The sequence below is a fragment of the Setaria viridis genome, chromosome 6 (assembly GCF_005286985.2).
Source record: "Setaria viridis chromosome 6, Setaria_viridis_v4.0, whole genome shotgun sequence".
NCBI classification, from domain to species: Eukaryota; Viridiplantae; Streptophyta; class Magnoliopsida; order Poales; family Poaceae; genus Setaria; species Setaria viridis.
In genome coordinates, this window is record NC_048268.2 from 4,137,125 (window position 1) to 4,243,995 (window position 106,871).

The 106,871-nt window shown below is 47.6% G+C and overlaps 7 protein-coding genes, 2 long non-coding RNA genes and 1 other non-coding gene across 11 annotated transcripts; 6 read left to right on the forward strand and 4 right to left on the reverse strand.

Annotated features, from left to right (window-relative positions):
* The first annotated feature begins 23,484 nt into the window (after nt 1-23,484).
* On the forward strand, nt 23,485-25,773 carry LOC117860543 (uncharacterized). The gene is made up of 3 exons (XR_004641513.2): nt 23,485-23,696; nt 23,782-23,868; nt 25,404-25,773. It is a non-coding gene; the product is annotated as an uncharacterized lncRNA (long non-coding RNA).
* A 1,664-nt stretch (nt 25,774-27,437) lies between these two features.
* On the reverse strand, nt 27,438-31,385 carry LOC117860542 (transmembrane 9 superfamily member 2). Its single transcript, XM_034743856.2, has 8 exons — nt 31,030-31,385; nt 30,789-30,949; nt 30,209-30,249; nt 29,521-30,100; nt 29,298-29,435; nt 29,058-29,214; nt 28,495-28,979; nt 27,438-27,955 (listed from the first exon to the last, which is right to left on the reverse strand). Exons 2-8 carry the CDS (start codon nt 30,935-30,937, stop codon nt 27,736-27,738), a joined length of 1,770 nt encoding a protein of 589 aa, XP_034599747.1. The 5' UTR covers nt 30,938-30,949; nt 31,030-31,385; the 3' UTR covers nt 27,438-27,735.
* A 9,329-nt stretch (nt 31,386-40,714) lies between these two features.
* LOC117859695 (uncharacterized) lies at nt 40,715-43,289 on the forward strand. The gene is made up of 3 exons (XM_034742861.2): nt 40,715-41,491; nt 41,943-42,352; nt 42,598-43,289. Exons 1-3 carry the CDS (start codon nt 41,324-41,326, stop codon nt 43,043-43,045), a joined length of 1,026 nt encoding a protein of 341 aa, XP_034598752.1. The 5' UTR covers nt 40,715-41,323; the 3' UTR covers nt 43,046-43,289.
* Nucleotides 43,290-43,940: 651 nt separating this feature from the next.
* On the forward strand, nt 43,941-46,153 carry LOC117861498 (choline-phosphate cytidylyltransferase 2). The gene is made up of 8 exons (XM_034745065.2): nt 43,941-44,176; nt 44,643-44,756; nt 44,858-44,953; nt 45,022-45,064; nt 45,161-45,316; nt 45,403-45,471; nt 45,556-45,666; nt 45,763-46,153. The coding sequence occupies exons 1-8, from the start codon at nt 43,941-43,943 to the stop codon at nt 45,850-45,852; spliced, it is 915 nt and encodes a 304-aa protein (XP_034600956.1). The 3' UTR covers nt 45,853-46,153.
* Nucleotides 46,154-46,847: 694 nt separating this feature from the next.
* LOC117862242 (secretory carrier-associated membrane protein 6) lies at nt 46,848-49,092 on the reverse strand. The gene is made up of 11 exons (XM_034745778.2): nt 48,793-49,092; nt 48,607-48,669; nt 48,449-48,482; nt 48,258-48,380; nt 48,075-48,137; nt 47,904-47,997; nt 47,761-47,806; nt 47,518-47,585; nt 47,387-47,435; nt 47,193-47,258; nt 46,848-46,880 (listed from the first exon to the last, which is right to left on the reverse strand). The coding sequence occupies exons 1-11, from the start codon at nt 49,024-49,026 to the stop codon at nt 46,848-46,850; spliced, it is 873 nt and encodes a 290-aa protein (XP_034601669.1). The 5' UTR covers nt 49,027-49,092.
* Nucleotides 49,093-49,993: 901 nt separating this feature from the next.
* On the reverse strand, nt 49,994-52,181 carry LOC117862243 (NADH dehydrogenase [ubiquinone] iron-sulfur protein 6, mitochondrial). Its single transcript, XM_034745779.2, has 3 exons — nt 51,978-52,181; nt 50,451-50,535; nt 49,994-50,334 (listed from the first exon to the last, which is right to left on the reverse strand). The coding sequence occupies exons 1-3, from the start codon at nt 52,110-52,112 to the stop codon at nt 50,222-50,224; spliced, it is 333 nt and encodes a 110-aa protein (XP_034601670.1). The 5' UTR covers nt 52,113-52,181; the 3' UTR covers nt 49,994-50,221.
* Nucleotides 52,182-59,262: 7,081 nt separating this feature from the next.
* On the forward strand, nt 59,263-64,956 carry LOC117861075 (uncharacterized). Of its 2 annotated transcripts, none has more exons than XM_034744540.2 (6): nt 59,263-59,590; nt 59,702-60,450; nt 61,231-61,267; nt 62,319-62,555; nt 62,651-62,698; nt 64,229-64,956. In XM_034744540.2, exons 2-6 carry the CDS (start codon nt 60,143-60,145, stop codon nt 64,679-64,681), a joined length of 1,083 nt encoding a protein of 360 aa, XP_034600431.1. In that variant the 5' UTR covers nt 59,263-59,590; nt 59,702-60,142; the 3' UTR covers nt 64,682-64,956. The 2 variants fall into 2 exon arrangements, with proteins under 2 accessions (XP_034600431.1, XP_072150527.1); XM_072294426.1 differs by having other exon boundaries at nt 59,760-60,450.
* Nucleotides 64,957-71,683: 6,727 nt separating this feature from the next.
* Nucleotides 71,684-73,680, forward strand: LOC117861342 (uncharacterized). The gene is made up of 2 exons (XR_004641757.2): nt 71,684-72,879; nt 72,978-73,680. It is a non-coding gene; the product is annotated as an uncharacterized lncRNA (long non-coding RNA).
* Nucleotides 73,681-81,509: 7,829 nt separating this feature from the next.
* On the forward strand, nt 81,510-88,535 carry LOC117860234 (probable mixed-linked glucan synthase 6). The gene is made up of 3 exons (XM_034743493.2): nt 81,510-82,424; nt 84,618-85,362; nt 86,074-88,535. The coding sequence occupies exons 1-3, from the start codon at nt 82,099-82,101 to the stop codon at nt 87,871-87,873; spliced, it is 2,871 nt and encodes a 956-aa protein (XP_034599384.1). The 5' UTR covers nt 81,510-82,098; the 3' UTR covers nt 87,874-88,535.
* Nucleotides 88,536-91,554: 3,019 nt separating this feature from the next.
* LOC117862287 (U6 spliceosomal RNA) lies at nt 91,555-91,657 on the reverse strand. The gene has a single exon (XR_004641942.1). It is a non-coding gene; the product is annotated as a U6 spliceosomal RNA (small nuclear RNA).
* Between the last annotated feature and the right edge of the window lie 15,214 nt (nt 91,658-106,871).

Sequence of the window (106,871 nt, forward strand, 5' to 3'; positions counted from 1 at the left end):
CCATGATACTGGTTGGCTTTGACAGGTGGGCCCACCTGACCATGCCATTCCGCCCAAGGCATGAAGATACGTGGAGCACAAGCTCAGAGGCCGAATAAACGGATTCTGCCCATATATTGCGGGATACTTGTTGTAATCCGACTCAGATTTCTTTCCATGTAACAACCAACTAGAATTAGATCCTACTGATTGTAACCCTAGGTCGTTAGCCTTTATAAGGCAACCAGGGACACTCCTCGAGGACAACGAAAATCATCCCACCTCAACTCAACCCAACGTTAACTCTTCACACCTGCGATCAGCAATATCACCAGAACACAGGACGTATGGTGTTACCATTTGAATTCTTGATCTTGCGATCTCCCCCGCCTACAAAGCTACCACCTGGGTAACCCCCTGGTGAACTACCGATCACTAAATCCGACATATGTGAACAAGCGTGCAACACGCATGCATGCATGCACGCACGAAAATTACTTCTATCCCGAAGGCAATTGGCATGTGAATGGAAAATTAATCTCGCGAGCACTCTCACCACCTCGTCTTGGTAACTGAATATCCACCTGCTGCGCATAAGAATTCAGACCCGAGGGAGTAGATCACTGTACAATAGTAACCGACACTTAGATTACATCAAGGATGTGTTAATTTTTTTATTCGTAATACAAGAAAAGATTTCCTATATATGCATTTTTCTCAAACTTTTACAAATAACTTTGACAATGAAATTTATATCCCGGAGGGTTGTGCTTAACTCTATGACAGCATGACTTGCAATCATTGGAGTCCGATTTGCCAATTATATTAGGCTCGACGCCTTTATCAATGCACACTGTACAATCAGCACACGACAAAAATAACACGTTGCACGTGTCCTAGTCTGTATGCGGTGCCAGCATGCATACTTAGTGACTTTTGATTTTTTTTTTTGCAAGCTATGTTGTGTTACGTTCTACTGTGCTACGAAATGTGGTTTTTGTTGTTTTTCGTCCAATTTCGTTGTTATAGATCTAGAAAGATACATCCATTTAATAGAAAACCAAAATAAATAAGATTTTCTCAAACACCGTTGCAGCGCTTGAAGCTGTTTACGGAAAAAAGATCGGCATAAATCCTTTATGAAAACTACACGCATGAAAAGAGTCGTACGAATCATTAATAATTCATTAATTAAAAGATACAACTAAACACAAGCGTCACATGTGTATCGGATATCCACACTATATTAGACAAAAAAGATGACATGTTGACATCTAAACTACTCTCCATAAGTAATGCACGGCTTCTGCTACGCTGATGGCGACCCAAACCTAACGTAAGGACGCTTAGAAAGAATGGTCATGCACTCGTGCTTGAACACCAGCGGTCGCCAAACCCTAGATCCTAGTTCCGGTCAAGCGGCGCCGCGGCCACAGGGCGTGCACATCGGCGGTTGGACGCATTGGATTCTCGCAACAGGACAATCCCGTCCGTACGCCGCCCCAGGCCGCACAGATAACGAGGGAGAGACTGTGACGGAAAAAATAAAATAAAAAAGTAAAAACCCAAATAATGGAGGCTGGTCCTGACAACCGCTTTCATTTTCTTTACCCAGAGCTTTCGCTTTCCTTGGCGAGATAATATCGCGCGCGCCAGGAGAAACCGCGGGATCGCGTGGGGTTGGCGTTTGCCCGGTTGCTTCTCCCTCGGAAACCGACGGCGACGCATTAATAGCTGTTCCCAGGTCACCACCCTGGCAGGAGGTGTCAGGGCTAACGTGAGCTCCAGGACTCCCATCCCATCCCATCCCCCCTTCTAGTCACACGCATCTTTTTTTTATTTCTTTCCTTTCCTTTTTATATATTGTAATTTCTCTTTTTTCTTGTTCTCATCATTTAAGAGAGATTTGAGCCGACCACATATTCATGATATACGTGTGAAATCGGGTTGACATAAATTTCTTTTGATTGCAAAGGAGACACGAAACTGCTCTAGACAAATATCAGAAGTTTAGTGTTTATTCTAATAAGCCAATCTTTTTCTTGAAATTTAATCATAAATAGTTAAAAATTTAATTTTTTTTATAACGCTGCTGCTACGAGATTCATCATGAAATTATCTTATGGTGCATTTTTCCTATTTAAAATATGTTAATCAAAGTGCCATCTTGCATAGACCGTGTCAATATTTTAAACTTCTTATATTCATGACTAGAATGGAGTGTAATAACACCAACTATGCTTTACTCCCTCTGTTCCAAATTATAAGTTATTTTAATTTTCTTGGAGAGTCGAAGCATCTCAAATTTGACCAAAATTATAGAAAGGATCCCAAAGATTTATAGCACCGAATATATATACTATGAAAATATATTTAATAAAAAAATTAATTGTACTTATTTGGTATCATAAATATTGGTACTTTATTGTATAAATTTGGTCAAACTTGAGATGTGACTTTCCAATAAAGTTGGAATGACTTATAATTTGGAACAGAGGGAGTATTAAGCGATTTACACGTCGAGCGAGTAGGATATAGCTCAAAAACTGGACGTACAATACTCATTTGATGCTTCTACGGTGCGATCTAGATGTTTCGCAAGTTGCATGAGTCAATTTTGCGACGGGATAAAACAATACGATGCCAAAAGTGAAATGTGAACGACATGAGGACAATCTCAAAGGCTTTGCCTTTCCTTGAAAAGATGGGCAAAAAAGAAAACACGGTAGCACGCATTATTGCTCATTCATTCAGATGTGCGTCTTAGTGCTCTGATTGGCGAGGCGTCGCCGTCGGGGGGCAACAAAAAAAAAAATTAAAACCTGGAGCTGCTAGAGCCAACACGCATGGCGCTTTCATTCAGGACCATCAGGAAAATCGAAATGAATGGCAACAAAGCAATCAAGGTGGATGCACTTGTCGATCTGAGATGATGGACAACTGAAACCGACCTGTGTTATTGCTTTTTTTTTTGTCATGTATCCCATCAGGGGAGAGATGCGTGACAATTCCACGTGTCGCTTGCTTCTCCACTTCATATTCCCGTTATCTGAATCGCGATTAAATTCAAGTGAAAAATCCACCATGCAAATACATCTGTCAACCCTACTGGTACTATTTTGCACATGCTCTGTCACAGGTTCTGTCCCTACTATATGTTCAGATAACCTTAAACTCTGGTGATCCTATAGACCATAAAGTTGGCACAGGATATCAGACTGATCGACGAGCACAAGATTTGGGTATTTGGTGGTGGTCATTGGAGTGCCAATGAATGAAATAATAAGATGAGATGAATGGTGCAGGTGGAGGAATTGGTGAGAAGCTCTAGCTGTTGGATTTTCCGTGGTCTATTATTCTCGATATCCTTAACATTTCGGAATAATTATTTTCTAATAAAGTGATGGTATCAAGTATATAGCTCCATTTATATCTTGATACATTGGTAGAAGGATACATTTGTAAAACCAGTCTCTCAGTGAGGCTTTTTTTTTCCTTTCGAAACGAATATCTCGGTAAGGCTTAATGATTTGTGGCTTCTGGATGAGAAGAAATTAAAGCAGACTATATCATGATCTGATCACACATAGTTTGTTGCTTCCACGACGCGCAACCTCCTGAACTGTCTTATAGCTTCTTTGAAATTTCTTAGCCGGAGTGCTGTTTTCTTTAAATCCGTCTTTTCTTAGCCTGTGGAGACTTTCCAGACCCTGAATTAACTAATGTTAACACAACAAGTCATTAACATCACTGTCAGAGTAACATCCACTTCTATGCATGGTTCATGCACCGCGCAGCTAGCCGACGTCCTTTTCCAGCCAGTCTTCTGAAAATACTCCGTGTATGGCTGAAAGGCACTTCTCTTACTTTTGTCTTCAAAAAATATTTTCAGAGTCCAACTCAATTGAAGAACGCCCTGGTAGGCTGGTACAAGTTCCTCTCTCTCGGGCGTCATCTGATGTCGCAGTTTCAATTTGAAACAAATGGCATACGTGTCTGACTATTAGTTTAATTTGTTTTGGCTGACTGGTACGTACAGTCCCATCCATGATTTGTCTCTTGTGACCTTATCATTACTGGTCTAATCCATGCTTCAGTTTTCAAGCCCCACGTAGCGTACGTACATAAGCATGGTGAGGACTACGGACTACACAGCATGATTGTGCGTGATCTCTCTCTTTTTTTTTTTACTTTGATTTTGTTACAGTCTGTTGATTGGTATCAATATTATATTGCTGTGCTTAATCCTTATCTGAGGCAATTCAAACTTTTCTTAGTTTTGGTTAGCAATACCTATAAAATTATTATCTTAAATGAAAAGTTTTTTTATAAAAATTGCTTTCATAATAAATGTAGTAATACCAACCTTGTTTTGTCAACTATAAAAAATTTTGTACATTGATGATCAGTTTTAATAGAAGTTTGATTTGGACAAACCTGGATGGACTTATATTCATGACAAGGGTAACCGAGTGGATGTTGTCATTTTGGAGGAGGGTGAGGCCACCGTGCATTTTAAATTGAACCTTATTTGAAGCTTAGTTTCGAAGAAAGTTAAAACTCCGTATCGATATTCGTTGCTCACCCCTACGAGCGTCTGTCATCCACTGGATTTTAAAGGAGTTTACGATGAGACAATAATCTAAATATGCCATATCATTTTCTCCTTATATTTTTTCACTGGATTTTAAAGGAGTTTTAATGGCATATGGACAAGTTGGTTTCTCCTCAATATTTTTCACATAGAGTTTTTGGAGAAGTTTTTCCCATATGATAAATAAAGATGATTGAACAAGGATTACATGAAGCTTACAAGGAGCTAATTGATCAAGGGAGAGTGTTGTGAAATATTTTAATTAGTGATCAATTAGTATTAGATAATTGTAGAGGACCTTTCACGAAAGAGTGTGAACCTTTCGTGAGGGACCAACCCCTAAGGAACATGATGCCCATGTCCTTTCCCCTTTATAAATATGTAACCAGACCATTCATTCAATAAATGAAGGGAATCATTCTTTCTACTTTGTGATAGGATTTATGTATCTTAAACTTTCTCCACCGTCATGATCCGGCAATGAAAAACTCTGTTCTTTAGTTCGTCCTGCGCCCCAAAAGTCCCAGGACCGGCCCTACATATATGCATATATGTCCTCGCTTTTGATTGAGTCAAATTTTAAACCTTACCTACTGATGTGAGAAAATACTAAGCATGCCACTCTCACACTACACGTACCTACAAATATGCATTGACCGAGTAAACATACATGCCACCATTGCAATACGCTCATGAAGCTACGTTATTAAAAATCAATGGTAAAAGTCAGTACATCGTCTCGTAGACGACCATGCCGATGCCGACACCTAGAAAGCATCCACAGTTTCCTTCTGTAGGAATTTCTGGTTGCCGGGGATGGCTACGACCAGGACGTGTATTTTGGAGCACAAGGCGCCCCTTTTGGAATCACATGCGAGCCTCTGGTCGCTGTCAGGAAAGGACGGCAGCGATTGCGGGAATCCGTGACGGACAGGCCCCGATCGACCCCAGGGCTATTTCCGGGAGAACCAAAAATCGCTCGTTAAAATCCTCCGGTGCGCGACGGCAAACCACACGTCGATTCGCGAAAAGCAATCGGCGAAAGGGAAAGCCAACGGCTCCGGCTCGACGTACAATCTTCAATTGAATTCAACCGCTACCTTATTCCGGCACTTTGTTTGTTTGTTTCCGCTTTATGAGCATGTCAACATCAGTGAATGTCTTTTTGTTTAAAAAAAAATCATCTTTGTGTGTCATTCAGGTTAACTCCATGACAGTTTACGTAAATATATGCTGCAATCCATATATTTTCTCTACCGTAAAATTGTGATGACTCGCAACTTGAGATATTATACGTGGTTATGGAAGTGTTCTCACGAAAAACCATCCATCTTAAATTGGGTGGTTGAGGTTCGCCACATCGTTTGTCGATCACAAGCCTTGCAACGATCTTTGCAAGGTCAAGGTTCGTCTAAATGCGAAAAACTCACCTATCCGATCGATGTCGTGCAATTACCAACATACCCTCCACCTCGCCACCCACATCAGCCTCCGGACCCCATATACATAGTGATAGTGCATATCCGCTTGCGAAATAATTGAGGGGGAAATTCTGAACGAAACTCTTCAATGCCTGCTTTAGGCAAGGGTCGCCATCTGGACATGAAAGGGGGGTAACCGGTGTGGGCAGCATCCCACCGTCCGTCTGTATCCCCTGTCGCAAAATAAGACCTGGCCTTGCACCCCCATAAATGTCAAACAGGGGGGAAAAGATTACTGCATGCATATATGCCCTGTTGGTAGACCTGCACACACCTTTTGGGGGCATATCTGGAGCTAGATCAGCTACACTACGCACACCTGCTGGGAAAAGCAGCGATGGATGGCAAGTATATGGCGTTTTGGGTAATGGGTGCTAGACTAGTAGTGGTGTTTGGTGTTTCTTTATTTCCTAGTGTGCATGACAAAGGATACGTGGTCTAATCCTGTCGGTACTCCTATAAATGTGGCTTCATCTTGAAATAGCCGTCCATAATGTGTATACACGTGCATTTCGCACTCGCCCATTCAAATTTCGGAACCCACTACAGAATTGAATCTTCGTAGTAGTAGCTTAGTAGGTCGGAGCTTCCTAAAAATAGCTAACTTGGCAATTGACATGATTTCTTGGATCAAAAGATGCAGCTTATGTTTCACATGTTCCATGACAACGATTCCTTCCTTCTAAATTGGTTGCAGGAGAACACGCTTATGATATTTTCCATAAACCTAATGTGTTAGATCCTGTTTGTTTGGGATTATAATCCACTCAGATTATATAAGTTGGATTATGGGTCATGGGTACTATGCTAAAATATCACTTGGGGACCACATAAAATCTGAAATAAGCTATCAAGACTAGCTTATTTCAGATTATTTGTTATCCCCTGCTGGTGTCATGATGATCTTTTATCCTTCTACCCTTGGATCATAATTCAGCTTGTATAATTTAGGAGGAGGGAAACAAACAGATCCTCGGTATATATTCTAATTAATTAAAGCTTGCGATGTACGAGTCACATTTCATTAAGCTGTTCACGGCTGCACTGCTAGCTCCACGGTAACAGTCACCAGCAGTAACAGTGGTGAGGTTGAGATTGGGCGCGCTTGTCCCTGTGCTGCGAGTGCGACATCTCCTTCACCTTTTTACTTTGCCGGTACGGCACAGGCTGGTGGGTCAGGGTCATCCCACAGGCTACAGCATCCGTCCGATCCATTTTCCCTCTTTCCTCCCTCTGCACTCTGCAGGTTTGGCAGAGGCGACCACAGTATTGCAGCAGGTTTGGCTGGTACGCACCGTGCACATGTGCGCCTGCCTGTGCCTGGCCTGCATCATGCACCAAAATGTGAAACTACCTTGGCCTCCCTCGGGTACCTGACCCGCAATGCGTTTATGTGTTTCTTTATTGCTTTAGGAGATGTTCTCTAGGCCTTATCTGCAATGGTTTTAGGCAGGAGTACCAATAATGGTTTTGCTATCTTTTGTTTCTAGGTTTAGCTGTTGTGCTACTGCTAGTAGTTGCAGTGGTACAAATGGGAAAGAAAGTGTCCCGTACTCCCTTGAAAGCTTTTTTTTTTAGCAAATAGTCTTAAAAAATTGAACAATATGTCGGTGTTTTATACTTGGCAACCTACCGAGGGGTATCCTGAGATAGTAGATTGGTTGGTGGCGGATTATCGGACTAGAACTTGAAGGTAAAAACGAGGACACAAGACACAGATTTATACAGTTTCGGGCCACCAGAGTAACGTAATACCCTACGTCCTGTTTGGGGTATTGAATATTGCGCCTTGCGCTTGGGTGTTGTTTGGTGTTGAGGATTTGGTCCTCTATTGTGGTTCTATGAGGTCTTGGCCTACTGATCTAGGGACCCCTGCCCTCCTTTATATACTTCAAGGGGTGGGATTACTAGTCGGTTATAAGGTAGGAGTCCTATTAGAATTACAGGGTATGAGTTCTAATAGGATTACAGGAAAATCCTAGTAGAAGTCCACCTTCTTCTTTCCTTGCGGGTACTGGGGATCTATCCCCGACACAATATACTTTTGGCATTACTCTAAATAAACAAATTAAAGACATGTATATTGTACCTTGTAACAAGACATATTCTCTTGTGCTTTAACTAGGGATGTTGGCCAACATGTGGAGTCCGTCCTCGTTATGATTCATGAGTTCATATAGTCTTCTTTAGAAATTTCCATTTTGAAAAACATCCGGCCATTTTAGACAACGAATCTAACCGTGGTAGCTACCGCCAAAAGCTAAAACTGAACTCAAGATAGCTCCTTCTCATACTTTTTCAGGTCTCTTAAAAATATCCGGTGCTCGTTTAAAATATAACGGTAGGTTTGGACGTTTCTCCCAAAAAAATAAATTAAGGACACACTTACTGGCAAGACATATTCGGTAACCATTTAAAAAGATGTTGGAGTCACTTTAATCATGAGTGGATGTATTAGTCATGAAAGTTTCTTCTCCAATATCACTACATATGCATTTTTTTGTGCTTGCATCATGTTGTATGGCACCTAACCATTTTAGACAACCAATCCAACCATGAACCATGCTACCACTAAAGGCAAGAACAAATTCCTCACACATTTCCTTCTCATTCTTTTTTCCTCTGGTACAGCAGGCCAGTGACCTTATCCTTTCCCCTTCACACAGTCCTCTGCCAAGCGATCGAGTGGGTACACTGAAACAGTAGTTGCATTGTTGTTGCATGTTATTTCCCTCTCCTTTTGTTTGATTAGACTAGACCCGTCTGGCCGGTACACTGCCTGCCAACCTTTGCCCACCTTTGTTCCTGCGCATCTGTTGTCCATCTGCCATTGGACCAAATTATACTGCTGGTCTCTGCTTTATATTGTGTCCACAGCCTCACACGCACCATGGTGCTGTAACAACAGTGTACACTGGCACGTTCATGGTAATTTGGTCCATTGGTGGTTATTTTGTCACGATCATGATTTTTTTTAAAAATAGAAGAGTATAGTTTTCTCTAAAGTCAAACTTATGTTCAAAATCCAAAAGTCTCAGATATGATTTAAATCAGAAAAATGTACAACTAGGAAACCACAATGAAATAATAGCTTAACCTATAATGGGTAAGAGTCAAAGCTTCAGAGGGTTTTTTGATTGACGGCAACCTAGTACATGTTTCTCCAAGTGTGCAAATAATTTGCATGGTCCTCAGTTAACAATTTTGTTGAATAGTATATGAGCATTTATATTTTCATTGACCACGTGCTACTTTGTTACTCTATCTATTCCACTTTGTTTGTCCATGACCTCAGAGAAAATGTTTTAATGTTTGTTCGCCGAGGATATCAACAGTGTACTTATCAAAATATTTTCACTCAATATACCCTCAATTAGACATTTAAAGGGGTTGTATTAGATTATTTAATAGAGATATACTGATTTATTGCGCATGATGTGCTATGGACAAGCATTGCAGGGCGGAGGTATCTAATTAAATGTCTACTCCGTTCCCTGAGGGCAGTCCCAATGGGACATTGATGATAGTTTCTATCCCTCTTAATTGTCATGCCAACTAAGCAATTTGCTGATGTGGCAATAGATTTATTATGGAGAGAGAGAGAAACCATTTCTTAGAGAGGAAACCAAGTCCTCACGCGCACCAATAAGCCAAGAAACTAGCGAATCTGCATTGGGGAGACCCAAGTAGTTTCTTCTTACTTATTGCCGGATCCTTTGCGCTTGCACCGCTGCTACCCATCACTCGAGCTCCTTTACATGATGCACAGAGGATCTGATACTAGAAGGGAGAATGATTGGTTGGATTTTTGTTTAGACTCTAGATAAAAAAAGTTGCATTGTGAAGGATGATTTCTTGATACAATATCCTAAACTATGAAAACTAGGTTGGTTTCTCCCATTGGGACTGCCCTGAAGTCCTGAACTCGTGGCTCATGCACGTGAACAAGAACATTAATTAAACACCCATTTACCTTAAATCATGTAGGACCACATGACAGATAACCAACCTTTCATCTAATCATCTTGCAAGGCCGATCCTGCTGGTACCCGTAGCATAACAGTGCATGGTCCCAATCCTACACACACGCACCACTCTCAGTCCCTCACAATAGCAATGTAGCGTAGCACGTAGCAGGGTCCCTTTCACTGTGTTTCTCCCTCTAGGGAGTAGCCGTAGCAGGGGGGGAGAGAGAGAGGGAGAGGGAGAGAGAGAGAGGGGGGTGTGGCGCTGGGTGGGTGGGAGCACGTCAACATCGGAGAAAGCCCCTCCTCACTTGCCTAGACCAGGCTACAGAATCTCTCTGTCCAAATCCAAATGACACCATCTATGCAAAAAAACACAAAGCCCGTGGATTAGTGGAGTAATCACGTCGCCATCAATCCATAAAGAAATGTGGCGATGGATCCATTCATTTCGTTCATCCATCCCAAGTCCCTCCCCACAACCAACCGAGCTCGCCTCGCGTAGTCGCATCCATCTCGCGGCTCATGGCGCCACTCTCTCTCTCTCTCTCTCTCTCTCTTCTATTTATCCTCTCGCGTGAGATCTCGCGCGATTTGCTAACAGTATCGTGGTAAACCGCGGTGATCTCGCGGTTAGTCGACGGGAGCACGGGAGCAGCGTGACGAGACGAGATGAGATGGGGGAGGTGGCTTCACATCAACTCCATAGCTGTCTTGAAATTTCGTTCTCCTGCACGGACAAAGGGCGATAAATTTTACTGTTGGGAATTTGTTGTTTGGTGACAAGGACGGATGGGGTTGGGTGGACCGCATCTCTCTCTCTCTTGGACCTCTTCTCCATCACTCTTCCGGCCTCCCCACCATAACGTGGTTTTTATTTACTTTTCTTTGGAATATTTAAAATTGACTGTTGAAAAGTTTGCGGATTTGACTTTCGGCAAAGGTGAAAATCCACTACGGCCGATTTATGTTTTTTTAATTCCTTGTACGATACGATGCGGTTCTAAGATTTGATGCTGAGTTCACGTTATTGTTGCAATGAAGATAGAGTCATCACACTCGAGCGTCGACTACTCGGTGCTTTTCTTCTGTCTAAAGTTTGGGTGGTTCGCGTATTTGGTTCACCATGTTATGTCATCCATCGTTTTGATGGGAAAAGAGTGAAAAGAGAGAGGCATATTTGTTTATCCATCTATGATGGAGGGAGGAAGAGGAGAAAGGGAACAAGGAACCTGGACCTAATAGCATGGAGTACCATTGCAAGTACATCCTTTGGAACTTGCAGACAGGAGAGTGGCGAAATGCATGATGCAATGAGACGTGTTGAGGCTTTGAGGCAGGGGATCATGGACGATGGCGACCCCCTCCTTATCCTATTCAATCCCAACAGGAACTGATCGAGCTTATCTTAAGAAAACGCACCAGTGCCCCTACTGCATGAATCTTGACACGGTATCTATGATGAGATGGGCAGGTGATGTGACATTGACAGAAGTACCCATACTCCGTTGAGCTGGCGAGCTCTGCTCTTACATGCAAATGGCATGCAAAAAAACGAAGTGTATTTTTTCAACTGGATCAAGAGGCCAAGGCATTTCGTTTCACTTTGTGAGAGGGTTGCTGTCACCTATATTCGTCCTCCCCTGCTCGTTTTTGCATTTCATTTTTTGGTGCCCTGGAGTCACCTTTTACTTCCCTTCTTCCCTTCAAGCTCAAGAATCTTCCCGACGCATGTCCTTTTTCTGGTTGTATTCAAATTGAACCGGTATCTGATCTCATGCCACCATCTCACTCGCAGAGAGAGAGAGAGAGAGAACAGAAAAGATATTCACTTTCCCAAGCCCAGGTAACGTGCCGATAAAAAAAAGAAGAGCCCATGTTACGTGAGCCCATTAGCTCAACCTTTTTTTGAAGCCCATTAGCTCAACCTTACGCATGTCATGTGTGCCGAAATCCTGCGTCCTAACATGGTTTGGAATCCGTTGGCAATCTGAACTTTTCAAGAGGATGCCAAAGGGAAGGGTATGCAAATGCCCTAACATGCTGAAAGGAAAACCACTTTGCGATCTTGCAGGGTGAAGGTTTCTGACAAAGTTCTTGCATGCGCATCAGGAACGACACAAGCTTGGATCATCAGTGCACGCCTAATTTTATCAGAAACTGCCCGTCAGTAGCATGTCAACACATGCCGACATTAGCATCACAAGTTTCCAACAATTTTTCTACAGCATCACTGTGCCCGTGTAGGACTTGGTTGAGTAGTGATGTCGATTAGTTTTCCCTTTCCACTGGAAAGCATCCTGCGTAACCCTGACAACCCAAACAAGCCATAAAGCCATTGATGATACTCGGGTGTTGACTACTCGGTGCTTTTCTTCCGTCTAAAAATTGGGTGGTTCAGGTATTTGGTTCACTATGTTATGCCAACATCTTGATGGGAAAAGAGCAAAAAGAGAGGCATATTTATCCATGTGTGATGGAGGTAGAGGAGAAAGGAACAAGGAACCTAGAACTGATAGCATGGACAGCCTTTGGAACTTGCAGACAGGAGAATGGCAAAAATGCATGATGCAATGCAACGTGTTGAGGCTTTGAGGCAGGAGGATCCATGGACGATGGCGACCCCTCCTGATCTAAAAGATTCAATGGCAACAGAACTGATGAGATGGGCAGACGATGTGACATTGACAGAGGCGCGGCGGCGTCCTCCCGTTGGTGGAAGAAGCCGAAGGCGAGGGGGCCGATGAACCTGCTGGGCGGCCGCCGAGGTGTGCGGCAGAGGAACGCAGCTTCCGAGGACACCAGGCGGTGCCACCGGCGGCAGGTGGCGGCGTAGCGGACGAGGTCAGCAAGGTCGGGGATGCCGGCGAAGATGGCAATGAGCAGATCGTCGGCGAACGGCGTGCCGTCGTCGTCGAATCGGTGCGGCCGCTGTCACGAAGCTGCCTGTATTAGCTATGAAGAGAAGCGCCAAACATTCGCTGGAAGCTGTTACTGCACAATGGAGATCAAGTTGCTACTGAAGATTCAGGAAGAACTGAAAGTTATCCTGAGGAACAGCGGGCTGTCAAGGCCCAGAGAATCCGAAGGCCCAATAAACTTTACTATGGAACATAGCAGCTTAATGTTTAGGCCCAGTAGTCCAGTAGCTGCTAGCTGTTGCAACACGGCTTGTATCATCTTTGTATAGGGTCTTGCTTGTTCAGGGAGAGTTCGATTTGGTTGTAATCGGCGAAGGCGGCGAGCTACGGCTCGAGACGGCAAGCATATGCTCGAGAACTTCGATTACTTCTATTTCCACCGTAATCCAGTTACCAAATACTATATTCATGAGTGTGTTTCTGTGCGGACGCGCAGGAGGGTGGATAGCCAGCCTCCGCCATCGCGCGGGCCCGCCGCGGCGGAGCAAGAGGGCATCTTCCTGTCACTGTAGATGACCTCCTACAGAGCAATCTTAACATCAAGCCATGAACTTTGAACTCAAATCGAAGAACTTTGCACTCGGATCAAAAAAACAGTTGTGAATTGTGCAGTGTGCACAAGAACAGGAGCTGAGTGCATTTTGGTTCGAGGTACGTAGGAGAGGCAAACCTCGGCGGCGGGGCGCTACGGCACTGTACTCAGAAGGGGCAATCCGGATTGTGAATCGCTCGCGGTAGGGGAAACTGAACCCAAAGATCGGGAGAGAAGGCGAGGAATGGGGAAGGGAAACCGCCACCGCTTTGATTTTTTTTTTCTCGTATGCTGCTCGCACGACCGAACCGACACGCAGACGTAACACCCAAAATTTTAGAGAATTCAAATTCATTAAAGTTTGCTCAAATTAGGGTGTCATTTAAATTCTAGAACATTTAATTTCATTTTCTTTAATTTAATTAACTCATCACAGGAATTTATTGTGCATTCATGCTGGTGCATTTATTTTGATTGCTTAAGTTTGAATCAAAAATTTGAATTTCAAATTTAAATTCAATTTCCAAAACCTTTTTCCTTTTTCCCTCTTCTCTTTCTTCTCTTTTTCTCTCCTGGGCCGCATTCCCCTCGCTTCCTCCTTCTTTTTTTTCCTGCGGCCCAGTATCACCCGCTCCACCTTCTCGCGCGGCCCAGCCGCCAGCAGCTCCGCCGGCCCCTCCGCTTTTTTCCCTTGCCGGCCCAGCTCCCTTCACCCCCGCGGCCCGCCGCTCGCCCTTTTCTCCGCGGCCCGCGAACCGCGCGCTGGCCCGTCTACCGCCCGCGGCCACCGACGGGTGGGGCCCACCTGTCATCTCTTTCCTCCGGCCGTATCCGACCGGGACTCCTCCCGCAACCGCCGCGCCGCCAGCTCCGTAACCGCCTCGCCCCCGCTCCGAATCCGTCGGGAGTTTGAACTCAAGGCGCCTCTATCTCCAAGCGCGCCGCCCCTATATAAGTCGCCGCCCCCTTCCCGGCCTCCCACACCTGCGCCCGCAACACCCGAAACCCTAGCGCCCAAGCTCCAGCGCCGCCGTCTCTGCTTCGCCGCCAAGCGCCGCCTCCGGTGAGCCTCGGTCGCCTTGGACTGCTAAAACGGGTTCGCCGCGTCCTCCTCTTTCTTCTGGTGCAACCCCCGCGCCAAACCGAGCCCCGGAGCGCCGTTTCGGCCTACTCCGGCGACCCCGCGCCGCTCGCCGCCGTCCGTCACCGTCTGCCGCCGCCGCCGCGAGGTCATCGTCGACCGTGGCCGTCAGATCTTAATCCGACAGCCGATAGCGAGTCAATCCGACCGCGTAACGGTCAACCGCGCCGCGCCGCGTCTCTTTTGCTCTTAAGCCCCCGCCTTTTCCGCAAATCAACCGCGGTCCAGATCGCCTTGAAAAATATTCACAGATCTGCCCTCGCACTTTTCGGTTTAAACCTTGATCTTTCTGAAAATCAACCCGCCGTCCGTTTTGGAGTTTTTGCGCGTTAAACCTTCGATTTATATGCGTAATTACGTATAAGCCCTCGATTTTCGCGATTTGGCCCTAAAAGTTTTGTTTTTCTCACAGAAAAGCCCCTGGATCTTGTTTTAATCATATCTTTTGCATCTTAACTCCGTTCTTCGCGTTCTTTATATCCACGTGTTCGTTTTAAAGTGTAGATCAACTTTTCAAGCTTGTTTTCTCTGTTTAATTGTGATTGGTGTACTGTTTCTTACTTTTTGCCCATGTTTGCTTGTATGTGCTCGTGTGACGCGTGTAGATGTCCCGCAGTTCGAGGGATTTGAAGACCAAGCCTTCGAGGAGTACGAGCAGCAGGAGCAAGGCCAAGAAGGCAAGTCGTGTCCTTGATCACTACTTTTCGTCCTATACACCTTTACTTTCTCGTACTCAACATTTATGCTATGCACATGTTAAGATTAAATTGATGGGTCCCAATTAAGGTCGCCTAGATTGAATTACCTTTGCCTTGACCAAACCGGGTTACTTTATGTTGGGTAGCTCATGCTTAGTGCTTACTTGGTACATGGTGGTTTAACTAAACACAATGTTTAATCTTGCTTTACTTCTGTTGTACCTTTCATTAATACAAGATCATGTATGATTAATTGGAACATGGAGCGACCACCCAGGAAAACAGTGCTACCACAAGATTAAATGGCTCTGGTCTTGGCTGAATAATTAGAAACTCTAGTCTGGGGTAATCTTACCGAAAGGGCAAGAGGGGAGGCGTTGATGGGATATAGCACTCGCTCTCTTGGGAAGTGGGCTTGGCTAAGACACTATACCCTCTAGGGGACTGCTATGTTCCGCTTCGACCTGAAACCTTAGCGGGTTACCACATTGCTAGCGAATCTTTGTAAAGGCCTCATAGCGTCCCTATGCAATCACACCTCGGAAGTGTGGTATGGTGCCTTGCAAACACCGCATGGTTGGGTCCAAAGTTCTTTTGAACTTTTACGCGACTTGTGGGTAAAGATGTGCCACCTCTGCAGAGTGTAAAACTGATCGATCAGCCGTGCTCACGGTTAAGAGCGGCCTGGACCCTCACATGATAATATTATCGGAAGATGGATTTAAATTGTTGTCATTTCATACATATGTTGTTTACTTTATTTATGATCATGTTTTATTTCGGGTGGTATGAACTTATACTTAGTTAATTGCTAATAAAACTTGACCAACTTAATTAAAAGCGAATGCTAATTATGCCTTGCCATACCTTGATTTTCCTTACACTACACTATTCCCCACAACTTGTTGAGTACCAACCATAAGTGTACCCACCCTTGCAAAACTGCTGTTCAGACCAAGCTAATTTGGAGGAGTATCTGCACGACTTTGAGCAGTTCTAGGCGTACGGTTCTTCAGTCAGCTGCCTGTGGTGTCGTCGTCGTCTTTGGAGTTCCGTTGCGTAATAAATTAGGCTTATGTTTTATTGAGACTTTCGGTCATGTAATAATGTTTAATACTCTCTTTATTCGCTTTAGCACTGTCTTTGTTATCCACTATTGTCGTACATGTGTGTAACTTGATCCTGGCGCACATGTATTTAATGCACTCGATATTGTCCTTAAAATCGGGTGTGACAGCAGATGACGTTCCACTTGGCTGGGTTTTGATTTTCCTTTTTTTGCTGTGTATACAAGTGGCGGACGCAGAAATTTAAAATTAAGTGTACATAAATTTTAGCTAACCGATCAATCATATCATATATTTCTTCTGTTCCAAATTGTAAGTTGTTTTCATATTTTTAGATTCATAAATTTCACTATACACACATAGAAAAAGTTACGAATATAGAACAATCAAAATGATATATAATTTAGGATAGGAAATAAAAGATAAAGGTCTACGAAAACAAAAGGTACATAGCACAATATTTATTCATCATAATAAATTGCCTAATCATAATCGCCTTCAATAATTTCCGCTGCTGCTGCATCTCCCATAAGTCGAGATTTTGTGCTTGCCAATTTTGGTTCCATTCAGCGTCATCATGTGTTTCCAAAGTGAACGGAAGAGAAACTGTTTAGTCTGCTCTTCTTCCTTCCAAATCCTCCGGCGCCGACTGCCACCTTGGCTCGCCGTGATCGTGGCTCCGGTGTCTTCCTTTTCTGTTGCCGCTGCTCAACCAAACAAAGTAGGCAATCATATATTCCTTTACTGTTACAGCTATGTATCTATTCCCTTTGCATTTGCGTTCCATTCGTGGAACCAAACACCACCTAGTTGTCTTTCTTTCCTTGCGACTCTAGAGCACACAGATTTCAAAACAACAAACATTCAATCGGACAGAGCAGGAGGAAGAGATCATCTCAAGAGGAGAAATGAACGGGGAATTTGGGGATTGGCAGGAGGAGACAGACCGACGGGAGATTTTTTTTACTGAGTTTGTTGTCTTAAAAATCTAATATTTTTTCTTATTTTTATTTGTTTATTAATTTCTTCAAAAAGAGATAGCAAAATTGAAAACAATTTATTTTCTCTTTCTAATAGAAAACATTAAGCATGAATATATGTTCAGATTTCAGAAGGCTATAAATATCTTATACATGTATGGTTTCAAACACGCATCAATATGGCTACATAAAACACGCCATAGCAATCAAATAGTTCTTTCCTCCAACCATTATAGCATTAGGCCAACCTTTTCAAGGCTGACTATTGATCCAAGTGTTAGGCACATAGCCATGAAATGATACCTTAGCGAATTAAGCGAAGCAAATAATATTTCAAACAGTTCTCATCTCATTTCGATATTCCACATTTCCATCACAACTTAACTAGATAGTGGAAACTATGATCTAAAACAATTATTGAGCTAAAATTTTAGGATTTCATTAATCAATGTACACAAACAAAAATTGCCTGCCACAATAGTTCAAATATTTGAAAAAACATATTACATCTAATTATCCCACTAAAAATTGCCTTATACTACAATAATAATAGGAAATACGCTGTGCAAAAATTTCAAATCATATAGTGAAACAAATTCACATAGATTGATATTTCACATGCCAATTATGCAACAACTAACGTAAGCTACAAATAGAGGATTAGATACCCACAAACAAGGCATGTGAAATCCTTAATGCTTCAAGAAGTTGTATAGTACATACTATATTAAATGTGCATTTTGACTTGCAGTTTTGTACCTAAAGTCCTCCACTTCTAAATTTAAATTATGTGTCATAACAATGTGTAAGAACTAAGACTATTGATAATCAGTTGTCTCTTAACTATGGTTATACTTCAGAGTTTCATTTTAAAATAAATAATATTTGTGTAGTTATCCACACAAATCATCAAAGTCATCCTGGAAAGAGACCTTCTTGCTAAAACTCAACTAGTATTGAACATGGCACCCACTTGAATAAGTGTTTAACCCGTGCAAGCATTGATCTTGGTTTGCTGCGTGTGATCAACATGATTGTATCAATAAATTAAGTCTGTACTTCTGAATTTTCATTTCTAGAAAACAAATGGTTTTAGCTTTGTACCATTGAACTGTCATACATCACTTTGTTGATTTGTATACAGATTGTCGACCCATACCTTGCATCTTATGGCGCTGAGGATCCCATCGCAGCTATAGTCCAGCTAGCTCAGACAACAATGAGGAGTCTAGTGGGCAAGATTGATCTGAACAAAACTTTGGGCAAAAGAGATGAAATGAACTGTGATATTGTGGTATATTGTTTGATTAATTTTCCATAGCCTAGCATTTTGACAATATTCAAAATATGCTTTGTGGTGCATAAATTCACCTGTGTGGCTGTGTTACCTAATTTCTAGAAAGCCTTTATATATTATAAAAAGGGTAAACAATTTGCAACTTTTGACATAGTAAAACTATCAGGGGCTACTTTATTTATTTCATATGAGCGTTTCATGTTTTCTATTTACATTCTTCAGATGAAACTCCGTGTGTTTGGTTCTGGGGTCGAAGTGGGTTGGGTTGGAGCCGACCCACTTCGACCCATGTTTGGTTGGAAAGGGTGGGGGTTAGGTCCAACCCAGTAGAGGAATATTCCTCCAAGATCCGGGTCGAGATGATCCCTCGAAATCGAGCGGACCATCTCGACCCATTTGCACGGCGTCGGTCTTCGTCCGCGGGCGACGCGCGCCTGGATGCCGCCGCGGCCGCTCGAGCTCCGTGGGAGAGGAGGAGGCACGGTGCTCTGGCCGACGGCGGGGAGGAGGCACGGGCGGGGAGGTGCCGAGGGGAGGGGGCGCGGGCGGGGAGGTGCCGGGGCGGGGAGCTGCCGTGGGGAGGAGCCGGGGTAGGGCTCCAGCCGGCGGCAGGGGGCGCTGGGGGCCGGCCGCGAGGCTCGGGCCGGCGCGGGGCTCCGGCCAGCGGCGGGGGGCACTGGCGGCCGGCCGTGGGGCGCAGGCCGGCGGCGGGGAGAGCAGGGGCCGGCGGCCGGGCAGGAGGAGCGCGCCAGGAGGATGAGCAGGAGCGGACCGTGAGGGAGGGGGAAGAAGATAAGGAAAAAAAGAGAGGCTGACAGGTGAGCCCCGCAGCTGACAGGTGGAGCCCATAACTAACGGTGTTAAAAGGACATCCATCCAACCCTCTCAACCTCTTCAACCAAACAAAAGACTGGGTTGGCTCCAACCCACTCATCCAAACACGGAATGGGTCAGCTCCAACCCATAAAAGTGGGTCGGCTCCAACCCAACCCACGTCATCCCAAAACTAAACACATGCTAAGTTTTCCCACAATTTTATGCAGAAACATCTCAATGAGGCCTCTCCCACATGGGGATTGAAGTGCACTCGGTTTGAGATCAGTAAGGCCCTTCCTCCAGCTTCATTTTTAAGTAGATGCAGGGGATATTCTGTTGCTTGTTGCAATGTCTCGTTCCTTCAAAATATGATGCAGAGGATGTATCTCCACCACATAGTGTTAAGGCTGCTATGGAGAAGATTTGTGCTGCCGAAAGGAGTAAGCAGGCGCATATTCTTGACTCCGAAGGTGACTACTGCATGTATATTTGTAGGCTAATCTAGTTCTGTATTAATAACCGTAGAGAAAAGGATAAGCTGCAGATTTCTTACTTCATTTGTTTCAACTTTATAATTCATATTGAGATTGCACTTCATTGACATTCTCCATTGGTCTGGAGAATATAGCCAGGGGTACATATCAAGCCTTTTTCATTTTATTGTTTTTGTTCTTTGAAAATATGTTAAGCACATGTTATTTTACGGCCATTCTGCTGACTATTTATTTTGGTAATTTTAACCAGGAGAGTATTCCGCTGTAATATCCAAGTCTAAAGCCACAGGAGAAGGAATTCAAATCCTATCTTCAGTAATGCGCTCTCGGAGTACATCAGAGGTATAATTTATCTGACTATCGCCAGTAGCTTGTTTTGAAGTTCCTGTTGCACATTTTGGGCTTAATCTAATGATATGTATCACTTCAGGCTGCTAATCTGATCGTCGCCGAGATGTACCTTAATGCGTTCGCTAAACTTGCCAAGGAGGTAACATTCCTGACTAAGCTATCCCTGTTTATGCCCCGAGTGAAAGTTTTGATGGACTTTATTATTCCTGTTTTACGCATCGTGTGAATGTTTGTAGCTGGATGAACTTTGTTATTCCTGTTTCATGTTGTTGTGAATTTCAAAATGCTGATGGGTGCCTCCAATGCAGAGCACTACACTACTGCTTCCAAGTGATGTGAGCCACCTAGGATGGCTTGTGAGAGAAGCATGGAAGATATTTCAGCGGATTGACACTTAGGTAGTGTTTGGTTTTAGAACCATGTGGGTTGGGTCGGAGCCGACCTACTTTTCTAGATTGGAGCCGTCCCATCTCTTGTTTGATTGGAGGGATGGGTTGGATCCAGTTTTTTGTTTGGTTGAGCTGGTTGAGGGGGTTGGGATGGATGCCTATTTAACACCGTTAGTTGTGGATCCCACCTGTCAGCCGCGGAGCCCACCTATCAGCCTCTCTCTTTTTTCCCCCTCCCTTCCATCTTCTTCCTCCTCTCCTCCCCGCAAGCCAGCCTCCTTCCCCACCGAGCCCCCGCGCCAATGGTCCTCCTCCCCGCCACCGGCGGTCCGCCTCCCTGTGCCGCCTCATCCTTACCCCCGCGCCGACCACCTCATCCCTACCGCCGGAGGTCCTCCTCCCCCACCGAGCTAGCCCGGCCGCGGCGGGGCTCGAGCTCGCCCGGCGCACCTCCCCGTCGACACCAGTGGAGGGCGGCGTCGGGCGGGCGGAGGGCGATGCGAGTGGAGGGCGGCAGCGCCGACGTCGGGCAGGCAGAGGGCGGCGCCGGCATCGGATGGGCGGAGGGCGGTGCCAGTGGAGGGCGGCGGCGGAGGGTGGTGCCGGCATCGGGCGGGTGGAGGGCGGTGGCGGCATCGGGCGGGCAGAGGGCAGCGCCAGTGGAGGGTGGTGGTAGCGTCGGGCGGGCGGGTGGACGCGGGGAGGACGAGTACAAGAAGAAATGAACGCGAACGTCGTTCAAGTTGGTTGGGGTGATTCCTTCTTTTTTAGGGATCGGATGAACCCGGATCTATGATGAATATTCCTCTACTGGGTTCGATCCAACCCCCACCCTCTCCAACCAAACATGGGTCGAAGTGGGTCGGCTCCAACCCAACCCACTTCAACCCTAGAACCAAACACTACCTTAGAGGTCAGGACCCGTGGACACTCAGAGCTCAGCGGCCGTGAAAGACGGTGAGGCAGGCCAGCAAGACTTGCAATAATCTGCCTATTCAGCAATCCCTGGAAAAATTGCTCGAGACTCTGTTTTTTTTTTTGGCCTTTTGGGAGCTTTGGATGGCATACATTGTGGCAGGATTTTGGTAGATGATGACTTGCAGTTACAGACTTACCAGTGACATCATCTTTGGGTTGAATGGGAAGTTGTAAAATGGCTGCAGCACGTTCTTGAATGAAGATGGAAAAGTTTCTTAGATGCACATTTGATAGTGTGCGTACTGCAATGTTTTGCTTAGTTAAGCAAGTCTTTGGTGAAATTGCAGTGTTTTGCTCTAGTTAAGCAGTCTTTGGTGAAATTCAACACTCTGTTGGATCCCTTTGCGCAAGGCCTTACTTTCCCGGAACACACTAGCAACCAGTTGAAATTCTGCAGCGCAGAGGCGCAAGCGTACGACCGACCTTCCAGTCCGCAGAGCTCTTATTTCGTTTGAGCCCTGAAGCCTCTTCGAAACTTTTTTTTCTTCCCCTAAATGAACAGGAGGGCAAGCCCCTACAACCTCTCCGAACCTCTTGATGACCAATCAATGTAAATCTTTGGCCGGTTAACTAGAATGGTTACTATCCTGACGGGCCAGCCTTTGCTTGGATTTTCCGGTTTACCTGGCACAATTTTGACACGCCGCTTGATGCGTCGCGGAGGTGGGGGTACCCGGGGGAGGGGCTGCCCAAGGACCCAGCCCGGAGCGGCGAGGGGCACATCAGATGCGCCGTGTGCCCCTCGAACGAGAAATTAATAGACCTATGCCGCTGGTTGAAACGGCAGTAGCGGCTATCGCCAGCTAAAATGGTGGTTGGCGGATCATACCGCTGTACAGCCTCCTACCGTGGTTTCACCATTTCGTATGGCGGTAGCTGGGCTAACGCCGTTTTAAACGGCGGCAGGTGCCAGGAAGGAGCGCGTCGCGTAGAGAGTCCGTACCATGTCCCATCTGCCAACGCTTGCATATCTTTTGCTTGCGCGCCATGCGCCAGTCATGTCCCATCGGCCGTTGAATCAAAAACCAGCGGAGAGTGAAAGTATAGCGCACAACTAGAGACTTAGAGTTATAGACCATACTGTAGGCTTGCACTAGGCTTGGACCTTAGGACCTACCTGGAGATTTGGAGAATCCATGGTATTGGGAATCGGAAGATAAAACATATGCATCGTACGGAGCTGTTCAACAGTTGCAGCGGTAGCTGTTCAAAGCCTGCCCTTTGCAGGAAGCGATTGCCTGCCGCACGCTACTGCTGTGCGCAGTGGTCAGCCTTAGGGGGTGGCCTGTGGGCTATGGCTCCGCTCCAGACGCTCGTGCGGAGAAGCTTCCGCCACCACGCGCCTGGGGACCCGCGCTTGATGCGTTCGCGCGCCTGGGAGCTACCGCCGCCTCATTTGGCGGAAGCTTCCCCTTCCACCAAATGAGCCGGCGGAGCCGCCTCCCCGCACCCCTAGAATCTGTGTGCGGCTTGCTGGATGGGGCGACGGCAAATGGCGGTAGCTTCCGTCACCGCCGATTGAGATGGCGGTAGCCTGCTACCAAGCGGCGGCATAGGTCTATTTTTACAAATTTTTCATTTGACCATTTATTTCTGCAAAATCGTAAAATAAAAAATATAAAAATAAAAAATCCCCCTCCCTCGTTACCTCGCTCCTTGCTCGCGCTGGATCCCTCTCGTGTCTCCTTGGCTTCTCATTTGAAGAACTTTTGGAGCTGCTGCCAGTATATTGAATTTCCAAGCTGGGGACGACCATCTATCAGAGAGCCTGATAAAACGCCACCAGGTTAAGGGCTAGCTCGGCAGCCCGTTACCCTTTTTCCGCGGAGGAAAGTTTCCACGGGCTAGCTAACCGGTGCCTTTCGAAGCCTGCTGGACGGGGAAGTTCGACCCGTCTGAGCCTATTTTCCCGCGGGAGGCACTCGCCGTCTCCTCGTCCCTCGTCTCGCCCGCTCCGGCAGGCCGCCGCCGCTCCCGGCTCCCGCGCGACCTCCTCCAAGGATCCAGGTTCAGGTGAGCCTCCTCCAGCCCTTCTCCCCATCTCCTCCGAATCGTCCCCTTCCCCTTCTCACTCCCTTCCCCTTTCCTTTATTGCTAGGGTTAGCTCCGGCGTCAGCTCGAGTCCTACGACCGCGGAATTGCTAGATCTGCGGACTCGCCGCTACCTCCTCCGCCTCCGCATCAGGTGCTACTTCCAATTACCGAGCTAGTCTGCCGGTGTTCTGGATCCACTGATACAAGTTGATGAACTCAGCTAGGGGGCAGAGATGCGTTACATTACATTATTGATCATCCGCATCTAGTAATTACTATGGCAGTTATAAAGAAGTACTAGTATAAATCGCTCGTGCAAATTCGGTTTGATTGGACTGAATTAGGGGCCATTTTGTTTTTAGTTTTTTTACCTTGCTAGTACGTCGGTGACTTGCTCGGTTGCTCAGTTCCACTGGTCACCATCACTAGAGAAGTTCAGTTGCTTCAATATGTGTTAGCGATCAATGTGCTGTCCTTACATAACAAGAAATTGTCTTAACATATTTAAATATTAGTTTGTAAGGTCACTAACAGAATCCCTGTTATAACAGATTAGCCAATAAAATAAAACTGCTTCCCAATCTGACTAGTCCTAGTACTTTCTTTCTTAGAGCAACAAGTGATATTACTTTCTAACATCACTGAAAAAATTGATGAGTGTTTTTCTTTTCAAACAAAAAGGTACATGTACATCACCCAAATAGAAGTACTGCATCACTTGGAAGCTAGTATTCTCGAATAAATTGTCTTCGAGCTAAAGTGTAATAAATATGTTCTCATCATGTGGAAATCACAGTGTTTGTCTGGAGTGCTAAAGTGTTTGTCAAGTAGCTATAAGACTTCCACTAGAAACTAGAAATGCACTGAGTTCAACAGGGTAAATTTGTTCTCACCATGTGTAATTGTGATCAGTAGGCTGAGCAAGTTGCCTGAATTTTGGCTAAGCAATTTGACTGTTGATTAGCTTTTCTAGTGGATTGTCGATAATTGTTCCGCAAACAGTATTTTGATCAATCAGGTCCTTTTTTAAAAAAAATAGTTTTTAGTCCTTGGTTTGACCCATTGATCATTGGTTGGTAGACAGGTAGAGCAAGTTAATATTAATTGTATGATAAATGCAATCTGTTACTATCTCAGCATCTGTTAGCATCTCTATAAAAAGATCTGTTAGCTCAAAGAATTATTGGCCATCAGATAAAAATAATATATATCAGTGTTTTGACATATTATTCCGGTGATGATCATTTTTATGTGGTCCTTCTCAATGTGTGCCTTTAGTTGGATGTGGTGTCATCTGCAAGCAACTTTCCAGTAATTTTTGCATTTTCTTCAGTTACAACTATGACAAACTGGCTGGTTAGTGTGCCTAGTATCTGCTATCAAGTTGCTAAGTCAAGGCGATAAGCTTTTCCATTATGACAATTTAAAACCATGAGATCCGGATGAGGGTGGAGTTTGTAATGAACTGTATACTGACTTGATCGATTTTGTGGTACACACACACATAGATAACTTCTAAACATAATCTGGGTCTAAGTTGCAGATGCTTCTTTTATTTGACCTTGTGATTAGGACTAGGACTCTGCAGAGTCTTGAAATCCTGCTTATAAGGTTGCTGCTATTTTATTTTGAATCCAATGTGCACAATAATTGTGCTGTCAAACTAAATTTGTTATACGTGTTCAGCTGCAGAGGTTTGCGGCACCCAGATGAGGCATATGACTGAGAGATGGTTCCTGACAACTGCATCACAGTTTATCTCTTTATTCAAGTAGATTATTTTTAGAAGTAGAAATAGATAGGGATTTGCATTTTCTAGAGATCTAGTTTATCTGCATCAAGGTGTCTATGGCCACGCTACAAGTATCTGAAGTTTGCAGGATAAATGCTTATGTCAGTCTCATGCTCATGATCTGAAGAACTTTTGTGCAGCAACAGAACTGAATGAACTCATGTTACATTTTACTTTTTAATATCTGTGTGGATGAATTGACGGAGAGAACTATTTGCTATGGATTAACTTGACTTGATTAATAATATAACTCCAATTTTGGTACATGTTCGTGTTATCTTTCTCAAATATTTCCTAATTTTGTGGTGCTGATGTAGTTCCTGTCATTAGTTACTGTGCAGTCGTTTTTCCTGATTTCCCCCTCAATTTTTCTGGTTTTTTTTTTCTCGAGTTTTTTCATTTTTTTTGATTATTTTATGGGGTTTTCTGATTTTTTTGAATATTTTCTCCGTTTCCTGGGAGGCTCAGCCCTCCGCTTCCAAATAGTGGCAGGGAATGGTGGGGATCTTCCCTCGGGAAATGAAGTGCCCACTAAAATCCCCCTGGTGGCTTTTTTTCCCGGGGTTTGACTCTCCTTACTGCCAAATTAGCCCGTAGGGGTTGGCCAGCCCGAGCCTCGTGTTTTCCCCAGAGCGGCACCTTCCCACCTCACCACATCGGGCATGGCTCCCCCATCTCACGCGCGACGTTCGTCGTTCTCTCATCGTGAGTGACCGCCGCGCTGCGCCAGTGCTGTTCCGCCTCCCCATCCAAGCACCGCCGTTCTGCCTCACCGTCCAGGTGCTGCCGGTCCTCCCCATCCATCCAGGTGCTACTGCTTTGCCTCCTGATAGGCGACAGGCGCAGCTTGTCCTCCCCACCTTTTGACTGCAACACCACCGCTCCCCTCGGACATCTGGATCTGCAGCAGCACCTCCACCTTGGCCACCTCCTTGGCATCTTCTACCACGGCGCCTTCACATCATCAGCGTCCTCAGTGTCCACTGTTATGTGAGTTTTCCCCCTGTTCATCCTCTCAATCTCGTATTGCATAGGGTTTGTACCTGATGCCCGCGATGTGAGTTCTTGCGCTTTCCCCATCTATGTATAGGCTTTGATTAGAACTCTGTTGTGGTTTATCATCTATATTATTTTCTATTGAGATGTGTGAAATAGAAGTTTAATTGGTCGCAAGTGTTCTTTTACTATAGTGATATTTCTAGTAGTTTAATTGGTTGTGTGACAGATCTTTCAAAGTGTAGTACTCATTCTACTAATTAATAATATTATCTATATACTAGATAATGAACTCTTGGTAGGAGGTATTTAGGCAATTCATGTCAGACAGATATTTATCAAGACAAAAAAATCTAAATGTGAAATATTATCCGTATGCTGGAAGCAATCTGTAATAGCCGCTGTAGACCTAATTTAATTGTAGCCTTTACTTTATTCTTTTTGCAGTAATTCATCAGTTCCATCAGCACAGTAATTGAAAGCAATGTGACTCGAGAATAGTAGATTGATTGATGCAAAGCACCGGGGTTACATATATAGGCTAGGGTCTCTAAGGTTTATAGAAATACTACCAATCAGAAGATCCTAGCCTAATAGGATAACACCTACCTAATCCCTATGGGTGGCGTACGGCAAGGCCTGTGCGGCCAACACCCAAGGCCCATGGGCCGGCCTATACAATCTGTTTAACAGTAATCATCTTGTCCTAAACTCCATATATTTAAAAAGGTAGGGGGTATTGACAACCTGGGTAACCCATCTTTGGTTGCTGAAAGTTTGTTTGATTTCTCACCAATTACTTAGTAGCTTTGAGGGGCAAGCTGCTCTTCCTCAGAGCTTAACATGGAAGGATTTGCTGGGAAAAACTCATCCAGTCCTTCTAAAACGAAATTGCGCACGTCTTTGCATCCAAACACAGGATTCAGGAACAATAGCATGGGGTAACACTGGCTACATAGGATAAGAGTAGATAGATAATACAGACATGTCAATATAGCACGGACTCTGGTATCAGACTATCACTCCTACCTACACTACATCCTCCTTTCATGGAGCTGCAAGATAGAAAGGTCAAAAGAAAGACAGAGGACCAGAGGTTCACACTGGGGACAGGGGCAGAAAATTCAGGCGCAATGCTTCCGGTGACGGTTTTCTCCATTTGGTTCTGAAGCTGCCCCGCAACAGCCACGACAGGCCCTAGCGAATCTAGCCGCAGTCGAGGTTTATGGTTTACTCGCACTTGATGGAGCGGTAGATGTGCCGCACGAAGAAGAGTGATGCGCGGAAACCGACAGTGCCTAGCATGAGGAAGAAGCCGTAGCAGACGCAGGTCATGTAGCCAAAGAAGAAGGATGTCTGCATGAAGCCTGACATGTCGGACCGCGCGTGGTAGTAGTAGATGCAGTAGAAGAAGATGAATATGCCAGTGGAGCCTCCACACAGGACAGACCTGCAGACAAGCACAAGTTTTGTTATCAAAGCGCAAGAGGGAGTATGGCAACATAAACCAGGAAATAAAGGAGCAGAGGTAATATTAACATTCTGAATTTTGCTACAAGCAAGAATTCGATTTTATCTTTTCATAATATTTATTATATGTCCACTTAGTAATTGTCCTATATTTCATCAGACTTCTAGCGCCAATTGTCCAGCCTTCAGTTGATATGAAACAACGAACGATATAGATCAATTCAGAGTTGTTGCTGAAATAACTTCTTAAAGGTGTAGTGCTTTATAAGTTTGTTTATCTGGATACTAAGTGTTTATTAAGCTCACACAAATGCAATTTCTATAGACATCTCTCGCGCAAACTCTGATCTAGCAATCTATTTACTAAAATACTCCTAGTTGCTACAAAGTGCACCTTCCCTATGCTTCTGACTTCCAGTTTTGATAGTTGGCTTGTGCAAACACAATTGAGTAGTAAAACAAATAAGAACAAAAAAGGGGATAAAAGAAATAAGATGAATTAATATTTCAAACACTGACCTCCACCACCACTGGTGATCCTCAACAGCAAGCTGGAAATATGTGAGTGCTACTGTGACAAAGGCTGTGACAATGATGAGGATAATGAACACAATGAAAAGGATGCTGTAGATGGTGTAGATCTTATGCCCCCATATGCTAGCAAATATGTAGTACAGCTCGATGTAAATAGCACTGAAAGGGAGGAACCCTGCCATTGCCATCTGAGGAATGGTGCTTCGGTACCATGGAAGTTGAGGGATTTCCCTTGGGTATTTGGTGGTGCGGCAGGGAGCTTGGAATTCTGTGTTACTATTTTTCCCAGCAATACCACCCAATACAAGGAGTGGAGAGGTCACAAGTGCCCAGATCAGAATAATGACAATGATTGTGCCAAAAGGCAAAGCTGCTGTAGCACTGTACGCTATCGCAACAGTATTTAGGAAGCAGAATGTAAGGAAGAGAGGACCACAGAACAGGCAGCCAGTAAATATCAGATTCCTCACCTGAAATGTTTAGACAGGATGTGTAAACACATAGCAGTAAAATGGGTCAAGAAAAACGTGCATTAAAGCATGACTTACCCAGTTTGTTCCCTCCAGTTGAAGATAGAAGGAAGTGGCTGTGTATCCAGCAATACCAGATGTAAGGGCATATATGACAACAAGGGCAGTGAAAAGAGCTCCCCTGTTGTATGGGTAGAAGACGCCAACAAGTGCAAGTAGGAATATGAAAATCGCACTGTGAAACAAGAATCGTTTATTACTGGTCAGAATCATTTCAAAGTTTGACTCATAACATAATCTAAACTAAAAGGTTCTTACAGGGCAAGAAGCTGAGTTCCAGATCCAATAATTGCTGCAAAAAGGGACTTTTGCTTCGGGAAGCGGAAAACGTCGCCATGTATGTACTTCCATCCACTCTCCTCTTGATCTTCAAGGGACTCATCTTCATGCGAATACCTTTAAAGGAAATCACAAAATTAAAAATGCATCTAGTAACTGCAACCTGGGTGACTAGAATGGAATGCAATAATGAAGGTCTTACTTGATGAAATCATTCTTGAGCACACGCATCAAGATTGTAGCCAGGAAGCCAGTAAGGAGGAGTACCGTAACACATGAGTTAATTATGGAAAACCAATGGATCTCAAGATGTTGTGGCATAGAGGAAGACTTGGAGTACTTTTCCATTCTTTTCTCAAAAGAAATATCTGTCTTTTTCCATGTCACTGAATAAGAGAACTCTATTGGCACTTCCTTGTCCTCTGTGATATCTACAGCCACATTTGGATCAGTTTGGACGTTGATTTCTATGACACGGTTATCGTTGTACATGATGTCAAAGTGGATGTGCTTAAACAGTAGGTATTTTGCATCCCCTTGCTCTCTATCCTTGTCCATTTTACCAAGGAATCCCCATAAAGGCAAATCATCATAGTACATCTGGAAGTAGTAATCCTTGGCAACTGCATCCCGGAGCTTCGCAACTTGCTCCTTTGTCAATGTTTTCTCGCAGAGAATCTTGGAGTTCTTGTCTTCCTTGAAGTTCAACTCATATGGTGCATCAACCAACCGATCACCATTTAGAACCTCTCCCAAAGCTTCCTTTTTGTCCTTTGGATGTTCTATTACAAGTCAGCAGTTAACAAGAAAGAAACAACACGTGGCCAGAATCAATCAAAGGGATTGCTGAAGCAAGCAAGTAAACGCAGAGAACATTGGTAATTGCATACCTGGTGCACAGAAGGGCAGATCATAGTACCGATATGTCTCACTGCAATACACATCATGCAACTCGATCATCATCATGGTCAAACTGGGAACAAAGCGATTTGAACAAGCAGCTAACATACAAAAAGCACATGGTTACTCCCTTGTAGATTCCATTGTTGTGGCAACACTAAAAGTGTGAAATTGCAAAGCTCACGTGGAATTATTGACAATGTAGGGCACATTTCCCTTTGGTTGAGATATCCATACTGCTTATTTCTAGATTGTGCATGTGAAACCACAAATACATTTTGAACCTAGAGCTATCTTCCTATAATTGCAGAACATCGCATTAGCTAATCCATAGCTACTACCTACTATAAGACAGATGAGACACTTACCACTAACGCTTCTAAGTACAGGTTAGCAGAAAAACTACTCTGAGTAACCGTAACTGCCGACAGAAACAACAACATCAAAACTTAGTCTAAATCATTCATCCCTACACATTGTATGCAAAACTGGAAAACATAGCACAACACAAAGCTGATCCAAATATCTATTTTTTTTGACAGGCCACGGACAAATAAAGCTTGCACATACCTTGGATTGTGAAAAGGACCGACTTTGTTCGCGTAGAGTGGGACATGATCCCCCTCCTTGTACTTGTGATCAGAGCCATCAGCTCTGGCTCCCATCGCACAAGACAAAATCAGCACCGCAAGAACAACGCCCGCCCCCGCCCTTGCCATCTCCGCGGGCACCTGTTCAAGAGCACCGACAAAATTCTGAGATATTATCTCCACCGCACCAGGGAACCACCTGCAGCCCCTCAGATCCTTACCAAGATCCACAGCGGGAGCGCGCCCGAACCCCGCGGCGGAGCAGATGGCGCCGTTCCCGTGCCGCCCCGGCGCGGAGGCGGCGGATTTGGGTGGGAGCCCGTCGGCAGGGGCGGGGTTCTTGGGGAGGAAACGGCGGGGATCTGCTGGGGAGGGAAGCTCGTGGAGATTTTGGGGGGAAGAGCCGAAGTGGGGAGGAAATGGATTGAAAAGACAATCTCTTTCGGTCAGGTCAAGCAGCACGGGAGTGAAGAAATCTCCTAGATCTCCTATGCAAGAAGAGGAAGAAGAGTGTAATAAAAAACCCGGACGTGTTTGTCCTTTGACCTTTTTTTTGTCTTGGTTTCAGGAGACTTGCGATTTCTAAATTCCGCGGCTTGATTGCGTTCGGCAGAGCTCGGAATGGAGTTTGCTTGAAGCATGGTTTGTTTGGTTAAAAGAGACATTGTTTACCAATATGATAAAAGAGGTCAGAATATCACCCATCAATTTTGCCCATTCAAGAATTTTTAATTTGCTCTTAGGAGTAAAATACATGTAATTATCTTTATATTTTAATTTGGTCATACTACTCGAAAAAGTGTAAATCATGATCATTAACTGTGTTGATATGGCTATGAGTCCATAATTCTACGTATTTGTATGATGTTCTTTATGTATGATTGATTGTGGCTAAGTCACACGTATGTCTCTTCACTTTCTCTTTTGCATTTACATCTCTCTCTGTTGCACTCTTCCACCTACAATAATCATCTATAGCTCCTTCCATATTCTGAAGAGAGAGCAATCGCTTATCTATGTGCAGAATAAGGAGACGTAAAGCAATTTCACATGATTGTTGAATCATCCATACCTCATCTTCTAGAATACGAATAAATGAGACGCATCTCACCACTGCTTTTTACTGATTGCATCGTTCATGTCAAAAATAAGGTGACGAATCAACCAAGATGTTATTTAATTTCGAACTCCCAAGCACTATACCCTAATTGTCAACTCAACCTTGCTCGTGTCACCACAAAACCTACAGCTCAACCTTGCTCGTGCCAGTGAAGATCATCTTTTCAAGGGTACGAACCTGACTAAATCCTTGCATGCGAGCTTGAGCGTGTTCTCACCCTTTGATCCTCTTGCCGAACATAAATTCCTATTAATCTAGAATTGTTGCCTATTAATCTAGAACTGCAGGTCTAACGTTGTCACCAATTAATATTAGCGGTCTATGAAACATGAGCAATAAAATTAACTTGCCATATAGCTGCCGGCATGCTTAGGATCTTTGGACATGAAACCATTTAATTATACATGTTGGAAAAAGGAAAACACTACGTACATACCACAATTTGACCACATTGAATGAGCAGACATAGCCAAACTTAATCCATACCATCTAAATACGTATAATTAAGGATCTAATGACCGTATTAGTGTAGTCGAGCTAGTTTAATGGCCACAATCTACACTTTCCTGAGTACGATGGCCAAATTGAAATATGAAGACAAGTACAATGATCATTCATGTATATTACTGGACTCTAAAACGGGGGCGGGTTTTAGAGTGTGACTGTTTCTCTCCAAATTTTTTACTCTTCACATAATTCTAAATTTTAGGATTTATGTGAAGAGAGTACAATACAGTACTCCACTCAGTGCGACTATTTTGCTCCAAGTTTTAAAATAAAAGACGTGTATGACTGCTAATATCGTTATCATCTTCAAACCTACATGGATATTCCCTTTCTTACATATAATAAATTGTTTGAGTTGTGCAATTCTTTTGAAAAGTTTCCACAAAATACCAAACATTTGGGTGTCATTTGGATTTTTTTGGGAATTGAGGGAGGGAATGGGATATGATGAGTAGGATATATCTCATCCCATGTTTGGATATGGGTTTGGAAATGGAAAATAGGAGCTCCTTATCCTACCAAATGATTCCCGATGAAAGGGGTGGGTTATGAATTATGATATCCTTACTACATAGTACTACTATCTGTAAACATTACAGCATGGAATATTAGGAAGGAACACAATTGGTGCGTTTTTTAAGAAAAAAGCTTGAGGCCACAACAAGTTTTCCATCTGATCCAAGAAGCGGCAACGGGCATGTGGTAACCTAGAATTGGGTTAGAGTGCTTTGTATATTTATGTTATTGCTGAGTGAGTGAGGCCCTGTTTGGAAGGAAGGGGTTTAGCCCTGGGCTAAAATTTAGCCCCCTCAAATAGAGTGCTAAACTTTAGCACCGTGAGATGTTTGGGTAGGGGACTAAACTTTAGCACTTTGATTGCCAAAAGATTTTTTTTACCCTCATTTATCTCCTCTCCTCTACCCCTCCACAACTCCTTCCTTGTCAACTCCAATCGAGCAAGCACGGCAGTCGTATCCTCCTCTCGTCCCCGGCGTTGGCGGTGGACCAACTCCTCGCGCAGCTCGACCGCCGCACCCAGATCCCATGCCCTCTCCTCCGCCTCCTCCTCCTCCTGCTAGAGCTGTGCATGGAGCGCCGCGGCCGAGGCTCCGCGGGGTCCGCGAGCCACGCCAGCGGATGAGCCGCGGGGTCGACCGGCGCGGAGGGGAGCCCGCGACGCCGACGCGACTGTGCGGAAGGGACGCCGCGGCAGGGGGCTCGCCGGGGCAGAGGCAGCAGCTTAGCAGCGCGCGAGAATGAGGGAAAAACCAAATGGCTATCCCTTTTTGTATTTTTTACATCTTTTGTCGGTGGAGGCAGCGAGTCGTCGTTGGGCGTCTGGGAGGAGGAAGCGGTGGATGCGGCATCGGAAGAGGAGGAGGTCCGATCCAGGCCCTTCCCGCACCGCAGGAAGTACAACTCGCCTCACTAGCAGCAGGCGGCCCCCGCGCATCGGCGATAGCGGCGGCGCCGACAAGCTCAAGGACTTCGAGTCTCAGGTCCGCGCCGTGGCCCGGTTCCGCCACCCCAACATCCTCCGGCTGCGCGGCTTCTACTGGGGCGCCAATGGGTGGAGGCGGCGGAGCTGGCCGGAGTCCCTCACCGTCCCCATCACCTCCTCCTCCTCGGATCCGACGACCGCGGCGGTGGCGGGGCCGACTGGGCTCGGATTCGGCGGCGACGGTGGCGGGGCTTGCGAGGCGAGGCGGAGGCGGCGACGGTGGTGGCGGGGCCGGTCGTGGCGCAGGTGGTTGCGTGGGGGAGCAAGGCGACGAGCACCAGAGGATGCGCCGGGGCAGTGAGGTGCCAGGCGGAGGCGGCGGGGTGCCGTGTGGAGGAGGAGGACGGCGAGATCTGGCGGGGAGGAGTGAGAGGGAGGAGAGAGGGGGGCAAGGGGAGGAATTTTGGACAAGGAGACCACTTTTAGCTCCTTTAGTCTATTTTAGCTACCCCAACTGGCTAAAGGATTAGTGGGGGGCTAAAGTTTAGCACACCAGATTTAGCTGGGTGTTTGGGAAGCTTGGTGACTAAAATGGATTAAAGTGGGGGTGCTAAACTTTAGCACCCCTCTCCCAAACACCCCCTGAGTCAATTTATGTAATATAGAACTCTATGTAACTCAGACGTTATCTCTTCTTCTTAAATGAATCAGCAGTGCTCCTGCTTTATTTGAGAAAAACTATCCGTAGTGTACATTTTTTTTGGAGCATCTAAAGAATATTTTTTTCATAGTCACAAAGCACGACCAACCTTCCGTTGACAATAGAGGAAGATCTCCAACATAAAGAACCTTCTATTTCAACTCCAGTTTATTAATCACAATATCTCCAAATTGTTCTACTTCGTGTGATGCTATTGCATTTCTTATGCTCCCAGGTATTTCAGGTCTTGTGCCACTAAACAAGCTAGAGAGAGAGACCCAGCAAAAAAAACAACAATAGCTGAGATTACATGGAGAAATAATTCTACAGAAGTCTACGATGACAACAAACCTTCTAACGAAAAGGGAACAGAGGAGACCGCGTGATCCCAAATTCCCCAGCTTATAAAAGAGCCAAGCACCGATAGGTCGAGCATGTTTGTTTTCTCATCTTCTGTACGGGCGGCAACGTGCAGAGATCCTAATCGTGCCTGCCTCAACTAGGCTTTTGTTGCTCTTTCTTGCTACCGACACCCTCCTTGCTTACACACCGCGTACGATGTCTACCATATTTTGCTATCTTTGTCATTACATAATAATTATTTTTATAAAGGAAGCTTATTTATTAAACATAAAGTTTTGACCTCTGTCAGCCAATACAAGAGGGGAAAAAGAAAAGAAGCCTAGCAAGCCTGAAGGCTCCTCAACCTATTTTCAATAAGTCATCTATTCTACGAAGATCTCAGACTCAGCATATGACTCAAAACTGCCTACCAATCTACGTTCTATCTACGGAGAAATGGTTTGACGTGATTGCTCATATTCTCTTTACCACGAAATCCCAAAACTTCGCCGTCCTCTACAAAACAAGGTGGTGATGGACGGTGCACCAAAAGTATTTGTATCATACATCGTCGGTATTTAAACCCGGCAATCTACCGATGCGGTGCTCGAGGTAGTATTTTGGTTAGTAGGGCTCGTCGAGATCAAGAACTCAAATATAAACGCACATACATGATTTAGACAGGTTCGAGCCGCTAGATTACATAATACCCAACATCATGTGTGTTGGTTGGATTGAATCGTTTTGGAGGGGTCCCTACCTCGCCTTATATTATCAGGGGTAGGGTTACAGGTCGGTTGGTTACAAGAATACTAGTCGGATACGACTAGAGAAGTTCTACTCTTATTACAACGAGTACTTTCCTAATCATCGACTAGTTCCTGTCTTTTCATGTAGACTACGCCATCCTGCGCCATGGTCTCCATGTTAGATGCGTTTCTGTGTCTAGCCCCATATTTAGGACTGTCCAAACCTTCTAGTGGGCCTATAGATGCATGTACAACAAGCCCCCTAGTACTTTTTAGTCGAATGCAGCAGTTCTGAGTACTCTTGTAGACTTCACCGACTAGTTTTTGTTGCTCTTCAAGTACTTCATCTAGTTGAATCTTCAAAAGGTACCCAAAAACTGTCATACGATTAGAATGTGCTCAAGCCTCATTTAACTCAGTCTCATACCCTCCAATGTTGAATTTTATATGGAAGTGCGATGAAAGTCGCACTCCATATGGAGTAGCCCCCGAGGCTTAGGTTGAATCGAAGAATCAGGCTAAGGGTCAATCTATAATTCGCATCACTTTTCCCTTAAAACTCAAAGAAAAAACTTTTTATCGATGGATACGTGGCACATAGCCCCCGAGCCTTTAGCCGACTAGTTTGGTAGGTACAAGGGTCAACATGACCATCTCTGAAACGAGATCTTATCTCCTCCTGAAATAAAGGTAACTACCAATCAGGTGTCCGAAATTCTGGGGATCCTTTAAATCAAAATCCCCAGTTTTTACCGTTCCACTGTTATAAATAACGGAGGAAGTTATCACTTTTGTTTTACCTTTGCTATTTACCTTTCCAACTTCCACACTTTAGCCCTAGCGCCGCCGCCACTATTCGATCTCCAAACACTAGCGGTTTTTTGTCCTCCCACCAAACAACCCCTGAGTGTATGCGACAGAAGAAGCTCGTGACATTAAGGATGGGTAGGAAAGCTTGTTGTGTCCAAATCAGGCGAAGGCGAGAAGAAGAAAACATCTAACAAGAAGAAAGAGTTGCAGTTGCTGGCGCCCAAGTACGGAAAAACCGATCAGATCACGCCGCCAAATCCAGTTTGTGCCTAGAAGCGGTCAACTCTGAAGGAGGAGGATATCAAGGTGCTTGTAGCCGCCAATTTACTCCAAGATCAGGACTTCATCAACTGGCGATCTGCATATGGCAACGTATGCCCTTTGGAGTCCTATCCCGATGAGATGGTAATTTTTGCCCATTTCATCGAGCGAAGCCTTGCATTGCCCTCTTCAGATTTCTTCCGGGGTTTACTGTATTATTATAAATTGGAGTTGGTGCATCCAAACCCCAATGGGATCCTCCATAGTGAAATCTTCATTCATTTTTGCGAAGCCTTTCTAGGGATCAGACCGCACTTTCAATTATTCCGGAAGTTTTTCCGTGTGAAGCCACAACCCTCAAAAGATCATACTCTCTTAGTTGAAGGCGCCGAGACCCAGATGCAAGAGACAGTGAGCAACTAGTATCTAGATTACGAGTTGATAGACTCCAATACCGGGTGGAAGGAAAAGTGGTGCTACATTAGCAACCATAATTCGAAACTACCCGAACTAACAGGACATCGCCCTCATGGAACAACCACTGGCTTGATGAACCAAAACATGAAGATTGCCTCCAACTATCCAAGCTAATGGGTAGAATAGCGCAGTTGAAACAAGAGGACCTTACTGGAATCGGAGTGGCGTTCAACATTTATGAAGCGACGCATCCAGCCCCTGCAGCAGAGGTGCCACTATGGTTATCAATACAATGGTCTGGACGATCCCTCCAGATTCTCTCCGAAGGGAGATTAGCACTGATAAAGTCATGGCGAGGCTCAAACGTATGTTCAAAATGTGGGGCGAGATCCCCTACTATTGTGCGGGAATTCAATGCCACCAACTCGCCAAAGCCTGTAAGTACCCATGGCCGTAGCCCTCAAGTACTTATTTGAAGTTGTTGGGTTTTCTAACTTGTCTTTCTTTGCAAGAAAATGTTGATTTGTATTTCTCTGCTCCTCCTCTTCCCGGAACCGAAGAATCCTGTGAAGCTGCTCCTCGCGTGTTTACACGGGAAGGCATAATAGGCGATGACCGGGAGGAAGAGGTAGTCGAGTCCTCCAACATCACTAGTTCTGACGCCACAAATGAAGTCAAAGCTCAGCCATCTACTAAGGCTGGGTCTTCCTCCAGTGTAAGGAAACGCTCGACTACTGATGAGCTTGAGGCTGCGATTCCTCCACCACCAAAGAAGAAGCGATCCGTTATTGCGAAACGGATCGTGAATAAGTCTGTACCCACGAAAGATGTGCATACCACGGTAATTACTTGTGAGGGACAATATCCTAAGTATCGTGTACTCCTGGAAGGTGTTTCTAGTATCACCACCGTGTCTACTCAGGATGACACTAGTGGTTTGCAGGTACTCAAAGAGGCGACCGAAGCGGAGAAGGCGGCTGCTGTGGCTGCTCAAAACAAGGGGCCAATTACCGAGGAGCTGATTGAGATTGAGGATGATCCGGAGCCTCAAGATGTAGTTAGGGTGATCCACAGGTGATAAATCTCAATGTCGCAGGGACAACTCAAGCAGCAGAGGCAAAGCTCAAGGCTGACCACGATCCTCTTGTGCAGGCCCCGCTAAAAGCGCCATCTTCATCTGTCAAGCCACTGTGATTCTTTGGCGAACCCACACTAAAGTTGAAGAGATCGTCAAAGTAATCTTTCCTCTCCTTTCGAGTACTTATTGTAACTTTTTGTTGCTAAGGTTTTGTCTTATGCAGGAAATCTTCTCATCTGGACCTTGGAGGACCTGGCTCTAGGCCTATGGCCGATGGCGGTAGCCTCTCAGTTCAGGACGTTGCCCCAGCCCAAGCAAGTCCACAGTCAGAAAATCAACCCACGACGACAAGTAGTGCAGGTGTTGTTTCTTTTGTAGCAGCATTGATGCAGAAAGTAAAATCGTCATTGACTAATGTTTGTGGTGCCAGCCCCCAAGCATCAACTACTCGAGGAGACGGTAGCTGGCGTGGACATAACGGCTACTTCTGCAGCCTCCGCGCAGCAGATTGGGGGTGAACCAACGACTACCTCTAGCACCATGGCTGCAGATGTAACCCCCGAGATAGAGATAGAAGTCGGGACGGCGATAACCCACGGGACCATAGCCGTCAATTCATCTTCTGAACCTGGGACGTCTGCTGGTCTTGCCATGGTTCCTGATGCAAGCGCGGATGCTGATAGTAGCAAAGCTAGCAGGATCATTTTGGAGGACATCCAGTTGATCGATGGTCCTCTGCTAAACCTGGAGATGATAGCCAGTATTATAGAGATGCACCTTCGTCTTGGTAATTATGCAGAGGTGAGTTGAGATTGCCTTGCTCTGCTGTCGCATTATTTGCTAACTTGTACCTGGGTGATGATGAGAGTACTAATTTTTGGGTTCCAGGACCTTATCAATCGCTTCCGTCGCAAGTCAGAGATGCTCGAGGGGTATGGTGATACCGTACTCCGTGCTAATACTCTAGAGAAAGAGCTTGCGAAAGAAAAACTGTATTTCCCGCTTGGTGATGAAGCATGACAGCTCAACGGCGGCCTTCCGGAACCGGATTCAAGATTTGGAGGATGAGAAGGAGTGTCTTGTTGCTCGCAATAAGTCTCTCTATCGCAAAATTGAAGGTAGTCTCTTCTCGTTTGATGATTATTTGTGCCATCGAGTTCGCTCCTGCTTCGAGCGTGACGATTGGCTTGATGATGACTTGTGCCATTGGGTTCGCTAGTGGATTCTTGGCGAGTCTCTACCTGGCGCGCCAACTGTCGGTGTTTAAACCCGACAACCTACCGATGGGGGTGTCCGAGGTAGTGTTTTGGTTAGTAGGACTCGTTGAGATTAGGAACTCGAAGGTAGACGTAAACACATGATTTAGACAGATTTGGACCGCTAGATTGCGTAATACCCTACGTCTTGTGTGTTGGTTGGATTGAATCGATTTGAAGGGGTCCCTGCCTCGCCTTATATTGTCGGGGCAGGGTTTGGTTATAAGAATACTAGTCGGATACGACTAGAGTTCCACTCTTATTACAACGAGTACTTTCCAAATCCTCGACTAGTTCCTATCTTTCCACGTACACTACGCCATCCTGCATCATGGTCTCCATGTCAGATACGTCTCATCCAGCCCATGTTTAGGACTATCCAAACCTTCTAGTAAGCTCATAGATGTATGTACGACACACATACCTCTGATCAACGGGTTAGTAGTATAGATGGGCAATTCCAAATTACGAGTTGACGACTAATGCTAATGACATGATGAATAACATCCCCTTGAAGCAACGGTTGAGCTTCTTTCTATCGCAAAATTTCCATTCAATTGGAGCACACTTCTCCTCTGTAACCATGGAACTGTGAGTTTTTGCAAACCGAAATAATGAATATGTAATTTGGAGTTTTAGTATCACAAGCATTTTATGAACACCGGCTTCGAAAGGATTCTAGACCCGCAACTAGACAAAGAGAGAATGAGCGTTGTTTATTTATGACCATGCTATATGATGAACTACTAATAAACCTTTTCATTTTCACCTTGCTGTGACAAACTTTAGAAGAAAGTATCACCTTGCTTTGGCAAATTTAAGGAAAAAACATAAAGGAAAATTAAAAAGTTACGTACAAGCCTCGCTAGAAGCCTTGCTATTGTAAGGAAACTTTTGTTTTTTGAAAATGGAACATATTCTGAACTCTGTGATCGCACACAGCTAATTGTAAGAGTTGTAAAACCATATATGGAAAATTCTTATCACATTTTGAAAAGGGAATCTATTTGTGGTGAATCATTTCTCACCGGAACTTTTACAAAGACGAGGACGTCGTTGTCTCTGGACAAATAAAAGCATCCAGAAGTCGAGAAGCACGCAAAACAAACCTGGCAGCCAGGTGGATATCGTGGGGCCCACATGTCGGCCCCAGTGGGGCACACCCCGGGATACGTTCCCCGATGGCGCGTAGCTATTTTTGTAAACGGAAGCTGGATTTGGGGCCAATAATAGCGCGTCTCCCCTGTTCCTTCCCCCTGTTGTCTACGTCCCTTCCGCCCGCTACCTTCGCCTCCCAAGATCTCCACCCCGTCCCCTTCCCCCGGCCATCTCCGGCAACCGGATTTCGTCGCCGCCTTGCCTTGACCCCTTCCCGGAACATCCATTCCCCAGTTCTTTACGCCAAGTTGCTGCCTCCGCGGATTGCAGCGTGCCGTGGTCGGTTTCTTGGTTTGATTATTCCCCCCCGGATTGGAGCCGGAGCACGGCGAAAGGTGGCTGGCGTCTTGGTGCGACGCGGCCGCGCTGAGTTGGTTGCCGCCGGCGGTGCTCGTGGAGCGAGGCGGCGGCGGAGGCTTCCTCTGATCCTGCGTGGGGAGTGGTGGGGAAGCGGGGTCAAAGGAGCCAACTTTATTCCCCCAATCGCATTTGGGCGCTTCGTTCGTGACCCCACGCGATTCTTGGGGAGTTTTTGACTGAATTTCTGGTGGGATTGGCGTGAAGGAGGCGGTGGCGCCTGGCGCGGATCCAGAGAGGATTTGATTGCGTCGGGACTCGGGAAGAGGTGGGCGGGTGACTGTTGCTGTTCTTGGCATGAGCGTTGATCTCGCTGGAGATGGGGACGGATTACTACAATGTGCTGAAGGTGAACCGGAACGCGACGGAGGAGGACCTCAAGAAGTCGTACCGCCGGCTGGCCATGAAGTGGCACCCCGACAAGAACCCCGGCGACGCCAAGGAGGAGGCCGAGGCCAAATTCAAGAAGATCTCCGAGGCGTACGAGGTATGGAATCGAACACCGGTTTTACTTTACTTTACACCTGGACGAAATTGCAGCACCCACGTAGCTTCCGATGTTATTGCGATGGGATTGGTAGATGTCGTTGTAGATGACCTTTTTGTTTTGTTTATCCTTGACCTTGTACTTGCTGCAAAGAAAGTGCGCTCTGATAGGAGATTGGGGCATTATGATATTTGTTTTTGCTAGGGAATCGGAAATGTCGCCAGAGATTTGTGTCAGCTGTGTGCATTGTGCGTTGCATCTTGATTGTGCATCTCTGTGGTATGATGAACGATAATGTCTGTGTTCCTGTGTTGAGTTTACATTGTGGGTCGACTATATGCTTGGTCATTTCTGCTCCTTCAGGTGTGACAAAATGAGTTGACAGATAAACCTGTGAAACGAAGCTCTCAGCTTAAGACAGGTTTTCATGTGCAATGTTGACTGCTTTCAGGTTTTGAGTGATCCCCAGAAGAGAGCGATATATGACCAATATGGTGAGGAGGGTCTGAAGGCCTCTGCAGATGGTGGTGGTTCCTCATCCATGAATGGGTCTGCCAACCAACGTTTCAATCCTCGCAACGCTGAAGATGTCTTTGCTGAGTTCTTTGGTAGCAGCAAGCCTTTCGAGAACATGGGGCGAGCAAAGTCAATGAGGTTCCAGACAGAAGGCGCTGGCACCTTCGGTGGGTTTGGTGGGAATGAGAACAAGTTCAGATCACACAAGGATTCAGTCGGAACGAGTTCAAATCAGGCTCGGAAGCCACCGCCTGTGGAAACCAAACTGCCCTGCACACTTGAAGAGCTGTATGCAGGTTCAACGCGCAAGATGAAGATATCCAGGAATGTTGTTAAGCCGAACGGGTAAGCATATTTCTAGTTGGATTCTTGTAGCAGACTGTTTGCAAGCCTATGCAAGATTGCAAGCATGCTATGCTTTCCTATATTTTGGGCTACAATAAAATGTGTTTTGATTTTCAGTTAACCTCATCTCTATATGGGGATTTTAAGAGATCATAAACAACTAAAAATGGGGATTTTAAGAGATCAATGCAATCTGACTTCCTTGTCTCCTAATTTATTTTCCCCTCTTGCTGGCTGTTAAACAGGCAAATAGGGACGGAATCCGAAATTTTGACAATTGATATAAAGCCTGGTTGGAAGAAGGGGACCAAGATCACATTCCCAGACAAGGGCAATGAGCATCCAAACCAGCTCCCTGCTGATCTCGTTTTTGTTATCGACGAGAAGCCCCATGATCTGTACACAAGAGAAGGCAATGACCTCCTAGTCCACCGGAAGATTTCTTTGGTGGATGCATTGGCAGGAACTACAGTCAATCTGAAGACCCTCGATGGGCGTGACCTGGTGATTAAGCTCACAGATGTGGTGACACCTGGGTATGAGCTTGTGATTGCGAAGGAGGGGATGCCTATTGTCAAGGAGAATGGGAGAAGAGGCAACCTTAGGATCAAATTCGATGTCGATTTCCCTAAGAGGTTATCGTCAGAGCAGCGGCACAACATTAGGAAGGTTCTTGGAGGTCAACCTCAGTAGCAGTGAGCACACTCTAAAAAAACATGGATCACCTGTCCCATAGTCCCCCATGCAATGCAGACTAATTCAGATGTTCTTGATCTTTTTCTTCAGTTGGCTTGTATGTTTAGTTCATTTTCCTTTGCGGTTATTTTCTGATCTTCTTCTTTATTGGGAAAATAGAAATATTGAAGACCACATGTGTAATACAAAAGTATTGTGCAGATTCCAATGTTACACTTGTCCAATCGCCTTTTCCTATGAATTCTATTCATTGAAGTAAACAACCTGATATCAGCATTTTGTAACAGTGAAGGTTACAATCAGGGTGTTGTGCGAAAAGATTGAATTCTCTGAAGTTAATCACTTAATATGTAGCCCTGCATTAGTTTGTACATCTGAACACAGACAAATGATTTGCCTTCTGTGCATTGAGGATTCATCATGCAAGAAAAAGGTTCAGGAACATGAAACTTTCCAAAATGTGAGACGCAACAAAATCATAGCATTCCCCTCTTTCCTTTCGCGGGCAAACAATACCTTTCAATGCAACAACACGAGTGGAATGAAATCCCAAATTATCCGAAGAAAATATCCTAGCAAAAAAATTGAAATGCGAAGGTTTTCCAGTTTTTTTTTGTTCATTAGCAATTTTACAAATGAATCGTACCACCCAACATGCGCATTTCTCAGTAGCAGAAAGGGACCTGGCCGTTCCATAAATAGCAACGGCTTCCCTCGAATTGTGGGGCCCACCGCACTCTGCCATCTGAAAACCGTCGCTTTTTTCCGTTCCACCGTGGCAGTCTGCCGGGCGTTATTTTCCCGCGTCCAACGAAACCGCTGCTGCCCTTCTCGTCGCCACGGACCACGGCGGAGTGGATCGCAGCCGTCGGAGCAGGATCGGGCGGTGCCGATGAAGCCGGCGGAGGACGCGGCCGTCAGGGAGAAGGCGGCGGCGGCGCAGACGGAGTGGTACGACCCGATGTCGCCGCCGGCGCCGGCGCCTCAACAGCAGCCGGCGGTGGAGGCTGCGGCGGGGACCTCGCCGTCGGTGAGCTCTGACACGCGGCCTCTCAGGGTGTACGCGGACGGCATCTACGATCTCTTCCACTTCGGCCATGCGCGCGCGCTCGAACAGGCTAAGAAATCGTGAGATCCTCCTCACTTGCCCCAGTAATTTCTGCGTCAACCCGATTGCTTGATTCCTTAAAAAAAACCCCGATTGCTTGGTTCCTTAAAAAAAACTCGATTCCTTGGGGATTATGTTAATTTTCTCTGATTGCATTTTTTAGGGGAATCGATTCCATGAAATGTGGCCTTCTGTTGCTAACAGTTGTGGCCTTTTAGATTAGTTCTTTCTCTTGATCTTATATTGAGGCACTTCTTTCTGAAAGATATTTTCTTTGATTTTACTGATTTAGATGGACACGGAAATTTATGTGCATGTGATCGAATATGATGCCTCACACTGCCATTTTCCTGAAAATGTTGATAGAATGATGTTCTTCCTTTTATGATGAGTAAAAGGATGCATTGCTTCTGAAAAAGACGGTTACAATTCATAATTGTAGTGTCCATTTTATCTTGCATAATTCTCTGATTTTTTTCTCCGCAGATTTCCCAACACCTACTTGCTCGTCGGTTGCTGCAGTGACGAGATCACCCATATGTACAAAGGAAAGACTGTCATGACTGAAGACGAGCGTTATGAATCACTTCGGCATTGCAAGTATGCCTTCACCTCCCCCATTTTCAGGGTCTCATTGGTGCCACTGGCACTCATGAAAATGCCCTATGACTAATTTGTTGCCCGGGTTGAAAAATTGAAAGGTGGGTTGATGAGGTTATACCGGATGCGCCATGGGTTATCAATCAGGAGTTCATTGACAAGCACAACATTGACTATGTTGCACACGACGCACTTCCGTAAGTGTATGCTTTTGTAGTTTGGCCAATTTGCTTGAGGAAAGTAACTAACAATGTGTTTGCTTCAGGTACGCTGACACGAGTGGAACTGCTAATGATGTCTATGAATTTGTTAGGATCACTGAATCTCCCCACCGTTTCTGTCAGATAGTTATGAATAATTCTGATGATCAGATGAGGGAATGCCTGATCTCTGCGTTTGTGCAGGTGAAAGCCATTGGAAAGTTCAAGGAGACGAAGCGCACTGAGGGAATCTCAACATCGGACATCATCATGAGGATCCTAAAGGACTACAACCAGTACATCATGCGGAATCTGACCCGTGGATACAGCCGCAAAGACCTCGGCGTGAGCTATGTCAAGGTGATCTGTTCGTCCATCAAAAGCTGCATCAGAAGACGAGAAAGAAAAAATTACTCAATTTTGCAATTTAATTTTAATATGATCAGGAGAAGCAACTTAGAGTGAACATGGGGATCAGCAAGCTAAGGGAGAAGGTGAAGGAGCATCAAGAGAAGGTGCCCAAGTCGCTTCGCTATTCTTCTGAGACAGATCTTAACATGGTTTACAAAATCCTGATGCCAAATGTGGTACATACGCAGTTTCACAGTGCGGCGAAGATAGCTGGAAGCAACCCCGTGGAGTGGATGGAGAACGCTGACCGTTGGATTGTTGGATTCCTTGAAAAGTTTGAAGAAGGTTGCCACATGATGGTAAGCAAGTCACAAGGAATTTACAATTGATCTCTCAATTCTAGAAGCAATTTGTGATCATGGACTGTATATTATTTAGTTTTGTCAATTGGACAGGAAACTGCGATCAAAGATCGAATTCAGGAGGGGCTGAAGAGGCAAGGCAGGTCGGAGTCGAACCTTTCTGGAGAGGACTCGGACTCATAATGTCCTGTAATATCCAGATAAAACTAGACAGAAGGAGAACTGGAGATCATATTCCTAAAGTAGTATGAGATTGATTAGCATGTTATTGTAGGATATCAGGAATCATGATTTAGTTGTACCAGGAATTATGTACTATTATGAGCAATCATATTTCTGAATGTCATCAATTATTGTTCCTTAATTGAGCATCTGCATCTGGCACCCTCCTAGGTATTATTACCATTTTAGCATTTTCATAGAACTAAAGATGCAGAGAATATGACCCATTTGTTCTGAATATGTTTGTGCCTAGCTATGTGCTACGCCGCCAACTGAATATTGTTCGTGCATTTCTCCCTTTTTTTTTAATTTATCGTCCATTGGGGCACTACGATATATTCATGGGTATTGCCTAATGTGGATATCATACTCTATTTTCGTGGTCATTAGGGTCTAAAACTGGAGCTAGCCACTCTGTATAGATAGGACACAGTAACGTTCATTCATCTGTTTACCTGTTTAAGCACATTACTGAATTTTCAGATAAACATCATTTCATGCATCAGGACATAAGTATCAGTCGAGCAAGTTTTAAGTTAAATGTTCGAAGGATGCATGCTGTGAAGGCTTAAACTTGTTTGCACAGCATATTGAATTAATCACTGAAAGCATAAATACAGATAATTTAGAAATGTTAAGTGGAGCAACACATGCTACCTTGACCATAGCTAACATATGATCATGACATTTCCTCTGTACAACTCTGCACCTGATACTTTTGACGTTTGAGAGACAAAAGAGAAAAGACTAATACAAGACAAAAAAAAATGAGGTAGCCATAAACTATATTAATATTATCTAAAATAGCCTTACAGCAATAATAGACCTAGACACAGAAAGAGCTAGGCAACAGCAAATTCATTATTTTTCCAATCTTGAACTTTCTGTTTTACACCCTGATATTGGTTTCAGAGAAACTGCTTCTGTGGACAAGTTCATCATCTCATTGCAGGTCTTCACCTGTGCCCTCTGAAGTACATGTATACTCTCTGCATAAGGAAAGGATATCAAGAAACCAGTACCACTTTTCTTTTACGTTTAGCGTTCAATTCGTAATGGCACAGCAAAGACTTATCAGATGCAATGGTCGAGTGAGGGATTCATAATTGAAAGAACATCCAGTAATAGAAATTTGTTTGGTCACTACTGGAATGAGGAACAGCAGTTCATTTAAAGTTAAGAATGAAAATCCATGCACATTTGTCAAATCAGGAGTTTATAAACGGTTGGTACTGAGAGGAGTAGCAGACAACAAAACAAGAAAGAGTTTGAAAGGAATGGAGGAAGAAATAGGCAGTAACCTCAAGCACCCAGATGCTTATAAGAGATTCCAAGGTAAAGAATACAAAGCCAATAAAATAAAGTACCTGCAATACTCCAAAAAGGACAGCTATTAGTGCTATTGGAAGGGTTTCACTAGCTTGAAGGATCATGAACAATTTGTAGAGGGAGGTAAAGTTATTTCAAAGAGTAAAATTAATGCAAGGCAACTTACCCCGGTGAACATATCTCCAGCCAAAACTTCGATTGCAACAAGAATGCCCCTGATTTAGGTAAAGAAACTGGAATGAGAATTATTGCAGAAGGAAATTCAAGGCAGAATAGAACTTTACTGATTACACTTACGTAAGAGTTTTCCCCCTAAATATTATTGGAGGAGCAATTGCAGCGATGACACAAAACCCAATATGTATCTGGCAGATATCAAAGCCACTGATGCTTAGTATTCAGAATTCCATGATATAAGATCAGAAGATAAGGAGTGAGAAATCATAAAATACAGATAGAAATTTTGCTGCTCTACAGTTTTCCAAGATTTTCAGATTGAGATTTCTAACACATGAAACAGCATTGCACAAGTAAAATTACCGAGTAGCAGACGAAAAACTGACCAAAGGTTACCACGCTGTCAGTTCTGAACAACAAAAGGCAGAGAAATTACGTTCAAACAATTATCCATAGAACCATGTTTGATAATGACTGAAACTTGGAATTATAGTTCGAAGAGAAACCTCATTGCACGGTACAGAGGCCTGTACCAAAGTATGTATGAAAGAGGACACCCGGATATCGCATAGATTACAGCGAGGAGGAAAATAACAATATCTGCAAAAGAAAATCCATAAGGAAAAAATGTGCATATAGCTTGGGGATTGTGTGGATGACGGTCGAGATATTAGCACCTTCGCTGTGAATTGACTCAGCTAAGACAGCGAAAAAGTTCCAAACGAGACATGCAATCAGCCCTGAAAAAACAACTAATATACATGATGAAACTTATAAAAATTTTGGTTATTTAAGGTGAAAAAATCATCAATTGTAATCTCAAGTAGTAAATGTAGATATATAGATTAAAGGTCAAATACCTAGCCAACTAGCAAATGCCGTATATTGCAGCTTCTGAGCATGGATTGGTATTTCGTTGGCTATATCATGATGTATGATGGGATAGAACTCTGGCCAATTTCTCACTTCCACGGTGACACCCGCTGCACAAACAAATGCATCTTCAGTACTCTGAAAAAATAGAGCATGGTGAATCTTAAAGAAAATCTACCTCTATTCATTGCATCCTCCCTTCGTTTAATATCCTGCAGCAAATCTCATACTTTTGAGAACTTGGTCATTAAATCTAACATAGAGAATGAACTTTATAGAAACTAGAATTACAGATCATTATGGAAGTGATTTGATAGGATCAATAGCCACTCGTACCTGTTCCCGCCGCTTCAAATCCTGCTCCCATGACAACAGCTCTCTCTCCTTGTTCTTTGGATCCTATATGCAACAACATGCCGTAATTTAAGACAAAATGACCATGCAATTCTTACAAGAACACCCAGATTATCGAGAGTGGCATCAACTGTCGGTGCAAGAACAGTGAACAATTCCACAATGCACCTCGAGGGGAATGTCGATCGTGGCACCATGTTTGCCGCTTCCTCCCAGGCCTGCCGGGATCCATGATTTCCTGGACGGTACAGAAGCTGATGTTGTTGCCACTGCTGCATTCTGAAAGACACTGCCAATGATAAGACCGACAGTGCTATGATGCTGAATGAACACACCGCCTAAATACATGATGAGCGTTTGCATGGATGAGATAGAACCCAAGGGAAATACAAGATCTGACATTAGACACTACTAGTAAATTTCAGTGAATCTTGAAACCAGATCAAAATGAGAGATTTTTTGCTAGAAATCAACATTCCCATCCAGGACAAAAGCAAGCCAAATTTTGGCCGAGAAAAAAAAGAACAAATCGAGCATGTAACTCAAGATAATGTTGGTACAAGACCGAGTTAACCTGACATTAGAAAATGATGTTTTTAGAGGAAATGTCTCATCGAGAACAATAAGAATTGGAGCCTAAAGAATATGAATAAACAACAGAAAAGGTTAGCTCAGGAAATACCGCGGTAGGATTGATATTTTCGTCATCGAATGGATTTGTGTTACGAGGCATGGAGAAGAGATCACTTGGCCTGAATAAATCCTTGCCTCTTCTGGGACGACCCGGAATCTGAGCGGCAATTGATTCTCGTGTGGCCAGTGGAAGGAAGTTATTTTCAGTTAATGGCTGTTTTTGCACTTTGGTCCTTGTCAGCGTCCAGTTGTTCCCAATTTACCCCTCGACTGGCAGGCTTTGGCAGGACAGTTTCGGACACTGCCTACCGTCACGTATAGCCAAGAGTCCAGAAACAAAAAAAGGGCTTTGCGATGGAATAATTCTTGTGTTGTAATCCACAATCAACTAGACCTACATGGCTGTATCACCCTACACTCTTATTATTTTTAAGACCTTTTGAAATTTGAAGGCATTGCAAATGGGATATCAGAAAAGCATGACGAACATGGAAGGAAGTAGAAGGCTGAAACATGACAAACCCAGCAGACTACGATATAAACCCCACACGTATTAGAGGTCATTTGTTCATGCAAAAGTTTTTAAAGATCACAGAGAACATTGCGATCGGCTAAGCTGGCTCAGCGAGGAAACTATTTGCGTTTGGATCATAGATCTTCAGGGAAAAAACAGATAAATCTTTGGATCTAAACTGCTCTCTGAATCAATTCCGTGCTTTCCCTATCCAGAACGAGATTTAGATACAACTTTGCATATATTCAATAAATGGCACAGAAGTCATATGTAGAAAATCATTCCACAGTTAACATTGGTTTATTATAAGTCATCCAGGAAAAGGACGACCATCGAAGGTAATATTTTGCCATCAAGCACAGTACAGAGTATACTAGCAGAACATTGCGAAACAAATGTGGATGCAGCAACTCCAAACTTCTGCATTGCAAAATGGAGTATCTTCTCTACTTAGTGATGGTGAACTTGAACGTAACGAAGGCCGCAGTACTTGCACACGTTAGGTGCCTCCAGATCAAGGCAGATATACTCAATTGGGTGGCCAAGGCCCACGCCTTCGGAAGCTGAAACAAAACAACACAGCATGTGTAGGGGTATGTCACTTTTGCATAAAATGGATCATCCAAATGAGAATATGTATTGATGAGTAGATTTTGCATGGTTCAGTTTTGTTGCCTACCCCCTTCACAGACAGCAATGCGACCATCAACCTTGATCGGAGGTACCTCATTGATCAGTTCCATTGGTGACTTCTTGCTCGTGTCCTACAACAAATAAAATGAATGATGGTTGGAAGAAAACTGATTTGTACAGAAAATATCATATGTTCACTTTGTCATGCTCTAACAACGACAAACTAAATGAGGTAGTCAGATGGTAAGACTCTTCTCATGTGTGCGTAAGGTCTACTGGTCTAGGGTTCAAATCCTGGCTTTACTTTCCAATACAAACAAGGATCTTAATGATCAAGCCACCAGATATAGATACAGATCCTGGAAGTAGTTCCAAATTTCAACATAATAGGAACTGCACAATTAATAATTCATTTCCGATAGTCATTAATAACAAGGAAGTTGGTTTTTACTCCACCCTTTTCCCTTTGGGAGTGTTGGTTCTAGATAATGAAAACAATTTCAGAGAAAACACGAGTCGTGAAGATTTTCATCATTTCAGGTATATTCAGCAATTGGGATATGCTTGATGTGAAATCATCATATGACTAAAAGCCATGTTGAGCACCAGCCTGCTCTGGAACAACCACCTTTCTTTCGTAAGTGAAAAAAAAAACGCATTTCATGTTATCAGCAATGGAAACCCATCTCAACACACGAGAACAGAATAACCTACAGGACATGTTAATCCTGTGGCACAAAATTGTGCAATTCAAAAATTCAATAGTGACCTGCCATTTATCAGCTGAAGCAAATCCGCAGCATCCACAAACCCCAAATACATAGTGCATTAAGATGGTAGTTTCCTTATGAGTCAACTAAAGACAGCTAAAATCTAATCCAAGCATAACTTAAGTCTGTAAACCTATATAAAACAAACATTCACTTCAGAAAACAGTTGCTTTTTACAAAAAGGTAGACCCAATACACGTTAAGCTTATAGCTACAGCCAAAAAAACATACGGATTCCATTCCCGGGTCTTTGAAGGTATATAGCTATGTGAAGAACATAATAAACAAGATGTCATGTAGAAGCTCTGTCTACCACAACTACAAGTCACTAACATGATCCTACAGCCATTCACAATGCTACTAGCCTACTAGGGCATCAAAGTATACTTAGAATCTTAGATAGTGTCCAATTGATCGATAATATTAATATGAGATAGATACTATCTCAAAATACAATGACACCTGATAAATCTAAACACAAGGCCTGCAGATCTAGCAAGGAACAGGCAGAAACATCAACATGAAACGTACACTAGAAAGACTGTAACAACTAATCGATGGTTAGAGCTCACTCAGGCTCATCAAAATGTCTCTACAACACAGAGGACGACTTAAACCAAAAAAAATGGCTGAAAAATTAACCAGCCGCAGCTACACACAGAGCCAAACGGCACGCGGAACCTGAAGGAATGATCTTTCCCGCCGAATCGGACAAGAACCGCACAGAAATGATCTGGATTCGCGGGGCCAAGGCGGATCGGAATCTAGAGACTACAGGGCGCAGCGAGGAGGGGGGTATATACCTGCATCCACTTGGCGGTGTGGCTGCCGACGACGGCGGCAGCACCGACGGCCTTCTCGGTGGAGAGGCCCCGCGCGCCGGTGGGGGCTAGGGTCTTGAGGAGCGCCGGGAGCAGCCTCCGCGTCGCCGTCGCCATGGCTGGAGAAGGTTGCGAGACTGGGGAATTCGGGGGAAAAAACGACGAGCAGCCGAGGAGGAGGAGGAGGGGCCTTCTCTTTGGACTTTGCTGGATTAAGCCATCGAAAGAAGCCCGGCCCTTGTTGGCCCAATACCGTAGATACAACTGTAGTGGGCTTCTCGTGCTGGGCTAAACGTTGGAGATGAAAGAAGGTCGGCCTGTAAGAACAGATTTTCCCTCTCAATCAGACAGGGAGCAACAGATTTCTGTGGATTTGTTAAGGATTTTCCATACGGATTCTCTACTTGTACATGTATTTACAAATAGTATCCAACTATGATGCAGTACAGGCGTACGAGTAACTATGTTCCTTTAGCTATAACTATAAAATTTCCCTGTCCAAACATGCCCATTTGCAAATTAAGGGATTCGTTAGATCATTAACAAAATGAAGGCAGAATGACACTGTTTCCCACAAGAAGCTCCCTTCCATCCTTGCTCGGTTGCTCCATTGCCGAGACAACTTTGCAGTTGCAACTAAGCAGCCCACACATACATGAAGCATTCAGCGTTTGCCATGCCCAAGAACTTCAGACCACAGCACTCACAACTTGAACTAGAATATTCTCTCTCTTTCTGCAACTCTCCTGACCGGAAATGAATCGGTTGCCGCGCTGGTCTCGGTCTCCTGCATCGCCGTTCTCGTTGCTGCGACTGCGAGAGCACCACACCAAGGCATCAACTTGAGGAGACCTATTGACCCGACACCCTCCTGCAGCAAAACCCAAACATTTCAATCTCTCGTGATCAGATCACGCCTCGCAGTTTTGTCCGGTCAATTTGGTCCTATTGGACTTGTGCTTGTCCCCTACCGGTGCTCAAAGTTGCTGGTCTCGTCGCGCACGTGCACGCACGTGCGCACAAGTCCACGACAAGTGGACCGGATCTCGACGGGCCCACCTGTCAGCGACTCATCACGCGCAAAAGCGTTTTCTCCGATCACTGACTGATTACTCTAAATCTCCAGGGTAAGTGTAACCGTGTCATTACAATATTAACTGCTATCGGGACTCCGATACCATCATCACGGGGTAATTAACCGTTGGAAGATCACGGTCACTTTGCCCCAGAGGATCCGATGTTGAGTGGCTCAAGGGTTAACGATGCAAGTGCCCAATTTTTTCTTTGGTATTATCATGCATGCACCTAAGCACTTTTTTAAGTGGCCGGCCACATGCTTTGAGGTGGTGTTGGGGGTGCTTGGAATATAATCCCATGTCATGGTTCAGAGCAGGGGATAGGGGTTTTTCTCTATTCAAATCCTATGTCACGTTGGGTGGACGACTGCCTGTACATTGGGGATTAAGGGGGTGTTTGGTTGCACGGACTAAAGCTTAGTCCATGTCACATCGAATGTTTAGATACTAATTAGCCTCCATCTGTGCAATTGATCTTATAATTAGCTCATATTTAATCCTTCTAATTAGTATAGTATTAAACATTCGATGTGATATGTACTAAACTTTAATCCGTGCAACCCTTTTAATATCCTTTTCAAATCTCCAATCCTGGTTGAATCTATCTAGGTCTTGGGGTGCTCAACCTCTGAACTGAGCTGCTCTCAGTGAGGTGAGGTGAGCTGAATTGATGGCATATGGGAGGTGGGGATTGGGATGACAGAAATAGTTTGGCAGTCAGCAGTAGTTGAGCGCACAGACTTGACTGCACTTGTGGATCTTTTGCATCCAATGTAGGAGGGTGCTTCTTTGGGCAGGACAGTCCTGCCAGGACTATGCATGCTGAGGAAATGTTTGTTTCAGTCATAAAATAGATTGCAAGGAAAGCAAGATTGTTTTAGTAATTTGGTAAGAAAAGTATAGAAGGCGTTAAATTTAAAAAGGATTCATTTTTACCTAACCTCATAGAATATGTAATGCTTTCGTTGGGCAGGACAGTCCTGCCAGGACAATTTATCCATTTTCATATCTTGAGGAGTAAATGAATATGTAATGCTTTCGACTGGTGAAAAATATCATGAACAAATGCCCATTTATTTTTCCACCATTGGATGAACTATCACTCTACATATTTTTAAACAAAAAAAAAGGTTGTACTGGGAGAAACCAAAAATGACAAAATTTTCATTAGGGATATTTGTACCAATTTAAATTATTCACAGAGTTTAACGAGCCAAAAATTTCTGTGGTGGATTAAGTCAACAAACCGAATATCTAGTGAAATATGGACTTTTCCCTTGCCATTTGCCATTCTTGAATTGAAGCTATTTACTAGTATGCTGTTTTCCCTTGCTAATTTGACAATTTTATACTCAGATGGGGCTAAGGAATTGACAGACCATTCCTGCGTGTAGCACATATGTCCAATATTCTTGATATAAGCTAGGCCCATAGTCTTTTATCCTGATCCCAAAGTTGAGCATATAAATAGCCACATAGGGACAAGGTGACAAACAAGCGAGCAGCAGAGGGAACGAAAAAGGGCGGCAAAGAAAGCCTTTGTTTTTGGCCTTTGGAGATCCTGAAGAAATGCTTCATGTGTAATGGAGACAAGGCCATAATCTCTGCTAGAATATTTGTCACCTTTCCCTGTGCAAGATTTGGAGTGGTCCTCAGCTGGAAGCTCCCCCATCTCTTCCGTCATCAACCAGAAAAAGGGAGATGAATGCAATACAACACTGTTTTTTTACCATCAGTGAGGAAAGAAATTACAGTTTTACTGAATTTGATACCGTTTTGACTCCCACAATGAAACCTATTTTATGGATGAGTGTTCTAAATTTGTTGTGCTAATAAAAGGACTGTAATTTGGGTGGCACGTGGCAGTGTACAAGTAAAACCGACACATTGAGCTCGCTGTAAAACTGGAAGTGCATGGGGTACAAAAGGTCAAACAGGCCATCCATGTAGCCGATGCGAGCACGAGTACTGTACGCCAAACAAAAGCTGCCACGATATTGTCACCTAAAGCTTTTGGAATCACTCCAACAGTGAAGGGGGAAAAAAAGGTGTAGGATGCAGAGGAGGAGATTGTTCAGGGTGCCAGTTCATCCACGTCATCCATGTGTTTCACTGCCTTCTTTTACAACGGTGAATGTGACGCCATCAAATCGATTTACCCCCGCGTTGACGAGGACCCAACGGACAATACCGTTAAAGTTATCACATCGGCCCATATTTAGAAGGATTAAATATGAGTTAATTATAAAACTAATAGCAGAATCTTTAAGCTAAATTGCGAGAAGAATCTATTAAACCTAATTAATCCATCATCAGCGAATAGTTACGATAGCACCATATTGTCAAATCATGAACTAATTAGGCTTAACAAATTTGTCTCACGATTTAGCGTAGGGGTTGTGCAATTAGTTTTATAATTAGCCTATATTTAATACTTCTAATTAGTGTCCAAATATCCGATATGACAGGGACTAAAGTTTAGCCATACCTCCCAAACATCCTCTTAGCTCAATTCGTGACGCAAGCAATTTGGTAAGCGATAAAGACGAAATGGCGACAACAAGTGATGTGCAAGTGTCTTGATCAAAGACCAATTGACTAGGTATAGTGTTCAAAACTTCACGTCAACGTCAAAGGTAGTAACTTTGGTGATCGTGGGGCCTGTTCGCTTCAGCTTATAAGCCGGCTGAAAAGCTGAAACGGCTGATTTGTTGTGAGAGGAAAACACTGTTTGGTGGCTGATAAGCCGACTGAATAAGCTGAAGCGAACATGCCCGTGAAAGCTACGAAGAGTTAACACAAGTTTAGCAAAGTTTAGCAGTGATCGACACCAGAATATTTTTTCCGTATTTTGCTAAAATGGTTAAGGCATGGCTAAAATCTGAAGTCTAACCAAACGACAGCCAACAATTTGAAGTACAACTAAAATGCGTTTGGTTGGACTTTTGGACGTACTTTTGCTTTTGCCCAAAAGCTGTTTTTTTCTAGTACAAAACTAAAAGCACCTTCCCCTTGCTTTCAAGTACTTTTAGGTAAAAATTACCCACTTTGTCACTGGTTATGAAGTACCTTTTCATTTACTCCCAGGTCTATTTCTCTCCTGCGGAACAATCCGCTCCTCCCCGCACAGGCACCGTTCGCCTCCTCCAGCCGCCCCCGGCGGTCCGCCGCCCCCAGTCGCTGCCCTGCTGCCCCCGGTCGCCGGCCCGCCACCCTCGGACGCCCACCGCCCGCGGCTGGCCACCCGCCGCCAAGCGTGGGCTCCGCTCTGGGCGAGAGCTCCGCCGCCGCCGGCGCGGGCATGGACTCTGCCGTGGGGTGGACTGTGCAGTGGGAGGAAGAAGAAGGGGCGGGACCCGCTCGTCAGTGAGAGAGGGAGAGAGTTGAGTGGGGTGGACTGTGGATGACATGTAGGGTCCATTCGACAGTTTATTCGAAAGCCATGGCTGATCTAACCAAACAGTATTCTGCTTTTCCCACAGCTGCTGTCACAGCTGCTTTTCCATAGCCCACAGCTCACAACAACTTTTTCAAAAACCACGATCCAATCAAACACACCCGTAAACAAACACACCATAATTTGCTGATTTATTGGCCACCTACACGTATTTCCACCTACTCAGCTGCTGTTGCAGGTTGCAGCTTCTTCCTGGACACTGGAGGGCTCTCTCTCTCAGGCCTCCTCCAACGGGCACAGCTCACCTGGCTCGTAAAGTTCCAACTCAGCATTTTGACTATACGTGGAAGGGAGAGAGGAGGAAAAAAGAGAGCAGCTATCTCTTGTTTCCGCGCTCAGCTCGAACGGACTACGAGGTGCTGGCGGCCACTCACGAGTCCTCTCCCCTCTCCGTCTCTCCCTGCGTTTCTCTCGCTTCTTTTTGTTCCTCTTTGCGGAAGATGCCGGCGCCGGCAGCAGAAGTAGCCGGAGGCGAGGAGACGACGGCCCCTACGCACACCGGAGAGACGCGTGGCCGGACGGCATCGCGGCAGCCACCGGCGACCTCAGCGCCGCAGCTCCGGCGCGCGTTTGGCCGCCATAGCAGAGGCCATCCCCACGGCCATGGCGCAGGTCGCCGTGGCCCCCCACGACGGCACGAAGGGCGCGTCGTGCGCGAGCAAAGCGGCACCGGCGAGCTCGAGCGCGGCTCAGTGACGACAAGGCGGCGAGCGGCTCACCCACCACCGGAGGAGAGGGCCTTGTCCTCGTGCCGCCGCAGGAGGAGTGGGCCTCGTGCTCGTGCTGCCGCTGGAGGAGAGGGACGCGCGTCGCCGGAGCTGGAGGGAAAGAGGGTGAGCAAGCAGCGTGCCGACGAGCGACGATGGCTGCCTTGAGTGCCTCCGGCAGATCTCCATTGAAGAGCATGAGCTCGGCTGTGTGCGGCAAGAAAACGAACTAGAGAGAAGAAAGAGTAAAAAATAAAAAACATGGACGAGGCCTGATGAATCCGGACACGAGGACATGGGCCCAACTCCTTTATTTTGTTTTGTAGGAAAGTACAGAGCTTCCAAGTTGATGTGCCCGTGTGCGCTGTTCGGCACAGAATCCACAATTGATAGGGTCACCGCAAACAACTCCCCCGTTGAACTCAAACAGCTCCAGGAGGTACTCCACCTTGGGCTTGTTTAGTTTCCAATTTGAGAGTGGTAAAATTGGTATTTTGCCATAAATGCGCAACTGTAGTATTTCGTTTGTATTTGTAAATTATTGTCCAAATATTAACTAATTAGGCTCGAAAGATTCGTCTCGCAAAGTACAATAAAACTGTGCAATTAGTTTTTGATTTCGTCTACATTTAGTATTCCATGCATGTACCGCAAATTTGATGTGATGGGGAATCTTCTTTTTGCATAATGTCAAAGTTGGGATTTTGAAGGCAACTAAACGTGGCCTGGAGCGAGTACAGAGCCTCCCCACAAAATCTGAGAACACAAGCACGGAGACATCAACAACAAGGACACAAGCATGGACCTAGACTCGTGGAGCAAAGCCAGGAATCCCTCTGCCGAACGTTGAAACAAGGAGATCAAAACCGGGGTTGGAATCATGGAAGGAGGAAAAGGTTTGGCAGGAAGGAGGGGGAAGACCGGAAGAGTTGCCAGCTTGCTGGGTATGGGTTGGAGTGGACAGCCTAAACCCCTACTGGTGTACCCCCTCAAATCCAGCCTACGGAAACTGATGTGACCTTAACCCCTAGTTTAAACAGAGCTCCTTGTCTTTTTGCCAGAAGCAAGTATATAGCCTACGACAGCCTAGCTATTAAATTCTTTTTTTAGAGTAGATGCTATATCAGCACATGCAATTTAGAGTTATGTGGTGGTGATGTCTTTGTCTTGTGGATCAAGGTGGGAGGAGGCGCCAAATTTTTCTTCTTTCACCTTTCTTTTTCATTATGTTTTCGTAAATTGGTTATGCTATATCACATTTCTCACTTGATCCAAAAAATGTCAAGATCTTGGACAACAATATATAGTAAACCGTCGTAATCATGGACTCGTGGTGGTTTCATAAAAAAAGTATGACATGTTTCCACGCAACATGCTATTTTTTTCCACACAATGAATCGTCGTCATCAATCTAACAAACTGTTATGAGAATCGTGAAGAGATCCAACAAAAAGATAATAATCTTTTTCACGTGTATACTATCCATACCGACAAATTCCTCACAAGTGACATGTGTGATTCCGGCAGGACATCATTATAGTTGGCTCACAACCATCAACACGGAGAACACCCCAACACTTTCTAACAAACACGAAAAAAATTTGACACGAGAGTTACCACAACTTCGAAAACAAACTCACACCCGACACGTAAAAATATGACCATAATTACAAGAATCACACCAAATCTCCGAACCAGAATTTGAGCTGGCCCAATCCAATAAACTCATGCTCACCCTGGAAAATGAAAAATCCATGCCGCTCCGCAACAAATATACGCCGAATTACAGCACGAAAAGAATCGTCTGTGTCCAACGTCCTCGCGCAAAGCCGGAGAACACGCCACAACACCCCCAGCAAACCCTCCATCCTCCACGCGGCCTCATCCGGGCCGTCCGATGCGGCGATCAGACGGTCCAGGCTTCCTCGATCGGTGCAGCCGCACGCGGCGCTGTAGCGGCGGCTGAACGCCGTCCGTCCGTGTGCGGGTGCGGCGAGAAATTGCTCGACATCTTTTGCAAAGGCGTGGGGGTGTGGGGGATCCCCTGCACTTTCTGATGCCTGTTCCAGCTTCATCTGCCGCTGCCATCCCTACACGCGCGCGCCCCCCCTGCTGCACGCACGCAGGCACGCTGCACACACACCAGCATCTCTCTCTCCTCTCTCCTCTTCTCGCTCTCGGGCCTGATGAGGAGGGTGTGTGCCAGTGAGTAATAAATGGTGAGCAGCGTGCGTGGCTGAGGCTGCTGAGCGAGCTCTAGCTAGTGCTGTGCAGCCGCTGGCTGTGTACTGTGCTGTGCAGCGGTTTGCTCCTCCGGTCTTCCCCACTGCTTCGCCTTGCTCGTTTTTCACACTGGTAACCGCTGCGCTAAACCCTCCCAAACCCCCCTCGCCTGAATGATTGGAGCTGTGTAAATCGGTTCCTTTGGTGGTTTTCCATCATTATCTCCTTGTTGAAATTTGGCAGGTGTTGGTGATCAATCGCCCGGTGGGGGAGTGACCGGGCTTCTTTGATTTCTGATCAGGCCGGATTTCTTCGTCACGAGGGGGAGGAGGAGGAGGGGGGGGTGCTCCGTTTCTTGCTCCAGTCCGTTGGAGAGATCCAATCAGGATTGAGCCGGCCTTTTTGTGCTTGCTTGCCGAGATATTTTCCCCCACAAAGTTTGTTGCTTGGAACGATTTGAGCCAAGAAAGCGCCGAAAGGCGCCGCAAATCCGTTACCATCCCAGAAAATCCCAAAACACCTCGTCCTATTTGATCGCTGGCGACGCAGCTCGATCCATCCGAGCCGAGGAAGCAGCAGCCGCCGCCGTGAGGAGGGGGGAGGGGGGGAGGAGAAGAGAGAGGAGAGGGCGTCCTCTTCCGAGCAGCCGCATTGCCGCCTGTCGATGAGTGAGCGCTGCCACCGATGCTGTCGGGGTGCTCGGTGTCCAGTCTCGCGGCGCGGTTCGCCTTCTTCCCGCCGGAGCCGGCGACGTACGCCGTCCGGAAGGACGAGGCCACCGGCCGCCTCGTCGCCTCCGGCGTGCCGCGGGACAACGCCCTCGACGTGCTGCTCGTCGACACCAGGAGGGGGAGCAAGGTCGTGGCCTTCTACTTCAGGAACCCCTGCGCACGCCTCACCCTGCTCTACTCGCACGGCAACGCCGCGGACCTCGGCCAGCTCTACGACCTCTTTGTGCAGCTCAAGGTCAATCTCAAGGTCAATCTGATGGGGTTAGTGGTGCATTATGCTTCCCGGCCATCCTTGTGATCTTGCATTTTTTTTCTTATTTGTTCTGTTGCATTTATTCTGCTGTTTCTATCAAAAAATGCTATGCTCCTTGATCTGTTTAGGAAAGTTGCTTTTAAAAGTTAATATTTTTCTTGTTAGGATGCTGTGCCAGATGTGCTTTTCCTTTCTATTTTCTGAATTTTGGGGGGGCTCGACAGGGCTGTTGAAGAAGAAACTCATCTTTAGTGAATATTTTGCGCGAATTACTGATTCTGGCATGCTGCATTGCATAAATCGGTTTCATTTAGCATGTCGAGGGCGGCCGAAGCAGGTAGTTACTGGAGTAGGGGGGATTTGGAATGTAGTTATTCTAGTTTTCCCCTAGGGATTTTCAGTGACCGCAGAACTTTTCATAGTCTCGACTCTTGAGGATGACTTATGTGTTCTTCTTAAATCCTTCTGCCAGTTATTTGTTCCAAACCTGGATTGTGATATCAGTAGAAGATTCAGTTGACATGGCTGCGTATGCGGCACTGTTGTGGATGGCTATCGTGGGAAAAGTTTTAATTCTTAACCTTTTCTGTTGTTGAAAATATCACATTTAAATGTATAGTTGGCCTAAGTTGACTGCCTATTCATTCTTCAACTATAACCGCATCATTTTATCTTTTCCAGAAGATGATTTGATGTTTCCGGTTTCATCACTGTGCTTTTAAGGCAGCTATGAAGTTTCCTGTTTAGAACATGCTGATGTGATGTACTGTGTACTTCTGTATTTGCAGATATGATTACTCTGGCTATGGTGCATCTACTGGAAAGGTAAGAACTTATTTACCAAGTGTAAACTGTGTTAGATTGCACCATCGACATGTTGCTGGTGAGTTAAAGTGGTGGTGAATGGCTGATTGACTGTTTGAAAAACTTCTCTTAATCTCGGTGCCCTTTCCCAACTAACGCAGATAGATAATGGGCCTGTTTGGTCCCCGGCCACGCCACGCCACAGGCTGTGGCAGCTGTGGTGGTGGAAATCGGCACCACAGGCCGTGGCGTGGCGAGCCACGGCCGGGAACCAAGCACGCCCAATTATCTTTTCTGCCTAGGTTTGCAGTTTTGCACTATTCAGTCTCAAGATTCTAACGTGCCATGCTAGATACCTCGAGAAATGTGGTTTGAGTTTCAAATTCCAAGAATGAGTTCATATACTTGCATGTGAAGAGGCTTTGGCCCATGCCTGACTGGTGCATTTCTGGCACAGCATGGCCAATGCTCTTAAAAGGCTGCTCAGAGATAGCAATGATCAGCATATGTTTAGATTTGAGCCCTTTTGTTTTCAGCCATGCATGCCATTTTGAAGGTTCAGACTACAGTTTTAAGAATCGGCTTTTGTGGAACTACATGTATGGGCAGTTTATTCCGTTCAGGTCCACGTGTAGACTTCATGAACTCCAAACTATCCATCTCACTGATGTGGCATGATATGGCGGTTCTGTGTCAATGGGATGTGGACCCAACATGCCAATTCAATGCAAGATTTTTTTTGAGAAAAATGGCATGATACTGTTTATATTTTCTTTATGTTCTTAACTAGTGTTACCCCAACCAGCACTGGATAAGCAAATTGGAGCCATGTTCTTTTGATTTTTATTTTTTAAGACTCCTTGTGCAGTTCCCAACTTACTTGTCTTGAATTTGAAACTCTGTTTTGGGTACTAGATTGGCTGATATATTGCTAAATGCACATTTAAGCGAAGTCAGATGTCAATGTCATTTCATTTTGTATTGCTGTCAGGTTCCTGGTATTTGTACATATCATACGCTAAAGGAATACATTGTTGAGGAATTAATCTTATGTTTGTTATTTATAATGCAGCCGAGTGAAGAAAATACATATGCAGACATCGAAGCAGTTTACCAGTGCTTAGAAACTGAGTATGGAATCAGCCAAGAAGATATTATCCTGTATGGACAATCTGTGGGCAGTGGGCCAACATTACATTTGGCCTCCCATTTGCCTAGATTGCGCGGGGTGGTTCTCCACAGTGCTATACTGTCAGGCCTTCGTGTTGTTTGCCATGTGAACTTTACTTTCTGCTTTGACATTTACAAAGTAAATAACTTGAACTGATTATCTTATCTCAGTCTGCACATCCTATTCCTTTAGGGTTAGCTTTTACTAATGTCTAGTCAAACCTATTTCTGCAGAACATCAAGAAAATAAAAAAGGTCAAATGCCCTGTTCTCGTTATTCATGTAAGTGTTCTCTAATAGGATATCTGGCATTTGTATATTTACTTCATTACTTGCTGTCCGATTAGACAAGTAGTAGTGAATTTGAACTAGCATGCACTGATTTCATATGTGCCATATGTTGGAACATTTTACCACTTCCACATCTTTGCTGATGGCAGTGTGCTGTTGTTGTTCCTTCTACTAATATATGTATTGGAGCAGTAAATCAATTACTGGTAGTAGTATTGAATTGTGTTTTCATGTCATTACTCATTACACGGTAGTTCATCACTGCATCCAAACTTCATACATTAGTGGAAAAACATCTTCCATATATAAATGTCATGCGATTTTATATTTAGGAATGAAAGATGATGAACAATTGAAATGTGTGTAGAAGAAAATCCATTTATTACCTGGATTCTCTTTGATCATATTCTCTTCTTTGAAATCTTGCTACTCCAAGCACTACAGTTCACCATCCTTGTTGCCAATTTTAAGCTTATGAAAAATTTTCTTTAAACCAAAGTTATAGCCAATATCTAGCCCAGCTTTTATTAGAAGCCAAGAAAGTACATAGGTTTAGATGCGGGAAGTAACTTCCGGCCTCTACACTAACCATGGGTATGTACAAGCATAGATTGGAAAGTACATAGGTAGAGCAGAAAACTACAGAACTATGAAGACCAGAAACAAAGTCTTCATTGCCTCAGCTAGCCAGCAGTTATGTCCATTGAATGCGAACCCTTTTATGGGCTGGGATGTCACTAGCAGTTTTGGTTCCCTAGCGTACAAGTTGTGCACATGTGGTATGCTCACTTTATGCCCCCTGTAGGACCTCATTGACTTAATTCAGCCTGGTAACCCAAAGAATAATTGGGCATTGGCAGTCCTGGCCTGGCTGGTTGTTGGCCTTTCACTGTTCATCCTGCCATACTGAACAGCTTATTTTTGTTGTCTTGGCTGAGCCAAACCAAACTTGTAGCCATGTCAAACTAGTAGGCCCAAAAAGGTCAGCACTTTTCTGGCCCAAAATTTGCACAGGCTGAATATACATCTCTAGTTTTTTGTTGCTGCCTGGAAGTGCATACTCTTAGCCAACGATCTTAAAACATGGAAGACAATCAGAGCATCTGAAAGCTACTGGTTTACAAGAGACAGTTTAGTTTCCAGGCTTTAACAATAAAACTATGTCACACCTTATCTGCCATAGTTCATCAGAAATGATCTTATTTACAGTTTTAACATAATTGGCTGGTCTCATCATGAGCTATACAGATCATAGGCATTTCAATTTTGCCTAGAGCCCTAGATCACTTGTACAATCAATGGATATCCATTTTGAGCGATTTGTATAATTTAATTTTGCTAGACCCCATTAGAATAATCATGAAAAAACTGAACCCGTTGCTTGTGTAAGCTGTGACTGAATATACATCTGAATTCATCTATATGTTTGATGAAAATGGTGTACGTTGCACTCATAACTCAGCACCACTGCATTCCAAGTTTTAAGATATTTGTCTAAGTTACACTGGCTGATATTTGCAGGGGACGGATGATGATGTTGTGAACTGGTCACATGGTAAGGAGCTATGGAAACTGGCAAGGGAGCCTTACGACCCACTCTGGATTAAGGGGGGAGGTCACTGCAACCTAGAGCTGTACCCTGACTTCATCCGCCACCTCTCCCGTTTCATCCGTGAAATGGAGACCATCACAACAAAAATCCGGCTCAAGAAGATTAGGCAGTCCCTCCAGCCAAGAAAGAAGGCCCACAGAGTGAACACCGCAACAACAACAACCTTCACCACTAACTGCTGCTGCCGCATTCGAGTCCGCAAACCAACCTGCCCCAGCTGCAACTTCAGCTGCGGCTGCTGTGGGCTGAGGAACTGCTTCACATCCCGTTTCTTCAGGTGCTGCCCTTCCTGCTTCTCCTGCGGCAGCTGCTGCTCCTGCAGGAGCTGCTTCAAGTGCTGCTGCTGTGGAGACGCCCGTTAATGCCGCCGATCTTTGTGCGTGCATGTATAGTAAAGAGGAACGGTCCTGAGATATCTACTAACCCTTTAAATGCTCTAGGACTAAAACCTAGATTTGAGTCAGTTAGCTGAACATTGTGCAACAGATAGAGACTCCCGTACTTGTGCTTCATATCCGGTTCTACCTGTCCTCCGTTGTAGTTGCTTGTCAGATTCATCTAATTATTATTGACATAACCTGCTCGCCGTCGAGTTTAGAGCAATGACAATGCCTGAATTGAATCTTCTTTTCAGCTATCTTTGGGTTGTTCTGGTAAGTTTTCCATCATGCAGTAGCTCCATGCTGAAATTCAGACTGCTCCGCCTGCATCTTTCTGAAAACTGAAAGATGCTCCTGGCATGTGCAGATCTGATTGCTCAACAGCTCAAGACATGGTCTGGTCTGTTTGTTAGACTGACAGGTGACAGCCAATGGAATGTTTTGAGATAATCTATCAGCAACCACACAAAACAATTCAAGACGGTGGTTCTCGACTTGTCGTGCAACTGTTCTGTTCCTATTTTCGAAATGTACTGTTCCTGCCCGGCAATCAGATTCAATGTGCACCGGTCGAAGACAAGGGGCAGGTTAAACCTTGGTGCAGTACTTGTACACTGGCATTCAGATGGACCACTGCAGTACCAAACCTGAACTCATGGGGCCTCTCCCATTCATGCGTGCAGATTCAGAAACTGGCGCCCATTCATACAGTTGCGTAGCATCATACAGAAGCCAGCTAATAATCATTCTGTACAAAGGCCATGTGAGGGCATTGAATTGAAGTCTCCCTTAGAAAATGGGCGACTAACACAACACATCAGTCGGTGGATCGATGGATTATTGGAGCTCCTGAAAATCTGGCAATGCAGCCGCATCATCCCACAGGATCAGGGTCTCTGAATTCCCCTGAACCCCTTCTCCGCAACCGAATTCCAGCGAAACTAGTCCAGGCAGTTGATCTGTAGTCCTTGCGCGTGCGGATCCAGGACCGGTCACCGGACCTTTTACCGTGGATCGGAGGCGACAATGGAGGTGAGGATGGATCATGGATGGTCAATGGCATGCTTGTGATGTGGCATGGTCTAGTTGCAATGTCCGTTATGTTGTGTTGCATGTAGTGTACTGCATGCCTGTCCCTGAATGCGGCCAATGGTGAGCTGGGCAGTGGCACAAGGCTCCAGTCCCCCCCTGCCTAGGGGCTCCCCTTGACATGTACCTTTCGATACGCGAATCTAGGCTACCTAATTGGAGCTAGTGCACATGATTGGAGTAACATAAAAACACTTCATCCTGTTCTGTTCAGAGAGCCACGCGCAAGCACACGAGCTTCGTTCATCTCATCTTCATCAGAGCTGTAAATGGTGGAAGAGGACACACGGAGATTCTAGCAACGGGACACCGAGCAAGAGACCATTAGAGACCCATGGCGGATGGCGGTTGTTGCAGCTAGCTGTAACCGTGACGGATGGGCATGTGTGTGTGTCCCGGCAAGGAGAGGACATGAATGAAAGCCATGGCTCGGCCTCACTGACCGTCCAAGTAACGTCGCGGCACAGTAGATCGAGTTGAGAAGAGCAGTAGCTCAAGTGTCCCAGTACACTGGTCCATCCATGGGCCACAAGTGTGATGGGCATCCCCCGGTTTGTTTCCTCCCCCTCAATCACCCAACTGAATCCTCAATTTTTTTTATTTTTTCCTCGTGATATTTTTTTATATCTCCTCGCTAGGCCACGGGGCCATACGCATCTCTCATTCTTATTCCCCGGAGGAGAATATCGAGGGGGGGACATTGAATTAAATGGTGCTGATTTTTCTTCGTTATAGAAAAGGCAAAGGAGGAAGAAAAGAAAACGAGCCGATTTATTAATGGTTTCTGTTGGGTGTGGCTCCATCATCAAGTGTGCAGCCATGGTTGGGGGGCTGTGCGGTTGATGTAACATGCCTTCTCCACGTCTCGCCCCGACCTGGCAGATCCTGTTCTGTTGCGCCGGAACCCTAAGGCCCTCTAATGCATCGGTTGGTGCGGGTAATCGCGCGCCTAATAAATGGCGCCGAATTGTTTCGATTAGGATAGTAGCCGCGTCCAGTTTGTTTAAGACATCTTGATAGGTTTACAAGGGTTTAAGAATCAGGAAGAGCACGTTCTGGGGTAGTATGAAAGAGGTGCGTGTTTGGAATGCAGTGTCCGAATTTGTACAAATTATGCGAGAAGGGCAGCATTTTTTGTCGAAACCCTTTCTGAATTCCTCCGTTCCAGACACGGCCTCTCTTCCTTCCTCTTGGCTTACAGCGAGCGAGATGTCCATCACTGCCGTATTAACGCCGCACTGATTGGTGATTTGATTTTTTTTCGCTTCCCCCTCTCCTCAACTAGTACTGTACATACGATTTGTTTGTGTTTGTCAATTGCATCATGCATTATTGAGCCGGATATCTCCTCGGCATCTGTCCGGTTCATTGCATTTGCATTAGCACCGGCATTATGTTCAGGCCGGCTCCAGAGACTCTCTCCCTCCAGTTGCGGTAGCTGGGGTGTCCCCCTTGCGAGGCAGGGGGCCCGCGCCCCATGGCCAAGGAGGAGTTGTCTGTCCGAGCGAGTGATGTGCAGTGGCTGTCATGTAGCGGTAGCATCACTGTTAGCGATATCTCAAGCGGCGCAGCACTGTAGGAACACGAACACCAACCAAATGATTCTGTGGCGTGCGTGCGTTGTATTATTGGCCTTGTTTAATCAAATCTTTCTTCCACGGCTTGTGTTGAGTTCTCGCTAATGATGGAGGGTAGTGAAGTATCTTCTGATGGGGTGAGTACTTTGGCTCATGATTGAACCCTGACGGAATGTCGAGCTATCAGGCTCTTTGTTATCAGTCTCTTGCTTGTGCCTAGCTGAGATGCCACTACGTAAGACGTCTTCGATCAAAGGAGACGCGGGTTAACTCACATAGGAGATGCACTGGTATGCTTTGTGGCTAGGAAGGTCGTTTGCAATGACCGTTGCTCCAACCAAGATACCGTCAGGGTGTTTTCTGTGGGGCAAATTGGGACTTTTGAGGATCCGGTGATCTAAGCTGGAAAATGCATGGTCGCCTGTCAGTGTGCAAATTTAATACGGTCGGTAGTAACCGTAATCTAATCGGTTAACGGTTTGTGTTGCGCACATTCTGATCTTTCGGTTTGCAGGTAGTGTTTGGTTAGTAGTTGGAGTTGCAACAGTGGTCAGAAAGTTTTGAGCAACATGTATAGCATGGTCATTTACAATGACCATTTTGTGTGCTGAGTCTTTTTGTCAGTGGAAGATCAGGCAGCGTAAGATATGACAAGTTGGAAAGTACAGTAACGAGTGTAACCGCAGAATAATGAACGAGAGGTATACGCGCTGTCAAGCTTCTGATCATGCCGTCCTCTGCAGTTTTTTCTTTTCTTTTCTTTTCTTTTCAGAGGAAGGGAATCGAGATGAGCGTGCGCTCGTGATTCACGTGCCCCCCTAGATCGAAGAAGCTGGGTGTAGAACTTCCTTTTGCGACAGGAGTTGCGCGTGCTGTGCTATAGTCTGATGGCCTCTCTGCACTGCAGGTGTTGCGCATGGTACTAGGTCGGAGTAAAACGTGGTGGGAAATCTTGTTAAGTGCTAATAGTGCTGACATGTGCCTGGTCAGTTCCAATGATGCAATCGATCCCTCTGAAGCATCTGTGCAGCAAACAGGATCAGCGTTGAAGATTCACACGCGCTTGCATTGGAATGGCACTATGCAAGCGCAAATTGCTCACAGTCTTGTTTCCGGTGTGCTACTGATGGAGTGCAGTGAGCCTTGCAGCATGTCTGTCAACAAAAGCATCGCATGATCATACTGTCAACAAAAACAAACAAACAAGTAAATAAGTGACCGGCGTATGCACCTCGTGACCTCTTCTTTTGATGACGTGAGATCACATTTCTCTTTACGTGTTTATTTATTTTATTTTATTTTTCTCAGCCCGGCCGACACAGTGGCCGGAAGGAGGCCACAGGCCGATGGGTCGGGGCCACCCGACTGATTTTATTTGGTTATTCTTTACTCAAAAAATATTATTTGGTTATTTTTTGTGCCGCGTTGGTGAGTGCGGCGGGGTTGGTTGGCTGGCGCGTCGCTGTTGCGCGCGATCCTCTTCTGGCTCCGCCGCGGTGGTCCGCTAGCTTTTGCTGTCAGGAAAGGAAAGCAAAAGGAAACGAAAGGGAGAGCGGGGTCAACACCGGGTTGAAAATCGAAATTGACCATCAGAATCCACCTCGTGTATCATATGCATGGCGCTCCGGCTCTGGGTGCTGGGCCCGTGCATGGGGGAAGCCCAGCGAGAGCGAGCGGGCGTGGCCAATCATGGAGCTCCAGCCACACAAGAGATTTCCTTTCTTTTGTTCGCGGGGGTTGCTAAAGAAAGAAGGGATACGCGTACCGTGATGAGAGGGACAGGAACGGAATCATGGAGCTTGAGCTAGGTTAAGCTTAGTTTAGTCCAGAGTGAGAAAGCAAAGGCAAGCAGTGAGGCCCAGCACCGGCAGCAGGAGAGATGAGATGCTTCGGTTGGGTTGGGTTCCATTCCATTCCACGCCATGCATGTTCCGCACATGGGTGGGAGTGTGATCTCGAGCGACGGAGCGAGGGTGCCTGCGGCGGTGGAAGCCAGCCAGCCAGCGCCGAGACGGGACGAGATGCCAAGCTTGGAAGCTTCCAATTCCATCCTGGCACCAACCCAACCAACGCAACCCCGGCGCGCACGCCAACGACGCAACGCTCCAAACGCCGCTGCCCCCCCCCCCCCCCCCCCCCCCCCCCCCCCCCCCCCCCCTTTTCGCCCTCGCGCGCCCATCTCTGCTCTGGCCGGCCGCGCACGCAGGCACGCCGCCAATTACTCGTGCAGGCACCGATGACACCGACACGGCACCCCACGCCTCCCGAGAGCCGAGAGACCGGGACGCAAAACCCGCAGGCGCGCGCGCCACCCGGCCGGGACCAACCGGAACCGTGGGCGTGCAATGCAATGCAATGCAGGGGCCACCCATGCCGCGTGCCGCGCGCGCACTGGCCGGCGGGGCGACAACGGTGTCTTCGCTGACCGCCGCCGGCCGGCCGGCCGGCCGGTCGGGCTTGGGTTTCACCGCTGCGCCTGCGCGAACCCGGGGGTGTGGGGATCAGTAGAGTAGTCATCAGTATGGGCGGCGCCACACTAGCTGCTACTGGCTACTACTGCTGTGACGTTAGTTCCTGCCTTTCCAAGCATGGAAGGTAGGCATGCAACCGTACCCCATCCAATCATGCAAGGCCCGGGATTCGATCCATCGATCCCCAATCATATACTTGCGCACGTACAGTGCCACCACCACCACTACTACTACAAATGAATTGCGGCGCCATGCACATGCTCACCCATCGTTCATACGGCGCCGTCGACCTGCCCGCGCGCGCGCGCGCAGTACCGTAGGATCGATCGGCATTGCGCTCGAACACGACATAGCAAAGCATAGCCCCAGCAGCTTCGAATCACGATACCTAAAGACAAAACAGTGCACCGGTTTGCACTCGGATGGAAGGTCGATCGAATCCATCAAAAGGGACCATCGAGCATATGCTTCGAGGGTGAAACGCGATACTCCGTCTTTTACATTGATAAAAAAAATATTGTCCCAAATCACCATTTGTTTTACCTTTTCTAATACGTAGATTTTGCTGTAACCTATATACATGTCCCAGATTTAGCATGTACACGGCTCTGGATGATACGCTTTCGAGATCGATGCGTACCTTGACGCGTAGACGACATACTGCCGCTTTGAATCCGGCCGGAGGACGCGCCGAATCCATCCGAAGGGACCGCGGAAGCACGCTACGAGAGCGAAACGCGATACCCACCTGCTAACCTTTTTTTTCTCTTTGCATTGGCAAAACGGTGCCAAATTAACATCATCAGCAGGCACTTGTTTTCTAGCGAATCGCAATCTCTAAATGCGTACCGAGATGGAATGATGGATGCATCGAGTTTGCCGGCCGTTGCGAGCGTGCTGTCAAAACACGGCCGGATCTCGACCTGCAGTTAGCCTGCCACCTCGTGGCGCCAGGAGCCGAGAGGTTGACGTGCATCAGTGCATGCCTGAGCGGAACGGAAGGACCATGCGTGTGTGTATATATACGTACAGAAACCGGCCAGGAAAGTAGAGCTGTATCTCTGTACCCCGCCCCACCGCATACGCTTGTCCGTATACGCACGTGCTCGTCGCACAAATGCTGGCAGCGGACGTGCTGTGATTTGTGACTCGTCACCATCATGTCATATCGTATCCATCCAATGCAAGAGAGAGAGAAGAGAGAGATGGATGAGAACGGCGCATCGCATCGGTAACCTCTGCTCGCGGGCAACATGTACTTGCCAACGGTCGGGCAGTGTTGGATGGAGGTGACACGGTAGTTATGCCATTCGTTTCGGGCACCTCCCAGATAGTTGTAGCTCCAGAGCCTACTAGCTTAGCTCATCCTGAAGCCGGCCTGTGATGGACAAACCGTGTGCTGCGATTTGACAGACGGATTGCCGGATGTGCATCGGATCGCAATAGAATAACAATAACAGACGGCGCGCACGGCACCAGGCTGAAGCCACTGATCCGTGGAGATGGGCGGGCTCGATCCGCGCCGGTGAGCTTCCCCTGTTGGGAAAGCAACGGGTTGATTGCCTGCTCTCGATCTGCTCCACCACCGCGTCGACAGTTAGCCCTTGTTTACTTTGCGAATTTGGAAGGTGTCAAATTACTGTAGCAACACTGTAGCGTTTCGTTTGTATTTGTGAATTATTGTCCAAATATTGACTAATTAGGCTCAAAAGATTCGTCTCGCAAAGTACAATAAAACTGTGCAATTAGTTTTTGATTTCGTCTACATTTAGTACTCCATGCATGTACCGCAAGTTTGATGTGATGGAGAATCTTCTTTTTGCATAGTGCCAAAGTTGGGAGTTTTGTAGGAAGTGAACAAGGACTTATTCGTTACCCGCTTTTCAGACCGACCGCCGACCCTTCGCCGCTAGCCGCTGTACTGTGGCTGTGGGGCGAGTGGCGACCCGTTGGTTCGTTCTCGACGACCTGTATGTAATCAAAGACGACGTGGGAGCTTCTGGTCCAGGCTGTCGTTGTAGGTAGCTAGCTAGCTGCAGGGGGGAATCGAATCGGGATACTTGCTTGGCATACTGCATGCTGCTGCTGCTATATATGGCGGGCGATCGGGGCAGGCCACCTCGCTAGAGCCTAGGGCACGCCGCCCTGCCTCGGGCTATCCGTGTCCGTGATGGATTAGGATGGATAGGGGACGTCCGCGCGCTCGCGTGCACGGGGCACGGACCAGCGGCGGCGGTGCGCCGTCACATCTGGCGGCCGCGCCGAAAAGTTGGCGCCACCGCGCGCGCGGCCATGGGTACGGTGGCGGCGGCGTCCCGTCGGTGGTGTCGCGGGCGGTGGCGGGGGGGAACAGCGACGCCGCAACCGTTGTTGGGCCAGGACGCCCCGCCGCCGACGCGCTCAACGGAACCCGGCAGCGGCGTCCCCGGGACGCGCGCGCAGCCGGGGACGGGACACCGCGCCCGGTGCGTGGCACGCTAGCCGCAGCGGCATTTGCCTGCCCGTGGGCGGCGTGGGGTCCGTGCCGGTAACGGTGAGGTGCGAGCCGGGGATGCGTGCGCGGGGGCGTTCGTGTCCGGTCCGCGTGTGACGGCCCGCAGGCAGGCAGGGGGACCCATCACCGGCTGCCGTGCACGCAAGGGAACGTCACCTCTCGAATTCCCGATCCCCCAGCCGTTGGGTGCGCTGAGCTGCCGTCGGCGCGGTTGAGTCCGAGGCCGTGCGCACGATACCAACGGCGAGCGTTCCGTGTGCCGCGACGACGGACGGTGGCGCCACACGCGACGCCTGGCAGCACCGTACGTACGTACCCCAGACCATCACCGGACACGGCGATCCCCGTACAATCGGATGCGTCCACGCCGGCACGCGGGATGCCTGGCGCCACCAAACCTAACCACTACCACGCACCGTCACTCAGAGGCAGGTCTCGTGGCGCAGGGGGTGCAGTGCAGGTATGCTCTGCTTCTGCGGCGCCACCCAACCCGGTGCGCGGTGCAGGTGCACCCAGCACCAGCAGGTCCTCAAGGTGAACGCAATGCACGTACGTACACCTACCACCATCGGGCTAATGGTTTTAAAAAAAAATATCCGGCTAATCACGCTCGCCGAAACCTGATTAAAGATGTCTACACTGTACAGGGATGATTGGCAGTTTGCCGGAGCAACAAATTGAATGCCTAGTCTTGCTTGGCTAGCAATCATGGTGTGAAAGAAAGGAACCCGGCGGACTCGTCTGGTTGCACGCCGACGTGGCGTCGGCACGGCTGCTACAGAGCTCCACTACGTCCTACCGCGGACCGCGCCGTCGGTATCGTCCACCCGTCGTCCTCTGACCGCCGCTGCACTGTGTCGGCAGTTACTAGGATACCTTCTGGATCCAGGGACAGTAACATCGAAGCCTAGGACTTGGCGTGTTCCGATCCAGGGACAAACTGCCAGTAAAAGGCACGAGGCCCACGACCAGGTGGCATGCCATGCGTCGCCGTAACACTGGAGTCCGATGACGAGCTCATCCATGGCCGGTCCTGCGTGCTAAACTGACGGTTGGTGGCAGTGGACGACACGGACAGTGCCAGCACGTACACTATCCAGATACTTTCTTTTTGCGTGCACTTGTCCACCCATCATCCATCATCCTGATCCATGAGCCCGGCCGGCGTTTAAGGCCCGTGTGATTTATAGGCGGCTGGTACACAAACACACACTCGTACTGGAGGGTACACTCCTACTCCTGCAAGAAGTGTACCCGTCACAACACCTTTATCTACTACCGGTAGCTTTGCTGGTGCCATTTGGTGTGTCATCAGTGCAGCAGCAGCAGCAAACGCTTCCGAAACAAGCATCGATCGCTGCAGCCGTTTTCCTTTCCTGCCTTGCTGCACCGCCGCCGTCCGATCCCGTCCGCAAAAGCCGCGGGGACGAAAACGAACGAAAGCTATTAAAGGCAAGTTAGGGGGACTGTACTTGCGCTCTGGTGACTGCAAGGAATGTTGCCCCCAATCTTGTTCCGTGTCGTGTTGTCCCGAAGCTTTGCTCAAAAAAAAATAAAAAAAAATGTTGTCCCAAAGCGTGCAAAAGAGGAAGGGGTCGAGGCATCAGACGGAGCAAGGTGTTCTTCTTTCCCAAAGTTGTGGTGTTCGGCGGGTGACTTTGGCTCAAAGTGATCGGACACCGTTGGTTCCGGCTCATCATTAACTGGACCGATTCCATCTCATCAGTGTGATCGACTGAAAACCGTAGGCCTCGTTCGTTTGACAGAGCTTCAACTCCGAGATCCATACGGGAGTTGGAGACACAAGATAAAATTAAGTGGTCTAGACATACGCCCAAAGTTTAGTTCAACATCTTTAATGTGCTCACAGTTTTGACTCCAGGATTATTTTTTACAGAGCTAGGAATTTGCTATCCTCTGCATACTGCACCATAAGGGTTATTCAAGAAATCAGGGCTTTTGGTCCATACAAAGTATATATGCATGTTGCACAATGCGCATCACGTTTGCTAGGAAAAAAAAAGGGTTTCGAAAATGAAAGCGTACAGTAGCTGGCTGGAAATGAAATTGCTAATATCATCTTTCCCAATCGTCCACAAAAAAAACATTTTCAAATTAATTGACCGACAGCAATCAATTAGAAAGTACAATATCAGAAAGGAAATAAGCGGGTGGACCACTGTTTTCCTCCCCCCCCCCCCCCCCCCCCCCCCCCCGCCCCGTTTTTTTTAACAAAGCAGTGCTTCTTCTTCGAGCATCAACGAAAGCGTAAAGAAACAGAGGAGCTGCAAAAAAAAAAATACTATTTGCACTAAAATAGCATGTACTATTGTTGTACTACCGATACCAGGTTACAGCCTTACACGACGAGACACAAAAAGACAAGATGAAGTGTTACTGCTGCAAGCTTGCAATTGTACTTGCCTTATTATTGCTATTATTTTCAACGAGGTTTAATTTTTGGCCCGATTGGTTAAGGACATTGATTTTTGAATTATATATGCATGTGGCTACTCATCAGTTCCAAGCATTAATCCCTTCGTAGGTAACAACTAGTAGCGATTTTTTAAAAATGCCCTTGTCAGTTACTTTGGTTTTTTTTTTTTTCCTCTCCGGTCCGGCCCCTCCAAGCATTTCCCTGTCAATCATCGACTGAAAAGCCTTTCTTTTGCTCCTCGCTCACAATGCAAACCTCGATCGTTTTGATTTTTTTTTCCTAAATACTTTTTTTGGCATCTATTTTATTTATTCTTTGTTGGCCTCCATCCAATACGGTCCACCCAAACTGTCGGTGGTGGCATCGCAGGGCATCTCCGCATCTTCATGTCCTCACTCATCTCCCGCTACCTCAACGCCTCCTTTTTGTTTCTTTGGCTGGCTTTCTTTTAGCCTGTTGCTTATCATGGCTGTGGCCATGATGATGGAATAGCGGCGACGCTTGTGGCATCACCCACGGTCCGAACCCTTTAATCACCCTCTTGAGTCCACGCCTAATCATCATCCATCTGTATTACGTGGTGATGTGATTATATTCTCTTCCAGTACATGCACACTGGATTGGATGCTGGGTAGGGTTTCTACATTTCGTGACACAATGGTTTAATGCACTGTTCCACGATCAGGTTTGCGAACAGGCTATATCAATGCTGGATTAACCTTCTTTTTCCCTTTTGTAAAGACAAACAGCAGGCGTTATTAGAAAAGAAAGAGAGCAATGCATGCATGAGAAGATCCTGAGAAAAGCAGAGATAACTTAGAAAAGGAAAAGAAAACAAAAAAAAACTATGCATGCAGTAGTAGCCCTCGCTGTCGCGCTTGATGGCTGATGAGTTACCTACCGTACGTCCATTGTCTTCTCCGGCGCCAATCGATCCGATGATCGATGTCAAGCTAATTAGCATCCGGCAATCAAATTTCTCCCCGGGTTTTGACGCGTGCGTGACCGAAACCTGGCACGCAAGGTGACCGGACGCGTCGTAGGCACACGGCCGCCGTCTGGACACGGTACACATGGCGCCGCGGCGGGAGAGGAAGGACCTGCCGGCGACCGGCGTCCGTCGCTGGCGGCACGTACGACTACGTGGGGAGCCGCGCTGTGCGGCGAGACGCCGACGGCGCGTGCGTGATTAGCGAGAGAGCTTGGAGCCAGCCAGCGCGGCGTGTGCGTTTGCCAGGCCGTGATGGCGCCATCCCTCCTGCTGCCGTGCTGACAGGCTCGGGTTGGCTAGAGCCTGGCGTTGGGCCCGGCAAGGATCTCGCTTTCCCTGTCCTCGTCGGACCTCGAGATCGTGCTTGGTGCCCTGGTTGCTTTTACGCCGGTGATTATTTTTTTTGTTCTTTGTTGAAAAAGATAGTTTGGGTGTGATTGAGAGGTTTGTCGTGAGGACGACCTAGATAAATATTCCACCTGTCAGATCTCCTTTTCTTATGTATATGTAAAAATATTTTTTAGAGAAGAAAAACAAACAGCATAGTACTACCAGTTGGATTTATTCCTGTGGGCGAGCAGAGGCAGAGCTGAGCAGGGGAATAAGCAGATGGATTGGGCGTCAAGAAATTTCCCCCTACCTGTCAGAACGACACTAGCAGTCTTGCTTTTATGTTAGGATTCTCTCAGAGGGAATAAGTACTGTCCCACAGGCATTATTTTTTTTGTTGATCAGCTAACTGCACGTAGTAGTGGACTAGTGGTAGATCAGAGTAAGATGTCTAGTAGCCTTCCCCTGCTCCCCAAATGCCACTGGAGGCACAGCCGTTCAGTCTTACCATCTTTCTTACGCCCTCCTCCACTTACCACTTGTGTTAACCGACTACTCCTCCATCGGCTAGTGCGCGCGGCAGGTGAGGGAGGTCACGTAGTTGACTGGAGTGGTAGCATGCGCGATGGATCGCGAGGTTGACGTACAGGACGCGCTTGCAAGTTGGCGGAATCGAGCCAGCTGAAACCGGGCGGTAGACATTCATTCTAATTCTACGAGAGCAGAGCAGCATGTGCGCAACTACGCATATGGGCATTGACAAATTTGGCATTCCAATTAAGCTTAGGTCTTGTTTAGTTCTCAAATTGAGAGTGGCAAAGTTTGCATTTTACCATAAATACGCAACTGTAGCATTTCGTTTGTATTTGTGAATTATTGTCCAAATATTGACTAATTAGGCTCAAAAGATTCGTCTTGCAAAGTACAACAAAACTGTACAATTAGTTTTTGATTTCGTCTACATTTAGTACTCCATGCATGTACCGCAAGTCTGATGTGATGGGAAATCTTCTTTTTACATAGTGCTAAAGTTGGAAAAAACGGAAACTAAACAAGACCTTAGCATGCGGAGATCCACCCGCCCGCCAATCTTGACCTGACCGCCCAGGCCCAGCCCGGCCCAGCCCCCCGAATCAAAGGTATCACGTTCGAACAAGAAACAATCTCTGAATTGGCATGGGAATCTCTCGCATCGGCGCGCGACGGCATATGCAGAGCCTAGCGTCACTCATTCATTAACACCGGCGTTTGGTGGAAGCTGATGATGGATCATATTCATTGGCATGCAAATGCGCAATGGTAGGGAGGGAGGCATTTCCGGCCGGCGGCGTTGTCCCTGTCCCGTCCGCATCGGGGGAGCGGCGCACGACGCGGCAACCCCTCACATGCCTCCCGGCCCCGGCCGGTAATAAAATAGCATAGTCCCTGCTCTTTTTTCATTTCGCTGTGTCGGCCTGGCCACGCGCCCCGGCCGGCCGCGGCGGCCCTGCCACCACTGCCCTTGTTGCTCTCTGCTCCGTGAATGAAATGAAACCTAGTATAATAGCAGGAATATTTAATTTCCAGTAAAGCTAATCCAAATGGAAAGTTTGTTTCCAAGACAGCCACATAAGCATGAATGAAATGAAATGGTGTTTGAAACTACCCTCCCCAATGCATAATTTCATAGTGTGGTTTCATAGGATCAAAATCGCATTTAATTTCATGACTCATAGAGAATTGGTATTCATGTACAGTTGGTTTCATCTAGATGAAAATGGTTCCCTCTCTCTTCTTTAATTTCATGCCATGTTATAAAAAATCCTATGATGTGGCATAAATACTAAGTGTTTGTTCCTTGAGCTAAAGTTTAGTCCGTATCACATCGAATATTCGGAGGCTAATTAGGAGGACTAAATATGATTTAATTATAAAACTAATTGCAAAGATGGAGGCTAAACGACGAGATGAATCTATTAAGCCCAATTAATTCATTATTAGCAAATGGTTACTATAGCAGCACATTATCAAATCATGGACTAATTAGGTTTAATAGATTTGTCTCACTATTTAGCCTCCATCTGTGCAATGAGTTTTGTAAATAGTCTATATTTAATACTTTTAATTAGTATCTAAACATTCAATACGACGGGACTAAACTTTAGTCCGTTTGAACCAAACGGCTCGTAAGAGCCTCATGAAACTCTCTGTTGAGAGTAGAGTCAGCTCATCGATTAGTTTATTTCACAGCAAAGTAATTGGGATTCGGCGCCAGTGGCTTGACAGCGCGGCCAGCCGGCCGGCGACCACGTAACGTGCCGGTCCGACCTGGCGTTGCTGTGCCGCGCAAGTAACCTCTCCACTGCTCATCCCGACTAGCTGCAGGGGTGGGTCCCCGGTCCAGCGTGCGGGACAGATTGACCGCTGCTGCGGAATTGGAGGAGGAGCAGAGGCGGAAGCCGCGTAGGGGATGGCATGGCATGACGTCGCGCGTTGGCCGTGCAGTGCATGCGCATGTGGCTCAGTGGCTCGCTTCCTGGCTTGGCTGGCGCGCGGACGCGGTGACGCCCGCTTTCTGTCGGAGGGTCCCGGCCCCGCAGCTAGGTGCAGGACGCGCTACGTGCCAGCCAGCCGGGATCCCTACTCGGCTACTCGTCCACCAGCTGGACCTCGCCGGGCGCCGCAAAAACGCCCCCGTTTTTCTTATTCCCCGCGGCGCTCGCAACGCAATCATTTCGGTTCGCCCGAAAAGGTGATCATGGAACGAGAACCACGAGCTCGCTCGCTCCTTCCAGGCACGCGCCGGCTCTGCGCAGCGCGCACTGCACCGACGGGAGCCGGTGGTCGGTGCCACCGCCACCGTCTCCACGCTCCTGCTCCCCTACTCACACGTAGTACTCCCCGTCACGTACGCACGGCCCTTCATCCGGCTCCGCACACACACGTGACGATTCTCGGCATTTTATCAAGTACTAATAGCTACTATTGAAGCTAACCAGGTCGAGCGTGGTTTTGCATCACACGTAATGCCATATGCACCATTCTGATGGCTCAGTTGCTCAGCATGGACGGGGACGGGTCGATCATACATCGTTGGAGAGCATCATGCATGCATGAATGACGAGTGCCGCAACCGATCACATCATCGTCGCCGGTTGCTTGGACGGCAGCACGACGTACGGACGCGCGCACGTGCGGTACGGCGAGCTGTTGATCTCTCGAGCGCGTCCCGGGCTCCCGGCCGGCGTCGAGGATGAGCAAGAGGAGGAGACGAGAGAGGAAGCAAGCAATGCAATGCACTGCACGCGCGCGCGTACACTTGGTGCTGGTATTAATGGCGGGGTTTACGTGCCGGCGTTTGCAGTTGGACGATGGATCATGGACGAACCGAAACGGCCGCAACTGTTGGGGAGACTACTGATCGGTTGTGATTAAATTAGGAGGGTGCAGTACGTACTCGTTGATCGATCTCACCTCCCGCTAATTAACTACCACTCTACTCCTGTTAGGCGTGCGTGAGAGGTTGCGAGGAACTTAATGATGGCTCCTCCGATCCACGTCAGCAGCAGCAGGTGCCGCAGTTGCAGAGGCTCGCAGGATGGACGGGTGGCTCACGGGGGCCGGCCGGAGATCGGGCGAGATCGACGCGCACGTACGTCGCCGTCGAACCAACTGGCTCGACCCGGCTCGCTGGTCGAGTGGGCGACGGCCATGCACGCACACGCGCACAGGGGGTGTGGCCGTGGACGCCTCATGTTTCACCTCGCCCCCCCCCCCCCCCCCCCCCCCCCCCCCCCCCGTTAGTTCAGGGAGCGCCATCACCACGCTCCTCCGCTCGATTATACGTCACGGGCGTCACGCACGGCACGCAGCAGCATATCCGTCCAAAAGGCATCGTACCCCCAAGGCCCCAAGGGGTTCTCCCGTTCCGCAGCCCGTCGGTTTCGCCGCGGCGGGCAGTTAAGCAGTTACCACCTGAGTCGTCACCGTAGCCGTAGATGGCGGCTCGTTAGTCGTCGTGGTCATGTGTATTGGTAGCAGAGTGTGGCTCACTGTTGTTACTCATTCATCAGTCGGGGCGTGGGCGTGATGATGAATGAGATCGAGGAATTCTAGGCAACGTAACGGTACGTGCGCCCCCTCCATCCCCGATGACACCCTGTATACACGTACGCATACGGGGCATCGGTCCCCGGCTCCCGGACCCCAGCGGTGACGTTTTTTTTTTTGACCCGGGGCAGGGGCAGAGCTACCTGCACGAACGTTGCAATCCGCGCGCGCGAGCGGGCGGAGCAGGGAATTCTGGGATACCCGGGGGACCATGTCGCGAGACGTACGTGGCGTAGTAGTATCCCCGTGACCCAATTGGTAACCGCAAGGGAACAAAGCCGGGGGGCGTGAACGCGACGACGCCCGGCCCCCCCGAAATACCCTGCTGCCTCTGCCGCGCTCTGTGACCGGAGTTACTCCTGTCCGAAGCCAAGAATACGCAGAGACCGAGAGCCAGCCATGGAGGCAGGGGCGTGCTGGAGCCTGGAGGACAGGAGGAAGAGCCCAAAATGCCAAGGAACTTTCCGTGGAATTAAACCCGCTGCGGCCTCCGGATCCGGACGTGCACGGCAGCGGCTTCGGGCTCATAAACCCCCGGCCGTGCACGTCCGCTTGCTTGCAATCAATCGCGCGCGCTGTGATCGATGCCTGCGCCGCGTTCTAGCGAGGCGCCGAGGTCAGAAAAGGGTCCCTGTACCCAGCTCATCATGGGAGAGGGAGCCATGGTGGCGGTGCGTGTGTACGAGCTCGATCATCAGTACGCGCACTGCTCCCTCATGTTCCATTGAAGAAGCATCGGGGCATCGGCCACCCCTCATCTTCACGGGCTTGGGAGCCACAGCCAGGGGGAAAAAGGCGAACGCAAGGAATCTTCCAATCAGGAGGCGCGAGGACGTTAGCTAGCTACCTCGCCTCGCGATTCTTGACAGCGCCAACGACCGAGGGAGCCTCGCGAAAAAGGGAACATGCATATATGTATATACAACATATTTACTAAATATATAACAAACAAACTAATCATTACCGTCGGTCGCTTTATTCTATTCCCCCCCTCCCTCTCCCCCGGCCCTGATTAGCAGGTTAATTATGCGGGCCGATGGGGATGGAAAGGAAATAAATCACCAAGCATATCTTGGCGACGATCGATTGTATGGAAACAAATCATCAGCCCGGTATTGTTTATGCGGCTGGATCACATGGGGATTAACACGGGGAATATTAGCGGAAGGAAGCAGCCTGGTTGGTAGGTGCCCCCCCATATGGGCCTCTCATGGCGCCTCCTCTCTCTCTCTCTCTCTCTCTCTCTCTCTCTCTCTCTCTGTGTGCAAGAGCGGCTTAGCTTGCAAATGCCTGCCTGCCACCTACAAATACGCGCACAGCTCACCTTCTCTCTCGGACACCGTCACACACGCTGAGACAGACACGGACAGGCAGTTCCCTTCCCTCCTGATTACCCTGGTTCTCATATAGTAAATCCCATTCCCAGCTCTCTCCCCCCTGTCATTCTCACACACGTAGTGACAGGGTTGAGTGAGTACACATACACACACGTACAGTGTGTGTGTGAGAGGAAGAGAGGGACGTGTACAGACGCGTACAAAAATACAGAGGGGGGCTTAGCTAGCCTTTCTCTTGCCTCGCAAGCCCGCCCGACCGACACTCGGCTCGTGAATTCCCCTTGCCCGGCCCATATTTTCTATATATCCCCCACGTACTTTACTTGGCCTCCCACACCCCGCGCCACCTTGGCTTCCTTCCTTCTCCCCCTCTAGAGAAGCGGAGAGCTCCTCTCTCCCCTTCCCTCCACCACCACCATCCCCAGAGGCCAGAGCACAGAGCTAGCACGCAGAGGTCGCTTGCTCGCTTCCCATTCTTGGTTCCCTCTTTCCTTCCCCGGCCGGTCTCTTCTCTCTTGCCTCGAGAGAGAAGAGCCACCACCACCAAGGAGGAGGAGGAGGAGGAGGAGCAGGCGGCGGGCATTATGGCGCCCGGCGGCGGAGACGGCCGGCGGAACAACGGCGAGCAGGCGAACGGTAACAACAGGCACGGGTGCGTGTGCGGGTTCCCCGTGTGCGCGTGCGCGGGCGCGGCGGCGGTGGCCTCCGCGGCGTCGTCCGCCGACATGGACCGCGTGGTGGCGGTGGCCGCCACCGAGGGCCAGATCGGCGCTGTCAACGACGAGAGCTGGGTGGCCGTCGACCTCAGCGACGACCTCTCCGGCGACGGCGGCGACGACGGCGTCGCCATCGAGGACCGCCCCGTCTTCCGCACCGAGAAGATCAAGGGCGTCCTCCTCCACCCATACAGGTACGGGAAACGGAACCTCCTCTCCCTCGCCTCCTTCCTCAGTCATGTCCTGACCTCCAGTGAAATTCCAAACACTTTGCTCTGTTGCTCCGAGCAGAGCTCCCGTAGCCAATCCACCACCAAGCTCACGGCTGCATTGAGCGCCAGGGAGAATCTTATTCGCCACCAGAAAACTACTTCCACTGTCAGACAGCCAGCCTCCCAATCTGGTCGGCGTTTAAACAAGTCCTCCTAGATTGCAGTAAATTAATAACCAGAGTAGTAATTTAAAAACCGAACCCGGTGAATAATTTTTTTTTTCAACCTCAACCCCGCCCCAGACACGGGACATCAGACAAGTGCACGTTACAGTTAGGCAGGGGTGGCGCGGGGTACGGCGCACCCCGGGTGGCTCACCTCATCTGGGGTGCTGGGCCCACCGGGGTCGCCGCGTCCCCCCCCGTTGGCTGTCGGCACCCGCGTCGCCGCGCGAGTGGCCGCTGCCGTGTGGGGCCACCACCACCCATTGGGGGTGGGAGTTTAATTCGTTAGTTGCCTGGGGGCGACTGGCAGGTGGGCCCCAGCACTGGCGGCTCATAAATTTTTACCCGCTTTGGAGTGGGCAAGGAAAGCTACTAGGGCAATTGGGGGTGGATGGCTGGGCCTGTCTGACTGGCTCGGGTTCTTACCCACACTGGGAATCCGAGGTGGGTGGTGAAATCAATGAGCTGAGGCTAGCTGAGGAGAGACACCAGGCATGGCTTGCATGTGAGTCCAAGCGAGCATCATTAAAAGCCTCCAAATTCCGGTAAAGACTAGTACTAGTACAAGTACCCTGATTAGTGACAAAGTTTTTGGGTAATAATCACAAAGCGCCTCCCACTCAACTCCCCCGTTTGCTTGCCCCTTTTCGAGCTGTGAGGAGAGAGGTGAAAAGTGTTGGTGACAACAATAGTCTCGGGGGGGAGGATGTCTGTGGAAAAACAGAAAGGGTGAGATGGTGGTGGTGTTGGGGGGTGTTCCAGTTGTATCCTCTGCCTATGCCCGGATGGGATTCTTCTAGATGGCGTGGGCTGCATCTAATCTAATCGAGTGGTAGTACTACTACTAGCTTTGATGAGGTTTGGGCATCCAGGGAGGAAAAGGACCGGCACATCTCGAAAGCACGGAGCTTTAGAGGGAGAAGGGAAAAGGATGTGTTTTTAGAGAGAGGAGGTGCTTGCTCCACATAGTTTCGGCATGCTGACAGCTCGTAGAGATAAATAAAGAGGGGAAAAAAATGGCACATTTAGTAGGCATTTACAACTCAACACCGTAGCAGTCGGTACCGGATGCAAGTGTAGGTGTAGGTAGGATTGCTTCCTTCCGAGTCCACCCTGTACAGCAGCAGCCTTGTACACACACCCTCACATGGTACTGGGATACCGTAGGAGCAGTGGTATGGGGTACCGGAAATTATTCCAGGTGGACCTGGAAGAAGGCAATAATTGCATCGTAGGTGGAGCCAGGCAGCCCCCGAGTGCGAACAAAAGAAATTTGTTCTTTCCACCAGGGAAAAAAAAGAAAAGAAGAGTAAAAGCCAGGGGGATGAAGAAAAAAAAACCCCGTTATTCCTAGGGGCAAGGCAAGGCAAGGCAAGCAAATCTATGCTGCTTTGCGCCATTGGCCCCCGGATCGTGGGGCCACAACATGGATGCTTTGCCTGCCTGGCTGGCAGCTGGCGCTTTCACGCCGCGGGGGCCACCTCCCCTCGTGGGGCCCCTGCATGTCGGTGCTGTGTGCTCGTGCCAGCTCACGCGCATTGACTGCCACCCGCGCCGCGCCAGCGCTTCCACTTCCACCCCCCCCCTTCGCTGTCACATGATTGGGCCGGGCCTTTTTTCCCCGCCGCGCCACGCATATGTTCCGTTCCGGCCGGGGGGCTCCTCACCACCGCGGCCGCCGCGAAGTGAACCAACATGAGAACATGACGCATGTTCCCGCCCACAATTATTGCACGACCCCGGCATCATCGTGCGTGCTCCCAAACAAATCACCACTCACTCACACCTTTAACTAATCAGCATGATTAGCAACAAGCAGGTCAAAATATTTTAGTAATTTTATTAATCCGTCAATGATTGCAGTAAAATTCATCAAATTTGTAACTGAAATGAACTTATTCTGAAAATTACTCTACTAACAAACTGTGGATTTTTGGAACAACTACTGCAGGGTGCTCATCTTCGTGCGCCTGATCGCGTTCACGCTGTTCGTGATCTGGCGTATCTCGCACCGGAACCCGGACGCGCAGTGGCTGTGGGTGACGTCCATCGCCGGCGAGTTCTGGTTCGGCTTCTCCTGGCTCCTCGACCAGCTGCCCAAGCTGAACCCGATCAACCGCGTCCCCGACCTCGCGGTGCTCCGCCAGCGGTTCGACCGGGCGGACGGCACCTCCCGCCTTCCCGGGCTCGACATCTTCGTCACCACCGCCGACCCCTTCAAGGAGCCCATACTCAGCACGGCCAACTCCATCCTCTCCATCCTGGCCGCCGACTACCCGGTCGAGAAGAACACCTGCTACCTCTCCGACGACTCCGGGATGCTGCTCACTTACGAGGCCATGGTGGAGGCCGCCAAGTTCGCCACCGTGTGGGTGCCCTTCTGCCGGAAGCACGGGATCGAGCCGCGCGGGCCCGAGAGCTACTTCGAGCTCAAGTCGCACCCGTACATGGGGAGGTCGCAGGAGGACTTCGTCAACGACCGCCGCCGCGTCCGCAAGGAGTACGACGAGTTCAAGGCAAGGATCAACGGCCTCGAGCACGACATCAAGCAGAGGTCCGACGCGTATAACGCCGCCAGGGGGCTCAAGGACGGCGAGCCCCGCGCCACGTGGATGGCCGACGGGAACCAGTGGGAGGGAACCTGGGTTGAGCCGTCGGAGAACCACCGCAAGGGCGACCACGCCGGCATCGTCCTGGTCAGTACATACCCATTCTTTCTTCTTCTTCTTCTTCTTCGTCTTGTTCATCACTGTTAAGTTGCTCATCACACTCTACTAGATTATTGTTAATTATCTAGTAGAACAACTAGATTAGATTATATTAGATTCTTGCATTGCATGGGTCGAATCAGATGGAATGTGGAGGAGATCGTCGGTTAGTAGATGGGGGGTGTTTTTCGGAGGGATGGGATCATGGATTTGACGGGAATGGACGCGGGTGATGGTCAAGGGCTCAACCACCGCTCGCGCACTAATTCGGCAGCGCCATTGAGTGGCCATGCGAGACAGGGCCATCCAGCTAAGCCCCATTGAATCAATGGAGAGGCTGCCCCTAGTGTGGCGAGGTGGTTGGGGTGGTCCTTTCCCTCCCCCCGACAGCGCCACAGCATCGCCTTTCTTCGGTCGCCCTCAATCATTGATTCCTGGCATTCATTAGTAAACTACCCTGCCCACCTGTAGCGATTAACTTAATCACCACTTGACACTTTTAACACTTTTTACCATGGCAAAGTTACTACTGCTTCATTTACCCTTTTGTATTCACCCTCATCAAGTAGTTACCACTGTAGTACTACAATTAGTACCTGCTGTAACTTAGCACTGTAATAACTTGTAGCAGTAAGTAACAGTAAATAGTAAAAGCTGTGCTAGCTGATTGCTGACGTCCATGGATGATCGATGATGCAGGTGCTGGTGAACCACCCGAGCCACGGCCGCCAGTTCGGCCCGCCGGCGAGCGCCGACAACCCGCTGGACTTCAGCATGGTGGACGTCCGCCTCCCCATGCTGGTGTACGTGTCCCGTGAGAAGCGCCCGGGCTTCAACCACGAGAAGAAGGCCGGCGCCATGAACGCGCTCACCCGCTGCTCCGCCGTGCTCACCAACTCGCCCTTCATCCTCAACCTCGACTGCGACCACTACATCAACAACTCCCAGGCGCTGCGCGCCGGGATCTGCTTCATGCTCGGCCGCGACAGCGACACCGTCGCCTTCGTCCAGTTCCCGCAGCGGTTCGAGGGCGTGGACCCCACGGACCTGTACGCCAACCACAACCGCATCTTCTTCGACGGCACGCTCCGGGCGCTCGACGGCATGCAGGGGCCCATCTACGTCGGGACGGGTTGCCTCTTCCGCCGCGTCACGCTCTACGGCTTCGACCCGCCGAGGATCAACGTCGGCGGCCAGTGCTTCCCGTCGCTGGGAGGGATGTTCGCCAAGACCAAGTACGAGAAGCCGGGGCTCGAGATGAGCACCGCCAAGGGCGCCGCCACCGCCGTCGTCGCCAAGGGTAAGCACGGGTTCCTGCCCCTGCCCAAGAAGTCGTACGGCAAGTCGGAGGCGTTCGTGGACTCGATCCCGCGCGCGTCGCACCCGTCGCCGTTCGCCAACGCCACCGGTGACGCCGGCGTGCTGACCGACGAGGCGACCATCTCGGAGGCCGTGGCGGTGACGACGGCGGCGTACGAGAAGAAGACCGGGTGGGGCAGCAACATCGGGTGGGTGTACGGCACCGTGACGGAGGACGTGGTGACGGGGTACCGGATGCACATCAAGGGGTGGCGCTCCCGCTACTGCTCCATCTACCCGCACGCCTTCATCGGCACCGCCCCCATCAACCTCACGGAGCGCCTCTACCAGGTGCTCCGCTGGTCCACGGGGTCCCTCGAGATCTTCTTCTCCAAGAACAACCCGCTGTTCGGGAGCACGTTCCTGCACCCGCTCCAGCGCGTCGCCTACATCAACATCACCACCTACCCGTTCACGGCGCTGTTCCTCATCTTCTACACGACGGTGCCGGCGCTGTCGTTCGTCACGGGGCACTTCATCGTGCAGCGCCCCACCACCATGTTCTACGTGTACCTTGCCATCGTGCTGGGCACGCTGCTGATCCTGGCGGTCCTGGAGGTGAAGTGGGCGGGCGTCACCGTCTTCGAGTGGTTCCGGAACGGGCAGTTCTGGATGACGGCGAGCTGCTCCGCGTACCTCGCCGCCGTGTGCCAGGTGGTGGTGAAGGTGGTGTTCCGTCGGGACATCTCGTTCAAGCTGACGTCGAAGCAGCCGGCGGGCGACGAGAAGAAGGACCCCTACGCGGACCTGTACGTGGTGCGGTGGACGTGGCTGATGGTGATGCCCATCATCATCATCCTCGTCAACATCATCGGCTCCGCCGTGGCGTTCGCCAAGGTGCTCGACGGCGAGTGGACGCACTGGCTCAAGGTCGCCGGCGGCGTCTTCTTCAACTTCTGGGTGCTGTTCCACCTCTACCCGTTCGCCAAGGGCATCCTCGGGAAGCACGGCAAGACCCCGGTCGTGGTGCTGGTGTGGTGGGCGTTCACCTTCGTCATCACCGCCGTGCTCTACATCAACATCCCACACATCCACGGACCCGGCGGTAAGCACGGGCACGGCGGCGCGCTGGGGAAGCACGCCCACGGACACCACGCCGGCAGCAAGTTCGGTTACTCGGAGGTCTACGGCTGGCCGTGATGGATCGATCGAAGCACATATACCACATCCGATTGGGTGATCAACCGACTACGACCGTGAAGAGAAGAGTACGTTCCGTTCTGTTATATTCCATTCCATTTCTACCTGCTGCTGGTGAAGACTACTACAAACAAGAGATCGACGACGTACCCGCCACCACAATTTGATTTTTCTTTTTTGCCCTTTCTTTTTTTTTCTTTGGTTCTTTTTTTAGTTTTGTCCAGAAATTGAAAGATGGTGTTGATTTGATTTAGTTTTTTTTTAATTACCGTACCTGTGGTAATTAATCATGTACCTACTACTTATATACATTACGCGAAGAAGAAGAGGATGAAGGAAGGATCATCACTTGTAAGTGAGAGGATGAGCGGGTGGGGCCGGGGTGTGTCTTGTCTGTCTGTCTGTACTGTACATGCTACTGGAGTGGAGTCACACACAGAGAGGAGAGAAGAGAAGGGAGAGGGGTCCAGGGCCCGGCTTTGGGGTGGTATTCTTTTTTAGTATATGGAACACAATAAATTTAATTTCATTCTTGAAAAAAAAATGTGCATGCTGCTGTGTGTCCTGGACTCTACTGCCAATCTTGTAGTATACGTGTACTGCTACTACCTGTGTACTGTACTGTTCACTGTTTGTTAATTGATGATACCCTGCTGATTTAATCTGGTGGCTTAGCGACGAGCATGCATGATGATTAGTCAATGGTGAATGACCTAGCTAGGCAGCTAGCAGCAGGGGGTGGAGTGTTGTTGGTGCCTCTTGTCCCTCGCCTTGTCCATTGTCAACTGGGGAATCTCTCGTGTCCTTCGCCATGGCGCCGTGGGTTTTGACCCTTGGGCCATGCGATGCGTGGTAGCAGAGGAGACGACTATTGTGTGTTGAGAGCTCGATCGAGCATGGCATCGTGCGATGTGCAGTGGCGTGTCTTTGTGTGGCTTGTGAGTGAGGGCAGGTGGCGGGAATCTTGCTTGCAGCTGGACTCGCGACTTTTGAGTGTGGATGGGATTAGCCGTGCATGTGAGAACGAACGTGTGCGTGTTGTGCTGTGTGCTCCGCGCGGCGCGTTCGTCGTCTGTCCATGCTTCCATTCACTCGACATGAGGTGTTTGTTGGAACAGGTAGCTACGAGTAGCTGCGAGATTTCCCCCCTGATCGCGGTCATGGAGGTTGGTGGCTAGGGCCCCGGCGGTAGGATCTGCATCGTCCCTGCCGACACGAGGCGAGGCATTCTTCAATAACAGTTGGAGAGAGAGAGAGAGTCAAGGACGGACGGGGTGGCCGGGTGGGTGCCACGGGCTCTGCCCCCCGGCCACGGACGTCGCTTTTGGTGGATCAATGTTTCAAAAAAGACATTCATAGACTCGTCGCGGTGTGAATTGAATTACTGGCAAAGTTCGTTTTTCCCAACCTGCTTCCATTCCGTTGTGAACTTAGAGCTGTTTGGCTCTCAGGAGTTAAACTTTAGCTCATATCACATCGGATATTTGATACTAATTAAGAGTATTAAACATAGGCTAATTACAAAATTAATTGCACAGATGGAGGCTAATTCGCGAGACGAATCTATTAAACCTAATTAGTCCAATAACCATTTGCTAATGATAGATTAATTAGGTTTAATAGATTCGTCTCGTGAATTAGTCCAGGACTTCTGCAATTAATTTTATAATTAGCTCATATTTAGTCTTCCTAATTGGCATCCGAACATTCGATGTGATAAGGATTAAACTTTTAACTCCTACTATCAAACAGCCCCTTACTATGATCGATGGAGATGGATGGTGTCAGCAATGATGGTAACATGCTGCACCGACAAGGCAAGGCAATGTGCACGGGAGTAAGGCAAAGGCAGGTACCGAACTTGTTTTGGGCTTTGCCGAACTTGGCCTCTACTTCTGCCCGTCTCGTGCCGCTCCATACTGGGTGGGGGCTAACAATCTAAAGATGCCGATCATCATACACGTATTATTGATTGAGGGGGAGCCTTGGCGGGAAAGATTCCTTGCATGTACAGATGTACTGATGAAAAAAGAAAAACTCCTCACTCTACCAAACCCGTGCGTGTACAGGTGGTGGTGGTATAGCACTACTAGTGCTGACCACACGCATTCGCTCGCTGCCAGTTGCCTTTTTTTTTAACGAATCAAGCAGAGAACTGCCGATTTATTAAAAAGTAGATTTTTTTAAACGAATCAACTGCCGACTATATTAAAAAGAAGATAAATCTCAGACTGGACAATACAACAAATGGAAGAAAAAATAACACGAGAAGGTTGGATTGGAGCATCAACACATGCTCAACTCAACTCAACTATCGATTGGATTAGACATCGACACGATTCACAACAACACTGGCCGGTCGAATTGGGACATCGACGTGAGCCGCACAACATCACTCCGCTCAACTCAGACTTAGCCACACTAGGCGGTCATCTCCAGTTGCCACTCCCCCCGAACGCCATCCCTGCAAAACCCACACCATCGCCACCACCATTGGGTTCTTTCCTTTCTTTTTTTTCACTTTTTTGAGAAAGAAAGAAAAGAGAGAAAGGGAAGAGACGCCCTGCCACTGTCGACCGACGGATGCGAACCATCACGCCAGAAAATACCCGATGTCGCCTTCAGGAAGGCACGACGCTTGAAGCGCCATCGATAGTGGCCCAAGAAGGGTTGGATTTTCATCCGCATTATCATAGGACAGTGAGGATTAGAGAGGATGCCTCCAACGAGGAAGCGGCACCCTTAGACGTCGCCATCTATACTTTCACCTTGACCTCAACCGGCCCACCCACGAGGGAGCGCTTAGAGCCTAGCTGACCCCGCAGACCTGCAGTGCAAAGAGACGTCCGATGCTGTCAGCCACACCACCACGACGCTGCTAACGCACCTTCGCTTGGCCGCAGCCAGCCACACCACCATGGTGTCACTGACATGCATCCGAGTAAGCTGCTGCTGGCCACGCCACCACACCGCCACCGATGCACCTCCGCAAAAGACCTTGCAAACGCCGGTAGGGATACAAGTCGCCTTGTAGTAGCCCCATGGTGCCACGCTGTCGCTGCCAAAGCCTCGGCAGGCTGCCCGCACCTTGTAGCCGGCGCACCGGCAGCTTCGGATCCGCGCCTTGAGGACTCTTGCACCGCAAGACGTGACGGAGGAAGCGCCCGCCCAAGCCACCCGTGACCCCACCTGCGCAGCAGAGGGAGCCGACCGGCAGCCGACAAGCTTTGCCCAGCACCACAGGGGGTAGCGCCGTCCCAGGATGTAGCGGCACGACCCAAGCTGCGAGCTGGCAACACCAGAGCAGTGCCGCCCGTGGCAACCGCTACCAGCCCGGCCATCCCGAGCGGCCGCCCTGCCCAGCAAGGCACCGCACGGCAATGGTGGGTGGCAGATCCAGAGGGCCACAACCCGGATTTGTGTCGTCACCGTGAAGATCTGCAACGCTGGCGCCAAGAACCAGCATCGTGGCCGGAGCAACCACCAGTCCACCACACGACAAGGCGAGCACTAGAGGAGAGGGAAGAAGGAAGGAAGGATAGAGGAGAGGGGAGGAGGGGGAGGCCGCTAGCAGCGGCGGCGACTAGCAGGTTGGGTGGTACGGGGGCTTGGGCGGCAGGGTGGAGTCGCCCCCGAGCCGCCTCAGTGAGATGACGCAAGGACCCAAGGCGAGGGACTTTCCATAATTTGAACAATTTCTCGATTTGTACGTGTCATTCTTGCGCACGGGTCATGCTAATCTTGTCTGTATCGCTTCCATCCATTCATACATTTATTGGTGCATGATGATGGCGACTGGGCAGGGGCACAGGCACACGCACGACACAAATGGTAGGGAATGGGAGGCATGAACGAAAGTGAGAGGCCGGCCAGAGGAAGGAGGAGGAAGAAGCACTGAAGCAGACATGCGCGGCGCAGGGGGACGTTGGTCACTCGGTCGGTTTGGTTTGGGCCAGTTGTTACCGGGCTAGCTGGGCCCCCGCGCGCGGATCCTGCTAGATCGAGCCAGGCTGTAACCCAGGAGAGGGCCCACGAGGAGGATCGAGCGAATCGGGGGAAATGAGAGGCCCTCCTCCGTCCGTCTCCGTCGCCGCTCCCACCCGTCGTCTCTCTCGCTCTCGGCTCCTCCTCTGTCCTCTCCTCTCCGTGCGGCACCCCAGTACCCCACCCGGGCAACCGGGCCCTGTGATTGGCTGCTACAGGAATGAATGGAAGGAAAGTGGCTGCTTTGCTTGGTACTGCCGAGGTTACGGGGCGACGAGAAGAGAGGAGACAGGATGCACATGCCGCACTGCAAGGTTAAGGTCGATGATCACCCATGGATCGCCCCTTTTCCCGGCCGGGGCTACTGGCATGCCTTTTCCCTGTGCGGCGAGCGACGTCGATAAAAGTGCGCGTACTGTTTGTCGCCAGTCGACGGCGAGGGAAATGCATCCGCGTGGGGATGGCGACGCGCGCATTTTGTTGCCGGTGATTGCCTTGGTGATCATCTTTTTTACCACCGCAACCCTGTTTCAAGATCGCAATCATCGTCCAATGGGCTGGGCGATAATTCTGTCTTCTTGCTGGGCCAGGGAGGCGAAAACGGACGCGTCCGTACGCTCGCTGACTCGCTGTTCATGGCTGCCGGCGATCGTCCCCTCGTGATCGGCAGGTCAGGTCATTGCGATTTGCGCAGCACGTTGTCGCTTGCCGGGCAAGATGGCAACAAAACAAATGCCAGCAATTGGTTAGTGGGTGAAAAAACAAGAAGAAGGGGACCGTCGCTGAGGAAGCCGTCCCTGGCTCCCTGCAAATTTTTAATTAGCTTTTTTTAGAGGTGCAAATTTAGCTATTACGCCGGTCGCCACACGGCGGCTCTCGTAATAGAATTCTGGGCGGTACTTGCTGCTGGGCTTATTCTCTCACAACGAAGCAAATGTGAAGGCCGGCATGTGAGATGGGCTGGCCATGCTGCGCAGTGCGCAGTAAAGCAGCCCACGGTCCAAGTCCAAATCTCCTCAGCACATGACCCACACACACGTCGAATCAAGCGAAAACAAAGCTGCATGGGCTCCTCCAACCAGTCAGTTTCCCGTCCGTGTGAATCTGGCCCAGCAAGGGGTTATTGCTCCCACCCAACAAATCAACATCAGCCCATGTGCTAAACAAATCGGATCCTGGCAACATCAGTTCCTTTTCCTTTTATTAATTCAACCGTCTCAAAAACATTGTGTATAGTAGTAGCAGGAATATTAAATCCCGCACGTGGAAGATGCAAAATTTTTTTCAGCGCGGTAAATGTTTAAATCCCCATGCAAATATTAATTAACGTGATGCTTGCGTTTCTATTCATCAAAGGTACACAAATTCAGGTGCCAACGGGCGTACAAACACTCATCAAATCTTTCAAGCACAAAAAGGAAAGCTAATCTTAGCCCTCAATGAAGAATCGGTGGCGAAACAAAAAAAATCGGGCGCCAGGGTTGTCAATAACAGTGAAATAAGGGAAAACAAATGGCAAGCAAAGGTCAAGAACATGGACCGAACTGGGTAGTAGTAGCTGTGATTTCACTGCAAGATTTAGTCCCACGATACAGCAACGGCCGGGGAGACGACGAGGAACATCTACTTCACTGCACACCCAGCCATAACCTAAATATTTCTTCCATTATGTACCTAAAAAAATTAAAATAATTTACAATTTAAAACGCGAAGGGAGTAATAGTTGGTTCGGTCTTTAATAAATTGGACGTGACTTAGCCCGTCCGTACGGCCGGCCTTAATTAGGAAACCAGGAAACCACCTAATCGAGGACTTCCTTTTTGGCATACATCAGTAGGAAACAACATTCCATTCTCTAGTCCGTGGAGACACCTTTAGTCCCGGATCTAAAGGTGATCTTTTAGTCCCGGTTGGTGTTACAACAAAAGAATTGCATCCCCTATTCAGTTAAATATGCTGTGTAGATGAAATAGTAAGAAAAATACACGCGAAACTTGAAATCGTAGGTTCGAATCCCACGCATTTTGGTTCCTCTACGCGGCCCGACAGCACCCACACAACACAGCATGCTACACAGCACTTCTGGCACCAAGAACTATACACAGTTTCCAATTTAGTACTATATAACAATACAAGTACATAATACAATGGTGCACACTGCACACATATTATTGGTATCTTCTCTTGAGCCACTTTATAGCACATGATCTTCATTCTACCAAGATGAAGGCAATTCACCAATGCCCCCATTAAAGAAATCCGGTCACGTGCTCAACTTAATATACCTACCCTAAAATAAATTACTGAACAATACTTCAACTAACCAATAACGGTACTAACAGTACTTTGCACATTACAATCAACAATATGATACCGTGTATTCGCATTATATCACAAGCAAAAAAGATGTTCATAAACGATGTCTGCAAATTTGCTTCCCTTCCCGGCCACTTCATGACATGCAATGCGTTGAAGAGTAGCATGTCAATAATCACAATGGAGCAAATCCATGTATTTTACCAATGGGTTGAACTAATATGCGAGAAGTAATAATATAGAACAAAAACATGTACCCTTATTTCACATCATCAACTCTACTTGCTGGAGTCAGTGGTCTAATTATCCGACTCGATTTTGCAAAGCAAAAGGTTATAATAAGCAAGTTTCAGGAAACTCATAAACAACCACATATATAGCACAGCTTGCAACACAAGCTAGTGCCCATTAGGCCTTGAGCTAATTAACACACAATCTAGATGTTCAAATGAATTGCAAACCACATGAATTAGAGAGGCAGGATAATTTGATTTTATATGCAACCATTTCTTTCAATAAACCACCGTAAACTGAAATAAGAAGAAATAGGGCAGCAAGACTTGAGCACACCTTCGATATCGACAAGACCTGAGCAAAAAGCTAACCCTATTACTTAAGTTAGTTCCAATACTTACTAAACCAGTCCACCCTTCTCTATTAGTTTATCAACCATCTTATTAGAACAGAGCAATCCTCGCAAAAAAAAAAAATAGTATAGAGCAAGCACAAATATGAGCACAAGTGTACTTGTTTGAGTAGAGGAATCACAAAGTGAACTACGGGTATACATTGACCTTGTTCTGCCAAATATCCTACATCAAATTGCTAACCTCACTACACTTCAATTAAGCTTCGTAATTGAATTAGTAAAACTCTCGCAGTACCTCTTCAGGCCTCCGTTTAAGTTGGATTGTATTCCGGCTAGGATTACTTTCAGGTCCGATTTGAGTGATTCCACCCGTGTCACTCAGTCCGGTTAGGATTTAATCTTGCCAATCCATCCAAAAAGAATGGGTTATCAGTCTCGCTCCGCTCCGCTCGACCAAGGCACGCCGGCTCCGTCTCCTCCGATCCACACGCACTGCACACGCACTGCTGGATTCGTCTCCTCAGTGCCTGCCCCCAGCACCTCCGCGCCAGCCCCCGGCTCCATCTCCTCCATGCCACTAGCTTTGTCTCCTCGACGCCTGCCCCCAGCTTCATCTCCTCCACGCCGTCAACTCCGTCTCCTCCGATCCACACGAACTGCTGGATTCGTCTCCTCAGTGCCTGCCCCCAGCACCTCCGCGCCAGCCCCCGGCTCCATCTCCTCCATGCCATTGGCTTTGTCTCCTCGACGCCTGCCCCCAGCTTCATCTCCTCCACGCCGTCAACTCCGTCTCCTCCGCGCACGCCTCTTGCTCCATCTCCTCTGTGCATGCCCCTTGCTTCGTCTCCTCCACGCACGCCACCGAGGTGGTGCATATTCCCCAGTCCCCACCACCACCAAATCCTAGCTATCGGTGGAACGCGCGCCTTCCAAGGGGAGGCCACTAGGCCCCACTGACTCCACCTCCGGGCAGGACGGATCCATGGAGGGGCGGATCGATGGAGGCAGGGTGAGCTCCTGGCGCGCGGCGGCGTCGAGCGCGGACTAGTGCACTTGGAAGTGGGCCTCGACGGCCGCGGTGGCAGAGGAGAGCGGGTCATCCCAGGAGCCGGACAAGGAGGAGAGCGCGCGACGGAGCAGCGGGAGGAGTGGCGAGCGGAGGGTGGCTAGCCAGGCGGCGAAGAAGTCCCGCATTGGTCGCCTGGTACCCGGGGCCTCGCGACCCGACGGTGGGGGCCGCAACATGTCGGCGCACAACTTCTTCCGACGCCCAAATAGTCATGGCTTCTTCTCCGACGCCGATGCCGACGCACGGCACGCTAGCAAGTGCCGCCAGCCAGCTGGTGCGGCGGAGGGGTGCACAGCCGTGGCCACACCGCAGCTGGGGGGCGTGTGCGGCAGGTCGGCGGCCATGGGGGCGTGGAGGAGCCGGGAAGCGCGGGCGACGGCGTAGTAGGGCCGCAGGTGGAGGCGCTACGGTGGGGTCATGGCCATGGAGCGCGGAGGCGCGGGGGAGCAGCGAGCGTTGAGTTGAGTGAGTGGCCTGGCTCCGTTCCGGAGGGGAGGAGGTGGGCAATGATTTCGAACCATCAGTAGAAGGGAAACTGAACCGAACCGAACAACGAATTCAAGCCTGACTCTATTCTGGACTGTTCCATTCCGTCCGGATTGGGCTGCATTCCGGACCAAACCGGCCGAACCGAACGAGCCCTCAGTGGTGGCTCGCCATTGACCGCATGGAGGAGGTGGTGTAGCACTAGATCCTTAGCAACCTTGGGGCGTTGCGCCACGCCCGCCGCACCACACGTCGCCGGCAGCGACGAAGATGCTCTCTATTGGAGGAATAACTCAACTCACTTTCCATTAATCTTAAGAGAGTATATATAGAGATTACATTGGGATATGAAGAGGTAGGAAAACTAAAGAAAAAGAGATTACAACCCTTGGTATACTAACAGAGACTCTTGTTATGCTAACACCCCCCGCTGTTGGAACGCCGACACTGTTAGGAGTGGAGACATTCAAACTGGATCGAAATTCAGTGAAAATAGAGGTAGGGAGGCCCTTGGTAAACACATCCGCATATTGGGAAGTGGATGGAACATGAAGAACTTGAATATCCCCTGTAGCAACCTTGTCGCGGACAAAATGTAAATCAATCTCAACATGTTTGGTACGCTGATGTTGTACCGGATTTGTTGAGAGATAAATGACGCTGACATTATCACAGAAAACCACGAAGGAGCGCTGAGGATAGAAATGAAGTTCCTGAAGAAGTTGTCGAAGCCAAGAAATTTCTGCAACAGCATTGGCAACAGCTCTATATTCGACCTCAGCACTGGAGCGAGAAACTGTTTGTTGTCGCTTCGAAGACTAGGAAACCAAATTGTCACCGAAAAATACAGCGTAACCTGAGGTGGAGCGCCGAGTGTTGGGACAACCCGCCCAATCAGCATCGGAGTACGCAACAAGGTCACAAGTAGAAGACCGAAGTATCTTGAGACCATAGTCAAGAGTCCCCTTGATGTAGCGAAGAACACGCTTAATCAAGGCAAGATGGGGCTCACGGAGATCGTGCATATATAGACAAATCTGCTGCACGGCATAGGAGATGTCTGGACGAGTAAAAGTGAGCCACTGTAAAGCACCGGCAAGAGCGCGATAGTTAGTGGCGTCAGCAACAAGCGGTCCATCAGCAGAGAGCTTGGCATTAGTATCAATCGGAGTGGAGCAAGGTTTGCAATCAGTCATACGAGCACCATCCAAGAGCTCAAGTATATAGTGGCGCTGAGAGAGGAACATGCCAGTGGAGCTCCGAGAGACAATCATGCTAAGGAAATGATGCAAATGCCTAAGATCCTTCATAGAGAACTCTGCCGTAAGAGAACTCACAATGCTATGGAGAAGAGCCCCAGAAGATGCAGTCAATATAATATCATCGACATAAAGAAGTAAGTATGCCATATCGGAGCCTCGCCGCAAAATAAAAAGAGAGGTATCTGACTTTGCCTCCAGAAATCCAACAGAATGAATGAAGGAAGCAAATCTGCTGTACCAAGTTCGGGGTGCCTGTTTCAAGCCGTAGAGGGACTTATTAAGGTGGCATACATAATCAAGCTTGGATGAATCAACAAACCCAGATGGCTGTGTACAATAGACCGTCTCTTCCAAAGTACCATGGAGGAAAGCATTCTTCACGTCCAATTGAAGGACAGCCCAGTTCTGAGACACTGCCAAAGAGAGAACTATGCGTATAGTGGCTGGCTTAACAACAGGACTGAAAGTTTCACCAAAATCAATACCAGGGCGTTGGGTAAAGCCATGAAGGACCCAACAAGCTTTGTAACAGTCGAGGGTGCCATCCGGATGTAAATTTTGTCGGAAAACCCATTTGCGTGTAATAATATTAATGCCAGGTGGAGGAGGAACAAGATCCCAAGTGTGGTTGGCTTGGAGAGCGGTGAATTCCTCCAGCATAGCATCACGCCAATTTGGATCGGCCAAAGCACCACGATAAGTCTTCAGAATAGGAGATAAAGTGGTGGCCTGCAAGTTCATAATAGTTTTTGGTTGGCGAAAACCATGTTTCCCCCGAGTCAGCATAACATGATCATTGGCAATTGTCGGGACCGGAACAGCTCCTTGTGGAAGGATGCCAGTAGTGGGAGAACTGGCCCCTGGTGAAAGCGCATGGGCACCAGCAGGAGCACTAGCACCAGGAGGTCCAGCGCGGCCGATAGAAGGCCCACTGCTAATCGCGGCCGCTGAACTGGGCGCAGCTCCAGCTCATGGCGCGGCAATAGGTACGGCCGCTCCAGTTTCTGGCGCAGCAGCAGGGGGCGCCACTGCTAGACCGCCACCAGAGGGACCAGCGGCGGTGCCAGAAGGCCCAGCACCGGCCCCTGGTGTAGCAGGAGGCCCTGGATGGTCCAAACCGCCACCAGGAGGCCCAGGGCCAACAACAGGAGGCGTCGGTGCACCCGGGATGCCAGGACCTGCAACACCAAGACCTGCAACAAATGGCGAAGGAACAGGGCTATACACATGGTCAAACTCCGACAAAAAATCAAGGTTGGATGAAGGGAGAGGAGCAGGAAGCTCGGGAAAGGGAAAACATGATTCATCGAAATTGACATGATGAGAAAGAATTATGCGATTTGTGGCTAAATCAAGGCAACGATATCCCTTGTGGTTGGAAGGATAGCCCAAGAACACACAAGGGATGGATTGAGGAGTGAGCTTATGTGGAGTAGTGGCAGATAGGTTAGGGTAACATTTGCAACCAAAAACACGAAGATGATGATATGTGGGAGGAACACCGTATAGAGCTAAGTACAAAGTTTGGAAATTGAGGGCTTTGGTTGGATGATGGTTGAGAAGATAGGTGGATGTGTGGAGGGCCTCCACCCAGTAGGATGATGGTAAACTAGCTTGGAACATTAGAGAGCACATGATATTATTAGTGGAGCGAATAATGCGTTCGGCACGTCCGTTTTGTGGGGAAGTATGAGGACAAGACATGCGAATAGCAGTACCATGTGCATGGAGAAAGGCACGAGCAGTGGAGTTGTTGAACTCACGACCGTTATCGCATTGAACGACCTTGATTGTGGTCCCAAACTGAGTGGTAACATAAGAAAAAAAGTTAGAAAGACATGAAAAAGTATCAGATTTAAGGCGTAAAGGAAAAGTCCAAGAATAATGGGAACAATCGTCAAGAATTATAAGATAATATTTATACCCACTGACACTAGTAATGGGAGATGTCCACAAATCATAGTGTATTAAGTCAAAGTTCGCGGAGGCACGTGAATTAGATGAAGCAAAAGGTAGGCGCACGTGGCGACCTAACTGGCAAGCATGACACAAGGTTTCTAACTCACGTTTATTACAAGCTGAATGCAAGAAAGGAGCCAAGTGAGATAGAGACTCATGTCCAAGATGACCGAGCCGATGATGCCAAAGGACGGGTGTAGACGTGACTGCGATGAAAGAGTGATGGTGGGGCGGGGCCCGAAAAGAGTAGAGCTCCCCAGAACTATTGCACCTGACGATCATGTTCCCCGTTGGTAGATCCTTCACAGAAAGGCCAAAAGGATCAAATTGAACAGAACAATGATTATCAGTAGTGAAACGACGGACAAAAATAAGATTCTTAATAATGTGTGGAGAGATAAGAATATTATGCAAATGTAACGAGCTATTGGGCAAGTGAAAAGAAGTGGAACCAACAGCTGTAACCGGCAAAGAGGAACCATTACCGACAATTTTATTAGATGGAGTAAAAGAAGTAGAAGGATGAACTTGTGTTAGGAGATCGGAGTTTGAAACCATGTGAGAGGAAGCACCTGAATCCATATACCAATTGTCGGATGGAGGAAGCGTGAGTGTCATGGTGTTGAAGTTGCTTGCCAACGCTTGCGGATCCCATGTTTAGGAGGAAGAAGCCGGAGTGGGGAAGCCGTAGTGAGAGGAACCGGCCACAGATGGAGGGCCGACGAACTGCTGCTGCTGTACAGGTGCACCAGCGATGTAAGCTTGAGGGCGAGGAGGTAGTGGCGCTAGAGGAGGGTGGGGACGGGCGCCATGCTGTCCTGGCCAGACAGCGAAAGTCCCTGTGAGGGGATTCCAGTGTTGGGGCGCCCAGGCTCCTGGCGGGCGACTGGCCGGACCACCAGGGTAACCACCGGGTTGGCCACTGGGCTGACTGCGCCAGTGCCGCCGGGAGCGGCCGCTGCCTCGGCCACCAGAGCCACCACCCTGGCCACCAGAGCCACCACCCGGGCCGCCGCCAATTTGGACAGTATGGTCGCCCTGGTTATCACTAGGGCGAGGCGCAGGGGGGCGCGGCGGTGATGACGAGGTGACAAAAGCCGTCGGAGTAGAAGACTTGCTGGCAAGAGTTATTTCCTCAATGAGCAAATCCGCACGGATGTCGGAGTACGACGGAAAAGGGCGTGTGCGCTTGATCATCGCCGCCATGTGAGAGTACCGTTCGTTGAGGCCGCGAAGAACATTTAGAACTAAGGTGCGGTCCAAGACGGGCTCACCCAAAGTTCCCAGAGCATCTGCCATACTCTTCATCTTGTTTAAAAAATCAGTGACAGAGAGATCCCCCTGAACGAGAGTCCGAAACTCGGCGTCGAGGATGATGGCACGAGTTTCCCTGTTGCCGATGAACTGGTCTTCAAGACCAAGCCAGATAGTCCGTGACATTGGGGAGACAGTGGACACGGCTTCAATAAGATCAGGCGATACAGTGCCAAAAAGCCATGACTTCACAGTGCAATCCATGTGATGCCAATGAGGATCCGTAGAGAAGTCATCATCAGTGAGCACGAGGGAGTCGAGGCCATATTTGGGCACCGTGTTGAGGAAGAGCGAGCACCAGCGGCCGTAGAACGTGGACGTCTGCTCAAGGACGAGAGGGATCATTGTCTTGATGTTGTTCACTGCGATGGCCTGAGCGTGGAGCTGAGCTTGCTCGGCAGTCTCGTACTCGGCGACGTGCTGTTCGGCCGCCTCCGCCCGTGCAGTAGCGGCGTCCGCCCGAGCATTAGCAGCCTGGGCTTGGGCGGTGGTAGCTTCGGCAGCAGCGATGGCCTCCGTGGCTGCTTGCTGGAGCTCGGCGTTAGAACGCATGGTGGCGTCGTGGATAGAGGCGCGGTGACGAGTGGCGCGCAAAGGTTGAGACACGTCGGGGGAGTCCAACGGCTAGCGGAAGTGAAAGGATCGTGACCCTACTGATGCCATATTGGAGGAATAACTCAACTCACTCTCCATTAATCTCAAGAGAGTATATATAGAGATTACATTAGGTATGAAGAGGTAGGAAAACTGAAAAATAAAGAGATTACAACTCTTGGTATACTAACAGAGACTCTTGTTACGCTAACACTCTCCACCGGCGCCATTCCCCAATCTGAGAGAGAGAGAGCGCGGGCTTTGGGAGATGACAGGCAAAGCGGAGAAGAAATGGGACAGTGTGTTAATTGTGTGGACCCCACTTGCGGGTGAGACGAGAGGCCGCAATGCTCGTGATCCTGACTAACGGATCGGACCGGCCGTTCCGGAGAACAAAATACGGCCGGCTGGAACGAAGTCATTACCTAATAAATTATTAAGCAAAATAATTAAAAGAGCTAATGCTGTTTGACGCCCGACAAAATTTAAAAAAGAAGCGTCCTTACCATCTAAGTGAAGTCGTCAGCTTGGGTTACTTGAATGCCGGTTTGCTCTGTTCTTCCAAAGTCTGACCAAACTGAATCGGCTCCTGTTTTCGACAAACTGAATGGAAGCGAGACATGCATATTACACGTCCATGGCACAAGCAATTCGCGCAGGCTAAACGTTCACTCTACGAACGGTGCTATTATCTTTCACAACGCAAGGGGGTTGAAATTTAGCAAGCAGTTCAAACAATCACAGTAGGGCCCTAATTAAAACCCCCGGGGGGCTCAGGACTAGCGCATCACGATGATCATTCAATCATATCTCCTGCGTCCCCAAGTTCGATACGGGGCAAGAGAAGGATAATACCACTATGGGTCAGCCACATCCAATCTGTTGTTGTCAAATAAAATGTAACCGAATTATTTATGTGAAACAAACGAAAGAAAATAGTATTGGCATCCGCCGGACCAGGCTCGCTCGCATCCCGCCGGTTTTTATTTCACCCCACCTCCTCCGGGTTTTTTTTTCGACTTTTTCCTCCGAACGTGGGTGATTCTTCGTGGCAGTTCAGTTTCCCATCTCGCCTCCCACCTTCCGATCCAGGTTGACTGCAACGGAATCGCATTTGTGGAGTTCTTCCTCGGTCACGATAGCTTCCTAATGCCCCCCTTCACCTTGATTTCTACGGATTAATGAGATCTCATTCTCCCCCATCGCAAGGTGCCCTCTATTCTTCTCCCATGTGTTTTTGGTTGATTTTGATTGATTTCCCATGAAGGTACGAATGATTTGTGCAGGTAGATCGTTGGCCGTAGATGGTCTGGAGCAGGTTGCCTCCCTCCCTCTTTCGAAAATCCCTCTGACCAGCTGACCAAGTATTTGGTGCGAGGTGCAGGTTTTGGTTTGATCCGTTGACATGAGTTAATAAATTCAGATCAGTATACTTTGTTAATCATTCCAGATGTTCTGAAGCTTTGGACTTAGAAACATTGCATACGAAACTACTTTGCCTTATCAATATGCCTCTTTCTATCTGAAATGCTTATGGTAGGCCCGATTGGCTTCTTTTTTAGTCCCTGGCGTTGTGTGATGCTGTCTCTACAGGGTTGACGGGATGGCTTCTACTACCAAGGCCCATGCTTCATGACAAGCTGGAGTTGATGAGCAGAAGGCCAATAGTGTTACGTGAATTACGCAACTCCTGCTGGCTCCGACCCAAACATAGCCTTTTGGAGCATCTTTTGTGCAGGTATTGAGCACCAGGACCATCTAGCTAAACTTCCATGTGCTGCGATTAGGTTCCTGCCTGGATTTGGTTATATTACCCATTTTTACCATTCTATTCTTCAACTCCGTTCATTTTATTTTAGCTCTTCTACGAGATGAGATGGGTCCTGCAAACGTCTTTCTTATTGATATTATATGCAAAATTTTTTAAAATTGATTACTAGTTAAAGTTATGTAGTAAAGGGTGGATCAAAGTGCCACTTCCATAGTTGTTATATGAACTAGTCGTTGGTTAGGTTTCTGAAATCATGTCAGTATCTGCTCTGCTTAAATTGCATGTATTGAATTTTAGGCATGCCATTCGATATTGTTATATATATCTCTGTAGTAGCTGATATTACATATTTAAGGTTCCTTATTGTTACATTTTAAATGGTCTGCTTAGGTCACCTTGCAGTGAGATGGCATCCAGTAATCTCTGTTGCTTTGTTCAAATTTGATGGCACTACTCTTAATACCGAGTCCCTCAATAGTGTCAGCATGATTGCATAGCTGGAATGGTGGCTAAATTAAACATTGGGCTCAGTTCAATTGTCATTTTAGAGCACCCTCTGCACTGCTCTTGAGCTCCAGGACCATCTTCTTGCGAAACTTGACCTTAGGTTAGGTTCCTGCATGCAGCTTTGATTTGGTTTTCTATTGTTGCCAGTCTGTTGTTCTTCAGTTCCCATTCATTTTGTTATGGCTTTTCCATGAGATGGATCCTGCAAACTGCTATCTGCTTTGCATATAATTGCAATATAAGCTATTTCCATTCACATGCGTCATCATTTGTGAATAGAAAAGTATATGCCACAATGCATAGGTTGTTAGCTCTTGTGTTCCAGCATAGTATTATTTGTGCTCAAGCTAATTTTGATGCAAATAACTGAGGTTTCTATGGTGCAATATATATATATATATATATATATATATATATATATATATATATATATATATATATAACATCTAGGAATATATAGCAGGGATTGAGAAAACCTACCATTCAAAATTCCACTCACCTCGTACATATGTTTAGCCTAGTCTTTGTGCAGGATAAGCTCAAGATCTAATCACATATGATCAACATAGTATTACAGGACATCTCATGTTCATTCGTACTACAGGTGCAACACAAATCAAGCATCATGGAGAGTCTTCCATTAAGTTATATAAAAAGAACAGTCAGTAGATGGATAGGAGAAAAGCTTCTAGCCCCAAATGATTTTAGAACAAACCCTGCTAAACCTAATGTCTATTGCCTATTATCCTGCCACTAGTAGGGATCTTGAAGCTAAGCAGCAAGAAACCTGCATAATCACTAATTAAGAATAATCACATTCAAACATAGAAGCTAGATTGCTATGCTATCCTATCTGCAGTTACCTCCGCTGGCACAAACGCCATGAACCTTGTCATAGGAGTGGGATTATAGGGAGCTAAATCCAGCAGCCCTCTTTTATCCATCATATTCTTGCATTCACCATGAGTGATGGAACCACATTGTGCATTAACCTGCCATGTCAAAGAATGCATGATAACCTCAAGGTCGATGTAGATTGATATGATTTTTTTTTCATTACAAGAAAGGGACTGGTTATCTGCACGTCTCAAGAAAGAACAGACACACATCAATCCATTTTCCATACATTTTTCCAGGATGCATATGTACCATAGGAGCACGAACATAATACAGTAACAGATAAATAGGTACAGAACCTCAAGAGTAAACAACAATTCAGGAATCATGGCACATATCAGATTATTAAGACATGTTACAGTCCGACCTCAAGTTCTAGCCTAAATCATGTAAATCTTCTAGAAAGAGAATGTCCCCACTACACTTGCAGAGTATAGTTTAACAAGCAAAATGGAAGAAAAGAAAAGCATCCCCATTGCATTTTTGATATAATGGCCTCACAAATGTTCCCTCTTTGTGACTTCCATTCGCAGTCACAGAGAAAATAATTTCAGCAAGCAACTTAAAATAATGTGAACATTTTTTCACGAGGGGGATAGCACACTGAAAAACGAACACCATCTCTTGGCTGATGCACAAGCCTGAAACGTGATTCTAGATGTGTCTTTGCAGGTGTACAATTCTCAAAATACATTAAGTTATGATCACAACTATAGATCAAGATAAGGCTATTTGAGCTAGAGGTATCACCATCCATGCATCTTGAGTTGGCTTATTCTTATTAAAATGTATGTACATATATTTTTGCTCTTAAATGCCAACTGCAATAATGTTCATATATCGAGCCTGATAGAAACACGGTAGTCGGCGCAGGATAGATAGCACAATGGAAGTAGAGGCGGACTTCATGGGCTGTTGGCCCGGCTTAGCAGAGGCGGGGAGGTTTTGGGCTAAAAAGGCTTGAGGAAGAGAAGTGGTGGCCCTATGCTGGGGTTTTCTGGGCTGGATTCAAGATATTGGAAAAGAGGGAAGGAGAAGGTATGCCAGCATAGAGAGGCATTCGGTCCATAAATGGCATTATTTCTGACCTAGCTTGTCAATCATAAATAGTCATGGCTTTTATGACTCAGCTAAAGGAGGCCCGGCAGCTGCTTGCTACTATCTACTCATTGGGCGTCCTATCATCGGACACTGGTGGAATCGCTGAACTGCTCATTCACCTTCCCCTGTTCATCTTTGTCGCAGCTTGATCCTAAGATTTGAACTTCATATATATGTGCGGTTCAATGGAGAATTTGTTTGGAGATACAAGTGATACAACCTACATGTGCACTTATGTTTTCCTTGAACCATGTACATTTAACCGTGAAATGTGTTGAAATGCCTTTTGGATCAAACCTTCTTTGACATTTTGTCATTTTTTTGCTTGAATCTCCTTTATGTGGCAGAATAGCCCATTGCCAGCAGGTTTTGGGAGCATTTTGGAAAATTTTGCTAGTGCACAAAAAACGATGCGAAATGGGTGCATTTCGGTAACCGAATGCTCTATTTCGAGGTAGCGTACTTCCGATGGATTTTTCCCCTACGAATACATCCAATCTACCCCATTAAACCCTAGATGATGTTTGGGAGCATTTTAGAGTATTTCGCTAGTGCACGAAAAATATGCGAAACGGGTGCATTTCGATACCCAAATGCACTGTTTCGACTGATTATTCGCTACGAACATATCCAATCTACTCCATTAGACCCTAGATGATGTTTGGGAGCATTTAGCTGCACAAAAAACGATGCGAAACGGATGCGTTTTGGTACCCGAATGCACTGTTTCGGGATATCGAACTTCCGACGGATTTTTTCGCTATGAACGCATCCAATCTACTCCATTAGACCCTAGATTATATTTGGGAGCATTTTGGAATATTTCGATAGTGCAGAAAAATGATGCGAAACGGGTGCGTTTCGGTACCCGTATGCACCATTTCGGGGTAGCGAAGTTTTGATGGATTTTTTTGCTACAAATGCATCCAATCTACTCCATTAGACCCTAGATTATATTTGGAAGCATTTTGGAACATTTTGATAGTGCAGAAAAATGATGCAAAACGGGTGTGTTTTAGTACACGTGTGCACTGTTTCGGGGTAGCGAATTTTTGATGGATTTTTTCGCTACGAACGCATCCAATCTACTCCATTAGACCCTAGACGATTTTTGGGAGCATTTTGGAATATTTCGCTAGAGCATGAAAA

Coding starts and splice junctions, on each gene's coding strand:
- LOC117860542 (XM_034743856.2), bottom strand. CDS start 30,937: ATGGCAAGGGCGGGGGCGGGCGTTGTTCTTGCGGTGCTGATTTTGTCT. Junction 30,250..30,788: donor GGTCCTTTTCACAATCCAAG/GTATGTGCAAGC, acceptor TGTGTATTGCAG/TGAGACATATCGGTACTATG. Junction 29,215..29,297: donor GGAACTCAGCTTCTTGCCCT/GTAAGAACCTTT, acceptor CTTGTTTCACAG/TGCGATTTTCATATTCCTAC.
- LOC117859695 (XM_034742861.2), top strand. CDS start 41,324: ATGGGGACGGATTACTACAATGTGCTGAAGGTGAACCGGAACGCGACG. Junction 41,492..41,942: donor AGATCTCCGAGGCGTACGAG/GTATGGAATCGA, acceptor GACTGCTTTCAG/GTTTTGAGTGATCCCCAGAA. Junction 42,353..42,597: donor AATGTTGTTAAGCCGAACGG/GTAAGCATATTT, acceptor GCTGTTAAACAG/GCAAATAGGGACGGAATCCG.
- LOC117861498 (XM_034745065.2), top strand. CDS start 43,941: ATGAAGCCGGCGGAGGACGCGGCCGTCAGGGAGAAGGCGGCGGCGGCG. Junction 44,177..44,642: donor CTCGAACAGGCTAAGAAATC/GTGAGATCCTCC, acceptor TTTTCTCCGCAG/ATTTCCCAACACCTACTTGC. Junction 45,317..45,402: donor TCGGCGTGAGCTATGTCAAG/GTGATCTGTTCG, acceptor TAATATGATCAG/GAGAAGCAACTTAGAGTGAA.
- LOC117862242 (XM_034745778.2), bottom strand. CDS start 49,026: ATGTCAGATCTTGTATTTCCCTTGGGTTCTATCTCATCCATGCAAACG. Junction 48,138..48,257: donor GGCATTTGCTAGTTGGCTAG/GTATTTGACCTT, acceptor TTGTTTTTTCAG/GGCTGATTGCATGTCTCGTT. Junction 47,436..47,517: donor TTTAGGGGGAAAACTCTTAC/GTAAGTGTAATC, acceptor TACCTAAATCAG/GGGCATTCTTGTTGCAATCG.
- LOC117862243 (XM_034745779.2), bottom strand. CDS start 52,112: ATGGCGACGGCGACGCGGAGGCTGCTCCCGGCGCTCCTCAAGACCCTA. Junction 50,536..51,977: donor ACACCGCCAAGTGGATGCAG/GTATATACCCCC, acceptor TATTTGTTGTAG/GACACGAGCAAGAAGTCACC. Junction 50,335..50,450: donor CATTGCTGTCTGTGAAGGGG/GTAGGCAACAAA, acceptor GTTTTGTTTCAG/CTTCCGAAGGCGTGGGCCTT.
- LOC117861075 (XM_034744540.2), top strand. CDS start 60,143: ATGCTGTCGGGGTGCTCGGTGTCCAGTCTCGCGGCGCGGTTCGCCTTC. Junction 60,451..61,230: donor CTCAAGGTCAATCTGATGGG/GTTAGTGGTGCA, acceptor CTGTATTTGCAG/ATATGATTACTCTGGCTATG. Junction 61,268..62,318: donor ATGGTGCATCTACTGGAAAG/GTAAGAACTTAT, acceptor TTTATAATGCAG/CCGAGTGAAGAAAATACATA.
- LOC117860234 (XM_034743493.2), top strand. CDS start 82,099: ATGGCGCCCGGCGGCGGAGACGGCCGGCGGAACAACGGCGAGCAGGCG. Junction 82,425..84,617: donor GTCCTCCTCCACCCATACAG/GTACGGGAAACG, acceptor CAACTACTGCAG/GGTGCTCATCTTCGTGCGCC. Junction 85,363..86,073: donor ACCACGCCGGCATCGTCCTG/GTCAGTACATAC, acceptor TCGATGATGCAG/GTGCTGGTGAACCACCCGAG.